The sequence below is a fragment of the Neolamprologus brichardi genome, chromosome 11, assembly GCF_056152115.1.
Source record: "Neolamprologus brichardi isolate AB-2024 chromosome 11, ASM5615211v1, whole genome shotgun sequence".
NCBI classification, from domain to species: Eukaryota; Metazoa; Chordata; class Actinopteri; order Cichliformes; family Cichlidae; genus Neolamprologus; species Neolamprologus brichardi.
In genome coordinates, this window is record NC_142114.1 from 5,263,681 (window position 1) to 5,369,730 (window position 106,050).

General features: G+C 38.4%; 3 protein-coding genes, 1 long non-coding RNA gene and 3 pseudogenes across 4 annotated transcripts; 6 read left to right on the forward strand and 1 right to left on the reverse strand.

Moving 5' to 3' along the window:
• The first annotated feature begins 13,831 nt into the window (after positions 1 to 13,831).
• Positions 13,832 to 31,810, forward strand: LOC148100442 (uncharacterized). The gene is given in 48 exon segments (XM_087847901.1): positions 13,832 to 13,895; positions 14,160 to 14,442; positions 14,681 to 14,826; positions 14,931 to 15,213; positions 15,451 to 15,619; positions 15,703 to 15,983; positions 16,221 to 16,366; positions 16,471 to 16,753; positions 16,991 to 17,136; positions 17,241 to 17,523; positions 17,760 to 17,905; positions 18,010 to 18,292; positions 18,530 to 18,675; positions 18,780 to 19,062; positions 19,300 to 19,445; positions 19,550 to 19,832; positions 20,070 to 20,263; positions 20,266 to 20,602; positions 20,826 to 20,998; positions 21,076 to 21,358; positions 21,596 to 21,766; positions 21,805 to 22,128; positions 22,365 to 22,510; positions 22,615 to 22,897; positions 23,135 to 23,303; positions 23,387 to 23,667; positions 23,905 to 24,050; positions 24,155 to 24,437; positions 24,674 to 24,819; positions 24,924 to 25,206; positions 25,444 to 25,589; positions 25,694 to 25,976; positions 26,214 to 26,413; positions 26,464 to 26,746; positions 26,970 to 27,115; positions 27,220 to 27,502; positions 27,739 to 27,932; positions 27,935 to 28,271; positions 28,494 to 28,639; positions 28,744 to 29,026; positions 29,263 to 29,408; positions 29,513 to 29,795; positions 30,030 to 30,202; positions 30,280 to 30,562; positions 30,785 to 30,955; positions 30,994 to 31,317; positions 31,554 to 31,699; positions 31,806 to 31,810. Coding segments are annotated over 48 exon segments (10,422 nt in total).
• Positions 31,811 to 31,874: 64 nt separating this feature from the next.
• Positions 31,875 to 44,310, forward strand: LOC148100443 (uncharacterized; annotated as a pseudogene).
• Positions 44,311 to 44,607: 297 nt separating this feature from the next.
• LOC148100444 (uncharacterized) lies at positions 44,608 to 50,444 on the forward strand (annotated as a pseudogene).
• Positions 50,445 to 50,872: 428 nt separating this feature from the next.
• Positions 50,873 to 69,884, forward strand: LOC148100445 (uncharacterized). The gene is given in 45 exon segments (XM_087847902.1): positions 50,873 to 50,876; positions 50,926 to 51,208; positions 51,432 to 51,602; positions 51,641 to 51,964; positions 52,188 to 52,387; positions 52,390 to 52,720; positions 52,964 to 53,109; positions 53,214 to 53,496; positions 53,720 to 53,928; positions 53,970 to 54,252; positions 54,489 to 54,634; positions 54,739 to 55,021; positions 55,259 to 55,404; positions 55,509 to 55,791; positions 56,028 to 56,173; positions 56,278 to 56,560; positions 56,784 to 56,929; positions 57,034 to 57,316; positions 57,540 to 57,708; positions 57,792 to 58,072; positions 58,312 to 58,457; positions 58,562 to 58,844; positions 59,068 to 59,601; positions 59,839 to 60,046; positions 60,091 to 60,371; positions 60,595 to 60,740; positions 60,845 to 61,127; positions 61,351 to 61,496; positions 61,601 to 61,883; positions 62,121 to 62,314; positions 62,317 to 62,653; positions 62,877 to 63,022; positions 63,127 to 63,409; positions 63,633 to 63,778; positions 63,883 to 64,165; positions 64,406 to 64,578; positions 64,656 to 64,938; positions 65,162 to 65,695; positions 65,919 to 66,064; positions 66,169 to 66,451; positions 66,675 to 66,820; positions 66,925 to 67,207; positions 67,431 to 67,576; positions 67,682 to 67,964; positions 69,713 to 69,884. Coding segments are annotated over 45 exon segments (10,548 nt in total).
• A 19,070-nt stretch (positions 69,885 to 88,954) lies between these two features.
• Positions 88,955 to 91,433, forward strand: LOC148100446 (uncharacterized). The gene is made up of 6 exons (XM_087847903.1): positions 88,955 to 89,100; positions 89,206 to 89,488; positions 89,725 to 90,258; positions 90,495 to 90,640; positions 90,745 to 91,027; positions 91,253 to 91,433. Exons 1-6 carry the CDS (start codon positions 89,013 to 89,015, stop codon positions 91,431 to 91,433), a joined length of 1,515 nt encoding a protein of 504 aa, XP_087704029.1. The 5' UTR covers positions 88,955 to 89,012.
• A 2,396-nt stretch (positions 91,434 to 93,829) lies between these two features.
• On the reverse strand, positions 93,830 to 94,598 carry LOC148100447 (uncharacterized; annotated as a pseudogene).
• A 7,713-nt stretch (positions 94,599 to 102,311) lies between these two features.
• LOC148100448 (uncharacterized) lies at positions 102,312 to 103,311 on the forward strand. Its single transcript, XR_015719763.1, has 3 exons — positions 102,312 to 102,343; positions 102,704 to 102,768; positions 103,054 to 103,311. It is a non-coding gene; the product is annotated as an uncharacterized LOC148100448 (long non-coding RNA).
• The last annotated feature ends 2,739 nt before the right edge of the window (positions 103,312 to 106,050 follow it).

The window sequence follows — 106,050 nt, forward strand, 5'->3', positions numbered from 1 at the left end:
GTTTGCGCGTTTCATTTTGTCAAGCTTGTGTCATGTCGGCGTCTCGTTATGTTTCCTGTTTTGTTTTGAAAGTCATGATGTTCATTTGGGTCAGCTGTTTCCTCATGTGCTTCCACTTCCCCTGATCACCTCCTGTGTGTATTTAATCTGCCATAGTCATAGTGTTCATAGTGTGTTCATAGTATTCATAGCAAAGTGTTCTTAGTGTTCTTAGTCCTCGTCTTCCTAGTTATCACAGTTGAGTCACAGTTTTCTTAGTGTTCAGTTTTTCCAGTTTTTCCAGTTTAGGTTCTAGTTTAATTTCACCACTGTCCTTGCTGCTTTGTTTTTGTCTCCGTCTATTAGCCATTTGTTTCAAGTTCAATACCGTCTCCTTGCCTGTGTCTGCTCCTGGGTCCTCATCAGTTACCGAACATGGTTGCAAACTGTGACAGTTTTTGAATCCCATAATTTTCTTGTTGTACGTATAAAACATTTCTCTAACCTTCTCTAATGAAATTTTCTCTAGTAATTTCTTAAATTGATTGTTTTCGAATTTGCACTTTTTTTTTTTTTGACAAGGTAATGTGTTTAGCAACAATATCTAAGATGCATAAGTTTTAAGCTAAAATTAATCGTAAGATATACGTTTTTGATCTTTTGCCCTGTGGAATTATTCCCCCTCTGCAGGATTAATACAAAAACCTGGAACCTCTAAAAGCCCCTAATTTATATAAACATTTATGTTGCTTTTACATGAGCGGAATGTTCTAAGAAAAAGCTCAGAGTAATTGATGTTATTACCATGCATCTCCTGTCATTGCCTCACTAAATGCACAGGGACAGAGACTCACCTAAATGGCAGAGAGGAGCAGTGACCTCAGGAATGGTGGAAGTAAACACTGGAGCGTACTTTGATAACGGTATGCATTTGTTCCCTTGAGTCAAATACAAATGTGAATAGGCACAGAGAAGGAATGCAGTAAAGAAGTGGGGAAAAAGGAACTAGAGAAAGGCACAGGGGAGAAATAGAGAGGAAACGCTAATGAGATAAAAGAGAGCAATCATTTCTTCAAGTGATTGCATAGATGAGGGATAATTTATTATAAATGTGGGCTTAACTTCCTTTGACTTGGATGCATTAGCTTTGCCCCACAAGTGTTTCTCAACAGATCGCTAGAATCGCAATTTAGTCCCCCAGTATTATGCAAATGGCACTGCTGGCCAGCTCCTAATTCATAGATTGCACTCAATGGCCCCTCGCCAAACCATTGTCCCATAATTAATGACTCATTCCCAGTTTTTCCCTCTGTATGGTTCTTGCTATTTACAGCTTAAACCTCAGAAAACCTAAGGAGAAAAAGAGTAAAGACAAAAACAAAATGGATTTACAGCAATCAAACTATCAAAATGAATAACCACTTTTAAATGTATAAATGGCACATAAAATGTATTAAATAATAAATGATAATGGACATAATTTAAAATGTACGGATTGCTATAGAAATTAATAGTGTTAAAATGTCACTTATTTAAATGCAATGAACATCCCTGTTTATTAAACAAAACAGTAATTTAGCACAAATTAAGTTTATTAAGTGAGCAAAGCAAAAGTAATTACACCATCTGTGGTTTATATGGTTAGAATGCTCAAGGGACAGTGAAGATTGTTATTTGACATGTAGTCATTATGGTGGTATTGCTTTGTATTTGTAATGGTATCCTAAATTACAAAAATCACACACACATAAAAATTATTTGGCATATTTTAAAAGCATGTATAAGAGTGACATACCGATATCCATTTTATAATAATACATGTAAAAGGGGGTTAGGATGTCAGTCTTACCACAGGTATTTACAGTTACCTTATTCCTTAAATGCCACCTTTCTACATACTCTACATTCATCAAGCCTGTGACAAAATTCAGGGATGTCTCCCATTTTTTGCGGATTGTCATGTTATATATATCTCATATACAGGTACTATATTGTTGAAGTAACAAATGGTCCAAGCAGTAATCAATTCTTCCCCTCTATGATAAGAAAATACCATATTGGACTCATAGGAACACAAAAATAAAGGCTGTGTCTTTATTTACGCACACTTGACAGGAATGCAGACAGAAAGCCATGTCTAAAAGCACATCCACCCATCCACATATCTGCCAATTCATTTTTCAGTCCACCAATCTGCCCCCATCCATGTATCTATTCCAGTCTTTCTCAAAGTGTGGTACATGTACCACTAGTGGCACGCGGGAAAGCTCCATTTTTTTTTAAAGATTAAATAATATACCATTGTGAAGGTATGCAAAGATGACATGAGAGTGCCGGAGTCAACCAGAAAACATGTCCCCAAGTGTGAGTCCTTTATAAAGAGTAGCCTTTCCTTATCGCCAGTGGTCGCTGCCACTACGGAGCACTAGTGGGCTTGTTTCCCTGCAAAGGCGGCACAGCGCTGTCACACTGATGGTAAAAACATGGCCCTTTTCCGCGGTGCCACGATCCCAGCCACCATTGATGAGTTGGAGGCCCCAGGGAGGATTGGTGGGGGTGCGGGAGGCGGTGAATAGGGAACTATCCCCTTGATGCCGAAGCTCCTGGTAGCCAGGTGAATGCGATCCGCTTCTTCTGCAAGTGAGTGGTAATCTCCCCAGCAGTGGGGAGTTGGCGACGCCAGCTCGTACCAGCAACTGTTGGAGGAAGACATGAGTGAAGAGAAATCTGCCATCATCCGTTCCTAGCAAGGACAGCATGCTCTCCATGAGCTCGAGTGCGGTACCATCACCCAGGCCCGAGAGAGAGAGGAATTTCTTGGCCATTCTGCATCGGAGAGGGAGTAGCGCGACAGCAGCAGCGCCTTGAGAGCGGTATATTTCCCTTGGGTGGGGGAATCCTGGAGGAGGGTCATCACACGGTGGGTGGAAAGCGTATCCAGCAAGGCCACCACATGATGGTATTTCGTGTTGTCGGCTGAAACGCCACGAAGGGCAAACTGAGTTTCGACGTGCACGAACCACGAAGAAGGGTCATGAAGCCAAAAATCCTACAGCTTGACCCCCACAGGAAAAATTTAAACGTACAGCTCTGCTATCACTTCCAACATAAATGAAGACAGAAAACTAAACAGCAGTGACATTTGTAGGGTTACTGAAGTTGGGCGAGCTGATATATAATGATGTGCTGTGTGGTGGTTAGCTACACAGCTATGGTTAGCATAATATAAACACTGAAGCTGGAAGATGAACAAATGTAATTGCATGGCAGGATGCTGTTAACGGACCAAACTTCAGTCAGGAGAACAACTGCAGTCATTAATATACTGCTTCATGGGCTGGGCTGTAGTTACATTGTAAGGTTTTAAAAACTGAGCTTTAAAATAAATAGTGATGATAAAAACCGAGAGAAGCCAACAGTGATCACTGACTTTTTTAGGAGCTTGTTCTGAGTAAATACAACAAAATACAAAGCATTAAAACATGTTAAAAATACAACAGGAGTAGCTTGGACCCAGAAGCAGGTTTCATCAGGTCACCACTTAAAGATTGGAGATCCCACCTGTTGTGAATGTTTTAATGCAGTACAGTTGTTATTATTATCACATCTTGTTTATGACAGTTAAAATAAGTAACATTCATATAAGAAATAAAATTGCCTCGTATATGCCTTTATATAGATAATCACACGCATCACAATCGCAAATACATATGCACAAGAATTAACCTATCAACAGTCAGTGTCAGAGGGCTGCAATATAGATGAGCATATCTGATCAAACTAGGAAAGGTTATGTAAATGGGATCACTGTAATTAAACCAAATTCATGCATAAAACATTGAGCTACCTTACTCTCTCTCTGCCTGTGTGTGTGTGTGTGTGTGTGTGTGTGTGTTTGCAGAAAGTCTGCCTCCCTGCTGCTTCATATCCTTGGGACAAAAAAATGGGTGGGGCCATTATTCCTGACACTGCATATAATATTGAGAATGCTGCTAGACATACAAAAAAACCCTCAAAACACACAGGATGTGTACACATACTATTTTAAATAGTATGTGTACACTTCCTGTACACATATAATATTTCTATTTTTTTTCTCTTCTAAACCAACATTGACTCAAGCTCAAGCACTTTCATGTAGATAAGTGACTCAGCAGCATGATTATTCTTCTGAAACATAAAAAAGGCTTGGAAGCAAAAGTAAATGCAAAAATATTTAGACAGACAGATAATTAAATAGATAATCTTAGACTACATGTATTATACAGATCATCAAATTTCATACAAAAAATAAAACAGATTATTATTGTATGGCTGGGGCACTTGCTTACAGACTTCACTATTCTCTGGCTGTCTATGTGCCTCACTGTAATTATGCTTATCCTCTGTTGGGGTGACGCCCACCCACAAAACTCCATTTGGCCCTGAAATCTTTCTGGATCCTGATTCAGTTGTCATGGAAACAAGGAGAACGCCAGGCACGTGGTTGTGCCTTTAAATCCAATTAATATGCAGTCTGACTTATCTGTTTTTCTTAGAATGGGGTGTATGTCTTGGGTGTCAGGGTGAATGGGGTCTGGTAGTTGGTGTAAAAAAAAAGTTGGACAGGGGAGATTAATTATTCTTTATTCTGATTTTGGGGTGTGAAAGTGAGAATGTGTGCTTAAATGGTGTAAGGACAACTGGAGGATCAATTCATGTTATTGTGAGTGGCGGGTAAAGATATGAGAATGAAGGGACACAAGATAATTCACAGACCTCTCACAATTTTCTATGATATATGTCTATCAACTAGCACTACACATTATCCTTTCTTATTAGACACAATGTAAGGGTCCTTCAGGTGCAAGAGAGGCCTTGATCTTACAAGGGGGGCCCTGACACCACGAGCGCGCAAAGATGAGGAAAGAGAAAGAAAAGTAGAAGAATAAAAAAATGAACATAAGGAGGAGTGAGAATATGTGAAAAGGAGAAGTGATGCAAAAGAAATAGGAGTGGAGCCAGGTGACAGCCTTGTAGAAGCAGCCAGCTGGAGAGAGCCAAACACTGAAGCCAATTAATTCCCTCCACATGTTTTGAGACAAAAGTCTGCACTTGACCCTGCTCAGAGCTGAGGAAAAAGCAGGAAGGGTGTAGACACCAAGGGGTGTGCAGGTTGTGGCGACAAACAGTGCACTATAGAAGTACGAGGATTAAGGAGCTAGAAGAGAGCAATTGAGAAGGGAGCTAGAAAAGAGTGACGCAGACAGTGTATGTAAGGGGAGTGAGACAAGATGAGTGTAGGAAAATATACAGCATGTAGAAAGATTCATACTAAAAGGAATAGAGATTATGAGACAGATAGCTTTTTGTTTCAGAGAGATATTTTTTTTATCAGTTTTTTGTTTGTTAATTTGTTTTGTTTTGTTTTGTTTTGGAATATACTGATCCTTGGTTTGCATTTAGTGCACTTTTATGTTCATTTGTAACTCTGTACAGCAATATGGTTTAAAGTAATTGTTTGTGCACGTCAACCTCGGAACTTAGACATATTATCTTTTGGCTGCTAGACTGCAATTTACAATGGTGCTTTCATAAAGACACACCTTAACATCTTTATGAAAAAACAGACACAGACACAAACACAGAGCCTTCCAATGTTTTAAGAAGAGAGTAAATATAATAAGCTCAGCGACCATTTAGGAATGTACTGGACCATGACAAAAAGTCATCTATAGTTTGCACAACACTATTTAGAAAAAGGGATGGAGTACTGTTTAAAACAAATACAGAGCCTTGGGTGTGATCATGTTTTTTAATGATTACAAGATAAAACTTAAGACAAAACTGTTTTTTAAACAGAGTGTGCATTTTACAGGATCTTGGTAGCTAAGAAGCAAAAGTTGATATGACTTACTACAAATGTGTCGAATATAAATAAGTTAACAAATTTGTTTCAGTTTCATTTTTGCATCTTTTTTTTTTTTGCCCTTTAGGGTGAAACTGCTGCTCCAGTATATAAAGTGACATTAGAAAAGGAAGGTATTTTTTCTGTTAATTATTGGTAAATAATGCACACCAGAAATCTACCCAAATTACACAAAAATATGCTATGCTTATTGGACAAAGAATCTACTTAGCTGGACTTTTAATGTTGACAGCAGTTAGTTACATATTACACAGACTTTGCAAAACAATTAATGAAAGAGTTATACCTATATTACAAATAATGCCTGAACAGGCTCAGGCGGAAGCGATGCCTATTTATTTATGGCCTATATTCTTATTATTAAAGCTACCCTACCTTCCAAGTAGAAAAAATAAATAACATCAACAAACAGTTAAAAAAGAATATTCTCACATATAACATTCAAAAATATATTTGTTGAGCATTCTATTGAAGACCACAAATGACCGTAAATATTAAATGCAAAGTAAACACTATATTTTCTTAAAATAGGGATACTGAGAAAACTTGCGCACATATTTTTGTACTATGCAATACTGATTCATTATATATTGCCTTATTTTCTGACAATATATAATGTGGTGTACATATATATATATATATATATATATATATATATATATAGTGTTAGCATCTTAAATAGCTTTAAAAGAATGAAAATATATTTTTCAATGCTATGCCATTTTTTGTCATTTTTTTTGGATAAGAAGAAATCATTAGAGCATATGGATATGTCCACAAACAATTGCAAACCAAGCTAAAATGGTGGTGAAACCATAAAAAGTGTTATGCATACGGAAATGGAGACTCTGTTCCTTAAAGTAAACATTGTGGCTGCAGTGGTAAGGCCTATGGCGACTACTTGGATGCACAGTAAGAGTGTAGGGCACACCCACTGATGTCTGCTCTTAAACACAAATGACAAAGAGAACTGTGCATTCTACTGAAACTATGCCGTCCCTTTGTTATTTATCACATGTCGGTCATTGGTGACACAGTCTTTTAATCCCACTTAACCTTATCTAAATGTTGGTGGTACTTCTACAGTCAGCAAACAATTGTCACTGCCTCTAGGATTCCTGTCTTTTTAGGCTCATTATAGACTGTTTGTCAAATCATCATTTTTCATATTTTAAACTTGAAGTGTAAACACTAATGACGTGTCAAAATTTAAACTCTAATTCTGTAAAGAACTGCTATAAAAAAGGACCAGACAATTCTAAAACAAAATAATGTTTGTAATAATGTTTTTCCTCCTCTTCTTCTTAAATTTGATTTCAGTTTTGAAATCCTGTGGGAAATGAAATAATATATATCTTATATTTGGAAAGGAGAAAGACCAAAAAATAGATCATTTGAAAATATAAGTGATCTTTTTGGACACAAAGTCAAAGGGCATAAGGGCAGTTTCAGCTAGCAATGCTTTGTCTTCTCTTTGGCGCATTCAAAGCCAGGGAGAGAAAAAAGACAAAATGATTGGAAGAGAAAATCCTATCATTTGATTGTCTGACTACATCCCTCCACCTCCACATGTTCAACACCCCATGATAGGAACATCTCTCTGGGACAATAGAGTGAAACAAGTACTTGAGCGGGGGAGGCAATCTGGAGCTAGAGATGTCATTAGGGAGGACCCGAGAGCAAGCAATTGAGCAGAGTGCTTCCCTGGAGAGTTGGTTCTTTCATTGATATTCCCTCTGAACATTCCTCGTCATCTTTCTTCCTTTCTTGCTTGCTTCTATCGAATATATGGTATCTTCTCAGGTTTAACAAATATATGAAGCTATTTTTATGCAAATTGTTTCTTTTTGAAAACTGAGTCTGCTTTGCTGGAATTCTCATCTGCACACTCGTGATACAGTTCTGTTAATTGTCCTTGTGGAGTCGTCTAATTAAATTAATTATTTTGCATTTTGTACTTTCATACCTACTACAACAACAACAGTAAAAAAAAAAAAACCCAAACAAAACAAAAACTTCTTAAACAAATAATAATTTCAGATATTTCTTGTGGGACGCTCAGTCAACATGGCACTTAGTTATACAACTCTCCAAATAGGGAGACTTATGTTTTAATTTCAGATATTTAGTTTTCTTCTTGGTACTTTTTTTTCTTCTTCTTTTTTGAGAATATGCCTCTTCACTACATTAACATTGTACATTGAAAAATTTGGTGTCTTGATCAATCGACTATACTGTGTGTAACATATCTGGAATGAAATTGGTCTGAAGTGTCATGGCATAAACTCCAAAGGAAGCACCATGTTTCTGCCATTCAATTGAGGATTCGTGTAACCCTTTTCACAATCTATCAAATAGAATCACTGAAAATTATAAAGCAAGGTTTTCAATTTTTTGTTTGTTTGTTTTTATTATGGTGAAAAATAAATCATGTGTAATAATATTTACAACCAAACAATTACAAACAACAAATGTTTAAACTGAAACTTTACTATTTCATGAAAAATATTACCTTATTTTGAATATTGCAGCAGCGAAAAGTCTAAAAAAAAAACAGGCTAAAGAGGATAGGGTCCAATCAAAGAGGAGATGCACCATCCAGCTTGTTATCAGCATTCGTTACAAAGTCGGCATCTCTGATGGTATGGTGGAACATTAGTGCCTTAAACTGACAGCTTACACATCTGGAAAGGCACTATCTATGATGTAAGGTGTATAAAGGTTTTAGAGCAACAAATGTACCTATCCAAATTATAGCTTTTTCAGTAAAGCATATCTCTTATGGCATTTTTCAGCAAGACAATGGTAAACTGCATATGGCATTACAACAGCAACGGCCTGCCTGCGGACTGCCTGGGCACGTCGTGAAATAAAAGATATGGCAAAGAAGACACAGGACTATTGAGCAGCTAGAATTCTTTATCAGATAGGAATGGGACAATATTCGTATCCCTAAAGTCCAGTGACTAGTCTGCTCAGTTCATGGATTATTATTGTAGAATTCTTGCTGCTGTTTTTGATGATGATGATGACGTTGATGAACAGTTTATATGAAAATTTAAATATAAAACAGATACATCTCTTTAACATATCCTTCAATTGGATATATTGACATTTGACAAGACTGTGTATAAAGTTACAAAAAAATCCCAAACAATTATTATTTCAGCAGGATGGTCATCAAACGTTTCTCAACAAAGCTCAGCATAGGAAAATAATAGATTTTCTTATACAGACTGGATCTATTTTCACTCCTGGACTTCTAGATGTGGTTCGTATTGCAGAATGATCCCTAATTATTCTGCATTTTTTTATTCTATGTATCTGCGAGTGCCCTGCCCAGGGTGTACACTCTCACCCTCTATAATTGCTGGGATAGACTCCAGTCCCCCTGCATCCCTTCTGAAAGCTGATGGAAGGATGGAAAAAAAGTTGGGTTTACTACAGATGATCATAGTTTAAAGATATAAGGCCTCCCAAACGTTTATGTGTAATGGGATGGAAGGACGGTATGTAAACATTGTGATTCCAGGAAGAAAAAAAACATCTCACACTTTGTGAGGTAGAAGTTGATGGTACTGTAAACAATCCATGACAGACCCAACCACATCTCAACGCTTTTCAGCACACTTTATTATGGCTGCTTGTTTACACGCTGCTGCAGCTTTTCAGCCACCAACCGAACACACACCAACAAGAATATAGCTCAGGACCCAGCACAGACTTTTAAGCTGTTGAGGTGTGATTGTGGATGCCGCTCAGGTGTGTCCGTCCACCTGCCCTGCAGACCAAGCCAGAAACGAGGTTTCTGTAAGGCAGAGTAAATTGATGTAATCGAGTAATGTTTAATAATAACAGTTCTTCTTGGTGCAGATGTGGATACTGTATTGTTCTTTCTTCGTGATTTTTCATGTTTTTTGCCAATTTTTAGTTTGTTGCTTGTCTGTTTAGGAGCAGACACGGTCTCTAAGGGCATGGGGGCTCTGGGGTGATAACAGGAGGGGAGAAGCTGCAGAGAGGCATGTAAGACTGCAACTTTGCTTCCTGGCCCCAACTCTGGATAGTCATGTTTTAGGGGGTTGAATAAATTTGGCCAGATTTCTAGAAATGAGAGCTGCTCCATCCAAAGAGGGATAGATGCCATCTCTCCTAACAAGACCGGGTTTCCGCCAGAAAGTTTCCCAATTATCTATAAAGCCCACATTGTTTTCTGGACACCACTCAAACAGCCAGTAATTTCAAGAGACCATGTGGCTAAACATGGCACTCCTGGTCCAATTGGGAAAGGGATCAGAGAAAACTACAGAGTCTATCATTGTTTTGGCAAAGTTACACACCGATTCAATTTCAGTTGTAGTGATCTCCAATTGACGTAACCAGGTGTCACTACTGCCAAACTGAATTATAATTTTACTGAATTTACCTTTATCCTTAGCCAGCAGTTTTCAATTTCCCTCAATGTCACCTGCTTTGACCCTGGGAGACAATTGACCATGGTTAGGGTTAGGGTGTCTCTGGCTTTACATGTCTGAAACCAGAATCACCGATTACCAGAGTTTGATCCCCAGCAGGTGTGTCACCAAGTGGGGGAAATGGTTCAACACGTGAACATGTCTCAGACAGATAAGACTATGCTTCCTCCTTACCGTCAACTTGCCATCTTGCTTTCCTGGCCTTTGGGGACAATTTGACAGGGGAGAGCTAACGCTACTTTCGGGTTAGCTTAGTGGGGGCTTGGTTAGCTTCAGGTTTTTCAAGGGTCCGAAGCCGAGTCTCCAATTCAGTTCCAGAGCTGCCTTTGAGGCCAAGAGCCTTGTCACAGCTGGTAACGTTAGATAGTACCTGCAGCCCATTCTGTTTACTTACTCTAGGTAGTCCATCTCTTTCAATTGTGCCATCAGCTCCCAACACAATGTTTATATTGTCAAGGAAACCAGAAAAGTAGCTGTTACATGAGGGAAGCTAAACTATAGAAAAGGATCAACTGAGCAGCAGGAGTAGATACCTGCTCCTTTGTATAAGAAGGAACAGGAGGAGCACTTCCCAAACCTTATAACATGACCTCCTTCAGGCTACTTCTGCACATATTTCTGAACAACAGGTGAGAGACAGACTCTATGAGGGTGGCATGAAGGCCTGCCATCAGTTAATGGGACCTGTGTTCACAGCCTAACACTGTGCTACTCAAACACAGAATTGGCAGAGACACTGTACTGTATGCATACTTTATGTTGTTTAAAATGTCATCTAGCATGACTTGTTTGGGAAACACAACAAATAATGGCACACATGGATGTGCCATGCTGCAGGAGCTGGAGTATCTCTCAAACCTCAGATGATGGAAGAAAAATCAGTCAGGAGGTAGAAGGAGCAATAATCTGTAGCCACCACCTGGTAAACCGTTCCATTTTGGGAGTTGCCTTGTTATTGCCTGTCCAATGCACATGTTGTCACTTTTTAATTCAATTCAATTTAGTTCAATTCAATTAAATTTAGATAGTGCCAAATCACAACAGCAATTACCTTAAGGAACTTTAAAGCACTATCGCAAGGTATAGATCCTTCAATATTACAGAGAAAAAAACCCAAATCAAAGGAACCTTCTTTTGAGTAAGTACTTGGTGGGAAGGAAAAATTCCCTTCTGACAGGAAGAAGTCTCCAGCAGTATCAGGTTGAGGTAATAGGGGGAAAAAAATCACACAGTATAACTTATATCAGTATCAATCTGCCCAATTTGACAGAGCCAAAGAGTGAAAGCCATGGTCTGTCTGGTTAAGCACCAGATGCTTGCCATCCAGATTAAACATCTGGTTAGACAATATATTTCTAGTGAATTTATTTGGATTTAGAAGCATGAAATTATTAGTCATTCAGGTATTTCATTCAGGTAAGTCTTTAAGACTTTCCTACAGTGTGTGTTATCTGGCTTCATGTATCGATAAAGCAAAGAGGATCTCCCATTTATATTAACAAATTGGAGTCTATAAGAGATGGAGCTGTATAGTTCCTTTGATTTGTTAGTCTGTTTGCCTAATGATTCTTTTTATCGGTTCCATTTGCACTTGCACTTGCACTATAATCAGCTGATTTCAGTTCATGTGATCGAGGACGAAAATAGAGGAGTTGTCTACAGCAGGAATATGCACAGTATTTGAATTTTTATTGCACAAAAGGACAAGTGCATTATGGTAAAATGGAAACTGCATCGAGGACAGACACAACAGCATTATACTTCTAGGAGAACTCCAGCTCTTTGCAAACATCTGCACAGACACCATGCTAATACAAGGCATGTCATCAGATAAGGCAGCCTGACAGTATGGTACAATAGTACAATCAGGCTGCCAGCTAATAGCATCACGATAAATAGCATATTTGCATGGCAGACCTGACTGTTTCAGGTCTGCCATGCAATGTCTGTTTCTGTCAATGTCTGTTTCTTTTGCAGTTAGGATGTAGTTTGTAGCTAAAAGCCAAAGGAGCTGCAATTAATGCATAAATGCAGACAGAAAATATGTCATGTAATGGGGAAATAAGATTGTGGACAAAGAAATAATGAAAATCTGTAGTTACATTAATGAACAACATGTATGTGGAGTGACAGTCACCTTCAAGGGAAGCAGACACCTGGTATTTGACATGGGTTTGTATGAAACTAAGCAAAGTTACAAGAACAACATTTATTATTTGAACATGATTTTTCATTCTTTAAACAACTCTTAGTCATGATCACAGTAAGCATATATAACAATGGCTGAGTATATGAAAATGCAGATCGAACCTACTTTGAGACACATACCTATGCTTTAAGGTAAGTCCTTGGTAGAATATGTTTCCAGTTTTTCAGGTATTTTATATTATAAAATTATATATTTTATATTATTTTTAATCCCCCCCTAACAACCCCCCCCCCCCCAAAACAAAACAACAATAACAACAAAAAGCAAAAAAAGGAGTACAACTTAAATGTGACAGCAATAACATAAAGTTAGGCAAGACTGAGCCTGAAAAAGTCAAAGTTCCAGTAAGTGAAGGTAAGGTGTCTATGAAGTGTCCGGTCCGTGATCTTCCCCACTTTCCTCAGGCACCACTTTTTGTAGATGTCCTGGAGGGGGGGAAGCTCACCTCCAATTATCCGTTCAAAACACCGCATCACTCTCTGAAGAGCTTTGCGGTTGAAGGTCCTGAGGATGCGGGGGCTCATGCCAAATCTCTTCAGTCTCCTGAGAAAGAAGAGGTGCTGCTGCGCATTCTTCACTGTTTTGTTCATGCGAACAGACCATGTGAGATCCTCTGCCAGATGTACACCTAGGAAATGGAAGCTGCTCACTCTCTCCACAGCAACACCGTTGATGGTGATGGGGGTGTGTGCTTCTCTACAACTCTGGAAGTCCACTATCAACTCCTTTGTCTTTATGACTTTGAGGGTGAAATGGTTCTCCGGGCACCACTGTGTCAGGGCGCTGACTTCCTCCCTGTAGGCCGTCTCATCACCTTTGGTGATAAGGGTTAGGGTTAGTATGTGTGGAAACACTCCAGCCAGCTCGACCTCAAGCATATTTGAAAGAATAGGATGATATGACTTTTTCCATGTATTTTGTAAAATATATCTATATAGATGTATATAGATATATATTAACAGAAAAAAGAAAAACAAAAAAGAAAACAAAAAACCAAAGGGAAAAAAAAGTACTTAATTTAAATGTGACAGTAATATCATTAATAACCTTCAATTGTCAAACTAATATATTTTTGGAAATATTCTACCTTATCAAGGCTTAATTACTGTTATAATTTAAAAACTGACAATTGTATTTAAAAAAATATTCTAGAAGGAATTGCAAATTGCAAACCATTAAAAAAAAATGTACATCTGTCAAATCCTCTACTTCAGATTAAATATGATAAACTTTATCTGAAAAATGTTTTCTTTTGTCTATAGGATGTTGACTACGGCTGGAATATTTGTCTTGTTGTCTATTCTAGGAAAGCTGAGTGGAAATTTGGGTGAGATTGAAAAATGTATTTAAGAAATATAATAAGTAAATGTGAATTTATTACAATTCTAGGATTTGGTTGATTTAACTCACGAAAAGATATTAAAAGTAAATAACTGGTTTGAAGAATTCATATTTAATTATATATTTTAATTAGATCAGTGATAAAGTGTTTTCAAAAAGATTATAGGAAAAATTCAATGGTGAAATTACTTACACCACTGTTAATTACATTTGGAAATTCTGTGCATCTTTCTATCTTTTAAATATTAAGGTGAAAATGTTGCCAGACTAGGACAAGTGGCTCAGTCTTCAACGTATGGGAATGCCAAACCCGAAAATGCCATTGATGGGAATCGTGCCAGCAACTTCAACCAGGGATCCTGTGCCGTTACAAACAACAACTTGAATCCGTGGTGGAGACTTGACCTTTTGAAGACATATAAAATCAACTCTGTGACTATCACCAACAGACAAGACTGTTGCCCTGAGAGGATCAATGGAGCTGAGATCCGCATTGGAAATTCACTTAATGACAATGGCAATGTGAATCCCAGGTAAACGAGCTATTTGTCTTATGCTTGATTGAAACTTTGTCATAACAGTCATATATGTGGCAATCATTAATTATGTTTATAAAAAAAAAATTCTACTTCTACCTCCTTTTTTAGAGTTAAGTCCACCATACAATTTCGAGCAGCATCTTAACTTTCTGAGAGGGACATTTATACAAATTTTTGTTTTACATTAGTCTTACGTTACTTGTTAATCTTTTTTCGTGTAATTTGTTTTCAGATGTGCTGTAATCTCATCTATCGCTGCTGGGGCATCACAAACCTTTGCATGCAATGGAATGGAAGGTCGCTACATAAACATCGTTATTCCTGGAAGAACAGAATACCTGACACTTTGTGAGGTGGAAGTTGATGGTACACTTTCAGGTAAATCTTGTCCAATTCTTCTCGTGTGTTCTGGGTTAAATGAACACATAATGGGTTTTGGAGTTTTTCTTATCATATTATTGCTAATATTTGCAACTTTTCAGAGAATAATGTTGCCAGACTTGGACAAGTGGCTCAGTCTTCAACGTATGGGAATGCCAAACCCGAAAATGCCATTGATGGGAATCGTGCCAGCAACTTCAACCAGGGATCCTGTGCCTGTACAAACAACAACTTGAATCCATGGTGGAGACTTGACCTTTTGAAGACATATAAAATCAACACTGTGACTATCACCAACAGACAAGACTGTTGCCCTGAGAGGATCAATGGAGCTGAGATCCGCATTGGAAATTCACTTAATGACAATGGCAATGCGAATCCCAGGTAAATGAGCTATTTATCTTATACTTGATTGAAACTTTGTCATAACAGTCATATATGTGGCAATCATTAATTATATATTTTTTTTAAAATTCTACTTCTACCTCCTTTTTTAGATTTAAGTCCACAATACAATTTCGAGCAGCATCTTAACTTTCTGAGAGGGACATTTATACAAATTTTTGTTTCACATTAGTCTTATGTTACTTGTAAATCTTTTTCCTTGTCATTTGGTTTTAGTTGTGCTATAATCTCATCTATCGCTGCTGGGGCATCACAAACCTTTGCATGCAATGGAATGGAAGGTCGCTACATAAACATCGTTATTCCTGGGAGAACAGAATACCTGACACTTTGTGAGGTGGAAGTTGATGGTACACTTTCAGGTAAATCTTGTCCAATTCTTCTTGTGTGTTCCACGTTTAATGAATACATTATGGTTTTTGGAGTTCTTCTTATCATATTATTGCTAATATTTACAACTTTTCAGAGAATAATGTTGCCAGACTTGGACAAGTGGCTCAGTCTTCAACGTATGGGAATGCCAAACCCGAAAATGCCATTGATGGGAATCGTGCCAGCAACTTCAACCAGGAATCCTGTGCCCATACAAACTATGACTTGAATCCATGGTGGAGACTTGACCTTTTGAAGACATATAAAATCAACACTGTGACTATCACCAACAGACAAGACTGTTGCCCTGAGAGGATCAATGGAGCTGAGATCCGCATTGGAAATTCACTTAATGACAATGGCAATGCGAATCCCAGGTAAATGAGCTATTTATCTTATACTTGATTGAAACTTTGTCATAACAGTCATATATTTGGCAATCATTAATTATATATTTTTTTTAAAATTCTACTTCTACCTCCTTTTTTAGATTTAAGTCCACGATACAATTTCGAGCAGCATCTTAAATTTCTGAGAGGGACATTTATACAAATTTTTGTTTCACATTAGTCTTATGTTACTTGTTAATCTTTTTTCTTGTCATTTGTTTTCAGATGTGCTGTAATCTCATCTATTGCTGCTGGGGCATCACAAACCTTTGCATGCAATGGAATGGAAGGTCGCTACATAAACATCGTTATTCCTGGAAGAACAGAATACCTGACACTTTGTGAGGTGGAAGTTGATGGTACACTTTCAGGTAAATCTTGTCCAATTCTTCTCGTGTGTTCTGGGTTAAATGAACACATAATGGGTTTTGGAGTTTTTCTTATCATATTATTGCTAATATTTGCAACTTTTCAGAGAATAATGTTGCCAGACTTGGACAAGTGGCTCAGTCTTCAACGTATGGGAATGCCAAACCCGAAAATGCCATTGATGGGAATCTTGCCAGCAACTTCAACCAGGGATCCTGTGCCTGTACAAACAACAACTTGAATCCATGGTGGAGACTTGACCTTTTGAAGACATATAAAATCAACACTGTGACTATCACCAACAGACAAGACTGTTGCCCTGAGAGGATCAATGGAGCTGAGATCCGCATTGGAAATTCACTTAATGACAATGGCAATGTGAATCCCAGGTAAATGAGCTATTTATCTTATACTTGATTGAAACTTTGTCATAACAGTCATATATGTGGCAATCATTAATTATATATTTTTTTTAAAATTCTACTTCTACCTCCTTTTTTAGATTTAAGTCCACGATACAATTTCGAGCAGCATCTTAAATTTCTGAGAGGGACATTTATACAAATTTTTGTTTCACATTAGTCTTATGTTACTTGTTAATCTTTTTTCTTGTCATTTGTTTTTAGATGTGCTGTAATCTCAACTATCGCTGCTGGGGCATCACAAACCTTTGCATGCAATGGAATGGAAGGTCGCTACATAAACATCGTTATTCCTGGGAGAACAGAATACCTGACACTTTGTGAGGTGGAAGTTGATGGTACACTTTCAGGTAAATCTTGTCCAATTCTTCTTGTGTGTTCCACGTTTAATGAATACATTATGGTTTTTGGAGTTTTTCTTATCATATTATTGCTAATATTTACAACTTTTCAGAGACGAATGTTGCCAGACTTGGACAAGTGGCTCAGTCTTCAACATATGGGAATGCCAAACCCGAAAATGCCATTGATGGGAATCGTGCCAGCAACTTCAACCAGGGATCCTGTGCCTGTACAAACAACAACTTGAATCCATGGTGGAGACTTGACCTTTTGAAGACATATAAAATCAACACTGTGACTATCACCAACAGACAAGACTGTTGCCCTGAGAGGATCAATGGAGCTGAGATCCGCATTGGAAATTCACTTAATGACAATGGCAATGTGAATCCCAGGTAAATGAGCTATTTATCTTATACTTGATTGAAACTTTGTCATAACAGTCATATATGTGGCAATCATTGATTATGTTTTTTTTAAAAATTCTACTTCTACCTACTTTTTTAGAGTTAAGTCCACCATAAATTTTCAAGCAGCATCTTAACTTTCTGAGAGGGACATTTAGACAAATTTTTGTTTTACATTAGTCTTATGTTACTTGTTAATCTTTTTTCTTGTCATTTGTTTTCAGATGTGCTGTAATCTCATCTATCGCTGCTGGGGCATCACAAACCTTTGCATGCAATGGAATGGAAGGTCGCTACATAAACATCGTTATTCCTGGAAGAACAGAATACCTGACACTTTGTGAGGTGGAAGTTGATGGTACACTTTCAGGTAAATCTTGTCCAATTCTTCTCGTGTGTTCTGGGTTAAATGAACACATAATGGGTTTTGGAGTTTTTCTTATCATATTATTGCTAATATTTGCAACTTTTCAGAGAATAATGTTGCCAGACTTGGACAAGTGGCTCAGTCTTCAACGTATGGGAATGCCAAACCCGAAAATGCCATTGATGGGAATCGTGCCAGCAACTTCAACCAGGGATCCTGTGCCTGTACAAACAACAACTTGAATCCATGGTGGAGACTTGACCTTTTGAAGACATATAAAATCAACACTGTGACTATCACCAACAGACAAGACTGTTGCCCTGAGAGGATCAATGGAGCTGAGATCCGCATTGGAAATTCACTTAATGACAATGGCAATGCGAATCCCAGGTAAATGAGCTATTTATCTTATACTTGATTGAAACTTTGTCATAACAGTCATATATGTGGCAATCATTAATTATATATTTTTTTTAAAATTCTACTTCTACCTCCTTTTTTAGATTTAAGTCCACAATACAATTTCGAGCAGCATCTTAACTTTCTGAGAGGGACATTTATACAAATTTTTGTTTCACATTAGTCTTATGTTACTTGTAAATCTTTTTCCTTGTCATTTGGTTTTAGTTGTGCTATAATCTCATCTATCGCTGCTGGGGCATCACAAACCTTTGCATGCAATGGAATGGAAGGTCGCTACATAAACATCGTTATTCCTGGGAGAACAGAATACCTGACACTTTGTGAGGTGGAAGTTGATGGTACACTTTCAGGTAAATCTTGTCCAATTCTTCTTGTGTGTTCCACGTTTAATGAATACATTATGGTTTTTGGAGTTCTTCTTATCATATTATTGCTAATATTTACAACTTTTCAGAGAATAATGTTGCCAGACTTGGACAAGTGGCTCAGTCTTCAACGTATGGGAATGCCAAACCCGAAAATGCCATTGATGGGAATCGTGCCAGCAACTTCAACCAGGAATCCTGTGCCCATACAAACTATGACTTGAATCCATGGTGGAGACTTGACCTTTTGAAGACATATAAAATCAACACTGTGACTATCACCAACAGACAAGACTGTTGCCCTGAGAGGATCAATGGAGCTGAGATCCGCATTGGAAATTCACTTAATGACAATGGCAATGCGAATCCCAGGTAAATGAGCTATTTATCTTATACTTGATTGAAACTTTGTCATAACAGTCATATATTTGGCAATCATTAATTATATATTTTTTTTAAAATTCTACTTCTACCTCCTTTTTTAGATTTAAGTCCACGATACAATTTCGAGCAGCATCTTAAATTTCTGAGAGGGACATTTATACAAATTTTTGTTTCACATTAGTCTTATGTTACTTGTTAATCTTTTTTCTTGTCATTTGTTTTCAGATGTGCTGTAATCTCATCTATTGCTGCTGGGGCATCACAAACCTTTGCATGCAATGGAATGGAAGGTCGCTACATAAACATCGTTATTCCTGGAAGAACAGAATACCTGACACTTTGTGAGGTGGAAGTTGATGGTACACTTTCAGGTAAATCTTGTCCAATTCTTCTCGTGTGTTCTGGGTTAAATGAACACATAATGGGTTTTGGAGTTTTTCTTATCATATTATTGCTAATATTTGCAACTTTTCAGAGAATAATGTTGCCAGACTTGGACAAGTGGCTCAGTCTTCAACGTATGGGAATGCCAAACCCGAAAATGCCATTGATGGGAATCTTGCCAGCAACTTCAACCAGGGATCCTGTGCCTGTACAAACAACAACTTGAATCCATGGTGGAGACTTGACCTTTTGAAGACATATAAAATCAACACTGTGACTATCACCAACAGACAAGACTGTTGCCCTGAGAGGATCAATGGAGCTGAGATCCGCATTGGAAATTCACTTAATGACAATGGCAATGTGAATCCCAGGTAAATGAGCTATTTATCTTATACTTGATTGAAACTTTGTCATAACAGTCATATATGTGGCAATCATTAATTATATATTTTTTTTAAAATTCTACTTCTACCTCCTTTTTTAGATTTAAGTCCACGATACAATTTCGAGCAGCATCTTAAATTTCTGAGAGGGACATTTATACAAATTTTTGTTTCACATTAGTCTTATGTTACTTGTTAATCTTTTTTCTTGTCATTTGTTTTTAGATGTGCTGTAATCTCAACTATCGCTGCTGGGGCATCACAAACCTTTGCATGCAATGGAATGGAAGGTCGCTACATAAACATCGTTATTCCTGGAAGAACAGAATACCTGACACTTTGTGAGGTGGAAGTTGATGGTACACTTTCAGGTAAATCTTGTCCAATTCTTCTCGTGTGTTCTGGGTTAAATGAACACATAATGGGTTTTGGAGTTTTTCTTATCATATTATTGCTAATATTTGCAACTTTTCAGAGAATAATGTTGCCAGACTTGGACAAGTGGCTCAGTCTTCAACGTATGGGAATGCCAAACCCGAAAATGCCATTGATGGGAATCGTGCCAGCAACTTCAACCAGGGATCCTGTGCCTGTACAAACAACAACTTGAATCCATGGTGGAGACTTGACCTTTTGAAGACATATAAAATCAACACTGTGACTATCACCAACAGACAAGACTGTTGCCCTGAGAGGATCAATGGAGCTGAGATCCGCATTGGAAATTCACTTAATGACAATGGCAATGTGAATCCCAGGTAAATGAGCTATTTATCTTATACTTGATTCAAATTTTTTCATAACCGTGATATATGTGGCAATCATTAATTATGTTTTTTTTAAAAATTCTACTTCTACCTCTTTTTTTAGAGTTAAGTTCATCAGGCAATTAAGAGCAGCACCTTGATTATCTGAAAATGACATTTATACAAACTTTTATTTTAGATTAATCTCATGTTACTTGTTGTCATTTGTTTTCAGATGTGCTGTAATCTCATCTATCGCTGCTGGGGCATCACAAACCTTTGCATGCAATGGAATGGAAGGTCGCTACATAAACATCGTTATTCCTGGAAGAACAGAATACCTGACACTTTGTGAGGTGGAAGTTGATGGTACACTTTCAGGTAAATCTTGTCCAATTCTTCTCGTGTGTTCTGGGTTAAATGAACACATAATGGGTTTTGGAGTTTTTCTTATCATATTATTGCTAATATTTGCAACTTTTCAGAGAATAATGTTGCCAGACTTGGACAAGTGGCTCAGTCTTCAACGTATGGGAATGCCAAACCCGAAAATGCCATTGATGGGAATCGTGCCAGCAACTTCAACCAGGGATCCTGTGCCTGTACAAACAACAACTTGAATCCATGGTGGAGACTTGACCTTTTGAAGACATATAAAATCAACACTGTGACTATCACCAACAGACAAGACTGTTGCCCTGAGAGGATCAATGGAGCTGAGATCCGCATTGGAAATTCACTTAATGACAATGGCAATGCGAATCCCAGGTAAATGAGCTATTTATCTTATACTTGATTGAAACTTTGTCATAACAGTCATATATGTGGCAATCATTAATTATATATTTTTTTTAAAATTCTACTTCTACCTCCTTTTTTAGATTTAAGTCCACAATACAATTTCGAGCAGCATCTTAACTTTCTGAGAGGGACATTTATACAAATTTTTGTTTCACATTAGTCTTATGTTACTTGTAAATCTTTTTCCTTGTCATTTGGTTTTAGTTGTGCTATAATCTCATCTATCGCTGCTGGGGCATCACAAACCTTTGCATGCAATGGAATGGAAGGTCGCTACATAAACATCGTTATTCCTGGGAGAACAGAATACCTGACACTTTGTGAGGTGGAAGTTGATGGTACACTTTCAGGTAAATCTTGTCCAATTCTTCTTGTGTGTTCCACGTTTAATGAATACATTATGGTTTTTGGAGTTTTTCTTATCATATTATTGCTAATATTTACAACTTTTCAGAGACGAATGTTGCCAGACTTGGACAAGTGGCTCAGTCTTCAACGTATGGGAATGCCAAACCCGAAAATGCCATTGATGGGAATCGTGCCAGCAACTTCAACCAGGGATCCTGTGCCTGTACAAACAACAACTTGAATCCATGGTGGAGACTTGACCTTTTGAAGACATATAAAATCAACACTGTGACTATCACCAACAGACAAGACTGTTGCCCTGAGAGGATCAATGGAGCTGAGATCCGCATTGGAAATTCACTTAATGACAATGGCAATGTGAATCCCAGGTAAATGAGCTATTTATCTTATACTTGATTGAAACTTTGTCATAACAGTCATATATGTGGCAATCATTGATTATGTTTTTTTTAAAAATTCTACTTCTACCTACTTTTTTAGAGTTAAGTCCACCATAAATTTTCAAGCAGCATCTTAACTTTCTGAGAGGGACATTTAGACAAATTTTTGTTTTACATTAGTCTTATGTTACTTGTTAATCTTTTTTCTTGTCATTTGTTTTCAGATGTGCTGTAATCTCATCTATCGCTGCTGGGGCATCACAAACCTTTGCATGCAATGGAATGGAAGGTCGCTACATAAACATCGTTATTCCTGGGAGAACAGAATACCTGACACTTTGTGAGGTGGAAGTTGATGGTACACTTTCAGGTAAATCTTGTCCAATTCTTCTTGTGTGTTCCACGTTTAATGAATACATTATGGTTTTTGGAGTTCTTCTTATCATATTATTGCTAATATTTACAACTTTTCAGAGAATAATGTTGCCAGACTTGGACAAGTGGCTCAGTCTTCAACGTATGGGAATGCCAAACCCGAAAATGCCATTGATGGGAATCGTGCCAGCAACTTCAACCAGGGATCCTGTGCCCATACAAACTATGACTTGAATCCATGGTGGAGACTTGACCTTTTGAAGACATATAAAATCAACACTGTGACTATCACCAACAGACAAGACTGTTGCCCTGAGAGGATCAATGGAGCTGAGATCCGCATTGGAAATTCACTTAATGACAATGGCAATGCGAATCCCAGGTAAATGAGCTATTTATCTTATACTTGATTGAAACTTTGTCATAACAGTCATATATTTGGCAATCATTAATTATATATTTTTTTTAAAATTCTACTTCTACCTCCTTTTTTAGATTTAAGTCCACGATACAATTTCGAGCAGCATCTTAAATTTCTGAGAGGGACATTTATACAAATTTTTGTTTCACATTAGTCTTATGTTACTTGTTAATCTTTTTTCTTGTCATTTGTTTTCAGATGTGCTGTAATCTCATCTATCGCTGCTGGGGCATCACAAACCTTTGCATGCAATGGAATGGAAGGTCGCTACATAAACATCGTTATTCCTGGAAGAACAGAATACCTGACACTTTGTGAGGTGGAAGTTGATGGTACACTTTCAGGTAAATCTTGTCCAATTCTTCTCGTGTGTTCTGGGTTAAATGAACACATAATGGGTTTTGGAGTTTTTCTTATCATATTATTGCTAATATTTGCAACTTTTCAGAGAATAATGTTGCCAGACTTGGACAAGTGGCTCAGTCTTCAACGTATGGGAATGCCAAACCCGAAAATGCCATTGATGGGAATCGTGCCAGCAACTTCAACCAGGGATCCTGTGCCTGTACAAACAACAACTTGAATCCATGGTGGAGACTTGACCTTTTGAAGACATATAAAATCAACACTGTGACTATCACCAACAGACAAGACTGTTGCCCTGAGAGGATCAATGGAGCTGATATCCGCATTGGAAATTCACTTAATGACAATGGCAATGCGAATCCCAGGTAAATGAGCTATTTATCTTATACTTGATTGAAACTTTGTCATAACAGTCATATATGTGGCAATCATTAATTATATATTTTTTTTAAAATTCTACTTCTACCTCCTTTTTTAGATTTAAGTCCACAATACAATTTCGAGCAGCATCTTAACTTTCTGAGAGGGACATTTATACAAATTTTTGTTTCACATTAGTCTTATGTTACTTGTAAATCTTTTTCCTTGTCATTTGGTTTTAGTTGTGCTATAATCTCATCTATCGCTGCTGGGGCATCACAAACCTTTGCATGCAATGGAATGGAAGGTCGCTACATAAACATCGTTATTCCTGGGAGAACAGAATACCTGACACTTTGTGAGGTGGAAGTTGATGGTACACTTTCAGGTAAATCTTGTCCAATTCTTCTTGTGTGTTCCACGTTTAATGAATACATTATGGTTTTTGGAGTTTTTCTTATCATATTATTGCTAATATTTACAACTTTTCAGAGACGAATGTTGCCAGACTTGGACAAGTGGCTCAGTCTTCAACGTATGGGAATGCCAAACCCGAAAATGCCATTGATGGGAATCGTGCCAGCAACTTCAACCAGGGATCCTGTGCCTGTACAAACAACAACTTGAATCCATGGTGGAGACTTGACCTTTTGAAGACATATAAAATCAACACTGTGACTATCACCAACAGACAAGACTGTTGCCCTGAGAGGATCAATGGAGCTGAGATCCGCATTGGAAATTCACTTAATGACAATGGCAATGTGAATCCCAGGTAAATGAGCTATTTATCTTATACTTGATTGAAACTTTGTCATAACAGTCATATATGTGGCAATCATTGATTATGTTTTTTTTAAAAATTCTACTTCTACCTACTTTTTTAGAGTTAAGTCCACCATAAATTTTCAAGCAGCATCTTAACTTTCTGAGAGGGACATTTAGACAAATTTTTGTTTTACATTAGTCTTATGTTACTTGTTAATCTTTTTTCTTGTCATTTGTTTTCAGATGTGCTGTAATCTCATCTATCGCTGCTGGGGCATCACAAACCTTTGCATGCAATGGAATGGAAGGTCGCTACATAAACATCGTTATTCCTGGGAGAACAGAATACCTGACACTTTGTGAGGTGGAAGTTGATGGTACACTTTCAGGTAAATCTTGTCCAATTCTTCTTGTGTGTTCCACGTTTAATGAATACATTATGGTTTTTGGAGTTCTTCTTATCATATTATTGCTAATATTTACAACTTTTCAGAGAATAATGTTGCCAGACTTGGACAAGTGGCTCAGTCTTCAACGTATGGGAATGCCAAACCCGAAAATGCCATTGATGGGAATCGTGCCAGCAACTTCAACCAGGAATCCTGTGCCCATACAAACTATGACTTGAATCCATGGTGGAGACTTGACCTTTTGAAGACATATAAAATCAACACTGTGACTATCACCAACAGACAAGACTGTTGCCCTGAGAGGATCAATGGAGCTGAGATCCGCATTGGAAATTCACTTAATGACAATGGCAATGCGAATCCCAGGTAAATGAGCTATTTATCTTATACTTGATTGAAACTTTGTCATAACAGTCATATATTTGGCAATCATTAATTATATATTTTTTTTAAAATTCTACTTCTACCTCCTTTTTTAGATTTAAGTCCACGATACAATTTCGAGCAGCATCTTAAATTTCTGAGAGGGACATTTATACAAATTTTTGTTTCACATTAGTCTTATGTTACTTGTTAATCTTTTTTCTTGTCATTTGTTTTCAGATGTGCTGTAATCTCATCTATCGCTGCTGGGGCATCACAAACCTTTGCATGCAATGGAATGGAAGGTCGCTACATAAACATCGTTATTCCTGGAAGAACAGAATACCTGACACTTTGTGAGGTGGAAGTTGATGGTACACTTTCAGGTAAATCTTGTCCAATTCTTCTCGTGTGTTCTGGGTTAAATGAACACATAATGGGTTTTGGAGTTTTTCTTATCATATTATTGCTAATATTTGCAACTTTTCAGAGAATAATGTTGCCAGACTTGGACAAGTGGCTCAGTCTTCAACGTATGGGAATGCCAAACCCGAAAATGCCATTGATGGGAATCGTGCCAGCAACTTCAACCAGGGATCCTGTGCCTGTACAAACAACAACTTGAATCCATGGTGGAGACTTGACCTTTTGAAGACATATAAAATCAACACTGTGACTATCACCAACAGACAAGACTGTTGCCCTGAGAGGATCAATGGAGCTGAGATCCGCATTGGAAATTCACTTAATGACAATGGCAATGTGAATCCCAGGTAAATGAGCTATTTATCTTATACTTGATTGAAACTTTGTCATAACAGTCATATATGTGGCAATCATTAATTATATATTTTTTTTAAAATTCTACTTCTACCTCCTTTTTTAGATTTAAGTCCACGATACAATTTCGAGCAGCATCTTAAATTTCTGAGAGGGACATTTATACAAATTTTTGTTTCACATTAGTCTTATGTTACTTGTTAATCTTTTTTCTTGTCATTTGTTTTTAGATGTGCTGTAATCTCAACTATCGCTGCTGGGGCATCACAAACCTTTGCATGCAATGGAATGGAAGGTCGCTACATAAACATCGTTATTCCTGGAAGAACAGAATACCTGACACTTTGTGAGGTGGAAGTTGATGGTACACTTTCAGGTAAATCTTGTCCAATTCTTCTCGTGTTTTCTGGGTTAAATGAACACATAATGGGTTTTGGAGTTTTTCTTATCATATTATTGCTAATATTTGCAACTTTTCAGAGAATAATGTTGCCAGACTTGGACAAGTGGCTCAGTCTTCAACGTATGGGAATGCCAAACCCGAAAATGCCATTGATGGGAATCGTGCCAGCAACTTCAACCAGGGATCCTGTGCCTGTACAAACAACAACTTGAATCCATGGTGGAGACTTGACCTTTTGAAGACATATAAAATCAACACTGTGACTATCACCAACAGACAAGACTGTTGCCCTGAGAGGATCAATGGAGCTGAGATCCGCATTGGAAATTCACTTAATGACAATGGCAATGCGAATCCCAGGTAAATGAGCTATTTATCTTATACTTGATTGAAACTTTGTCATAACAGTCATATATGTGGCAATCATTAATTATGTTTTTTTTAAAAATTCTACTTCTACCTCTTTTTTTAGAGTTAAGTTCATCAGGCAATTAAGAGCAGCACCTTGATTATCTGAAAATGACATTTATACAAACTTTTATTTTAGATTAATCTCATGTTACTTGTTGTCATTTGTTTTCAGATGTGCTGTAATCTCATCTATCGCTGCTGGGGCATCACAAACCTTTGCATGCAATGGAATGGAAGGTCGCTACATAAACATCGTTATTCCTGGAAGAACAGAATACCTGACACTTTGTGAGGTGGAAGTTGATGGTACACTTTCAGGTAAATCTTGTCCAATTCTTCTCGTGTGTTCTGGGTTAAATGAACACATAATGGGTTTTGGAGTTTTTCTTATCATATTATTGCTAATGTTTGCAACTTTTCAGAGAATAATGTTGCCAGACTTGGACAAGTGGCTCAGTCTTCAACGTATGGGAATGCCAAACCCGAAAATGCCATTGATGGGAATCGTGCCAGCAACTTCAACCAGGGATCCTGTGCCTGTACAAACAACAACTTGAATCCATGGTGGAGACTTGACCTTTTGAAGACATATAAAATCAACACTGTGACTATCACCAACAGACAAGACTGTTGCCCTGAGAGGATCAATGGAGCTGATATCCGCATTGGAAATTCACTTAATGACAATGGCAATGCGAATCCCAGGTAAATGAGCTATTTATCTTATACTTGATTGAAACTTTGTCATAACAGTCATATATGTGGCAATCATTAATTATGTTTTTTTTAAAAATTCTACTTCGACCTCCTTTTTTAGAGTTAAGTCCACGATACAATTTCGAACAGCATCTTAAATTTCTGAGAGGGACATTTATACAAATTTTTGTTTCACATTAGTCTTATGTTACTTGTAAATCTTTTTCCTTGTCATTTGGTTTTAGTTGTGCTATAATCTCATCTATCGCTGCTGGGGCATCACAAACCTTTGCATGCAATGGAATGGAAGGTCGCTACATAAACATCGTTATTCCTGGGAGAACAGAATACCTGACACTTTGTGAGGTGGAAGTTGATGGTACACTTTCAGGTAAATCTTGTCCAATTCTTCTCGTGTGTTCTGGGTTAAATGAACACATAATGGGTTTTGGAGTTTTTCTTATCATATTATTGCTAATATTTGCAACTTTTCAGAGACTAATGTTGCCAGACTAGGACAAGTGAGTCAGTCTTCAACGTATGGGAATGCCAAACCCGAAAATGCCATTGATGGGAATCGTGCCAGCAACTTCAACCAGGGATCCTGTGCCTGTACAAACAACAACTTGAATCCATGGTGGAGACTTGACCTTTTGAAGACATATAAAATCAACACTGTGACTATCACCAACAGACAAGACTGTTGCCCTGAGAGGATCAATGGAGCTGAGATCCGCATTGGAAATTCACTTAATGACAATGGCAATGTGAATCCCAGGTAAATGAGCTATTTATCTTATACTTGATTCAAATTTTTTCATAACCATCATATATTTGGCAATCATTAATTTTGTTTGTAAAAGATTTCTACTTCTACCTCTTTTTTTAGAGTTAAGTTCATCAGGCAATTAAGAGCAGCACCTTGATTATCTGAAAATGACATTTATACAAACTTTTATTTTAGATGAATCTTATGTCACTTGTTGTCATTTGTTTTCAGATGTGCTGTAATCTCATCTATCGCTGCTGGGGCATCACAAACCTTTGCATGCAATGGAATGGAAGGTCGCTACATAAACATCGTTATTCCTGGGAGAACAGAATACCTGACACTTTGTGAGGTGGAAGTTGATGGTACACTTTCAGGTAAATCTTGACCAATTCTTCTTGTGTGTTCCACGTTTAATGAATACAACATGGATTTTGGAGTTCTTCTTATCATATTATTGTTAATATTTACAACTTTTCAGAGACGAATGTTGCCAGACTTGGACAAGTGGCTCAGTCTTCAACGTATGGGAATGCCAAACCCGAAAATGCCATTGATGGGAATCGTGCCAGCAACTTCAACCAGGAATCCTGTGCCCATACAAACTATGACTTGAATCCATGGTGGAGACTTGACCTTTTGAAGACATATAAAATCAACACTGTGACTATCACCAACAGACAAGACTGTTGCCCTGAGAGGATCAATGGAGCTGAGATCCGCATTGGAAATTCACTTAATGACAATGGCAATGTGAATCCCAGGTAAATGAGCTATTTATCTTATACTTGATTGAAACTTTGTCATAACAGTCATATATGTGGCAATCATTGATTATGTTTTTTTTAAAAATTCTACTTCTACCTCCTTTTTTAGAGTTAAGTCCACCATAAATTTTCGAGCAGCATCTTAACTTTCCGAGAGGGACATTTAGACAAATTTTTGTTTTACATTAGTCTTATGTTACTTGTTAATCTTTTTTCTTGTCATTTTTTTTTAGATGTGCTGTAATCTCATCTATCGCTGCTGGGGCATCACAAACCTTTGCATGCAATGGAATGGAAGGCCGCTACATAAACATCGTTATTCCTGGAAGAACAGAATACCTGACACTTTGTGAGGTGGAAGTTGATGGTACACTTTCAGGTAAATCTTGTCCAATTCTTCTCGTGTGTTCTGGGTTAAATGAACACATAATGGGTTTTGGAGTTTTTCTTATCATATTATTGCTAATATTTGCAACTTTTCAGAGAATAATGTTGCCAGACTTGGACAAGTGGCTCAGTCTTCAACGTATGGGAATGCCAAACCCGAAAATGCCATTGATGGGAATCGTGCCAGCAACTTCAACCAGGGATCCTGTGCCTGTACAAACAACAACTTGAATCCATGGTGGAGACTTGACCTTTTGAAGACATATAAAATCAACACTGTGACTATCACCAACAGACAAGACTGTTGCCCTGAGAGGATCAATGGAGCTGAGATCCGCATTGGAAATTCACTTAATGACAATGGCAATGCGAATCCCAGGTAAATGAGCTATTTATCTTATACTTGATTGAAACTTTGTCATAACAGTCATATATGTGGCAATCATTAATTATGTTTTTTTAAAATTCTACTTCTACCTCCTTTTTTAGATTTAAGTCCACGATACAATTTCGAGCAGCATCTTAAATTTCTGAGAGGGACATTTATACAAATTTTTGTTTCACATTAGTCTTATGTTACTTGTTAATCTTTTTCCTTGTCATTTGGTTTTAGATGTGCTGTAATCTCATCTATCGCTGCTGGGGCATCACAAACCTTTGCATGCAATGGAATGGAAGGTCGCTACATAAACATCGTTATTCCTGGGAGAACAGAATACCTGACACTTTGTGAGGTGGAAGTTGATGGTACACTTTCAGGTAAATCTTGTCCAATTCTTCTCGTGTGTTCTGGGTTAAATGAACACATAATGGGTTTTGGAGTTTTTCTTATCATATTATTGCTAATATTTGCAACTTTTCAGAGACTAATGTTGCCAGACTTGGACAAGTGAGTCAGTCTTCAACGTATGGGAATGCCAAACCCGAAAATGCCATTGATGGGAATCGTGCCAGCAACTTCAACCAGGGATCCTGTGCCTGTACAAACAACAACTTGAATCCATGGTGGAGACTTGACCTTTTGAAGACATATAAAATCAACACTGTGACTATCACCAACAGACAAGACTGTTGCCCTGAGAGGATCAATGGAGCTGAGATCCGCATTGGAAATTCACTTAATGACAATGGCAATGTGAATCCCAGGTAAATGAGCTATTTATCTTATACTTGATTCAAATTTTTTCATAACCATCATATATTTGGCAATCATTAATTTTGTTTGTAAAAGATTTCTACTTCTACCTCTTTTTTTAGAGTTAAGTTCATCAGGCAATTAAGAGCAGCACCTTGATTATCTGAAAATGACATTTATACAAACTTTTATTTTAGATGAATCTTATGTCACTTGTTGTCATTTGTTTTCAGATGTGCTGTAATCTCATCTATCGCTGCTGGGGCATCACAAACCTTTGCATGCAATGGAATGGAAGGTCGCTACATAAACATCGTTATTCCTGGGAGAACAGAATACCTGACACTTTGTGAGGTGGAAGTTGATGGTACACTTTCAGGTAAATCTTGACCAATTCTTCTTGTGTGTTCCACGTTTAATGAATACAACATGGATTTTGGAGTTCTTCTTATCATATTATTGTTAATATTTACAACTTTTCAGAGACGAATGTTGCCAGACTTGGACAAGTGGCTCAGTCTTCAACGTATGGGAATGCCAAACCCGAAAATGCCATTGATGGGAATCGTGCCAGCAACTTCAACCAGGAATCCTGTGCCCATACAAACTATGACTTGAATCCATGGTGGAGACTTGACCTTTTGAAGACAAATAAAATCAACACTGTGACTATCACCAACAGACAAGACTGTTGCCCTGAGAGGATCAATGGAGCTGAGATCCGCATTGGAAATTCACTTACTGACAATGGCAATGTGAATCCCAGGTAAATGAGCTATTTATCTTATACTTGATTGAAACTTTGTCATAACAGTCATATATGTGGCAATCATTGATTATGTTTTTTTTAAAAATTCTACTTCTACCTCCTTTTTTAGAGTTAAGTCCACCATAAATTTTCGAGCAGCATCTTAACTTTCTGAGAGGGACATTTATACAAATTTTTGTTTTACATTAGTCTTATGTTACTTGTTAATCTTTTTTCTTGTCATTTGTTTTCAGATGTGCTGTAATCTCATCTATCGCTGCTGGGGCATCACAAACCTTTGCATGCAATGGAATGGAAGGTCGCTACATAAACATCGTTATTCCTGGGAGAACAGAATACCTGACACTTTGTGAGGTGGAAGTTGATGGTACACTTTCAGGTAAATCTTGTCCAATTCTTCTCGTGTGTTCTGGGTTAAATGAACACATAATGGGTTTTGGAGTTTTTCTTATCATATTATTGCTAATATTTGCAACTTTTCAGAGAATAATGTTGCCAGACTTGGACAAGTGGCTCAGTCTTCAACGTATGGGAATGCCAAACCCGAAAATGCCATTGATGGGAATCGTGCCAGCAACTTCAACCAGGGATCCTGTGCCTGTACAAACAACAACTTGAATCCATGGTGGAGACTTGACCTTTTGAAGACATATAAAATCAACACTGTGACTATCACCAACAGACAAGACTGTTGCCCTGAGAGGATCAATGGAGCTGAGATCCGCATTGGAAATTCACTTAATGACAATGGCAATGCGAATCCCAGGTAAATGAGCTATTTATCTTATACTTGATTAAAATTTTTTCATAACTGTCATATATGTGGCAATCATTAATTATGTTTTTTTTAAAAATTCTACTTCTACCTCTTTTTTTAGAGTTAAGTTCATCAGGCAATTAAGAGCAGCACCTTGATTATCTGAAAATGACATTTATACAAACTTTTATTTTAGATTAATCTCATGTTACTTGTTGTCATTTGTTTTCAGATGTGCTGTAATCTCATCTATCGCTGCTGGGGCATCACAAACCTTTGCATGCAATGGAATGGAAGGTCGCTACATAAACATCGTTATTCCTGGAAGAACAGAATACCTGACACTTTGTGAGGTGGAAGTTGATGGTACACTTTCAGGTAAATCTTGTCCAATTCTTCTTGTGTGTTCCACGTTTAATGAATACATTATGGTTTTTGGAGTTCTTCTTATCATATTATTGCTAATATTTACAACTTTTCAGAGACTAATGTTGCCAGACTTGGACAAGTGGCTCAGTCTTCAACGTATGGGAATGCCAAACCCGAAAATGCCATTGATGGGAATCGTGCCAGCAACTTCAACCAGGAATCCTGTGCCCATACAAACAACAACTTGAATCCATGGTGGAGACTTGACCTTTTGAAGACATATAAAATCAACACTGTGACTATCACCAACAGACAAGACTGTTGCCCTGAGAGGATCAATGGAGCTGAGATCCGCATTGGAAATTCACTTAATGACAATGGCAATGCGAATCCCAGGTAAATGAGCTATTTATCTTATACTTGATTGAAACTTTGTCATAACAGTCATATATGTGGCAATCATTAATTATGTTTTTTTTTTTAAATTCTACTTCTACCTCCTTTTTTAGAGTTAAGTCCACGATACAATTTCGAGCAGCATCTTAAATTTCTGAGAGGGACATTTATACAAATTTTTGTTTCACATTAGTCTTATGTTACTTTTAAATCTTTTTCCTTGTCATTTGGTTTTAGTTGTGCTATAATCTCATCTATCGCTGCTGGGGCATCACAAACCTTTGCATGCAATGGAATGGAAGGTCGCTACATAAACATCGTTATTCCTGGAAGAACAGAATACCTGACACTTTGTGAGGTGGAAGTTGATGGTACACTTTCAGGTAAATCTTGTCCAATTCTTCTCGTGTGTTCTGGGTTAAATGAACACATAATGGGTTTTGGAGTTTTTCTTATCATATTATTGCTAATATTTGCAACTTTTCAGAGACTAATGTTGCCAGACTAGGACAAGTGAGTCAGTCTTCAACGTATGGGAATGCCAAACCCGAAAATGCCATTGATGGGAATCGTGCCAGCAACTTCAACCAGGGATCCTGTGCCTGTACAAACAACAACTTGAATCCATGGTGGAGACTTGACCTTTTGAAGACATATAAAATCAACACTGTGACTATCACCAACAGACAAGACTGTTGCCCTGAGAGGATCAATGGAGCTGAGATCCGCATTGGAAATTCACTTAATGACAATGGCAATGTGAATCCCAGGTAAATGAGCTATTTATCTTATACTTGATTCAAATTTTTTCATAACTGTCATATATGTGGCAATCATTAATTATGTTTTTTTAAAAAATTCTACTTCTACCTCTTTTTTTAGAGTTAAATTCATCAGGCAATTAAGAGCAGCACCTTGATTATCTGAAAATGACATTTATACAAACTTTTATTTTAGATTAATCTCATGTTACTTGTTGTCATTTGTTTTCAGATGTGCTGTAATCTCATCTATCGCTGCTGGGGCATCACAAACCTTTGCATGCAATGGAATGGAAGGTCGCTACATAAACATCGTTATTCCTGGAAGAACAGAATACCTGACACTTTGTGAGGTGGAAGTTGATGGTACACTTTCAGGTAAATCTTGTCCAATTCTTCTTGTGTGTTCCACGTTTAATGAATACATTATGGTTTTTGGAGTTCTTCTTATCATATTATTGCTAATATTTACAACTTTTCAGAGACTAATGTTGCCAGACTTGGACAAGTGGCTCAGTCTTCAACGTATGGGAATGCCAAACCCGAAAATGCCATTGATGGGAATCGTGCCAGCAACTTCAACCAGGAATCCTGTGCCCATACAAACAACAACTTGAATCCATGGTGGAGACTTGACCTTTTGAAGACATATAAAATCAACACTGTGACTATCACCAACAGACAAGACTGTTGCCCTGAGAGGATCAATGGAGCTGAGATCCGCATTGGAAATTCACTTAATGACAATGGCAATGCGAATCCCAGGTAAATGAGCTATTTATCTTATACTTGATTGAAACTTTGTCATAACAGTCATATATGTGGCAATCATTAATTATGTTTTTTTTTTAAAATTCTACTTCTACCTCCTTTTTTAGAGTTAAGTCTACCATACAATTTCGAGCAGCATCTTAAATTTCTGAGAGGGACATTTATACAAATTTTTGTTTCACATTAGTCTTATGTTACTTTTAAATCTTTTTCCTTGTCATTTGGTTTTAGTTGTGCTATAATCTCATCTATCGCTGCTGGGGCATCACAAACCTTTGCATGCAATGGAATGGAAGGTCGCTACATAAACATCGTTATTCCTGGAAGAACAGAATACCTGACACTTTGTGAGGTGGAAGTTGATGGTACACTTTCAGGTAAATCTTGTCCAATTCTTCTCGTGTGTTCTGGGTTAAATGAACACATAATGGGTTTTGGAGTTTTTCTTATCATATTATTGCTAATATTTGCAACTTTTCAGAGACTAATGTTGCCAGACTAGGACAAGTGAGTCAGTCTTCAACGTATGGGAATGCCAAACCCGAAAATGCCATTGATGGGAATCGTGCCAGCAACTTCAACCAGGGATCCTGTGCCTGTACAAACAACAACTTGAATCCATGGTGGAGACTTGACCTTTTGAAGACATATAAAATCAACACTGTGACTATCACCAACAGACAAGACTGTTGCCCTGAGAGGATCAATGGAGCTGAGATCCGCATTGGAAATTCACTTAATGACAATGGCAATGTGAATCCCAGGTAAATGAGCTATTTATCTTATACTTGATTCAAATTTTTTCATAACCATCATATATTTGGCAATCATTAATTTTGTTTGTAAAAGATTTCTACTTCTACCTCTTTTTTTAGAGTTAAGTTCATCAGGCAATTAAGAGCAGCACCTTGATTATCTGAAAATGACATTTATACAAACTTTTATTTTAGATGAATCTTATGTTACTTGTTGTCATTTGTTTTCAGATGTGCTGTAATCTCATCTATCGCTGCTGGGGCATCACAAACCTTTGCATGCAATGGAATGGAAGGTCGCTACATAAACATCGTTATTCCTGGGAGAACAGAATACCTGACACTTTGTGAGGTGGAAGTTGATGGTACACTTTCAGGTAAATCTTGACCAATTCTTCTTGTGTGTTCCACGTTTAATGAATACAACATGGATTTTGGAGTTCTTCTTATCATATTATTGTTAATATTTACAACTTTTCAGAGACGAATGTTGCCAGACTTGGACAAGTGGCTCAGTCTTCAACGTATGGGAATGCCAAACCCGAAAATGCCATTGATGGGAATCGTGCCAGCAACTTCAACCAGGAATCCTGTGCCCATACAAACAACAACTTGAATCCATGGTGGAGACTTGACCTTTTGAAGACATATAAAATCAACACTGTGACTATCACCAACAGACAAGACTGTTGCCCTGAGAGGATCAATGGAGCTGAGATCCGCATTGGAAATTCACTTAATGACAATGGCAATGCGAATCCCAGGTAAATGAGCTATTTATCTTATACTTGATTGAAACTTTGTCATAACAGTCATATATGTGGCAATCATTAATTATGTTTTTTTTTTAAAATTCTACTTCTACCTCCTTTTTTAGAGTTAAGTCCACGATACAATTTCGAGCAGCATCTTAAATTTCTGAGAGGGACATTTACACAAATTTTTGTTTCACATTAGTCTTATGTTACTTTTAAATCTTTTTCCTTGTCATTTGGTTTTAGTTGTGCTATAATCTCATCTATCGCTGCTGGGGCATCACAAACCTTTGCATGCAATGGAATGGAAGGTCGCTACATAAACATCGTTATTCCTGGAAGAACAGAATACCTGACACTTTGTGAGGTGGAAGTTGATGGTACACTTTCAGGTAAATCTTGTCCAATTCTTCTCGTGTGTTCTGGGTTAAATGAACACATAATGGGTTTTGGAGTTTTTCTTATCATATTATTGCTAATATTTGCAACTTTTCAGAGACTAATGTTGCCAGACTAGGACAAGTGAGTCAGTCTTCAACGTATGGGAATGCCAAACCCGAAAATGCCATTGATGGGAATCGTGCCAGCAACTTCAACCAGGAATCCTGTGCCTGTACAAACAACAACTTGAATCCATGGTGGAGACTTGACCTTTTGAAGACATATAAAATCAACACTGTGACTATCACCAACAGACAAGACTGTTGCCCTGAGAGGATCAATGGAGCTGAGATCCGCATTGGAAATTCACTTAATGACAATGGCAATGCGAATCCCAGGTAAATGAGCTATTTATCTTATACTTGATTGAAACTTTGTCATAACAGTCATATATGTGGCAATCATTAATTATGTTTTTTTTTTAAAATTCTACTTCTACCTCCTTTTTTAGAGTTAAGTCCACCATACAATTTCGAGCAGCATCTTAAATTTCTGAGAGGGACATTTATACAAATTTTTGTTTCACATTAGTCTTATGTTACTTTTAAATCTTTTTCCTTGTCATTTGGTTTTAGTTGTGCTATAATCTCATCTATCGCTGCTGGGGCATCACAAACCTTTGCATGCAATGGAATGGAAGGTCGCTACATAAACATCGTTATTCCTGGAAGAACAGAATACCTGACACTTTGTGAGGTGGAAGTTGATGGTACACTTTCAGGTAAATCTTGTCCAATTCTTCTCGTGTGTTCTGGGTTAAATGAACACATAATGGGTTTTGGAGTTTTTCTTATCATATTATTGCTAATATTTGCAACTTTTCAGAGACTAATGTTGCCAGACTAGGACAAGTGAGTCAGTCTTCAACGTATGGGAATGCCAAACCCGAAAATGCCATTGATGGGAATCGTGCCAGCAACTTCAACCAGGGATCCTGTGCCTGTACAAACAACAACTTGAATCCATGGTGGAGACTTGACCTTTTGAAGACATATAAAATCAACACTGTGACTATCACCAACAGACAAGACTGTTGCCCTGAGAGGATCAATGGAGCTGAGATCCGCATTGGAAATTCACTTAATGACAATGGCAATGTGAATCCCAGGTAAATGAGCTATTTATCTTATACTTGATTCAAATTTTTTCATAACCATCATATATTTGGCAATCATTAATTTTGTTTGTAAAAGATTTCTACTTCTACCTCTTTTTTTAGAGTTAAGTTCATCAGGCAATTAAGAGCAGCACCTTGATTATCTGAAAATGACATTTATACAAACTTTTATTTTAGATGAATCTTATGTTACTTGTTGTCATTTGTTTTCAGATGTGCTGTAATCTCATCTATCGCTGCTGGGGCATCACAAACCTTTGCATGCAATGGAATGGAAGGTCGCTACATAAACATCGTTATTCCTGGGAGAACAGAATACCTGACACTTTGTGAGGTGGAAGTTGATGGTACACTTTCAGGTAAATCTTGACCAATTCTTCTTGTGTGTTCCACGTTTAATGAATACAACATGGATTTTGGAGTTCTTCTTATCATATTATTGTTAATATTTACAACTTTTCAGAGACGAATGTTGCCAGACTTGGACAAGTGGCTCAGTCTTCAACGTATGGGAATGCCAAACCCGAAAATGCCATTGATGGGAATCGTGCCAGCAACTTCAACCAGGAATCCTGTGCCCATACAAACAACAACTTGAATCCATGGTGGAGACTTGACCTTTTGAAGACATATAAAATCAACTCTGTGACTATCACCAACAGACAAGACTGTTGCCCTGAGAGGATCAATGGAGCTGAGATCCGCATTGGAAATTCACTTAATGACAATGGCAATGCGAATCCCAGGTAAATGAGCTATTTATCTTATACTTGATTGAAACTTTGTCATAACAGTCATATATGTGGCAATCATTAATTATGTTTTTTTTTTAAAATTCTACTTCTACCTCCTTTTTTAGAGTTAAGTCCACGATACAATTTCGAGCAGCATCTTAAATTTCTGAGAGGGACATTTATACAAATTTTTGTTTCACATTAGTCTTATGTTACTTTTAAATCTTTTTCCTTGTCATTTGTTTTCAGATGTGCTGTAATCTCATCTATCGCTGCTGGGGCATCACAAACCTTTGCATGCAATGGAATGGAAGGTCGCTACATAAACATCGTTATTCCTGGAAGAACAGAATACCTGACACTTTGTGAGGTGGAAGTTGATGGTACACTTTCAGGTAAATCTTGTCCAATTCTTCTCGTGTGTTCTGGGTTAAATGAACACATAATGGGTTTTGGAGTTTTTCTTATCATATTATTGCTAATATTTGCAACTTTTCAGAGACTAATGTTGCCAGACTAGGACAAGTGAGTCAGTCTTCAACGTATGGGAATGCCAAACCCGAAAATGCCATTGATGGGAATCGTGCCAGCAACTTCAACCAGGGATCCTGTGCCTGTACAAACAACAACTTGAATCCATGGTGGAGACTTGACCTTTTGAAGACATATAAAATCAACACTGTGACTATCACCAACAGACAAGACTGTTGCCCTGAGAGGATCAATGGAGCTGAGATCCGCATTGGAAATTCACTTAATGACAATGGCAATGTGAATCCCAGGTAAATGAGCTATTTATCTTATACTTGATTGAAACTTTGTCATAACAGTCATATATGTGGCAATCATTGATTATGTTTTTTTTTAAAATTCTACTTCTACCTCCTTTTTTAGAGTTAAGTCCACCATAAATTTTCGAGCAGCATCTTAACTTTCTGAGAGGGACATTTAGACAAATTTTTCTTTCACATTAGTCTTATGTTACTTGTTAATCTTTTTTCTTGTCATTTGTTTTCAGATGTGCTGTAATCTCATCTATCGCTGCTGGGGCATCACAAACCTTTGCATGCAATGGAATGGAAGGTCGCTACATAAACATCGTTATTCCTGGAAGAACAGAATACCTGACACTTTGTGAGGTGGAAGTTGATGGTACACTTTCAGGTAAATCTTGTCCAATTCTTCTCGTGTGTTCTGGGTTAAATGAACACATAATGGGTTTTGGAGTTTTTCTTATCATATTATTGCTAATATTTGCAACTTTTCAGAGAATAATGTTGCCAGACTTGGACAAGTGGCTCAGTCTTCAACGTATGGGAATGCCAAACCCGAAAATGCCATTGATGGGAATCGTGCCAGCAACTTCAACCAGGGATCCTGTGCCTGTACAAACAACAACTTGAATCCATGGTGGAGACTTGACCTTTTGAAGACATATAAAATCAACACTGTGACTATCACCAACAGACAAGACTGTTGCCCTGAGAGGATCAATGGAGCTGAGATCCGCATTGGAAATTCACTTAATGACAATGGCAATGTGAATCCCAGGTAAATGAGCTATTTATCTTATACTTGATTCAAATTTTTTCATAACTGTCATATATGTGGCAATCATTAATTATGTTTTTTTTTAAAATTCTACTTCTACCTCTTTTTTTAGAGTTAAGTTCATCAGGCAATTAAGAGCAGCACCTTGATTATCTGAAAATGACATTTATACAAACTTTTATTTTAGATTAATCTCATGTTACTTGTTGTCATTTGTTTTCAGATGTGCTGTAATCTCATCTATCGCTGCTGGGGCATCACAAACCTTTGCATGCAATGGAATGGAAGGTCGCTACATAAACATCGTTATTCCTGGAAGAACAGAATACCTGACACTTTGTGAGGTGGAAGTTGATGGTACACTTTCAGGTAAATCTTGTCCAATTCTTCTTGTGTGTTCCACGTTTAATGAATACATTATGTTTTTTGGAGTTCTTCTTATCATATTATTGCTAATATTTACAACTTTTCAGAGACTAATGTTGCCAGACTTGGACAAGTGGCTCAGTCTTCAACGTATGGGAATGCCAAACCCGAAAATGCCATTGATGGGAATCGTGCCAGCAACTTCAACCAGGAATCCTGTGCCCGTACAAACAACAACTTGAATCCATGGTGGAGACTTGACCTTTTGAAGACATATAAAATCAACACTGTGACTATCACCAACAGACAAGACTGTTGCCCTGAGAGGATCAATGGAGCTGAGATCCGCATTGGAAATTCACTTAATGACAATGGCAATGTGAATCCCAGGTAAATGAGCTATTTATCTTATACTTGATTGAAACTTTGTCATAACAGTCATATATGTGGCAATCATTAATTATGTTTTTTTTAAAAATTCTACTTCTACCTCCTTTTTTAGAGTTAAGTCCACCATAAATTTTCGAGCAGCATCTTAAATTTCTGATAGGGACATTTAGACAAATTTTTGTCTTACATTAGTCTTATGTTACCTTTTAATCTTTTTTCTTGTCATTTGTTTTCAGATGTGCTGTAATCTCATCTATCGCTGCTGGGGCATCACAAACCTTTGCATGCAATGGAATGGAAGGTCGCTACATAAACATCGTTATTCCTGGAAGAACAGAATACCTGACACTTTGTGAGGTGGAAGTTGATGGTACACTTTCAGGTAAATCTTGTCCAATTCTTCTCGTGTGTTTCACGTTTAATGAATACATTATGGTTTTTGGAGTTCTTCTTATCATATTATTGCTAATATTTACAACTTTTCAGAGACTAATGTTGCCAGACTTGGACAAGTGGCTCAGTCTTCAACGTATGGGAATGCCAAACCCGAAAATGCCATTGATGGGAATCGTGCCAGCAACTTCAACCAGGAATCCTGTGCCTGTACAAACAACAACTTGAATCCATGGTGGAGACTTGACCTTTTGAAGACATATAAAATCAACACTGTGACTATCACCAACAGACAAGACTGTTGCCCTGAGAGGATCAATGGAGCTGAGATCCGCATTGGAAATTCACTTAATGACAATGGCAATGCGAATCCCAGGTAAATGAGCTATTTATCTTATACTTGATTGAAACTTTGTCATAACAGTCATATATGTGGCAATCATTAATTATGTTTTTTTTAAAAATTCTACTTCTACCTCCTTTTTTAGAGTTAAGTCCACGATACAATTTTGAGCAGCATCTTAAATTTCTGAGACGGACATTTATACAAATTTTTGTTTCACATTAGTCTTATGTTACTTGTAAATCTTTTTCCTTGTCATTTGGTTTTAGTTGTGCTATAATCTCATCTATCGCTGCTGGGGCATCACAAACCTTTGCATGCAATGGAATGGAAGGTCGCTACATAAACATCGTTATTCCTGGGAGAACAGAATACCTGACACTTTGTGAGGTGGAAGTTGATGGTACACTTTCAGGTAAATCTTGTCCAATTCTTCTCGTGTGTTCTGGGTTAAATGAACACATAATGGGTTTTGGAGTTTTTCTTATCATATTATTGCTATATTTGCAACTTTTCAGAGACTAATGTTGCCAGACTTGGACAAGTGAGTCAGTCTTCAACGTATGGGAATGCCAAACCCGAAAATGCCATTGATGGGAATCGTGCCAGCAACTTCAACCAGGAATCCTGTGCCTGTACAAAAAACAACTTGAATCCATGGTGGAGACTTGACCTTTTGAAGACATATAAAATCAACACTGTGACTATCACCAACAGACAAGACTGTTGCCCTGAGAGGATCAATGGAGCTGAGATCCGCATTGGAAATTCACTTAATGACAATGGCAATGTGAATCCCAGGTAAATGAGCTATTTATCTTATACTTGATTGAAACTTTGTCATAACAGTCATATATGTGGCAATCATTAATTATGTTTTTTTTTTTTTTTTAAATCTACTTCTACCTCCTTTTTTAGAGTTAAGTCCACCATACAATTTCGAGCAGCATCTTAACTTTCTGAGAGGGACATTTAGACAAATTTTTGTTTTACATTAGTCTTATGTTACTTGTTAATCTTTTTCCTTGTCATTTGTTTTCAGATGTGCTGTAATCTCATCTATCGCTGCTGGGGCATCACAAACCTTTGCATGCAATGGAATGGAAGGTCGCTACATAAACATCGTTATTCCTGGGAGAACAGAATACCTGACACTTTGTGAGGTGGAAGTTGATGGTACACTTTCAGGTAAATCTTGTCCAATTCTTCTCGTGTGTTCCACGTTTAATGAACACATAATGGGTTTTGGAGTTTTTCTTATCATATTATTGCTAATATTTGCAACTTTTCAGAGACTAATGTTGCCAGACTTGGACAAGTGGCTCAGTCTTCAACGTATGGGAATGCCAAACCCGAAAATGCCATTGATGGGAATCGTGCCAGCAACTTCAACCAGGGATCCTGTGCCTGTACAAACAACAACTTGAATCCATGGTGGAGACTTGACCTTTTGAAGACATATAAAATCAACACTGTGACTATCACCAACAGACAAGACTGTTGCCCTGAGAGGATCAATGGAGCTGAGATCCGCATTGGAAATTTACTTAATGACAATGGCAATGCGAATCCCAGGTAAATGAGCTATTTATCTTATACTTGATTCAAAGTTTTTTCATAACCGTCATATATGTGGCAATCATTAATTTTGTTTGTAAAAGATTTCTACTTCTACCTCTTTTTTTAGAGTTAAGTTCATCAGGCAATATAGAGCAGCACCTTGATTATCTGAAAATGACATTTATACAAACTTTTATTTTAGATTAATCTTATGTTACTTGTTGTCATTTGTTTTCAGATGTGCTGTAATCTCATCTATCGCTGCTGGGGCATCACAAACCTTTGCATGCAATGGAATGGAAGGTCGCTACATAAACATCGTTATTCCTGGAAGAACAGAATACCTGACACTTTGTGAGGTGGAAGTTGATGGTACACTTTCAGGTAAATCTTGTCCAATTCTTCTTGTGTGTTCCACGTTTAATGAATACATTATGGTTTTTGGAGTTCTTCTTATCATATTAATGCTAATATTTACAACTTTTCAGAGACTAATGTTGCCAGACTTGGACAAGTGGCTCAGTCTTCAACGTATGGGAATGCCAAACCAGAAAATGCCATTGATGGCAATCGTGCCAGCAACTTCAACCAGGAATCCTGTGCCTGTACAAACTATTACTTGAATCCATGGTGGAGACTTGACCTTTTGAAGACATATAAAATCAACTCTGTGACTATCACCAACAGACAAGACTGTTGCCCTGAGAGGATCAATGGAGCTGAGATCTGCATTGGAAATTCACTTAATGACAATGGCAATGTGAATCCCAGGTAAATGAGCTATTTATCTTATACTTGATTGAAACTTTGTCATAACAGTCATATATGTGGCAATCATTAATTATGTTTTTTTTAAAAATTCTACTTCTACCTCCTTTTTTAGAGTTAAGTTCATCAGGCAATATAGAGCAGCACCTTAATTATCTGAAATTGACATTTATACAAACTTTTATTTTAGATTAATTTTATGTTACTTGTTGTCATTTGTTTTCAGATGTGCTGTAATCTCATCTATCGCTGCTGGGGCATCACAAACCTTTGCATGCAATGGAATGGAAGGTCGTTACATAAACATCGTTATTCCTGGAAGAACAGAATACCTGACACTTTGTGAGGTGGAAGTTGATGGTACACTTTCAGGTAAATCTTGTCCAATTCTTCTCGTGTGTTCCACGTTTAATGAATACAAAATGATTTTTGGAAGTCTTCTTATCATATTATTGTTAATATTTACAACTTTTCAGAGACGAATGTTGCCAGACTTGGACAAGTGGCTCAGTCTTCAACGTATGGGAATGCCAAACCTGAAAATGCCATTGATGGGAATCGTGCCAGCAACTTCAACCAGGAATCCTGTGCCCATACAAACTATGACTTGAATCCATGGTGGAGACTTGACCTTTTGAAGACATATAAAATCAACTATGTGACTATCACCAACAGACAAGACTGTTGCCCTGAGAGGATCAATGGAGCTGAGATCTGCATTGGAAATTCACTTAATGACAATGGCAATGTGAATCCCAGGTAAATGAGCTATTTATCTTATACTTGATTGAAACTTTGTCATAACAGTCATATATGTGGCAATCATTAATTATGTTTTTTTTTTTTTTAAAAAAATCTACTTCTACCTCCTTTTTTAGAGTTAAGTCCACCATACAATTTCGAGCAGCATCTTAACTTTCTGAGAGGGACATTTAGACAAATTTTTGTTTTACATTAGTCTTATGTTACTTGTTAATCTTTTTTCTTGTCATTTGTTTTCAGATGTGCTGTAATCTCATCTATCGCTGCTGGGGCATCACAAACCTTTGCATGCAATGGAATGGAAGGTCGCTACATAAACATCGTTATTCCTGGGAGAACAGAATACCTGACACTTTGTGAGGTGGAAGTTGATGGTACACTTTCAGGTAAATCTTGTCCAATTCTTCTCGTGTGTTCTGGGTTAAATGAACACATAATGGGTTTTGGAGTTTTTCTTATCATATTATTGCTAATATTTGCAACTTTTCAGAGACTAATGTTGCCAGACTAGGACAAGTGAGTCAGTCTTCAACGTATGGGAATGCCAAACCCGAAAATGCCATTGATGGGAATCGTGCCAGCAACTTCAACCAGGGATCCTGTGCCTGTACAAACAACAACTTGAATCCATGGTGGAGACTTGACCTTTTGAAGACATATAAAATCAACACTGTGACTATCACCAACAGACAAGACTGTTGCCCTGAGAGGATCAATGGAGCTGAGATCCGCATTGGAAATTCACTTAATGACAATGGCAATGTGAATCCCAGGTAAATGAGCTATTTATCTTATACTTGATTCAAATTTTTTCATAACCATCATATATTTGGCAATCATTAATTTTGTTTGTAAAAGATTTCTACTTCTACCTCTTTTTTTAGAGTTAAGTTCATCAGGCAATTAAGAGCAGCACCTTGATTATCTGAAAATGACATTTATACAAACTTTTATTTTAGATGAATCTTATGTTACTTGTTGTCATTTGTTTTCAGATGTGCTGTAATCTCATCTATCGCTGCTGGGGCATCACAAACCTTTGCATGCAATGGAATGGAAGGTCGCTACATAAACATCGTTATTCCTGGGAGAACAGAATACCTGACACTTTGTGAGGTGGAAGTTGATGGTACACTTTCAGGTAAATCTTGACCAATTCTTCTTGTGTGTTCCACGTTTAATGAATACAACATGGATTTTGGAGTTCTTCTTATCATATTATTGTTAATATTTACAACTTTTCAGAGACGAATGTTGCCAGACTTGGACAAGTGGCTCAGTCTTCAACGTATGGGAATGCCAAACCCGAAAATGCCATTGATGGGAATCGTGCCAGCAACTTCAACCAGGAATCCTGTGCCCATACAAACAACAACTTGAATCCATGGTGGAGACTTGACCTTTTGAAGACATATAAAATCAACTCTGTGACTATCACCAACAGACAAGACTGTTGCCCTGAGAGGATCAATGGAGCTGAGATCCGCATTGGAAATTCACTTAATGACAATGGCAATGCGAATCCCAGGTAAATGAGCTATTTATCTTATACTTGATTGAAACTTTGTCATAACAGTCATATATGTGGCAATCATTAATTATGTTTTTTTTTTTAAATTCTACTTCTACCTCCTTTTTTAGAGTTAAGTCCACGATACAATTTCGAGCAGCATCTTAAATTTCTGAGAGGGACATTTATACAAATTTTTGTTTCACATTAGTCTTATGTTACTTTTAAATCTTTTTCCTTGTCATTTGGTTTTAGTTGTGCTATAATCTCATCTATCGCTGCTGGGGCATCACAAACCTTTGCATGCAATGGAATGGAAGGTCGCTACATAAACATCGTTATTCCTGGAAGAACAGAATACCTGACACTTTGTGAGGTGGAAGTTGATGGTACACTTTCAGGTAAATCTTGTCCAATTCTTCTCGTGTGTTCTGGGTTAAATGAACACATAATGGGTTTTGGAGTTTTTCTTATCATATTATTGCTAATATTTGCAACTTTTCAGAGACTAATGTTGCCAGACTAGGACAAGTGAGTCAGTCTTCAACGTATGGGAATGCCAAACCCGAAAATGCCATTGATGGGAATCGTGCCAGCAACTTCAACCAGGGATCCTGTGCCTGTACAAACAACAACTTGAATCCATGGTGGAGACTTGACCTTTTGAAGACATATAAAATCAACACTGTGACTATCACCAACAGACAAGACTGTTGCCCTGAGAGGATCAATGGAGCTGAGATCCGCATTGGAAATTCACTTAATGACAATGGCAATGTGAATCCCAGGTAAATGAGCTATTTATCTTATACTTGATTGAAACTTTGTCATAACAGTCATATATGTGGCAATCATTGATTATGTTTTTTTTTAAAATTCTACTTCTACCTCCTTTTTTAGAGTTAAGTCCACCATAAATTTTCGAGCAGCATCTTAACTTTCTGAGAGGGACATTTAGACAAATTTTTGTTTCACATTAGTCTTATGTTACTTGTTAATCTTTTTTCTTGTCATTTGTTTTCAGATGTGCTGTAATCTCATCTATCGCTGCTGGGGCATCACAAACCTTTGCATGCAATGGAATGGAAGGTCGCTACATAAACATCGTTATTCCTGGAAGAACAGAATACCTGACACTTTGTGAGGTGGAAGTTGATGGTACACTTTCAGGTAAATCTTGTCCAATTCTTCTCGTGTGTTCTGGGTTAAATGAACACATAATGGGTTTTGGAGTTTTTCTTATCATATTATTGCTAATATTTGCAACTTTTCAGAGAATAATGTTGCCAGACTTGGACAAGTGGCTCAGTCTTCAACGTATGGGAATGCCAAACCCGAAAATGCCATTGATGGGAATCGTGCCAGCAACTTCAACCAGGAATCCTGTGCCCATACAAACAACAACTTGAATCCATGGTGGAGACTTGACCTTTTGAAGACATATAAAATCAACTCTGTGACTATCACCAACAGACAAGACTGTTGCCCTGAGAGGATCAATGGAGCTGAGATCCGCATTGGAAATTCACTTAATGACAATGGCAATGCGAATCCCAGGTAAATGAGCTATTTATCTTATACTTGATTGAAACTTTGTCATAACAGTCATATATGTGGCAATCATTAATTATGTTTTTTTTTTTAAATTCTACTTCTACCTCCTTTTTTAGAGTTAAGTCCACGATACAATTTCGAGCAGCATCTTAAATTTCTGAGAGGGACATTTATACAAATTTTTGTTTCACATTAGTCTTATGTTACTTTTAAATCTTTTTCCTTGTCATTTGGTTTTAGTTGTGCTATAATCTCATCTATCGCTGCTGGGGCATCACAAACCTTTGCATGCAATGGAATGGAAGGTCGCTACATAAACATCGTTATTCCTGGAAGAACAGAATACCTGACACTTTGTGAGGTGGAAGTTGATGGTACACTTTCAGGTAAATCTTGTCCAATTCTTCTCGTGTGTTCTGGGTTAAATGAACACATAATGGGTTTTGGAGTTTTTCTTATCATATTATTGCTAATATTTGCAACTTTTCAGAGACTAATGTTGCCAGACTAGGACAAGTGAGTCAGTCTTCAACGTATGGGAATGCCAAACCCGAAAATGCCATTGATGGGAATCGTGCCAGCAACTTCAACCAGGGATCCTGTGCCTGTACAAACAACAACTTGAATCCATGGTGGAGACTTGACCTTTTGAAGACATATAAAATCAACACTGTGACTATCACCAACAGACAAGACTGTTGCCCTGAGAGGATCAATGGAGCTGAGATCCGCATTGGAAATTCACTTAATGACAATGGCAATGTGAATCCCAGGTAAATGAGCTATTTATCTTATACTTGATTGAAACTTTGTCATAACAGTCATATATGTGGCAATCATTGATTATGTTTTTTTTTAAAATTCTACTTCTACCTCCTTTTTTAGAGTTAAGTCCACCATAAATTTTCGAGCAGCATCTTAACTTTCTGAGAGGGACATTTAGACAAATTTTTGTTTCACATTAGTCTTATGTTACTTGTTAATCTTTTTTCTTGTCATTTGTTTTCAGATGTGCTGTAATCTCATCTATCGCTGCTGGGGCATCACAAACCTTTGCATGCAATGGAATGGAAGGTCGCTACATAAACATCGTTATTCCTGGAAGAACAGAATACCTGACACTTTGTGAGGTGGAAGTTGATGGTACACTTTCAGGTAAATCTTGTCCAATTCTTCTCGTGTGTTCTGGGTTAAATGAACACATAATGGGTTTTGGAGTTTTTCTTATCATATTATTGCTAATATTTGCAACTTTTCAGAGAATAATGTTGCCAGACTTGGACAAGTGGCTCAGTCTTCAACGTATGGGAATGCCAAACCCGAAAATGCCATTGATGGGAATCGTGCCAGCAACTTCAACCAGGGATCCTGTGCCTGTACAAACAACAACTTGAATCCATGGTGGAGACTTGACCTTTTGAAGACATATAAAATCAACACTGTGACTATCACCAACAGACAAGACTGTTGCCCTGAGAGGATCAATGGAGCTGAGATCCGCATTGGAAATTCACTTAATGACAATGGCAATGTGAATCCCAGGTAAATGAGCTATTTATCTTATACTTGATTCAAATTTTTTCATAACTGTCATATATGTGGCAATCATTAATTATGTTTTTTTTTAAAATTCTACTTCTACCTCTTTTTTTAGAGTTAAGTTCATCAGGCAATTAAGAGCAGCACCTTGATTATCTGAAAATGACATTTATACAAACTTTTATTTTAGATTAATCTCATGTTACTTGTTGTCATTTGTTTTCAGATGTGCTGTAATCTCATCTATCGCTGCTGGGGCATCACAAACCTTTGCATGCAATGGAATGGAAGGTCGCTACATAAACATCGTTATTCCTGGAAGAACAGAATACCTGACACTTTGTGAGGTGGAAGTTGATGGTACACTTTCAGGTAAATCTTGTCCAATTCTTCTTGTGTGTTCCACGTTTAATGAATACATTATGTTTTTTGGAGTTCTTCTTATCATATTATTGCTAATATTTACAACTTTTCAGAGACTAATGTTGCCAGACTTGGACAAGTGGCTCAGTCTTCAACGTATGGGAATGCCAAACCCGAAAATGCCATTGATGGGAATCGTGCCAGCAACTTCAACCAGGAATCCTGTGCCCGTACAAACAACAACTTGAATCCATGGTGGAGACTTGACCTTTTGAAGACATATAAAATCAACACTGTGACTATCACCAACAGACAAGACTGTTGCCCTGAGAGGATCAATGGAGCTGAGATCCGCATTGGAAATTCACTTAATGACAATGGCAATGTGAATCCCAGGTAAATGAGCTATTTATCTTATACTTGATTGAAACTTTGTCATAACAGTCATATATGTGGCAATCATTAATTATGTTTTTTTTAAAAATTCTACTTCTACCTCCTTTTTTAGAGTTAAGTCCACCATAAATTTTCGAGCAGCATCTTAAATTTCTGATAGGGACATTTAGACAAATTTTTGTCTTACATTAGTCTTATGTTACCTTTTAATCTTTTTTCTTGTCATTTGTTTTCAGATGTGCTGTAATCTCATCTATCGCTGCTGGGGCATCACAAACCTTTGCATGCAATGGAATGGAAGGTCGCTACATAAACATCGTTATTCCTGGAAGAACAGAATACCTGACACTTTGTGAGGTGGAAGTTGATGGTACACTTTCAGGTAAATCTTGTCCAATTCTTCTCGTGTGTTTCACGTTTAATGAATACATTATGGTTTTTGGAGTTCTTCTTATCATATTATTGCTAATATTTACAACTTTTCAGAGACTAATGTTGCCAGACTTGGACAAGTGGCTCAGTCTTCAACGTATGGGAATGCCAAACCCGAAAATGCCATTGATGGGAATCGTGCCAGCAACTTCAACCAGGAATCCTGTGCCTGTACAAACAACAACTTGAATCCATGGTGGAGACTTGACCTTTTGAAGACATATAAAATCAACACTGTGACTATCACCAACAGACAAGACTGTTGCCCTGAGAGGATCAATGGAGCTGAGATCCGCATTGGAAATTCACTTAATGACAATGGCAATGCGAATCCCAGGTAAATGAGCTATTTATCTTATACTTGATTGAAACTTTGTCATAACAGTCATATATGTGGCAATCATTAATTATGTTTTTTTTAAAAATTCTACTTCTACCTCCTTTTTTAGAGTTAAGTCCACGATACAATTTTGAGCAGCATCTTAAATTTCTGAGACGGACATTTATACAAATTTTTGTTTCACATTAGTCTTATGTTACTTGTAAATCTTTTTCCTTGTCATTTGGTTTTAGTTGTGCTATAATCTCATCTATCGCTGCTGGGGCATCACAAACCTTTGCATGCAATGGAATGGAAGGTCGCTACATAAACATCGTTATTCCTGGGAGAACAGAATACCTGACACTTTGTGAGGTGGAAGTTGATGGTACACTTTCAGGTAAATCTTGTCCAATTCTTCTCGTGTGTTCTGGGTTAAATGAACACATAATGGGTTTTGGAGTTTTTCTTATCATATTATTGCTATATTTGCAACTTTTCAGAGACTAATGTTGCCAGACTTGGACAAGTGAGTCAGTCTTCAACGTATGGGAATGCCAAACCCGAAAATGCCATTGATGGGAATCGTGCCAGCAACTTCAACCAGGAATCCTGTGCCTGTACAAAAAACAACTTGAATCCATGGTGGAGACTTGACCTTTTGAAGACATATAAAATCAACACTGTGACTATCACCAACAGACAAGACTGTTGCCCTGAGAGGATCAATGGAGCTGAGATCCGCATTGGAAATTCACTTAATGACAATGGCAATGTGAATCCCAGGTAAATGAGCTATTTATCTTATACTTGATTCAAAGTTTTTTCATAACCGTCATATATGTGGCAATCATTAATTTTGTTTGTAAAAGATTTCTACTTCTACCTCTTTTTTTAGAGTTAAGTTCATCAGGCAATATAGAGCAGCACCTTAATTATCTGAAATTGACATTTATACAAACTTTTATTTTAGATTAATCTTATGTTACTTGTTGTCATTTGTTTTCAGATGTGCTGTAATCTCATCTATCGCTGCTGGGGCATCACAAACCTTTGCATGCAATGGAATGGAAGGTCGCTACATAAACATCGTTATTCCTGGAAGAACAGAATACCTGACACTTTGTGAGGTGGAAGTTGATGGTACACTTTCAGGTAAATCTTGTCCAATTCTTCTTGTGTGTTCCACGTTTAATGAATACATTATGGTTTTTGGAGTTCTTCTTATCATATTAATGCTAATATTTACAACTTTTCAGAGACTAATGTTGCCAGACTTGGACAAGTGGCTCAGTCTTCAACGTATGGGAATGCCAAACCAGAAAATGCCATTGATGGCAATCGTGCCAGCAACTTCAACCAGGAATCCTGTGCCTGTACAAACTATGACTTGAATCCATGGTGGAGACTTGACCTTTTGAAGACATATAAAATCAACTCTGTGACTATCACCAACAGACAAGACTGTTGCCCTGAGAGGATCAATGGAGCTGAGATCTGCATTGGAAATTCACTTAATGACAATGGCAATGTGAATCCCAGGTAAATGAGCTATTTATCTTATACTTGATTGAAACTTTGTCATAACAGTCATATATGTGGCAATCATTAATTATGTTTTTTTTAAAAATTCTACTTCTACCTCCTTTTTTAGAGTTAAGTTCATCAGGCAATATAGAGCAGCACCTTAATTATCTGAAATTGACATTTATACAAACTTTTATTTTAGATTAATTTTATGTTACTTGTTGTCATTTGTTTTCAGATGTGCTGTAATCTCATCTATCGCTGCTGGGGCATCACAAACCTTTGCATGCAATGGAATGGAAGGTCGTTACATAAACATCGTTATTCCTGGAAGAACAGAATACCTGACACTTTGTGAGGTGGAAGTTGATGGTACACTTTCAGGTAAATCTTGTCCAATTCTTCTCGTGTGTTCCACGTTTAATGAATACAAAATGATTTTTGGAAGTCTTCTTATCATATTATTGTTAATATTTACAACTTTTCAGAGACGAATGTTGCCAGACTTGGACAAGTGGCTCAGTCTTCAACGTATGGGAATGCCAAACCTGAAAATGCCATTGATGGGAATCGTGCCAGCAACTTCAACCAGGAATCCTGTGCCCATACAAACTATGACTTGAATCCATGGTGGAGACTTGACCTTTTGAAGACATATAAAATCAACTATGTGACTATCACCAACAGACAAGACTGTTGCCCTGAGAGGATCAATGGAGCTGAGATCTGCATTGGAAATTCACTTAATGACAATGGCAATGTGAATCCCAGGTAAATGAGCTATTTATCTTATACTTGATTGAAACTTTGTCATAACAGTCATATATGTGGCAATCATTAATTATGTTTTTTTTTTTAAAAAAAAAATCTACTTCTACCTCCTTTTTTAGAGTTAAGTCCACCATACAATTTCGAGCAGCATCTTAACTTTCTGAGAGGGACATTTAGACAAATTTTTGTTTTACATTAGTCTTATGTTACTTGTTAATTTTTTTTCTTGTCATTTGTTTTCAGATGTGCTGTAATCTCATCTATCGCTGCTGGGGCATCACAAACCTTTGCATGCAATGGAATGGAAGGTCGCTACATAAACATCGTTATTCCTGGGAGAACAGAATACCTGACACTTTGTGAGGTGGAAGTTGATGGTACACTTTCAGGTAAATCTTGTCCAATTCTTCTCGTGTGTTCCACGTTTAATGAACACATAATGGGTTTTGGAGTTTTTCTTATCATATTATTGCTAATATTTGCAACTTTTCAGAGACTAATGTTGCCAAACTTGGACAAGTGGCTCAGTCTTCAACGTATGGGAATGCCAAACCCGAAAATGCCATTGATGGGAATCGTGCCAGAAACTTCAACCAGGAATCCTGTGCCTGTACAAACAACAACTTGAATCCATGGTGGAGACTTGACCTTTTGAAGACATATAAAATCAACACTGTGACTATCACCAACAGACAAGACTGTTGCCCTGAGAGGATCAATGGAGCTGAGATCCGCATTGGAAATTCACTTAATGACAATGGCAATGCGAATCCCAGGTAAATGAGCTATTTATCTTATACTTGATTGAAACTTTGTCATAACAGTCATATATGTGGCAATCATTAATTATGTTTTTTTTTTAAATTCTACTTCTACCTCCTTTTTTAGAGTTAAGTTCATCAGGCAATTAAGAGCAGCACCTTAATTATCTGAAATTGACATTTATACAAACTTTTATTTTAGATTAATTTTATGTTACTTGTTGTCATTTGTTTTCAGATGTGCTGTAATCTCATCTATCGCTGCTGGGGCATCACAAACCTTTGCATGCAATGGAATGGAAGGTCGCTACATAAACATCGTTATTCCTGGGAGAACAGAATACCTGACACTTTGTGAGGTGGAAGTTGATGGTACACTTTCAGGTAAATCTTGTCCAATTCTTCTTGTGTGTTCCACGTTTAATGAATACAAAATGATTTTTGGAAGTCTTCTTATCATATTATTGTTAATATTTACAACTTTTCAGAGACGAATGTTGCCAGACTTGGACAAGTGGCTCAGTCTTCAACGTATGGGAATGCCAAACCCGAAAATGCCATTGATGGGAATCGTGCCAGCAACTTCAACCAGGAATCCTGTGCCCATACAAACTATGACTTGAATCCATGGTGGAGACTTGACCTTTTGAAGACATATAAAATCAACTCTGTGACTATCACCAACAGACAAGACTGTTGCCCTGAGAGGATCAATGGAGCTGAGATCTGCATTGGAAATTCACTTATTGACAATGGCAATGCGAATCCCAGGTAAATGAGCTATTTATCTTATACTTGATTGAAACTTTGTCATAACAGTCATATATGTGGCAATCATTAATTATGTTTTTTTTAAAAATTCTACTTCTACCTCCTTTTTTAGAGTTAAGTCCACCATACAATTTCGAGCAGCATCTTAACTTTCTGAGAGGGACATTTAGACAAATTTTTTTTTTACATTAGTCTTATGTTACTTGTTAATCTTTTTTCTTGTCATTTGTTTTCAGATGTGCTGTAATCTCATCTATCGCTGCTGGGGCATCACAAACCTTTGCATGCAATGGAATGGAAGGTCGCTACATAAACATCGTTATTCCTGGAAGAACAGAATACCTGACACTTTGTGAGGTGGAAGTTGATGGTACACTTTCAGGTAAATCTTGTCCAATTCTTCTCGTGTGTTCCACGTTTAATGAACACATAATGGGTTTTGGAGTTTTTCTTATCATATTATTGCTAATATTTGCAACTTTTCAGAGACTAATGTTGCCAGACTTGGACAAGTGGCTCAGTCTTCAACTTATGGGAATGCCAAACCAGAAAATGCCATTGATGGGAATCGTGCCAGCAACTTCAACCAGGGATCCTGTGCCTGTACAAAAAACAACTTGAATCCATGGTGGAGACTTGACCTTTTGAAGACATATAAAATCAACACTGTGACGATCACCAACAGACAAGACTGTTGCCCTGAGAGGATCAATGGAGCTGAGATCCGCATTGGAAATTCACTTAATGACAATGGCAATGTGAATCCCAGGTAAATGAGCTATTTATCTTATACTTGATTCAAAGTTTTTTCATAACAGTCATATATGTGGCAATCATTGATTATGTTTTTTTTAAAAATTCTACTTCTACCTCCTTTTTTAGAGTTAAGTCCACAATACAATTTCGAGCAGCATCTTAAATTTCTGAGAGGGAGATTTATACAAATTTTTGTTTCACATTAGTCTTATGTTACTTGTAAATCTTTTTCCTTGTCATTTTGTTTTAGTTGTGCTATAATCTCATCTATCGCTGCTGGGGCATCACAAACCTTTGCATGCAATGGAATGGAAGGTCGCTACATAAACATCGTTATTCCTGGGAGAACAGAATACCTGACACTTTGTGAGGTGGAAGTTGATGGTACACTTTCAGGTAAATCTTGTCCAATTCTTCTCGTGTGTTCTGGGTTAAATGAACACATAATGGGTTTTGGAGTTCTTCTTATCATATTATTGTTAATATTTGCAACTTTTCAGAGACTAATGTTGCCAGACTTGGACAAGTGGCTCAGTCTTCAACTTATGGGAATGCCAAACCAGAAAATGCCATTGATGGGAATCGTGCCAGCAACTTCAACCAGGGATCCTGTGCCTGTACAAAAAACAACTTGAATCCATGGTGGAGACTTGACCTTTTGAAGACATATAAAATCAACACTGTGACGATCACCAACAGACAAGACTGTTGCCCTGAGAGGATCAATGGAGCTGAGATCCGCATTGGAAATTCACTTAATGACAATGGCAATGTGAATCCCAGGTAAATGAGCTATTTATCTTATACTTGATTGAAACTTTGTCATAACAGTCATATATGTGGCAATCATTGATTATGTTTTTTTTAAAAATTCTACTTCTACCTCCTTTTTTAGAGTTAAGTCCACGATACAATTTCGAGCAGCATCTTAAATTTCTGAGAGGGACATTTAGACAAATTTTTGTTTTACATTAGTCTTATGTTACTTGTTAATCTTTTTCCTTGTCATTTGTTTTCAGATGTGCTGTAATCTCATCTATCGCTGCTGGGGCATCACAAACCTTTGCATGCAATGGAATGGAAGGTCGCTACATAAACATCGTTATTCCTGGAAGAACAGAATACCTGACACTCTGTGAGGTGGAAGTTGATGGTACACTTTCAGGTAAATCTTGTCCAATTCTTCTCGTGTGTTCTGGGTTAAATGAACACATAATGGGTTTTGGAGTTCTTCTTATCATATTATTGTTAATATTTGCAACTTTTCAGAGAATAATGTTGCCAGACTTGGACAAGTGGCTCAGTCTTCAACGTATGGGAATGCCAAACCCGAAAATGCCATTGATGGGAATCGTGCCAGCAACTTCAACCAGGGATCCTGTGCCCATACAAACGACAACTTGAATCCATGGTGGAGACTTGACCTTTTGAAGACATATAAAATCAACACTGTTACTATCACCAACAGACAAGACTGTTGCCCTGAGAGGATCAATGGAGCTGAGATCCGCATTGGAAATTCACTTAATGACAATGGCAATGTGAATCCCAGGTAAATGAGCTATTTATCTTATACTTGATTCAAAGTTTTTTCATAACCGTCATATATGTGGCAATCATTAATTTTGTTTGTAAAAGATTTCTACTTCTACCTCTTTTTTTAGAGTTAAGTTCATCAGGCAATATAGAGCAGCACCTTAATTATCTGAAATTGACATTTATACAAACTTTTATTTTAGATTAATCTTATGTTACTTGTTGTCATTTGTTTTCAGATGTGCTGTAATCTCATCTATCGCTGCTGGGGCATCACAAACCTTTGCATGCAATGGAATGGAAGGTCGCTACATAAACGTCGTTATTCCTGGAAGAACAGAATACCTGACACTTTGTGAGGTGGAAGTTGATGGTACACTTTCAGGTAAATCTTGTCCAATTCTTCTTGTGTGTTCCACGTTTAATGAATACATTATGGTTTTTGGAGTTCTTCTTATCATATTATTGCTAATATTTGCAACTTTTCAGAGACTAATGTTGCCAGACTTGGACAAGTGGCTCAGTCTTCAACGTATGGGAATGCCAAACCCGAAAATGCCATTGATGGGAATCGTGCCAGCAACTTCAACCAGGGATCCTGTGCCTGTACAAAAAACAACTTGAATCCATGGTGGAGACTTGACCTTTTGAAGACATATAAAATCAACACTGTTACTATCACCAACAGACAAGACTGTTGCCCTGAGAGGATCAATGGAGCTGAGATCCGCATTGGAAATTCACTTAATGACAATGGCAATGTGAATCCCAGGTAAATGAGCTATTGATCTTATACTTGATTCAAAGTTTTTTCATAACCGTCATATATGTGGCAATCATTATTTTTGTTTGTAAAAGATTTCTACTTCTACCTCTTTTTTTAGAGTTAAGTTCATCAGGCAATATAGAGCAGCACCTTAATTATCTGAAATTGACATTTATACAAACTTTTATTTTAGATTAATCTTATGTTACTTGTTGTCATTTGTTTTCAGATGTGCTGTAATCTCATCTATCGCTGCTGGGGCATCACAAACCTTTGCATGCAATGGAATGGAAGGTCGCTACATAAACATCGTTATTCCTGGAAGAACAGAATACCTGACACTTTGTGAGGTGGAAGTTGATGGTACACTTTCAGGTAAATCTTGTCCAATTCTTCTTGTGTGTTCCACGTTTAATGAATACATTATGGTTTTTGGAGTTCTTCTTATCATATTATTGCTAATATTTGCAACTTTTCAGAGACTAATGTTGCCAGACTTGGACAAGTGGCTCAGTCTTCAACGTATGGGAATGCCAAACCCGAAAATGCCATTGATGGGAATCGTGCCAGCAACTTCAACCAGGAATCCTGTGCCCATACAAACTATGACTTGAATCCATGGTGGAGACTTGACCTTTTGAAGACATATAAAATCAACTCTGTGACTATCACCAACAGACAAGACTGTTGCCCTGAGAGGATCAATGGAGCTGAGATCCGCATTGGAAATTCACTTAATGACAATGGCAATGTGAATCCCAGGTAAATGAGCTATTTATCTTATACTTGATTGAAACTTTGTCATAACAGTCATATATGTGGCAATCATTAATTATGTTTTTTTTTTTTAAAAATCTACTTCTACCTCCTTTTTTAGAGTTAAGTCCACCATACAATTTCGAGCAGCATCTTAACTTTCTGAGAGGGACATTTAGACAAATTTTTGTTTTACATTAGTCTTATGTTACTTGTTAATCTTTTTTCTTGTCATTTGTTTTCAGATGTGCTGTAATCTCATCTATCGCTGCTGGGGCATCACAAACCTTTGCATGCAATGGAATGGAAGGTCGCTACATAAACATCGTTATTCCTGGAAGAACAGAATACCTGACACTTTGTGAGGTGGAAGTTGATGGTACACTTTCAGGTAAATCTTGTCCAATTCTTCTCGTGTGTTCCACGTTTAATGAACACATAATGGGTTTTGGAGTTTTTCTTATCATATTATTGCTAATATTTGCAACTTTTCAGAGACTAATGTTGCCAGACTTGGACAAGTGGCTCAGTCTTCAACTTATGGGAATGCCAAACCAGAAAATGCCATTGATGGGAATCGTGCCAGCAACTTCAACCAGGGATCCTGTGCCTGTACAAAAAACAACTTGAATCCATGGTGGAGACTTGACCTTTTGAAGACATATAAAATCAACACTGTTACTATCACCAACAGACAAGACTGTTGCCCTGAGAGGATCAATGGAGCTGAGATCCGCATTGGAAATTCACTTAATGACAATGGCAATGTGAATCCCAGGTAAATGAGCTATTGATCTTATACTTGATTCAAAGTTTTTTCATAACCGTCATATATGTGGCAATCATTATTTTTGTTTGTAAAAGATTTCTACTTCTACCTCTTTTTTTAGAGTTAAGTTCATCAGGCAATATAGAGCAGCACCTTAATTATCTGAAATTGACATTTATACAAACTTTTATTTTAGATTAATCTTATGTTACTTGTTGTCATTTGTTTTCAGATGTGCTGTAATCTCATCTATCGCTGCTGGGGCATCACAAACCTTTGCATGCAATGGAATGGAAGGTCGCTACATAAACATCGTTATTCCTGGGAGAACAGAATACCTGACACTTTGTGAGGTGGAAGTTGATGGTACACTTTCAGGTAAATCTTGTCCAATTCTTCTCGTGTGTTCCACGTTTAATGAACACATAATGGGTTTTTGGAGTATTTCTTATCATATTATTGCCAATATTTGCAACTTTTCAGAGACTAATGTTGCCAGACTTGGACAAGTGGCTCAGTCTTCAACGTATGGGAATGCCAAACCCCAAAATGCCATTGATGGGAATCGTGCCAGCAACTTCAACCAGGGATCCTGTGCCCATACAAACAGCAACTTGAATCCATGGTGGAGAGTTGACCTTTTGAAGACATATAAAATCAACACTGTGACTATCACCAACAGACAAGACTGTTGCCCTGAGAGGATCAATGGAGCTGAGATCCGCATTGGAAATTCACTTAATGACAATGGCAATGCGAATCCCAGGTAAATGAGCTATTTATCTTATACTTGATTGAAACTTTGTCATAACAGTCATATATGTGGCAATCATTAATTATATATTTTTTTTAAAATTCTACTTCTACCTTCTTTTTTAGAGTTAAGTCCACGATACAATTTCGAGCAGCATCTTAACTTTCTGAGAGGGACATTTAGACAAATTTTTGTTTTACATTAGTCTTATGTTACTTGTTAATCTTTTTTCTTGTCATTTGTTTTCAGATGTGCTGTAATCTCATCTATCGCTGCTGGGGCATCACAAACCTTTGCATGCAATGGAATGGAAGGTCGCTACATAAACATCGTTATTCCTGGAAGAACAGAATACCTGACACTTTGTGAGGTGGAAGTTGATGGTACACTTTCAGGTAAATCTTGTCCAATTCTTCTCGTGTGTTCTGGGTTAAATGAACACATAATGGGTTTTGGAGTTCTTCTTATCATATTATTGTTAATATTTGCAACTTTTCAGAGAATAATGTTGCCAGACTTGGACAAGTGGCTCAGTCTTCAACGTATGGGAATGCCAAACCCGAAAATGCCATTGATGGGAATCGTGCCAGCAACTTCAACCAGGGATCCTGTGCCCATACAAACGACAACTTGAATCCATGGTGGAGACTTGACCTTTTGAAGACATATAAAATCAACACTGTTACTATCACCAACAGACAAGACTGTTGCCCTGAGAGGATCAATGGAGCTGAGATCCGCATTGGAAATTCACTTAATGACAATGGCAATGTGAATCCCAGGTAAATGAGCTATTGATCTTATACTTGATTCAAAGTTTTTTCATAACCGTCATATATGTGGCAATCATTAATTTTGTTTGTAAAAGATTTCTACTTCTACCTCTTTTTTTAGAGTTAAGTTCATCAGGCAATATAGAGCAGCACCTTAATTATCTGAAATTGACATTTATACAAACTTTTATTTTAGATTAATCTTATGTTACTTGTTGTCATTTGTTTTCAGATGTGCTGTAATCTCATCTATCGCTGCTGGGGCATCACAAACCTTTGCATGCAATGGAATGGAAGGTCGCTACATAAACGTCGTTATTCCTGGAAGAACAGAATACCTGACACTTTGTGAGGTGGAAGTTGATGGTACACTTTCAGGTAAATCTTGTCCAATTCTTCTTGTGTGTTCCACGTTTAATGAATACATTATGGTTTTTGGAGTTCTTCTTATCATATTATTGCTAATATTTGCAACTTTTCAGAGACTAATGTTGCCAGACTTGGACAAGTGGCTCAGTCTTCAACGTATGGGAATGCCAAACCCGAAAATGCCATTGATGGGAATCGTGCCAGCAACTTCAACCAGGGATCCTGTGCCTGTACAAAAAACAACTTGAATCCATGGTGGAGACTTGACCTTTTGAAGACATATAAAATCAACACTGTTACTATCACCAACAGACAAGACTGTTGCCCTGAGAGGATCAATGGAGCTGAGATCCGCATTGGAAATTCACTTAATGACAATGGCAATGTGAATCCCAGGTAAATGAGCTATTTATCTTATACTTGATTCAAAGTTTTTTCATAACCGTCATATATGTGGCAATCATTAATTTTGTTTGTAAAAGATTTCTACTTCTACCTCTTTTTTTAGAGTTAAGTTCATCAGGCAATATAGAGCAGCACCTTAATTATCTGAAATTGACATTTATACAAACTTTTATTTTAGATTAATCTTATGTTACTTGTTGTCATTTGTTTTCAGATGTGCTGTAATCTCATCTATCGCTGCTGGGGCATCACAAACCTTTGCATGCAATGGAATGGAAGGTCGCTACATAAACGTCGTTATTCCTGGAAGAACAGAATACCTGACACTTTGTGAGGTGGAAGTTGATGGTACACTTTCAGGTAAATCTTGTCCAATTCTTCTTGTGTGTTCCACGTTTAATGAATACATTATGGTTTTTGGAGTTCTTCTTATCATATTATTGCTAATATTTGCAACTTTTCAGAGACTAATGTTGCCAGACTTGGACAAGTGGCTCAGTCTTCAACGTATGGGAATGCCAAACCAGAAAATGCCATTGATGGGAATCGTGCCAGCAACTTCAACCAGGGATCCTGTGCCCATACAAACTATGACTTGAATCCATGGTGGAGAGTTGACCTTTTGAAGACATATAAAATCAACTCTGTGACTATCACCAACAGACAAGACTGTTGCCCTGAGAGGATCAATGGAGCTGAGATCCGCATTGGAAATTCACTTAATGACAATGGCAATGTGAATCCCAGGTAAATGAGCTATTTATCTTATACTTGATTGAAACTTTGTCATAACAGTCATATATGTGGCAATCATTAATTATATATTTTTTTTAAAAATCTACTTCTACCTCCTTTTTTAGAGTTAAGTCCACCATACAATTTCGAGCAGCATCTTAACTTTCTGAGAGGGACATTTAGACAAATTTTTGTTTTACATTAGTCTTATGTTACTTGTTAATCTTTTTTCTTGTCATTTGTTTTCAGATGTGCTGTAATCTCATCTATCGCTGCTGGGGCATCACAAACCTTTGCATGCAATGGAATGGAAGGTCGCTACATAAACATCGTTATTCCTGGAAGAACAGAATACCTGACACTTTGTGAGGTGGAAGTTGATGGTACACTTTCAGGTAAATCTTGTCCAATTCTTCTCGTGTGTTCTGGGTTAAATGAACACATAATGGGTTTTGGAGTTCTTCTTATCATATTATTGTTAATATTTGCAACTTTTCAGAGAATAATGTTGCCAGACTTGGACAAGTGGCTCAGTCTTCAACGTATGGGAATGCCAAACCCGAAAATGCCATTGATGGGAATCGTGCCAGCAACTTCAACCAGGGATCCTGTGCCCATACAAACGACAACTTGAATCCATGGTGGAGACTTGACCTTTTGAAGACATATAAAATCAACACTGTTACTATCACCAACAGACAAGACTGTTGCCCTGAGAGGATCAATGGAGCTGAGATCCGCATTGGAAATTCACTTAATGACAATGGCAATGTGAATCCCAGGTAAATGAGCTATTTATCTTATACTTGATTCAAAGTTTTTTCATAACCGTCATATATGTGGCAATCATTAATTTTGTTTGTAAAAGATTTCTACTTCTACCTCTTTTTTTAGAGTTAAGTTCATCAGGCAATATAGAGCAGCACCTTAATTATCTGAAATTGACATTTATACAAACTTTTATTTTAGATTAATCTTATGTTACTTGTTGTCATTTGTTTTCAGATGTGCTGTAATCTCATCTATCGCTGCTGGGGCATCACAAACCTTTGCATGCAATGGAATGGAAGGTCGCTACATAAACGTCGTTATTCCTGGAAGAACAGAATACCTGACACTTTGTGAGGTGGAAGTTGATGGTACACTTTCAGGTAAATCTTGTCCAATTCTTCTTGTGTGTTCCACGTTTAATGAATACATTATGGTTTTTGGAGTTCTTCTTATCATATTATTGCTAATATTTGCAACTTTTCAGAAACTAATGTTGCCAGACTTGGACAAGTGGCTCAGTCTTCAACGTATGGGAATGCCAAACCCGAAAATGCCATTGATGGGAATCGTGCCAGCAACTTCAACCAGGGATCCTGTGCCTGTACAAAAAACAACTTGAATCCATGGTGGAGACTTGACCTTTTGAAGACATATAAAATCAACACTGTTACTATCACCAACAGACAAGACTGTTGCCCTGAGAGGATCAATGGAGCTGAGATCCGCATTGGAAATTCACTTAATGACAATGGCAATGTGAATCCCAGGTAAATGAGCTATTTATCTTATACTTGATTCAAAGTTTTTTCATAACCGTCATATATGTGGCAATCATTAATTTTGTTTGTAAAAGATTTCTACTTCTACCTCTTTTTTTAGAGTTAAGTTCATCAGGCAATATAGAGCAGCACCTTAATTATCTGAAATTGACATTTATACAAACTTTTATTTTAGATTAATCTTATGTTACTTGTTGTCATTTGTTTTCAGATGTGCTGTAATCTCATCTATCGCTGCTGGGGCATCACAAACCTTTGCATGCAATGGAATGGAAGGTCGCTACATAAACGTCGTTATTCCTGGAAGAACAGAATACCTGACACTTTGTGAGGTGGAAGTTGATGGTACACTTTCAGGTAAATCTTGTCCAATTCTTCTTGTGTGTTCCACGTTTAATGAATACATTATGGTTTTTGGAGTTCTTCTTATCATATTATTGCTAATATTTGCAACTTTTCAGAGACTAATGTTGCCAGACTTGGACAAGTGGCTCAGTCTTCAACGTATGGGAATGCCAAACACGAAAATGCCATTGATGGGAATCGTGCCAGCAACTTCAACCAGGGATCCTGTGCCCATACAAACTATGACTTGAATCCATGGTGGAGACTTGACCTTTTGAAGACATATAAAATCAACTCTGTGACTATCACCAACAGACAAGACTGTTGCCCTGAGAGGATCAATGGAGCTGAGATCCGCATTGGAAATTCACTTAATGACAATGGCAATGTGAATCCCAGGTAAAAGAGCTATTTATCTTATACTTGATTGAAACTTTGTCATAACAGTCATATATGTGGCAATCATTAATTATGGGTTTTTTTTTTTAAAAATCTACTTCTACCTCCTTTTTTAGAGTTAAGTCCACCATACAATTTCGAGCAGCATCTTAACTTTCTGAGAGGGACATTTAGACAAATTTTTGTTTTACATTAGTCTTATGTTACTTGTTAATCTTTTTTCTTGTCATTTGTTTTCAGATGTGCTGTAATCTCATCTATCGCTGCTGGGGCATCACAAACCTTTGCATGCAATGGAATGGAAGGTCGCTACATAAACATCGTTATTCCTGGAAGAACAGAATACCTGACACTTTGTGAGGTGGAAGTTGATGGTACACTTTCAGGTAAATCTTGTCCAATTCTTCTCGTGTGTTCCACGTTTAATGAACACATAATGGGTTTTGGAGTTTTTCTTATCATATTATTGCTAATATTTGCAACTTTTCAGAGACTAATGTTGCCAGACTTGGACAAGTGGCTCAGTCTTCAACTTATGGGAATGCCAAACCAGAAAATGCCATTGATGGGAATCGTGCCAGCAACTTCAACCAGGGATCCTGTGCCTGTACAAAAAACAACTTGAATCCATGGTGGAGACTTGACCTTTTGAAGACATATAAAATCAACACTGTGACTATCACCAACAGACAAGACTGTTGCCCTGAGAGGATCAATGGAGCTGAGATCCGCATTGGAAATTCACTTAATGACAATGGCAATGTGAATCCCAGGTAAATGAGCTATTTATCTTATACTTGATTCAAAGTTTTTTCATAACCGTCATATATGTGGCAATCATTATTTTTGTTTGTAAAAGATTTCTACTTCTACCTCTTTTTTTAGAGTTAAGTTCATCAGGCAATATAGAGCAGCACCTTAATTATCTGAAATTGACATTTATACAAACTTTTATTTTAGATTAATCTTATGTTACTTGTTGTCATTTGTTTTCAGATGTGCTGTAATCTCATCTATCGCTGCTGGGGCATCACAAACCTTTGCATGCAATGGAATGGAAGGTCGCTACATAAACATCGTTATTCCTGGGAGAACAGAATACCTGACACTTTGTGAGGTGGAAGTTGATGGTACACTTTCAGGTAAATCTTGTCCAATTCTTCTCGTGTGTTCCACGTTTAATGAACACATAATGGGTTTTTGGAGTATTTCTTATCATATTATTGCCAATATTTGCAACTTTTCAGAGACTAATGTTGCCAGACTTGGACAAGTGGCTCAGTCTTCAACTTATGGGAATGCCAAACCAGAAAATGCCATTGATGGGAATCGTGCCAGCAACTTCAACCAGGGATCCTGTGCCTGTACAAAAAACAACTTGAATCCATGGTGGAGACTTGACCTTTTGAAGACATATAAAATCAACACTGTTACTATCACCAACAGACAAGACTGTTGCCCTGAGAGGATCAATGGAGCTGAGATCCGCATTGGAAATTCACTTAATGACAATGGCAATGTGAATCCCAGGTAAATGAGCTATTTATCTTATACTTGATTCAAAGTTTTTTCATAACCGTCATATATGTGGCAATCATTAATTTTGTTTGTAAAAGATTTCTACTTCTACCTCTTTTTTTAGAGTTAAGTTCATCAGGCAATATAGAGCAGCACCTTAATTATCTGAAATTGACATTTATACAAACTTTTATTTTAGATTAATCTTATGTTACTTGTTGTCATTTGTTTTCAGATGTGCTGTAATCTCATCTATCGCTGCTGGGGCATCACAAACCTTTGCATGCAATGGAATGGTAGGTCGCTACATAAACATCGTTATTCCTGGGAGAACAGAATACCTGACACTTTGTGAGGTGGAAGTTGATGGTACACTTTCAGGTAAATCTTGTCCAATTCTTCTCGTGTGTTCCACGTTTAATGAACACATAATGGGTTTTGGAGTTTTTCTTATCATATTATTGCTAATATTTGCAACTTTTCAGAGACTAATGTTGCCAGACTTGGACAAGTGGCTCAGTCTTCAACTTATGGGAATGCCAAACCAGAAAATGCCATTGATGGGAATCGTGCCAGCAACTTCAACCAGGGATCCTGTGCCTGTACAAAAAACAACTTGAATCCATGGTGGAGACTTGACCTTTTGAAGACATATAAAATCAACACTGTTACTATCACCAACAGACAAGACTGTTGCCCTGAGAGGATCAATGGAGCTGAGATCCGCATTGGAAATTCACTTAATGACAATGGCAATGTGAATCCCAGGTAAATGAGCTATTTATCTTATACTTGATTCAAAGTTTTTTCATAACCGTCATATATGTGGCAATCATTAATTTTGTTTGTAAAAGATTTCTACTTCTACCTCTTTTTTTAGAGTTAAGTTCATCAGGCAATATAGAGCAGCACCTTAATTATCTGAAATTGACATTTATACAAACTTTTATTTTAGATTAATCTTATGTTACTTGTTGTCATTTGTTTTCAGATGTGCTGTAATCTCATCTATCGCTGCTGGGGCATCACAAACCTTTGCATGCAATGGAATGGTAGGTCGCTACATAAACATCGTTATTCCTGGGAGAACAGAATACCTGACACTTTGTGAGGTGGAAGTTGATGGTACACTTTCAGGTAAATCTTGTCCAATTCTTCTTGTGTGTTCCACGTTTAATGAACACATAATGGGTTTTGGAGTTTTTCTTATCATATTATTGCTAATATTTGCAACTTTTCAGAGACTAATGTTGCCAGACTTGGACAAGTGGCTCAGTCTTCAACTTATGGGAATGCCAAACCAGAAAATGCCATTGATGGGAATCGTGCCAGCAACTTCAACCAGGGATCCTGTGCCTGTACAAAAAACAACTTGAATCCATGGTGGAGACTTGACCTTTTGAAGACATATAAAATCAACACTGTGACTATCACCAACAGACAAGACTGTTGCCCTGAGAGGATCAATGGAGCTGAGATCCGCATTGGAAATTCACTTAATGACAATGGCAATGTGAATCCCAGGTAAATGAGCTATTTATCTTATACTTGATTCAAAGTTTTTTCATAACCGTCATATATGTGGCAATCATTATTTTTGTTTGTAAAAGATTTCTACTTCTACCTCTTTTTTTAGAGTTAAGTTCATCAGGCAATATAGAGCAGCACCTTAATTATCTGAAATTGACATTTATACAAACTTTTATTTTAGATTAATCTTATGTTACTTGTTGTCATTTGTTTTCAGATGTGCTGTAATCTCATCTATCGCTGCTGGGGCATCACAAACCTTTGCATGCAATGGAATGGAAGGTCGCTACATAAACATCGTTATTCCTGGGAGAACAGAATACCTGACACTTTGTGAGGTGGAAGTTGATGGTACACTTTCAGGTAAATCTTGTCCAATTCTTCTCGTGTGTTCCACGTTTAATGAACACATAATGGGTTTTTGGAGTATTTCTTATCATATTATTGCCAATATTTGCAACTTTTCAGAGACTAATGTTGCCAGACTTGGACAAGTGGCTCAGTCTTCAACTTATGGGAATGCCAAACCAGAAAATGCCATTGATGGGAATCGTGCCAGCAACTTCAACCAGGGATCCTGTGCCTGTACAAAAAACAACTTGAATCCATGGTGGAGACTTGACCTTTTGAAGACATATAAAATCAACACTGTTACTATCACCAACAGACAAGACTGTTGCCCTGAGAGGATCAATGGAGCTGAGATCCGCATTGGAAATTCACTTAATGACAATGGCAATGTGAATCCCAGGTAAATGAGCTATTTATCTTATACTTGATTCAAAGTTTTTTCATAACCGTCATATATGTGGCAATCATTAATTTTGTTTGTAAAAGATTTCTACTTCTACCTCTTTTTTTAGAGTTAAGTTCATCAGGCAATATAGAGCAGCACCTTAATTATCTGAAATTGACATTTATACAAACTTTTATTTTAGATTAATCTTATGTTACTTGTTGTCATTTGTTTTCAGATGTGCTGTAATCTCATCTATCGCTGCTGGGGCATCACAAACCTTTGCATGCAATGGAATGGTAGGTCGCTACATAAACATCGTTATTCCTGGGAGAACAGAATACCTGACACTTTGTGAGGTGGAAGTTGATGGTACACTTTCAGGTAAATCTTGTCCAATTCTTCTTGTGTGTTCCACGTTTAATGAACACATAATGGGTTTTGGAGTTTTTCTTATCATATTATTGCTAATATTTGCAACTTTTCAGAGACTAATGTTGCCAGACTTGGACAAGTGGCTCAGTCTTCAACTTATGGGAATGCCAAACCAGAAAATGCCATTGATGGGAATCGTGCCAGCAACTTCAACCAGGGATCCTGTGCCTGTACAAAAAACAACTTGAATCCATGGTGGAGACTTGACCTTTTGAAGACATATAAAATCAACACTGTGACTATCACCAACAGACAAGACTGTTGCCCTGAGAGGATCAATGGAGCTGAGATCCGCATTGGAAATTCACTTAATGACAATGGCAATGTGAATCCCAGGTAAATGAGCTATTTATCTTATACTTGATTCAAAGTTTTTTCATAACCGTCATATATGTGGCAATCATTATTTTTGTTTGTAAAAGATTTCTACTTCTACCTCTTTTTTTAGAGTTAAGTTCATCAGGCAATATAGAGCAGCACCTTAATTATCTGAAATTGACATTTATACAAACTTTTACTTTAGATTAATCTTATGTTACTTGTTGTCATTTGTTTTCAGATGTGCTGTAATCTCATCTATCGCTGCTGGGGCATCACAAACCTTTGCATGCAATGGAATGGTAGGTCGCTACATAAACATCGTTATTCCTGGGAGAACAGAATACCTGACACTTTGTGAGGTGGAAGTTGATGGTACACTTTCAGGTAAATCTTGTCCAATTCTTCTTGTGTGTTCCACGTTTAATGAATACATTATGGTTTTTGGAGTTCTTCTTATCATATTATTGCTAATATTTGCAACTTTTCAGAGACGAATGTTGCCAGACTTGGACAAGTGGTTCAGTCTTCAACGTATGGGAATGCCAAACCCGAAAATGCCATTGATTGGAATCGTGCCAGCAAATTAAACCAGGGATCCTGTGCCTGTACAAACAACAACTTGAATCCATGGTGGAGACTTGACCTTTTGAAGCCATATAAAATCAACACTGTGACTATCACCAACAGACAAGACTGTTGCCCTGAGAGGATCAATGGAGCTGAGATCCGCATTGGAAATTCACTTAATGACAATGGCAATGTGAATCCCAGGTAAATGAGCTATTTATCTTATACTTGATTGAAACTTTGTCATAACAGTCATATATGTGGCAATTATTAATTATGTTTTTTTTTTAAATTCTACTTCTACCTCCTTTTTTAGAGTTAAGTCCACCATACAATTTCGAACAGCATCTTAACTATCTGAGAGGGACATGTATACAATTTTTTGTTTTACATTAGTCTTATGTTACTTGTTAATCTTTTTTCTTGTCATTTGTTTTCAGATGTGCTGTAATCTCATCCATCGCTGCTGGGGCATCACAAACCTTTGCATGCAATGGAATGGAAGGTCGCTACATAAACATTGTTATTCCTTGGAGAACAGAATACCTGACACTTTGTGAGGTGGAAGTTGATGGTACACAACTCGATTCTTACAATGAATCTAGAGTGTAGATGCGTCTAAACAAAATTATTTAGTCTTGTAGTATTCCTTAACTTTTAAAGTAGGTGTGTGACAATAAGGGTCATTTAGTTCAAGTTTTTTGCAACTTTTTACTGACTCTTTTTTATACCCCCTACTGTTCACGACCCACTGCAGGGAAATTCTATTCTGATCAATCACTTTTTACTGAATGCTTCCATTCATATATTACCTCATAAATAAATTTTGCCTTTATCTGTTGTATCACATGTAATATTTTACAAAACATATTACACTTTCTTTTTCTTTTCCGTGCACATGTTTAAACTCCAAATAAATATTGGTGAAGCACACGTTTGAAGAGTCATTCGTTTCAGTTGCAGAGACATAGTTGAAAGGTTAGAATCCTTTGCTCTACCCATCAGTCAATCAATCAATCCTTAGAGAACCACCATTCTGTCGTTCCCTAAAAGTGAACATTAACTTTGTTAAAAGTCCAAATACCCACAGGTACAAACATCTGACTGGCACTACCCCTCTAGGTATCCCACGCAGGATTCTCATTGCCTCATTATATGCAACATGCAGCTTCTGCATGCTGCATTGCTTGTAAGATGACCACAAGGAAGCAGTATATAGTTCTTTGCAATACGTTTTAAGCCAGTGGTTCTCAACCAAGAGAGGCCAACAGTGATCACTGACTGTTTTTTAGGTGCTTGTTCAGATTAAATAGAACAAATTACAAAGCATTAATGTACAAAGAGTGGATGTTTTAATCCAGTACAGTTGTTATCATTATCATTTGTCACATCCTGTTTATGACAGTTGAAATATATAACATTCATATAAGAAATAAAATTGTCTCCTGTAAAATGTATGTGGAGTTAAATAGGCCTATACTACTGTACTTTAATGTCAGTTATGAGGGTGGTACTTCAAGAGCCACATATTTTATGAGGTGGTACTCATTGAGAAAAGTTTGAGAACCATTGCTTTAAGCAAAGCCACTTTAAATGGAACTGAACAGAAGCTGAACTTACATGCAGTGGTATTTGCCTGGATATAGAACTTACAACATTGTCTATATATACATATACACACACACACACACACACACACACATATATATCTATCCATCCTTCCATCCGCTTATCCTTTTCAGGGTCGCGGGGGGCGCTGGAGCCTATCCCAGCTGTCATAGGGCGAGAGGCAGGGTACACCCTGGACAGGTCGCCAGTCTGTCGCAGGGCTAACACACAGGGACAGACAACCATTCGCACTCACATCCATTCGCACATTCACACCTAGTGACAATTTGTATTATCCAATTAACCTATCCCCACAAGCTGCATGTCTTCAGCACAGACAGACAGACAGACAGACCAATTTAATATTTAAAAATTGATGCAGGATTTTAATGAATCAATATCGAGTTACTCATGCTCAAATCGATTTTGGTTGGTGAATTGGTAAATTGTCCAGATATCTGGCAGACTAAATCAGAACTCAAATTCAGACTCCTCCTCTACAAACAAGAATTCCTGACATAAAGCCAGATGGTCTATCCTTCAAGCTCAGGTCCTCTACCAGAGGCCCAGGCACTTGAGGGTCCTGCGAAGTTTCTTAGCTGTTCGTGGGACTGCGCTTCTCTGATGTTCGTGGGATCTGCTGGAGCCACTCACCTAGTTTGGGAGTCACTGCACCAAGTGCTCCGATTACCACTGGGACCACTGTTACCTTCACACTCCAGATCTTCTTGAGCTCTTCTCTGAGCCCTTAGTATGTCTCCAGCTTCTCGTGTTCCTTCATCCTGATGTTGCTGTCATTCAGTATCGCTACATCTATCACTGTTGCCATCTTCCTCTGCTTGTCTTTCACTACTATATCTGGTTGGTTAGCCATCACCATTTTATCCGTCTGTATCTGGAAGTCAATTTTAACCGCCCTAGGGGGCGTATCCCAGTTTGACCTTGGGATTTCCAGGCCATACTCAGCACAGATATTTCTGTATACTATGGCGTTCCATGTTAGAGATGGCACGATACCACTTTTTTATGTCCGATACCGATATCATAAATTTGGATATCTGCCGATACCGATATGAATCCGATATAGTGCGTTTTTTAATCAATAAAACGTTTTTTTTAATATCTTGCTGCATTTTGTATAAGTTTATACTCAAGTTTAAATAAATAACAACACTAAAGCTATTCTGTTATACCTGTATGTAAAAAATACAACAAAATATTTCATAGTTCAGCAACACTGATCAATCTAATAAACTTAAACCTACTCCATCCTCCCTATTCTGGTATTTTAAAGAGTACTTAGCAGAAATATCAAGCAACCTAACTAATAGGGTTGCAAACTCCCAGCAAAAAAAAAAAAAAAAATAGGGAACCACCCTCCAGCTCATGATGCTTAATCGATGTAATCAAATTTAATTTGATGCAGGGGGAAAAATGCACAGAAAGAAATTATTTTTCAAGAATAATTAAATAGATTCAACATCTTTCTTCAACAGAATTGCAGACTGCACAGATGGTTCCCAAAGGAAAAAGTACTATAGCTTACTAGGGTATATTAGACTTAACAGTTACTATATACAGTAATGGACTTCTATATATTTTACATCAGATTAAAACTTTGGGTGTAAAGTCAGATAATTATTTATTAAAAGCTAGACATTTTAAATGAGAATAAGAAAGAAAAGTATGTCTTTGTGCCCCCTTTTCCCTGTTCATGCCCTATCGGCCCCCCTGGCTAAACTTTGTAGATCCGCCCCTGCACAGTTACCAGCCGTCAGCTGCGTAGAAAAGGATCCTGGTGTAGAAAGTAATATTAAATAAATTCTAACAACAGCTTATCAAGCTTAAACGTGCTGCTGTTGTTCAGCCGCTGGTTTCCTCTTTCTGGTGAGAAGTGGGCCAAAAACAAAGAAGAGAGATAGACTCTCGACAGAAAAGCCGATCAGCTGATCATTAAGCAGTTTCACGATTGAAGTAGCAGCAAGAGAGAGAGAGAGAGGCAGTTGCTCCATATATCTGTTGTTAAGCTTAACGTGGGAATGCTTTACAAACACTCAGAGATGAACTTACACACTTGCTTTACTTCTCTCTGGGAAAACGTCCTCGGAGATGAAATGCTGGTTTGCTAGCAAGGCTACAAATACGCACAGCGGCTCTATCACGTGACGCATACTGCTGCGACGTGCTACGGTTATGAGCCGAGTTACGCCGTGTAGTAAGCTTTGTGAGGTGCTTTTTTGATATTTAATGGATCGGATTACATTTTTTATTTCTCGCCGATATCCGATCCAGTAATTTGGGTCAGTATCGGACCGATACCGATACGTAATATCGGATCGGTCCATCTCTATTCCATGTATGCCCTGCCTGCTAATATCTTGCACTCTGCTGTTATGCGTTGGATTGTCTCAGGGGCATCTTTACACAGCCTCTATGGATCTTGTGTTCAAAGCTTGTTTCTGTGCTGACATGATTAATGGCAGGACTACAGGTTGAACGACTGACTGAGCAGCAGCCTGAATGGCTGAGTGTAGTGATGGTTGTGGTGGAAGAGAAGCAGGTGGTAGTGTGGATGATGGAGTTAAGGGCGACTGAGTGACAGACCGAACTGATGACTGAAGTGATGGTAGAGGTGAAAATGGAGCTTGTGGTGGGGTAGATGACTAAGGTGCGGGGGACACAGGAGACAGAGCTAGCGGGGACACACGAGACGGAGTTACAGATTGAACTGAGGGAAACTGGGTAACAAACTGAACTAGTGGTAGTAAAGGCCGTTTAGTTAGAAGGCTGGACTGTGCACTGGGGAGAAGGCTGAATGACTGAATGAGGAGCATCCTGAGCAGCTGAGTGTAGTGATGGTTGTGGGAGTGGATGTAGGACAGCTGGTGGTGTAGGTTCCCCTGAGCCTGCAATGCGGATGAAGGGTGCAGGCACCTGCTGGACACCAGTCGCTCCCACCTCCCACCCGAGGAGCTGATACGGGTACAGGGACCAGCAGAGCCTCAGCCGACCCGGAAACCGGAACAGGGACCAGCTGGGTGCCAGCCCCCCTCACCTGGGGAACTGAGGCAGGTGCAGGGGAGTGCTGGGCTACAGCTATCCCTAGAGCACAAGGGCCCTGGGAGGCGGGCCTAGAAAGAACAGTCTGCAAGAGATTAATTCCCTGCCCTGAGTGAGCGGATGAGAAACAGCACTCTGACTTCGTAGATTTAAGTGTGCTAAAGCTGTAGCTTACAGGCACTAAAGCACCACCTTCAGGGTTTACAACCTCTAGAGAAGTGTGATCAGCTGATGCACCAACAGTCTTTGAGCTTCTTTCTTCAGAACTAACCATGCTTATAATGTCAGAGGAGGGGTTAATAGCCAATGTAAACATAGTCCCGTGCACCGGAAAGGCAGATGAAACAACGTCTTTTACCTCCAGATCGCTGGAAATAGTCTCGTTGTAGCAGCTGCTGTTGCGCTACTGAGAGCCCCGTCTGCTGCTGCTGTGGCGTGGAATCCCGGGAACAGACGCGGTCTGCCAGTTCACGAGCTTGTAACGCCTCCTTGGCTCAGCTGAGTTCATCAATAAAGCCCTCATAGCAGGTGAGCTGGCGAAGGAAAGGGTTTCCCTCGACTATTGCCTTTATGGCATTAAGTCCGACAGAAATTGTCCGAGGCGTGGGTTATTTGCCTCGTCAGACTGTGTACACGGAGAATGTCTTACTCACGGGCGGAGCCTGCTGGGTCCATTTCGTGGTTGCGTCGTTCTGTCAGGCGGCGGCTGTGTGAAAGCAAGAGAGGACTGTTAAGGGTTCAAATATTGAGGAGGAGAGTAAAAACAACCATTGTCCAGAAGAGCTTGGTCAAACAATTGATTTTAATGACCACACGTGGAGAGATGTACACTGCAAAACATCAGCTCTAGATCTCCACCCAAAAAGACACTTCAGATTGCTTTTGATTCATCAGGGTTAACGCCCCCTCATGCGTCATCAGATACAATACATGCATACGTCAAATCAAAACCACAATGACTTTTAGCACAGTTTGAGAAGAACATTGTCTCCGTCTCCACGGCAGGTGCTTCCTGTCAGCCTTCTGACTCTCGCTTCTCCAAAACCTCAGGCCATGCTCTGCAACAAACTAGCAATTCTGCACGCACAAAAATGCAGTTGCAAGCAAATATATCTGAACTTTCACCTAGAACATAAGCCTACCTACAGTGCGTGCAGGTGTGTGTGTGTCTCGACTTCCCACGAACTTTGTCTTATGAGAAGAGAGGCCAATTCTCATGTGCATAATAACCTAACTGAAACTATATCTGTAATATGTTGAATAAATGTTTTAATCAAGAACCTCTACTAAAAGCTTAATCAAAAAATATAAAAGTATAAAAGACAATAATGAATAACCTGGTTATTCAAATAACCTCATCCAGACAGCTCCTCAAAGTAACTTTCACTTTCACAAACACGCTCTGCAAAAGCCTGCACTTCCTGTCTACTTTAGCACAGAGTGTACTCAGAGTTAGGCTTTTCTTTCATAATGCAACAGAATCAGCACATACACATTTAAGATTATAACAAGCCTTCAAAAGCATTTAAGATTATTGATTTAACTCAACAGTTTAACGTGGTTATAACTGCACCTGTAATAAGGGCTAATTGGGTACCAATATGTTTAAACATCTGAATGCAATATCAATACTGCAGATTGTATTATTAATGCAATGGTAATGATGATTATGAACCATAGCAGTAAAATATTTCTCTAATCTCCACACTCCCTCTTTTGACCCTTTTTTCCTAAAAAGAGGGTCACTACACTTTATTTGTGTCATCGCTCTGACCCTCTCTAGCCGTCCTCTGGCTCAGCAAATCAGACAACAAGCTCATGTCATATAAGTGGTCCAGTAACACTCCATGCGTGAGGTTAGTCACACCAATGTATCAGTGAGCCTAAAGCTGGTCAGAGGCTAGAGAGAATGAGAGTGCGAGCTGAGCTCAATCAGCACTCCTCCCTCACCACTGGACTCACTGACACTGGTGAGATACCCCTTACACTTGTCAATCTCCACTGGTCTGTCCTTTTTCTGGGCCCCTCTCTTGTGGCTCCGTTAAGTCACGGGCCTCCAGGATCCTCACCCCCTGTGGTCGCCGAGACCTCCTGTAAAGGGAACAAAACACCTTTGCCTACACCTCCCTAACTTATCATGTTTGGGACTCTTTAATCAAAAGCATGATCCTAATTATGTTTGACTTATTAACTATTATTTATACATATTCTTCAACGTTACTCATCTCAGTAATCATTATTTTAACACTCTTAAAGCACTGCTTTCACGACCCTGCATATGTTTCCTGTTGCTCGCTCTATTCTTCCTTATGTGATCATCAAAACTGTCGCTGCTGCAAGTGCCTCCACTCTGACCTAAAAGTCACCTTTCACAATAGGTCACAAGCAAATCATTATAAACGCCTATTCTACTGACAACCATTTTAATCAATTAAGTTTAAGCATATAAGCAATTACTCATGCGTAAATTTCATCATAGCTAAACGCTGCCTAGAAACAACTCCTGTGTGTTAACACTACTTCATTTTAAAACTCACATTTCCTGTGTCATAACCTGTTGTTGATACAGCATCTTTATTTCATTATCTCCTCTATAAACTTTAGTTGACTTCTACAGTAGCCTCTTTTGTTAATGGCCCGAATTATATCAACAAGTTTCTCCTCTTTTAGCATTAACAACACATAAGACACCTGTGGATCTGCATGTGTTATTTCGGTACTTTACACGTCACACAGTTTCATTACAAGCAAAATTTCATTTCAGTTCCTCTTTTCTATCACTTGTTGCTAGGCCAGCTCAGATTCCGTTATAAGCTAAATGAATTTCAGGCCTTTGGCATGACAGGTTTATGGATTCTATGTGTTTGTAAGCATGTGCGGCCTTCTATGCTCTAAGTCTCTTACACAATAGGTTGTTTGGCGCGAATGTCCAGACAAAGCTTTTGACCTTCAATTAATAGACTGAGCCACAACTCTTTAATAAGCACCAAAATGCAATGTGTATAAAAAATCATTTCTACGTATAAGCTCTCTATCCTAAAAATAAATCTATGTAATATCTGTATGTGTAAGCCTACATTATAACCACTTCTTCTAGAAATCAAAAAGAAATCAAACATTTTCTACTCCTACAACCTTCACTAGTTTCCCCAAAGCATATCTTTTTGTCAAAGCGTCCCACAATTTCCCTTTAAGTTTTGTACACAGCTTCTTATGAACACCGGCATTTTATCTTCTAACCAGGATTCAGTCCATCTTAAAATTAAAAAAGGTATCCTTTAACTTAAACATGAAAATAACAATTTCTGCCTCAGTTTTTCCATATCTAAATTATCAAAAACTCCAAAAGTCATAAAATGATCCTAAAACCTATTTCAAATTAAACCTTAACTCCCTCTCTTTGACACATCTCATGTGTCAAACTCAGAATGCTTCACCCAAGCTTAGGAAATTAAAAGAAAAAAGTTAGTCATATCATCTCTCAAAACACCTTAACAATCCTCCTCTCAGGTATATCTGCTCCGGCCCTGCAAACCTGTGTTTAAGGAATGAAATCAAGTTAACCATCATGTCACATCTTTTCGAACTCCTGCCTCTATCCAGAACCTGCATCCTTGGAACTTCCTAAAAACAAAACCTAAACTTCACATTTCATACTCAGTTTTCCCCACTTATGATCTAATCTATGTTATAAAAAAAAAAAAAAAAATGCACGGCTCAAGACACGCGGGGATAAACTCAAAAGGCAGGTCTTTATTAATAGGAACATAAGAAGTCATACAAAACTATACTGGGAGGAACTAAAGCTGAGGCACTGGGAAGACACGAAGTAATGCACACAACCTAGAGGGACAACGCAACATGGAACAAAGGGATACTCTGACATAAATACACAGAAGGTAATGAGGGAAGTGGGAACACACAGGGAACACAGCTGAGGACAATTACTCATGACAGAGCAGGGAGGACACGAAACTGAAAATACTGACACCAAGATGTGGACCTTAAACACAACACAGAGTACACAGAGAGGAGCACAGAGAGAGGCAGAGAACAAGAAGGAATACATGAGGATATGAGGAGAACACAGAACACAAAGGGTGGGAACACGGTACCAGAACAAACACCACAATATAAGCACGGACACAGCGGGAATCCAAATACCAAACCAAACAATCCTATGAACATGAAGAAAAAAATACAAAACCACAGGAAAACTAAGAACACTGGGTCAAAATGACCCAGGACCATGACAAAAACCAGATAAAACAATTGATAGAAAAGCAGAGAACAGACTTGAGCAAGAACCACGCATGGCTGGGTCAGCAATAGATAGAGTCGGGGGTCTCAAACTACCAACCTTGTCCACAAAATAATTAAGAACAGGTACAGCCCGCTAAACAACAGGATTAAAAAGAACAATGTCACATAAAATAGGCATATGGTCAGAAAACACAACATCCTCGACGAGTACGTTATGGACAGATAAACCATGTGATAAAACCAAGTCCAGTGTGTGACCACGTTCTTGAGTGGCACCTTTAGCAGACTAAACGAAATTAAAAGAGTTCACTAAGTCCAGAAAGTCCTTAGCCAGGGGCTTCCCCAGGCAGCAGACGTGTATATTAAAATCACCAAGCAAAAGGATCTGGTCATACCGTGATGCACAGTCAGCAAGAAACTCTGAAAACTCGGATAAAAACTCCTTATTATATTTTGGGGGCCGATAAACAATCACACACAACAGTAAAGACGAGTGGCCCAGTTTGTACAAACAGAGTTCAAAACTGATATGATGGGGATAGCTGCTTAAAGTCAAGATGTGCCTTAAAAACAACAGCTAGTCCTCCTCCGCAACCAGAAACTCTCGGAACACTAAAGAAGGCACAGCCAGCCAGCAATAATTCAGAAAAGGCACTTAACTCACCGGGTGGAATCCAAGTTTCAGCCAAGCAAAGAAAATCCAGCGCATGGGAAGTGAGAAATTCCTTCAAAATGAATGTCTTATTTGCCACCGGCCATCTGGCATTAATTAAACGCAACCTGAGAGGAATTGGCTTGGGAGCTTCCGAGGCGGTAACAACCAGATCCACAGGTCAGAGGTTTGTTCGGTCCACTCCACGCCAACGCAGATGTCGGAGAGGAGGGGATTTTGCAGAACCCTTCTCGAGAGATCCCACAAGAGGAACCAAGCAGGAGTCCACCGGGTCCAAAGCATGCAACAGCACCAAGAGTTGCAGGCAGGATTGACAAATGGAGCGAAACTCATGAGGAAAACAAGAAATCCTTAGTCTCAGTTTGACGAGGCGACCTCCACGGTTACCCCGTCTCCTGCGTCGCTTCCGCACATCCAGTGGCAGTGGTAAGGAACGCCAGTGTGGTGGTGTTACTTCCAAATCAGGAGGCAGAAAGCCTTGGTTGTCATTTCCAAACCAAAATAAAGCTTGGCTAGATAAGCCTATTTCCAATAATGTCTGGCGATCATAAAACAATGTAGGGCTGACATGTTGCACAAAATTGACTAAAAGCAATAAAATAAAACTAATAAAAGAGAGCGATAGACGGCATGCCAAACACACAGGTGCCATCTTGGCCACCTGACCTAAACCTAATTGAGATGGAGAGCAGAGTGAAGGCAAACGTGTTTATTTATTTATTTGCATGCAATGCAAATAAATAAATAAACATGTTCAGTATAATATATCTATTTTTTTGTAATATTGTTTAATTTATATAGCAAATGTAACACAGTAAGGGGAATCGTTGAAAAGAGTATATCAATGGGCCAATAGGCTCGACTATAGGAGCACAGGGGTGTGTTTAAATGAGACACAGAGACAAGAATGTAACTCAAAAGAACCAGCCAACTTTAGTGAAATAAACCATAAGGTTGACAAGCACAGGTTAAAGACACTTTACAATGGTAGAAAGGAAGCTTACAAAAATTAAAAGAAAAGTAAAACACCTAAACTACTAAAGCAATGACTTGGCCAAGTGTTACTTTTGGTTTTCAGTGTCCGGGTTTCAATGTTTGGGTGCACCCTAGTAATATGACTCCTTAACTCTTATAGAAACAGTTACACAAATCCAATGTACATTCAAATGAAAATCTCACACTCTTTTCACATGGGGAGAATGTTCTACACAACAGCTCATTATTTAAAGTCCCAAATAAAAAATGTCCAAGGGGTAGTGTCCAAAAAAATCCCAGGGTGTGAAAGAAAATAGGGGTGAGAGAATGTCAGTCAGTGGTCTTATGTATAACCAGCTGTGCGTGAAAGTGTGAGTGATACAGTCCTACCACACCGCAAGGTGCAGCAGACCATCAAGTGGAAAAGAAGTGAATCTCAGTCTCTCTAAGTCCAGGTGGGAAGGCTCGCCATCTATTTCACGGAGGAATCCACCTCAGGAACAATTCAGCATACAAAAAAAAAACCCTGACCTGTCAACAGACAGGGTCAGAAGAGCCATTCAAATATTAATTATGCTGTTTTAGCTATAATTCACAACTTAGGATTTTGTTGAAATCACATTCAACATCAATTTGCAATTAAAATACTCAAATTTGCAAAAATAAAACATCTCTTTTACACAAACTATGCATTAAACCAAGTAAAGTCAGTGCATATACGACAGTTATTAATCAAACAATTCAGATAAATTCAGTTTCTCAATGATAAAATGCAAAACAGACTTAACTGACACATACAATATGTGCTCACCGATCTCAGTCCATCATGGCCGAAGACAATGGTATGGTGTCTCTAGGTCGGACAATGCGGGGCTCTAAATAACGTAACAGGACATGTTGTTTTTCTCTTTAATAACTGTAATACGACGTGAAGGAAAATAAACATAAGTTGCGCTTCAAGTGTTACCTTACTTCTGGAAGCAGACTGAGATGAACTTTCAGGCAGTTGATAACAACTAGAGCTAATGAAGGCTAACAGTTTAGCTCCACGCGGTACTTTCTAAAGTCACCAGAAAACTGCAGCATTTGCCTGTTTACTCACTGTGGCTTCTTTTAACATGAAAGGTAGCTGATAACCAGCGAACTTATGTGCAGCACAATGGGTTGCAACTTATATCTAATACTTTTTCCGGCTCAAAGGCTTCAGTCTCTCTTTTCTCCTACAGCGGCAGGCTGCTCTCCCATTGGTCAAAGCATACTGGGACCTGTGCATTTCGATTGGTTGGGCAGGCTGTCCATCTCTCCTCATATCAGTCCTTAAAGTGGTACCCTCATTGTATGTGGGTTACAAACAACATGTATGTGGAGTGACAGTCACCTTCAAGGGAGGCAGACACCTGGTATTTGACATGGGTTTGTATGAAACTAAGAAAAGTTACAAGAACAACATTTATTATTTATACATGATTTTTCATTCTTTAAACAACTCGTAGTCATGATCACAGTAAGCATGTATAACAATGGCTGAGTATATGAAAATACAGATCGAACCTACTTTGAGACACATACCCAGTAGTGATGGGATTTCCGGCTCTTTTTAGAGATCCGGCTCTTTCGGCTCGGCTCACTAAAAAGAGCCGGCTCTTTCGGCTCCGAACCGACTCTTCAGGTTGTTTTGTTGCTTTAATTATTTAATCATTAACAATAATATAAAATTATGCAGAAAAGGAATTACTAATGTAAAAAAAGTGGTTTTATTTATATATGTTTATATATGGCCCTTAGAGACAAAGCACGTACAAACTCTAAAGCATATACAAACTCCAAAAAGCACGTACAAACTCCAAAACACATTTCTAGCATGAACTGAACTTCCAAAACAGAGCTACCCAAATCAATTAAATTACACAATTGAAAGCATGTGTGTATTGTTTGTGTATTTATAGACAAGCACTCATATTTATTCAAATAATTAAAAAAAAAATCATTTACCTGTTACTACCACACACCAAATCCGGTTGTTGATACTTCCTGGCTTGTGTAGCCACTAGGTAACAAAAGCTCAACACTGCGCCCTAGCATCCTGTAGCACTTCTGTTGGCTTTTGTACTTGATTCTGAGTTTGTACGTGCTTCTTAGTTTTTACGTGTTTTGGAGTTTGTACGTGCTTCTGAGTTTTTACGTGTTTTGGAGTTTGTACATGCTTCGGGGTTTGTAAGTGCGTCTGAGTTTTTACGTGTTTTGGAGTTTTTACGCGTTTTGGAGTTTTTACGTGTTTTGGAGTTTGTACGTGCTTTGTCTCTAAGGGCCACCATAAATATACTTTATTTATTCACTCCACATAAAATGTAATAAATAAATCATATAATACAAAGAACAACTATTTACATTTTAAACTTTTAACTATTTAAAATTTCAGCTTTTTCCTTTTAAACAAATTTAACGTGAAACAACACAAAACATTACAAACCACAACACAATTAAATATAAATTAAAATATTAAAACAAAAAGAAGATGCACATTCTCTGTCATATGGGCCTGCATGATTTCTGAATCCTTTATCATCTGCAACTGAAAATAGTGGATGATTACTATACCTTTCTAATGTGACGTTGTTGTCCCTCGCTCTCTTTCTCTCTGGCTCTGATCCTGTGCTACTGCGAGTGTAACTAACGCCCCTCCCCCCTCTGCCCAGCGCAAAATACAGGCCGCCCGTGCGAGTTTAGCGGAAAAAAGGGCGAGAGAGAGGGTGAGAGAAAGAAAAAAAAACCTCACGGCTCCCAATAAGGAGCCGGCTCGCGTCGTTCACTTCAAAGACCCGGCTCTAAGAGCCATTTCGTTCGCGAACGACCCATCACTAATACCCAGTGTTAGGGAGTAACGGAATACATGTACCGCCGTTACGTATTTAAAATACAAAATATGAGTAACTGTATTCCGTTACAGTTACCGTTTAAAAAGGTGGTATTTTAAATACAGTTACTTTGTGGAAATAAATGGATTACTTTCCTGTTTCATATCGCAGGTCAGGATTGTTTGGGTTTTGTTTGACAGCTACGTTCTGTTGTTCCAGGCGGCAGCGTTACGGTTGCCATGGTTACATGGCGACGCTCTCTTTGCGACTGTGTGTTTCCTGGGTGAGAGAGCACCTTTTTTTGTTGTTGTTGTTGTGCTAAGCTAAAAGGTAGAGTGTTACAGACATAGCCCTAAAGAATGTAGCCTCATGGGCAGTGTAGTCCGTGCTGCAGGGAGAATGGACTGCCATACCCGTTATGTGTCTGTGAGTGCGAGGAGGGAGAAAAGGGAGAGTGGAAAAGTATCATTGAGCAGAAACTGGAGCTGGAAGCATGTAAATATAATAATAATGTATAGGAATTTCTTTCACTTAGGTGTTAATCACGTTATTGTAATGCCTCGGTGCCACTGGATTTTAACATGTCTGACACTCATACTTAAGACAAATGGTAGGGGGTGTAGTAAGGATGTTGGGGGAAACAGGAACTCCAGAGGACCAGTCTTTTGTCTCTTCGAGGACTCTGGGAAGTAGCGAGGGAGTGTGAACCTTAAGGTGTGAAACAGGTGTGTACTGCCTTTGTTCCTGGAGAAGGTATTTAACTGAGAGCCATGCTAGACTCAGTGAGACTCTGCTGACCCTGCCCCGTGGTCATGCAGGGACTTCATCAAGCTTGGTTGTATGTTGTCTTTGTGTGCTTGGATTTAAGAATGTTAGCTACCGCTCACCGCTCGTCTGCAGGCTTTATTTAAGTGGAAAACTTCCACAACAAAATGGCGACAAGAATGGGATGGTCCGTGTGGTCGCTGAACAACGGTTCCGTGGATGGGCTGATCACCCCTGAGGAAAAAGGTACCTTTGTCCTACCAGCTGTTGAAGCGAAGGAAATGGAGGAGTCACGGAGCCGTGTGTTTCAGTCACCACCGAGATCATTGATTTTGAGGGGACCTCTGCAGATGGGTGAGTTGTAGCTAACTTGTATACAGTCATGGAGAGTTTTTTGTCTGGCCGAGGGGGGGAACGCTGGCCGACCCCGGAGTTCGAGTCTCCGGGAGGAAAACCTGGTGGTTTGAGGCCCCAGGCTTGTGTTGGGTACGGTCCATCACAAGGACATTGGCTCGAGCGCGCTGTTGGGGAGAAGCCGGCCCAGACCTGTGTTCGGTCCAAGTACGTCACAGGGACAGCGGTTCGGGTACACTGTCGGAATCCATTTCTGCGTACTATAGTGCACGGAGTGGCGGTGTTCGTTCCTTGGTCCGTAGAAGGCAAGGACCTCACGGGGGACGCTTCGTGTAGTAAAATGGGACCTAGATCCAGTAGATCGGCAGACGTTACACCGGGCGGCCAGAGACAAAACTCAGTACGTGACTGTATGGTAAGAATTGAGTAAATGTGTGGTGTGTAAGATTGCAGAGAATGGTTGTGTGGGAAACGTTGATGTGTGTGTAAAAACAGTGAAAAATGGGGTTACAAAATGTTGAAAATGGGGAACATTTAAGTGGAAAACTTCCACAACAATAACCACTGCAGCCAAGAAGAGTGCATGACGAGCCCAGTTGTAAGTAAGCTATTAAGACTCGACTGTACACCGGAGCAGCTTTTAAACGCCTCTCTCTGTCTCTCGCTAGCAAACTTGACCCAGACAACAAAGTAAAGCTAGTTTTCAGCTATGAGCCCCACACCGAACCGATGTATTAGCCAGAGGTCCCTTTACTACGGTTCGGAGCCGCGGACCTTCAGTAATAGTAATAAATCACATTCATGTAGTTGTAAACAGCATGATAATATATTAAATAATCCAAAATATTCAGAATACGTTACTCTCATTGAGTAACGTAACGGAATACGTTACAGAATACATTTTGGGGCATGTATTCTGTAATCTGTAGTGGAATACATTTTAAAAGTAAGCTTCCCAAAACTGCACATACCTATGCTTTAAGGTAAGTCCTTGGTAGAATATGTTTCCAATTTTTCATGTATTTTATGTTATATATATATTTTTAATCCCCCCCCCCCCCCCCCCAACAAAACCCCCCAAAACAACACAACAAAACAACAAGAAGCAAAAAAAGGAGTACAACTTAAATGTGACAGCAATAACATAAAGTTAGGCAAGACTGAGCCTGAAAAAGTCAAAGTTCCAGTAAGTGAAGGTAAGGTGTCTATGAAGTGTCCGGTCTGTGATCTTCCCCACTTTTCTCAGGCACCACTTCTTGTAGACGTCCTGGAGGGGGGGAAGCTCACCTCCAATTATCCGTTCAAAACACCGCACCACTCTCTGAAGAGCTTTGCGGTTGAAGGTCCTGAGGATGCGGGGGCTCATGCCAAATCTCTTCAGTCTCCTGAGAAAGAAGAGGTGCTGCTGCGCATTCTTCACTGTTTTGTTCATGTGAACAGACCATGTGAGATCCTCTGCCAGATGTGCACCTAGGAAATGGAAGCTGCTCACTCTCTGCACAGCAACACCGTTGATGGTGATGATGGTTGAAGATGGGTGGAAACACTCCAGCCAGCTCGACCTCAAGCATGACTTGAGGACACAGCCAGGATTCACATCCAGACCAGTAGCTTTGCGTGCATTCACCTTTTTGAAGCACTTCCACACATCCTCCTCAGCACTGACGTCATCCACAATGCATACATTGTCTGGTCTCCTGGTGTAGCAATAGCAATAAAGTGTGTTAAAGACACACCTTAAAAAACACTGTAGTGCTGGTAAAGAACAAGAAAATTAAAAACCGAGACAAAAATCAGTTTTGCACAAATTTTATTCTTGTTGGGATTTTTCCCCTTAAATCTTCTCCTTAAATTGTGTAAGTGTTCAAAACATTTAATCAATATCTTTTAAACTAGTTGATAACTAGTCAAATAGTTATGGCAACAACTAGGAAATTCTGAATTATTACATGACTTCCCATGATGTTTTCAGAATAGAGAAATATAGTAAGTGAGGTCGTCTGGTTGGGTCCGTGACAAAATGTTCTGTTGTATGCACAGCACTGTTGTGAAAAAGGGAGTCACCTGGTATTTGACAAGGGTGTATATGAAACTAAGAAAAGTTACAAGAATAACATTTATTATTTGAACATAAATTTTCATTCGTTAAACAACTGTCAGTCATATGATCACTGTAAGCATATACAATAATGGCTCAGTTTGCAGCACAGTTGGTTGCAACTTACATCTAATACTTTTTCCAGCTCAAACGCTTCAGTCTCTCTTTTCTCCTGCCAGCACGGGACTACCTCCACACATAGCAGCGAACACAGAGCAGTGGGTGGGACATACAGCAGCAGGCTGCTCTCCCATTGGTCAAAGCATACTGGGACCTGTGCATTTCGATTGGTTAGGCAGGCTGTCCATCTCTCCTCATATCAGTCCTTAAAGTGGTACCCTCATTGTATGTGGGTTACAAACAACATGTATGTGGAGTGACAGTCACCTTCAAGGGAGGCAGACACCTGGTATTTGACATGGGTTTGTATGAAACTAAGCAAAGTTACAAGAACAACATTTATTATTTGAACATGATTTTTCATTCTTTAAACAACTCGTAGTCATGATCACAGTAAGCATATATAACAATGGCTGAGTATATGATAATGCAGATCGAACCTACTTTGAGACACATACCTATGCTTAAAGGTAAGTCCTGGTAGAATATCTTTCCAGTTTTTCATGTATTTTATATTATATATATATTTTTTTTTAATCCCCCCCAACAACCCCCCCCCCCCCCCAAAACAAAACAACAATAACAACAAAAAGCAAAAAAAGCAGTACAACTTAAATGTGACAGCAACAACATAAAGTTAGGCAAGACTGAGCCTGAAAAAGTCAAAGTTCCAGTAAGTGAAGGTAAGGTGTCTATGAAGTGTCCGGTCCGTGATCTTCCCCACTTTTCTCAGGCACCACTTCTTGTAGATGTCCTGGAGGGGGGGAAGCTCACCTCCAATTATCCGTTCAGAACACCGCATCACTCTCTGAAGAGCTTTGCGGTTGAAGGTCCTGAGGATGCGGGGGCTCATGCCAAATCTCTTCAGTCTCCTGAGAAAGAAGAGGTGCTGCTGCGCATTCTTCACTGTTTTGTTCATGCGAACAGACCATGTGAGATCCTCTGCCAGATGTACACCTAGGAAATGGAAGCTGCTCACTCTCTCCACAGCAACACCGTTGATGGCGATGATGGTTGAAGATGGGTGGAAACACTCCAGCCAGCTCGACCTCAAGCATGACTTGAGGACACAGCCAGGATTCACATCCAGACCAGTAGCTTTGCGTGCATTCACCTTTTTGAAGCACTTCCACACATCCTCCTCAGCACTGACGTCATCCACAATGCATACATTGTGTAGCAATAGCAATAAAGTGTGTTAAAGACACACCTTAAAAAACACTGTAGTGCTGGTAAAGAACAAGAAAATTAAAAACCGAGACAAAAATCAGTTTTGCACATATTTTATTCTTGTTGGGATTTTTTCCCCTTAAATCTTCTCCTTAAATTGTGTAAGTGTTCAAAACATTTAATCAATATCTTTTAAACTAGTTTATAACTAGTCAAATAGTTATGGCAACAACTAGGAAATTCTGAATTATTACATGACATCCCATGATGTTTTCAGAATAGAGAAATACAGCACTGTTATGAAAAAGGGAGTCACCTGGTATTTGACAAGGGTGTATACGAAACTAAGCAAAGTTACAAGAATAACGTTTATTATTTGAACATGATTTTTCATTCTTTAAACAACTCTTAGTCACATGACCACTGTAAGCATATATAATAATGGCTCAGTTTGTGAAAATGCAGATTGAACCTTCTATGAGACTCCTACCTACAACTGAAGGTAATTCCTTGGTAGAATAGGATGATATCAGTTTTTCCATGTATATTATAAAATATATCTATATAGATATAAATATATAGCTATATATTACCAGAAGAAAAAAAAGAAAAAAAAACCAAAGGGAAAAAAAAATAACTTAAATGTGACAGTAATGTCATTAATAACCTTCAATTGTCAAATAATTATATTTTTGGAAATATTCTACCTTATCAAGGCTTAATTACTGTTATAATTTAAAAATTGACAATTGTATTTAAAAAAATACTCTAGAAGGAATTGCAAATTGCAAACCATTAACAAAAATTGTACATCTGTCAAATCCTCTACTCCAGATTAAATGTGATAATGTTTTCTTTTGTCTATAGGATGTTGACTACGGCTGGAATATTTGTGTTGTTGTCTATTCTAGGAAAGCTGAGTGGAAATTTGGGTGAGATTAAAAAATGTATCTAAGAAATATAATAAGTAAAAGTGAATTCATTGCAACTCTAGGACTTGGTTAATTCAACACAAGAAAAGATATTAAAAGTAAATAACTGGTTTGAAGAATTCATATTTAATTATATATTTTAATTAGATCAGTGAAAAAGTGTTTTAAAAAAGATTATAGGAAAAATGCAATTAAAGAAGCTGACTGTAGATATTTTTATGAAATTACTTACACCACTGTTAATTACATTTGGTAATTCTGTGCATCTTTCTATCTTTTAAATATTAAGGTGAAAATGTTGCCAGACTTGGACAAGTGGCTCAGTCTTCAACGTATGGGAATGTCAAACCCGAAAATGCCATTGATGGGAATCGTGCCAGCAACTTCAATCAGGGATCCTGTGCCCATACAAACAACAACTTGAATCCATGGTGGAGACTTGACCTTTTGAAGACATATAAAATCAACACTGTGACTATCACCAACAGACAAGACTGTTGCCCTGAGAGGATCAATGGAGCTGAGATCCGCATTGGAAATTCACTTAATGACAATGGCAATGCGAATCCCAGGTAAATGAGCTATTTATCTTATACTTGATTCAAATTTTGTCATAACCGTCATATATGTGGCAATCATTAATTATGTTTATAAAAGATTTCTACTTCTACCTCTGTTTTTTTAGAGTTAAGTTCATCAGGCAATAAAGAGCAGCACCTTGATTATCTAAAATTGACATTTATACAAACTTTTACTTTAGATTAATCTTATGTTACCTGTTAATCTGTTTCCTTGTCATTTGTTTTCAGATGTGCTGTAATCTCATCTATCGCTGCTGGGGCATCACAAACCTTTGCATGCAATGGAATGGAAGGTCGCTACATAAACATCGTTATTCCTGGGAGAACAGAATACCTGACACTTTGTGAGGTGGAAGTTGATGGTACACTTTCAGGTAAATCTTGTTCAATTCTTCTCGTGTGTTCTTGGTTAAATGGACACATAATGGGTTTTTGGAGTACTTCTTATCATATTATTGCTAATTTTTACAACTTTTCAGAGACTAATGTTGCCAGACTTGGACAAGTGGCTCAGTCTTCAACGTATGGGAATGCCAAACCCGAAAATGCCATTGATGGGAATCGTGCCAGCAACTTCAATCAGGGATCCTGTGCCTGTACAAGCAACAACTTGAATCCATGGTGGAGACTTGACCTTTTGAAGACATATAAAATCAACTCTGTGACTATCACCAACAGACAAGACTGTTGCCCTGAGAGGATCAATGGAGCTGAGATCCGCATTGGAAATTCACTTAATGACAATGGCAATGCGAATCCCAGGTAAATGAGCTATTTATCTTATACTTGATTCAAATTTTGTCATAACCGTCATATATGTGGCAATCATTAATTATGTTTATAAAAAATTCTACTTCTACCTCTGTTTTTTTAGAGTTAAGTTCATCAGGCAATAAAGAGCAGCACCTTAATTATCTAAAATTGACATTTATACAACCTTTTACTTTAGATTAATCTTATGTTACTTGTAAATCTTTTTTCTTGTCATTTGTTTTCAGATGTGCTGTAATCTCATCTATCGCTGCTGGGGCATCACAAACCTTTGCATGCAATGGAACTGAAGGTCGCTACATAAACATCGTTATTCCTGGGAGAACAGAATACCTGACACTTTGTGAGGTGGAAGTTGATGGTACACTTTCAGGTAAATCTTGTCCAATTCTTCTTGTGTGTTCCACGTTTAATGAATACATAATGGGTTTTTGGAGTTCTTCGTATCATATTATTGCTAATATTTTTAACTTTTCAGAGACTAATGTTGCCAGACTTGGACAAGTGAGTCAGTCTTCAACGTATGGGAATGTCAAACCCGAAAATGCCATTGATGGGAATCGTGCCAGCAACTTCAACCAGGGATCCTGTGCCCATACAAACAACAACTTGAATCCATGGTGGAGACTTGACCTTTTGAAGACATATAAAATCAACTCTGTGACTATCACCAACAGACAAGACTGTTGCCCTGAGAGGATCAATGGAGCTGAGATCCGCATTGGAAATTCACTTAATGACAATGGCAATGCGAATCCCAGGTAAATGAGCTATTTATCTTATACTTGATTCAAATTTTGTCATAACCGTCACATATGTGGCAATCATTAAATATGTTTGCAAAAGGATTCTACTTCTATCTTTGTTTTTTTAGAGTTAAGTTCATCAGGCAATAAAGAGCAGCACCTTGATTATCTAAAATTGACATTTAAACAAACTTTACTTTCGATTAACTTTATGTTACTTGTAAATCTTTTTTCTTGTCATTTGTTTTCAGATGTGCTGTAATCTCATCTATCGCTGCTGGGGCATCACAAACCTTTGCATGCAATGGAATGGAAGGTCGCTACATAAACATCGTTATTCCTGGGAGAACAGAATACCTGACACTTTGTGAGGTGGAAGTTGATGGTACACTTTCAGGTAAATCTTGTCCAATTCTTCTCGTGTGTTCTGGGTTAAATGGACACATAATGGTTTTTGGAGTTCTTCGTATCATATTATTGCTAATATTTTTAACTTTTCAGAGACTAATGTTGCCAGACTTGGACAAGTGAGTCAGTCTTCAACGTATGGGAATGCCAAACCCGAAAATGCCATTGATGGGAATCGTGCCAGCAACTTCAACCAGGGATCCTGTGCCTGTACAAACAACAACTTGAATCCATGGTGGAGACTTGACCTTTTGAAGACATATAAAATCAACTCTGTGACTATCACCAACAGACAAGACTGTTGCCCTGAGAGGATCAATGGAGCTGAGCTCCGCATTGGAAATTCACTTAATGACAATGGCAATGTGAATCCCAGGTAAATGAACTATTTATCGTTGAAACTTTTTCAAAACAGTCATATATGTGGCAATCATTAATTATGTTCATAAAAAATTCTACTTCTACCTCCTTTTTTAGAGTTAAGTCCACCATACAATTTCGAGCAACATCTTAACTTTCTGAGAGGGACATTTATACAAATTTTTGTTTTACATTAATCTTATGTTACTTGTAAATCCTTTTTCTTGTCATTTGTTTTCAGATGTGCTGTAATCTCATCTATTGCTGCTGGGGCATCACAAACCTTTGCATGCAATGGAATGGAAGGTCGCTACATAAACATCGTTATTCCTGGGAGAACAGAATACCTGACACTTTGTGAGGTTGAAGTTGATGGTACACAACTCGATTCTTACAATGAATCTGAGTGTAGCTGGGTCTAAATAAAATCATTTAGTCTTGTAGTATTCCTTAAGTTTTAAAGTAGGTGTGTGACAATAAGGGTCATTTAGTTCAAGTTTTTTGCAACTTTTTAGTGACTCTTTTTTATACCCCCTACTGTTCACGACCCACTGCAGGGAAATTCTATTTTGATCATTCACTTTTTACTGAATGCTTCCATTCATATATTACCTCATAAATAAATTTTGCCTTTATCTGATGTATCACATGTAATATTTTACAAAATATATTACACTTTCTGTTTCTTTTCCATGCACATGTTTAAACTCCAAATAAATATTGGTGCAGCACACGTTTGAAGAGCCATTCGTTTCAGTTGCAGAGACATAGTTAAAAGGTTAGAATCCTTTGCTCTACCCATCAGTCAATCAATCAATCCTTAGAGAACCACCATTCTGTCGTTCCCTAAAAGTGAACATTAACTTTGTTAAAAGTCCAAATACCCACAGTTACAAACATCTGACTGGCACTACCCCTCTAGGTATCCCACGCAGGATTCTCATTGCATCATTATATGCAACATGCAGCTTCTGCATGCTGCACTGCTTGTAAGATGACCACAAGGAAGCAGTATATAGTTCTGTGCAATACGTTTTAAGCCAGTGGTTCTCAACCAAGAGAGGCCAACAGTGATCACTGACTGTTTTTTTAGGTGCTTGTTCAGATTAAATAGAACAAATTACAAAGCATTAATGTACAAAGAGTGGATGTTTTAATCCAGTACAGTTGTTATTATTATCATTTGTCACATCCTGTTTATGACAGTTGAAATATATAACATTCATATAAGAAATAAAATTGTCTCCTGTAAACTGTATGTGGAGTTAAATAGGCCTATACTATTGTACTTTAATGTCAGTTATGAGGGTGGTAAATCAGATAACCTTAAAAATATTCTGCACTCGAACAAAAACTGAAGAAAACCATAAATCAACATATAAACATTACCTGGTGCTGCTGAAGTGAAGCAGAGCAAAGTTACAGAGGTTTTATTAGAGACACAGCCAAGCATTTTGCAGTTTTGCATAATTATAAAAAGTTTACATTTATTGAGTATTGAGACTTACTTGTTGGAAGTCAGTTAAATAAAAAAAGAAATAAAGAAAAAAAACAGCGGCTGACAGCACTGTAAAAAATGGTAGACTGGTGGTTAATAAGCAAGCGAATAATGCAGGAAACACAGATTTTTAGATGGGAAACTGTTCTTGGAGTACACTGAGAGAGAGAGAGAGAAAGAGAGAGAAAGAGCTGTACGTGAAGTGTCATTTTATCGTGGAGGAAACAACAGCAAAAGTAAGAGGGAATTCATGACAATGTTTATGTGAAGTGTAGATTGGATCTTCTTTTGCTGCTGGTTCAGTCAATACTGTTTGGAGAGTGATGAAACCTGGAGCTTCCAAATCTAGTGCAAAAAAGACGTAAACACAAAGCGCAGACCCGGCAACACATCAGAATCTGTGAGCTGTCAGCTTTTAGCCCCGACGGCGTGTCCGTGTGAGAAAGCCAACATCTCACTGATTCTGATGCGTCACCGGGTCCGCACTTTGTGTTTATGTCTTTGTGCAGAATCCGTGTTCCTGCTCTCATTTACTGTTTTAGCTGTTTGGTGGTTGTCGAAATTTTGTGAGGTTTGACCTGGATTCTGTAGATTCTGGAGTTATGGGGCAAAATAATTTTATATTTAAAAATTGATTCAGGATTTTAATGAATCGATATCGAGTTATTCATGCTCAAATCGATTTTGGTTGGTGAATTGGTAAATTGTCCAGATATCTGGCAGACTAGTTCAGAACTCAAATTCAGACTCCTCCTCTACAAACAAGAAGTCCTGACATAAAGCCAGATGGTCTATCCTTCAAGCTCAGGTCCTCTACCAGAGGCCCAGGCGCTTGAGGGTCCTGCGAAGTTTCTTAGCTGTTCGTGGGACTGCGCTTCTCTGATGTTCGTGGGATCTGCTGGAGCCACTCACCTAGTTTGGGAGTCACTGCACCAAGTGCTCCGATTACCACTGGGACCACTGTTACCTTCACACTCCAGATCTTCTTGAGCTCTTCTCTGAGCCCTTAGTATGTCTCCAGCTTCTCATGTTCCTTCATCCTGATGTTGCTGTCATTCAGTATCGCTACATCTATCACTGTTGCCATCTTCCTCTGCTTGTCTTTCACTACTATATCTGGTTGGTTAGCCATCACCATTTTATCCGTCTGTATCTGGAAGTCAATTTTAACCACCCTAGGGGGCGTATCCCATTTTGACCTTGGGATTTCCAGGCCATACTCAGCACAGATATTTCTGTATACTATGGCGTTCCATGTATGCCCTGCCTGCTAATATCTTGCACTCTGCTGTTATGCGTTGGATTGTCTCAGGGGCATCTTTACACAGCCTCTATGGATCTTGTGTTCAAAGATTGTTTCTGTACAAGTTTCTGTATGATTAACACCTCTGTGCTGTCTTTCATTCCAGCTTTGTCCAGCAACTGGTGGGACTTCTGGATGTCAGCTACTTCCTCTATTTGCCATTGTTGCATACTGTGCAGGGGCCTTTCCTTCCATGATCGTTCCTCCTCTTGCTCCTCTTTCTTGGGTTTCTGTTGCCTGAGGTATTCACTGAGCATGTGGTCGGTTGGGGCCATCTTCCTGGTGTATTTGTGGATGTTCTTTCTCTCATCCTGGACCGTGGTGCTGACACTCACCAGTCCCCGGCCTCCTTCCTTAGCATACAGCGTCAGGGTGCTGGACTTGGGGTGAAACCCTCCATGCAAGGTCAGAAGCTTCCTGGTCTTGATGTCAGTCGCTTCTTTCTCTTCCTTTGGCCAGCTTATTATCCCAGCAGGGTACCTGATCATGGGCAGGGCATGGGTGTTGATACCCCAGATCATGTTCTCACTGTTCAGTTGATTCCTCAGGACTTGCCTGACCCTCTGCAGGTAATTAGTGGTTGCAGCTTTCCCAGAGGCCTCTTCATGGTTCCCATTTGTCTGTGGGATTCCCAGGTACTTGTAGCTGTCCTCAATGTCTCTAGTGTTGCCTTCTGGTAGTGCAAGCCCTTCAGTTCTGACTACCTGTATATCTGTATATCCTGGTGGTGTGGATTAGTGAATTGATGTCTAGTTGACTCTTGGCATACAGCTTGATGTCATCCATGTAGAGGAGGTGGCTTGCTCCATTCTGTAGTCGGTATCCATAATCAGTCTTGTCAATGATCTCACTGAGAGGCTTCAGGCCTATTCAGAACAGCAGTGGGGACAGTGCATCTCCTTGGTATATCCCACACTGGATGGTGATGCATGGCGCACATGGGTTGGTGAGCTTGGTGTTGCAGTCTCAGGCAATAACTGCTATGTCTACCAGGAGATGGTGTTTCCCCCCTCTGGTATTCCTGCCAATTCCTTTGTGTGCCCTGCTTACACTCTACAGGTCAAAGGTTTAGACACACCTTCTCATTTAATGCTTTTTTGTTATGTCTTTTGCTTTCTGCATTGTAGAGACATTCTAAAGACATCAACAATAGGGAGTGTATATTTGGAATTATGTAGCAAAGAAAAAATAGGTAAATAACTCTAAAAATGACTTATATTTTAGATTCCTCAAAGTAGCCACCCTTTGCTTTGTTGACAGGACTGCAAACCCATGGCCTTCTCTCAGTGAGCTTCATGATGTTGTCACCTGAAATGGTTTTCACTTTACAGGTTTGCCTTGTCAGGGTTCATTTGCGGAATTTCTTGCCTTGTTAATTGGGCTGGGACCATCAGTTGTGTTGTGCAGAAGTCAGGTTGGTACACAGTGTTGTGGAAGTTTTCCATTTAAATAAAGCCTACAGACAAGCGGTGAGCAGTAGCTAACATTCTTTAATTAAAACATACAAAGAACAGACAACCAAGCTTGTGGAGAGCCTGCATGACCGCGGGGCAGACGGTCAGCAGAGTCTCACTGAGTCTAGCATGGCTGTCAGTTAAATACCTTCTTCAGGAACAAAAAGCAGTACACAGCTGTTTCACAACTTAAGGTTCACACTCCCTTGCTACCTCCCAGAGTCCTCGAAGAGACAAAAGTTTCTTCCTGTGGAGCTGGCTGCTTCTCCCAACTTCCTTACTGGACCCCCACCATTTGTCTTAATGTATGAGTGTGAGACTTGTTAAAATCCAGTGGCACCAAGGCATTATACAATATAATAATGTGGTTAATACATAAGTAAAAGAAATTCCTATACAACAGTTGATAGCCCTATTTGACAACTGTTAGAATTCATATTATGGCAAGAACCAATCAGCTAAGAAAAGTGAAACGACAGTCTATCATTACTTTAAGAACTGAAGGTCGGTCAGTCTGGAAATTTGCTAAAACTTTGAATGTGTCACCATCTGTAGTTGCAAAAACCACCAAGCGCTACGACAAAACTGGCTTACATGAGGACCACCCCAGGAAAGGAAGACCAAGATTCACCTTTACTGCTGAGGATAAATTCATCCGAGTCACCAGCCTCAGAAATTTCAAGTTAACAGCACCTCAGATTAGAGCCCCGATAAATGCCACACAGAGTTACAGTAGAGGGCACATCTCTACATCAATTGTTGAGAGGAGACTGCACTAATCAGGTTTTTGTGGTCAAATACCCGCCAAGAAACCACTACTAAGACCAAGCAACAAGCAGAAGAGATTTGTTTGGGCAAAAAAAAAAACCCATAAGGAATGGACATTAGGCCAGTGGAAATCTGTACTTAGGTCCAAATTTGAGATCTTTGGTTCTACCCGCCGTGTTTTTGTGTGACGCAGAAAAGGTGAACGATGGTCTCTACATGTATGGTTCCCACCATGAAGCATGGAGGAGGAGGTGATGGTATGGAAGTGGTTGATGGTGGCACTGTTGGGGATTTTTTCAAAATTGAAGGCACACTGAACCAGCATGGCTACCACAGCATCCTGCACTGACATGCCATCCCATCCGGTTTGAGTTTAGTTTAGTTATTTTTCAACAGGACAGTGACCCCAAACACACCTCCAGGTTGTGTAAGAGCTGTTCGACCAAGAAGGAGAGTGATGGAGTGCTGCTCCAGATGGCCTGGCCTTCACAGTCACCTCCTCCTCCTCCTCCTCATCATCATCATCATTTATTAATATAGCACTTTAAAAACACACCTGGTAGACCAGTGCTGTACAATACAAATATGCATATAGTAATAAGATAGCAGAAACCAGACATAGCAATAAAATGAATTAAAAAAAAGAAGAAAAATGTCAGTTACCCACAGAGTTAAACGCCAGGGAATAAAAACAGGTTTTTAATAAAGACTTAAAAACTGGCACTGATGTAGCCTGTCTAATATGGAGAGGAAGGTTATTCCAAAGCATCGGCACTGCAACAGAGAACGCTCGGTCTCCTCTGCCGTGACTTTGGGACCCAAAGCAGCAACTGCTCAGCTGACCGAAGGGAATGAGTGGGGACGTGGGGCTTCAACAAGTCAGATAAATAAACAGATGCCAGACCATTTAGAAATTTAAAAAACAATAAAAGGACTTTAAAACGAATTCTAAATTCAATTGGAAGCCAGTGTAGAGAGGCCAAAATCGGAGTGATGTGATCAAATTTCCTTCTGCCAGTTAAAAATTTTGCTGAGGCATTTTGCACTAATTGCAAGCGTGACAAAGTGCCCTGCCCAACCCCTATTAAAAGAGAATTGCAATAATCTAAACGTGAAGTAATAAAGGCATGAATAACAAGTCACGCTTGGAAGAAAGGGCTTAACCTTCGTTAAACGTCTGAGGTGATAGAATGCTGATTTTACCACCCCGTTTACGTGGTCATCAAAGGTCAGTGCAGAATCAATTTTTACTCCGAGATTTGTGATCAAACTCTTTAGTTGGGAAGTCAAAGCTGCAAGATCAACATCTGGAGTGTGAGAAAAACGATCCGATCATTAAAATTTAAAAAGTTTTTTGCCATCCATGCTTTAACATCAGTAAGGCAGTCAAGCAGAGGTCGACTTGGGAGACTATCAGAATGACTAAAAGGTAAATAAAGCTGGCAGTCATCTGCATATAGATGGAATGGCACTTTATGTTTTCGGAAATTCGCGCCAAGAGGCAAAAGGTACAGTGAAAACAATAATGGCCCAAGAATAGATCCCTATGGCGCACCCCAAAGCAGAGGGGCCACAGAGGATGAAGACGACCCCAACTTAACACAAAAGGTCCTATTTAAGAGATAGGACTTTAACCACAAAAGTGCCAAACCAGAAATTCCCACACAGTGCTGTAAGCGGGAGATTAGCAAATCGTGATCCACTGTGTCAAATGCAGCGGTCATGTCCAACAAGACCAGCACTACATATTTACCACAGTCTGTCGCTATCAGGATGTCATTCATAACTTTTACGAGGGCTGTCTCCGTACTGTGAAATGGCTTAAAGCCGGACTGAAAGATTTCTGACAAATTAGAGTCATTCAAGTAATCCATCAACTGAGTATAAACAATCCTTTCCAGAATCTCACTAAGAAAGGGAAGCTTAGAGATCGGTCTAAAATTTGATATGACTGAACTATCTAAGCCTGGTTTCTTAAGTAAAGGATGTATGACTGCATGCTTAAATTCCCTAGGTACTTGACCAGACAAAAGACTAGTATTAATAATGTTCAGAATGTGTGGTCCGATGGTAGGAAATACCTTTTTAAGAAAATGGGGAGGATCAACGTCATTTGGAGAGCCACACGGTTTAGCATTCAACACAAGTTTCTCTAAATCAGATAAAACAATTGGTAGAAAAGCAGAGAACAGACTTGAGCAAGAACCATGCATTGCTGGGTCAGCAATAGATAGAGTCGGAGGTCTCAAACTAGCAACCTTGTCCACAAAATAAGAATAATAAGAAACTTATTGCACATAACCGCAGAAGAGTGCAAAATAATATAGCCTTCCGTATTAAGTACAGAATTTATAGTGTTATATAGAACACGAGGGTTATGCGAGCTGGCAGCAATAAGTTGGGAAAAATAGGAGTGCTTGGCAGCCTTTACTGCTCTCTGATAGACTTTCAAGCTAGTCTTAAGAGCTTCCAGAGAGACATGCAGCCTATCTTTTTTCCACTGTCTTTCATATCTTCTACATTTTTTTCTAGCGGCTCTGGTAAAATCACTTAGCCAAGGACTAGCCTTTGGCTTACACTGTCTGAATATAAAAGGAGCGACAACGTCGAGGACAGATTTACAATCAGAATCCAAATAAGAAAGTAATCCATCTGAGGTGTACAACTCAGGAGGATAAGAAATAAGTTGGTCAAACAATATGGAAAACCGCTCGGTAGTATCTGAGCCAAAAGCACGATAACATCGAGCAGGTACAGCCCGCTTAACAACAGGATTAAAAAGAACAATGTCACATAAAATAGGCATATGGTCAGAAAGCACAACATCCTCGACGAGTACGTTACGGACAGATAAACCATGTGATAAAACCAAGTCCAGTGTGTGACCACGTTCTTGAGTGGCACCTTTAACAGACTAAACAAAATTAAAAGAGTTCACTAAGTCCAGAAAGTCCTTAGCCAGGGGCTTCCCCAGGCAGCAGACGTGTATATTAAAATCACCAAGCAAAAGGATCTGGTCATACCATGATGCACAGTCAGCAAGAAACTCTGAGAACTTGGATAAAAACTCCTTATTATATTTTGGGGGCCGATAAACAATCGCACACAACAGCAAAGACGAGTGGCCCAGTTTGCACAAACAGAGTTCAAAACTGGTGTGGCGTGTCGATGGGGATAGCTGCTTAAAGTCAAGAGCTAGTCCTCCTCCGCGACCAGAAACTCTCGGAACACTAAAGAAGGCACAGCCAGCCGGCAAAAATTCAGAAAAGGCCCTTAACTCATCGTGTGGAATCCAAGTTTTTAGCCAAGAAAAGAAAATCCAGCGCATGGGAAGAGAGAAATTCCTTCAAAATGAATGTCTTATTTGCCACCGGCCATCTGGCATTAATTAAACGCAACCTGAGAGGAATTGGCTTGGGAGCTTCCGAGGCGGTAACAACCAGATCCACAGGTCGGAGGTTTGTTCGGTCCACTCCACGCCAACGCAGATGTCGGAGAAGAGGGGATTTTGCAGAACCCTTCTCGAGAGATCCCACAAGAGGAACCAAGCAGGAGTCCACCGGGTCCAAAGCATGCAACAGCACCAAGAGTTGCAGGCAGGATTGACAAATGGAGAGAAACTCATGAGGAAAACAAGAAATCCTTAGTCTCAGTTTGACGAGGCGACCTCCACGGTTACCCCGTCTCCTGCGTCGCTTCCGCACATCCAGTGGCAGTGGTAAGGAACGCCAGTGTGGTGGTGTTTTGTTCATGTGAACAGACCATGTGAGATCCTCTGCCAGAAGTACACCTAGGAAATGGAAGCTGCTCACTCTCTCCACAGCAACGCCGTTGATGGTGATGATGGTTGAAGATGGGTGGAAACACTCCAGCCAGCTCGACCTCAAGCATGACTTGAGGACACAGCCGGGATTCACATCCAGACCAATTAGCTTTGCGTGCATTCACCTTTTTGAAGCACTTCCACACATCCTCCTCAGCACTGACATCATCCACAATGCATACATTGTCCGGTCTCCTGGTGTAGCAATAGCAATAAAGTGTGTTAAAGACACACCTTAAAAAACACTGTAGTGCTGGTAAAGAACAAGAAAATTAAAAACCGAGACAAAAATCAGTTTTGCACAAATTTTATTCTTGTTGGGATTTTTTCCACTTAAATCTTCTCCTTAAATTGTGTAAGTGTTCAAAACATTTAATCAATATCTTTTAAACTAGTTGATAATTAGGCAAATAGTTGTGGCAACAACTAGGAAATTCTGAATTATTACATGACATCCCATGATGTTTTCAGAATAGAGAAATATAGTAAGTGAGGTCGTCTGGTTGGGTCCGTGACAAAATGTTCTGTTGTATGCACAGCACTGTTATGAAAAAGGGAGTCACCTGGTATTTGACAAGGGTGTATATGAAACTAAGCAAAGTTACAAGAATAACATTTATTATTTGAACATAAATTTTCATTCGTTAAACAACTGTCAGTCATATGATCACTGTAAGCATATACAATAATGGCTCAGTTTGCAGCACAGTTGGTTGCAACTTACATCTAATACTTTTTTCCAGCTCAAACGCTTCAGTCTCTCTTTTCTCCTGCCAGCACGGGACTACCTCCACACATAGCAGCGAACACAGAGCACGTGGGTGAGACATACAGTAGCAGGCTGCTCTCCCATTGGTCAAAGCATACTGGGACTTATGCATTTCGATTGGTTAGGCCGGCTGTCCATCTCTCCTCATATCAGTCCTTAAAGTGGTACCCTCATTGTATGTGGGTTACAAACAACATGTATGTGGAGTGACAGTCACCTTCAAGGGAGGCAGACACCTGGTATTTGACATGGGTTTGTATGAAACTAAGCAAAGTTACAAGAACAACATTTATTATTTGAATATGATTTTTCATTCTTTAAACAACTTGTAGTCATGATCACAGTAAGCATGTATAACAATGGCTGAGTATATGAAAATGCAGATCGAACCTACTTTGAGACACATACCTATGCTTAAAGGTAAGTCCTGGTAGAATATCTTTCCAGTTTTTCATGTATTTTATATTATATATATATATATATATATATATATATATATATATATATATATATATATTTAATCCCGCCCCAACAAACCCCCCCAAAACAAAACAACAATAACAACAAAAAGCAAAAAAAGAAGTACAACTTAAATGTGACAGCAATAACATAAAGTTAGGCAAGACTGAGCCTGAAAAAGTCAAAGTTCCAGTAAGTGAAGGTAAGGTGTCTATGAAGTGTCCGGTCTGTGATCTTCCCCACTTTTCTCAGGCACCACTTCTTGTAGACGTCCTGGAGGGGGGGAAGCTCACCTCCAATTATCCGTTCAGAACACCGCATCACTCTCTGAAGAGCTTTGCGGTTGAAGGGCCTGAGGATGCGGGGGCTCATGCCAACTCTCTTCAATCTCCTGAGAAAGAAGAGGTGCTGCTGCGCATTCTTCACTGTTTTGTTCATGTAAACAGACCATGTGAGATCCTCTGCCAGAAGTACACCTAGGAAATGGAAGCTGTTCACTCTCTCCACAGCAACGCCGTTGATGGTGATGATGGTTGAAGATGTGTGGAAACACTCCAGCCAGCTCGACCTCAAGCATGACTTGAGGACACAGCCGGGATTCACATCCAGACCAATTAGCTTTGCGTGCATTCACCTTTTTGAAGCACTTCCACACATCCTCCTCAGCACTGACGTCATCCACAATGCATACATTGTCTGGTCTCCTGGTGTAGCAATAGCGATAAAGTGTGTTAAAGACACACCTTAAAAAACACTGTAGTGCTGGTAAAGAACAAGAAAATTAAAAACCGAGACAAAAATCAGTTTTGCACATATTTTATTCTTGTTGGGATTTTTTCCCCTTAAATCTTCTCCTTAAATTGTGTAAGTGTTCAAAACATTTAATCAATATCTTTTAAACTAGTTTATAACTAGTCAAATAGTTATGGCAACAACTAGGAAATTCTGAATTATTACATGACTTCCCATGATGTTTTCAGAATAGAGAAATATAATAAGTGAGGTCGTCTGGTTGGGTCCGTGACAAAATGTTCTGTTGTATGCACAGCACTGTTATGAAAAAGGGAGTCACCTGGTATTTGACAAGGGTGTATATGAAACTAAGCAAAGTTACAAGAATAACATTTATTATTTGAACATAAATTTTCATTCGTTAAACAACTGTCAGTCACATGACCACTGTAAGCATATATAATAATGGCTCAGTTTGTGAAAATGCAGATTGCACCTACTATGAGACTCCTACCTACAACTGAAGGTAATTCCTTGGTAGAATAGGATGATATCAGTTTTTCCATGTATTTTGTAAAATATATCTATATAGATATATATATATCTATATAGATATATATTACCAGAAAAAAAAGAAAGAAAAAAAAAAATCAAAGGGAAAAAAAAAAAACTTAAATGTGACAGTAATGTCATTAATAACCTTCAATTGTCAAAAAATTATATTTTTGGAAATATTCTACCTTATCAAGGCTTAATTACTGTTATAATTTAAAAATTGACAATTGTATTTAAAAAAATACTCTAGAAGGAATTGCAAATTGCAAACCATTAACAAAAATTGTACATCTGTCAAATTAAATATGATAATGTTTTCTTTTGTCTATAGGATGTTGACTACGGCTGGAATATTTGTCTTGTTGTCTGTTCTAGGAAAGCTGAGTGGAAATTTGGGTGAGATTAAAAAATGTATCTAAGAAATATAATAAGTAAAAGTGAATTCATTACAATTCTAGGACTTGGTTAATTCAACACACGAAAAGATATTAAAAGTAAATAACTGGTTTGAAGAATTCATATTTAATTATATATTTTAATTAGATCAGTAAGTGTTTTCAAAAAGATTATAGGAAAAATTCAATTAAAGAAGCTGACTGTAGATATTTTTGTGAAATTACTTACACCACTGTTAATTACATTTGGTAATTCTGTGCATCTTTCTATCTTTTAAATATTAAGGTGAAAATGTTGCCAGACTTGGACAAGTGGCTCAGTCTTCAACGTATGGGAATGTCAAACCCGAAAATGCCATTGATGGGAATCGTGCCAGCAACTTCAACCAGGGATCCTGTGCCCATACAAACAACAACTTGAATCCATGGTGGAGACTTGACCTTTTGAAGACATATAAAATCAACTCTGTGACTATCACCAACAGACAAGACTGTTGCCCTGAGAGGATCAATGGAGCTGAGATCCGCATTGGAAATTCACTTAATGACAATGGCAATGTGAATCCCAGGTAAATGAACTATTTATCTTATACTTGATTCAAATTTTGTCATAACCGTCATATATGTGGCAATCATTAATTATGTTTACAAAAAAAATTCTACTTCTACCTCCTTTTTTAGAGTTAAGTCCACCATACAATTTCGAGCAGCATCTACTATCTGAGAGGGACATTTATACAAATTTTTGTTTTACATTAATCTTATGTTACTTGTAAATCTTTTTTCTTGTAATTTGTTTTCAGATGTGCTGTAATCTCTACTATCGCTGCTGGGGCATCACAAACCTTTGCATGCAATGGAATGGATGGCACACTTTCAGGTAAATCTTGTCCAATTCTTCTCGCGTATTCTGGGTTAAATGAAAACATAATGGTTTTTGGAGTTCTTATCATATTATTGCTATATTTTTAACTTTTCAGAGACTAATGTTGCCAGACTTGGACAAGTGGCTCAGCCTTCAAAGTATGTGAATGCCAAACCGGAAAAGGTCATTGATGGGAATCGTGGCGTTGCATACTTTGCACCGGGCTTAACAGGTTAAGAAGTAGGTGGAAGTTGATGGTACACAACTCGATTCTTACAATGAATCTGAGTGTAGCTGGGTCTAAATAAAATCATTTAGTCTTGTAGTATTCCTTAGGTGTGTGACAATAAGGGTCATTTAGTTCAAGTTTTTTGCAACTTTTTAGTGACTCTTTTTTATACCCCCTAATGTTCACCACACACTGCAGGGAAATTCTATTCTAATCAATCAGTTTTTACTGAATGCTTCCATTCATGTATTAAATAAATTTTGCCTTTATCTGTTGTATCACATGTAATATTTTACAAAACATATTACACTTTCTGTTTCTTTTCCATTCCAACTCTAAATAAATATTGGTGCAGCACACGTTTGAAGAGTCATTCGTTTCAGTTGCAGAGACATAGTTGAAAGGTTAGAATCCTTTGCTCTACCCATCTGTCAATCAATCAATCCTTAGAGAACCACCATTCTGTCGTTCCCTAAAAGTGAACATTAACTTTGTTAAAAGTCCAAATACCCACAGTTACAAACATCTGACTGGCACTACCCCTCTAGGTATCCCACGCAGGATTCTCATTGCAACATGCAGCTTCTGCATGCTGCACTGCTTGTAAGATGACCACAAGGAAGCAGTATATAGTGCTGTGCAATACGTTTTAAGCCAGTGGTTCTCAACCAAGAGAGGCCAACAGTGATCACTGACTGTTTTTTAGGTGCTTGTTCAGATTAAATAGAACAAATTACAAAGCATTAATGTACAAAGAGTGGATGTTTTAATCCAGTACAGTTGTTATCATTATCATTTGTCACATCCTGTTTATGACAGTTGAAATATATAACATTCATATAAGAAATAAAATTGTCTCCTGTAAAATGTATGTGGAGTTAAATAGGCCTATACTACTGTACTTTAATGTCAGTTATGAGGGTGGTAAATCAGATAACCTTAAAAATATTCTGCACTCAAAAAAAACTGAAGAAAACCATAAATCAACATATAAACATTACCTGGTGCTGCTGAAGTGAAGCAGAGCAAAGTTACAGAGGTTTTATTAGAGACACAGCCAAGCGTTTTGCAGTTTTGCATAACTATAAAAAGTTTACATTTATTGAGTATTGAGACTTACTTGTTGGAAATCAGTTAAATAAAAAAAGAAATAAAGAAAAAAAAACAGCGGCTGACAGCACTGTAAAAAATGGTAGACTGGTGGTTAATAAGCAAGCGAATAATGCAGGAAACACACATTTCTAGATGGGAAACTGTTCTTGGAGTACACTGAGAGAGGGAGAGAGAGAAAGAGCTGTACATGAAGTGTCATTTTATCGTGGTGGAAGCAACAGCAAAAGTAAGAGGGAATTCATGACAATGTTTATGTGAAGTGTAGATTGGATCTTCTTTTGCTGCTGGTTCAGTCAATATTGTTTGGAGAGTGATGAAACCTGGAGCTTCCGAATCTAATGCAAAAAAGACGTAAACACAAAGCGCAGACCCGGCAAACACATGAGAATCTGTGAGCTGTCGGCTTTTAGCCCCGACGGCGTGTCCGTGTGAGAAAGCCAACATCTCACTGATTCTGATGCGTCACCGGGTCCGCACTTTGTGTTTATGTCTTTGTGCAGAATCCGTGTTCCTGCTCTCATTTACTGTTTTAGCTGTTTGGTGGTTGTCGAAATTTTGTGAGGTTTGACCTGGATTCTGTAGATTCTGGAGTTATGGGCAAAATAATTTAATATTTAAAAATTGATTCAGGATTTTAATGAATCGATATCGAGTTATTCATGCTCAAATCGATTTTGGTTGGTGACTTGGTAAATTGTCCAGATATCTGGCAGACTAGTTCAGAACTCAAATTCAGACTCTTCCTCTACAAACAAGAAGTCCTGACATAAAGCCAGATGGTCTATCCTTCAAGCTCAGGTCCTTTACCAGAGGTCCAGGCACTTGAGGGTCCTGCAAAGTTTCTTAGCTGTTCGTGGGACTGCGCTTCTCTGATGTTCGTGGGATCTGCTGGAGCCACTCACCTAGTTTGGGAGTCACTGCATCTAGTGCTCCGATTACCACTGGGACCACTGTTACCGTCACACTCCAGATCTTCTTGAGCTCTTCTCTGAGCCCTTAGTATGTCTCCAGCTTCTCATGTTCCTTCATCCTGATGTTGCTGTCATTCAGTATCGCTACATCTATCACTGTTGCCA

Coding starts and splice junctions, on each gene's coding strand:
- LOC148100446 (XM_087847903.1), top strand. CDS start 89,013: ATGGAAGGTCGCTACATAAACATCGTTATTCCTGGGAGAACAGAATAC. Junction 89,101..89,205: donor AGTTGATGGTACACTTTCAG/GTAAATCTTGTT, acceptor ACAACTTTTCAG/AGACTAATGTTGCCAGACTT. Junction 90,641..90,744: donor AGTTGATGGTACACTTTCAG/GTAAATCTTGTC, acceptor TTAACTTTTCAG/AGACTAATGTTGCCAGACTT.